Raw genomic sequence first — 128316 nt, 5'->3', positions numbered from 1 at the left:
TGTTCCCAGTGCCGATTTCGTCAGCATCCCTGTTTTCCACTGAGCTCTCTCTGTTTCTTTAAACTTTTTTTTAACTGATAATTTCTGATTTGCCCCCTTACTGCTGTCCAGATATTTGCTTGTCAATTTTCTAGTTCGCTTTCTCCATTTCGTGTCAGCATTCTTTATATACAGGTATCTGAAAACATTCCTAGCCCACTGCTTGCCCCCCATTTTTCTCAATCGTTCCTCAAATGCTATCTTACTGCTAGCCTCTCTGCTCTCGAAAGACGCCCACCCCATATCACCCTGTACTCCCTGATTTGGTGTATTGCCATGTGCTCAACAACCTAACCTCCCTACTCCCCGTTGTTTAATTTCTAACGTTGCTTGAACATCTCGTCTCATGCACAGGACCGTATTACCGAAAGTCAGGCTAGGGACCATCAGCCGGCCCTTTCCAGATCCCTCTTACCACTTCGCACCTATTGTAATTCCACAATGTCCTATTTTTCATGACAGCTGCATTCCTACTAGCTTTATTCATTACATATTTTTCATGCTCTGTCAGATACTCAGCACTGTTATTTATTCACACCCCAAGATACTTGTACTCATCCACTACCTCTAGCATGAACTCCTGTATTCTACGCTCGTCGCCCTCTTCAATAAATATCACGACTGCAGATTTTTCCTTACTATACTTGAAACCTAATCAATCTCCCTCTGTACCGCATATATCTATCAACTTCTGCAAGTCTTCCTTGTTGTCAGCCATTAGCACTATATCATCCGCGTATATTAGTCCCGGTAATGACTGTTTAATCCATTCCACTTGCTTGAAAAAAGAAAGGTTGAAGCCTAGTCCGCTCCCCTCTAGCTTGGTCTTGTTACGTTTGGAGACGCCAACATGCCAAGAATATTAAAGCCACTGGGAATCATCAATCTACCGAGGCTTCAAAGGGCCGTCGATGTGGTTGCAGCGCTACGAGTGCAGGTGGTGGCGTCTACAAGGGTCCTTCCCCCCCCCTGCTGTTTACGGGGTGAAACGGCTCCCCGCTGTCTGAGAACGGCTTTGGTGAACTTGTCTTTTGTTCTCAACGCCGGACCCACCCGGGACATTTTTCTCACGGAGGGGACGGCGGGGGAGCCGGCGAGCGGCGGAACTGCAAATCAGCCGTGACAAATGCGGCCGGGTTTGACTAAGCCAACGTCTCCCTCGTGCTTCGAAAACAACTTCGACTTAACTGTGCTTTCCCACACCCATACGTGAAAGCTTCTGCGAACTGCGGTGGGATCCATTCGCCCCCACACTACCGCTGTGAAGTGCAGGTGACTGACCTTCAACGCTCTCAATGGGACCCCCTTCGGGCTATTCATCACTGAAGCCTGGACAGCGCGGACACTAATCTGCCAGAAGTGGCAAGAGTGTGTGGCTGGGGGCGGACCCGGAAGACTGGACACGTGATCTACATCACAGTGATTCGACGCATTTTTAATGAACTAGATTCCCCAACTAGGGACCTGGGGACAGCGGACCCTATTTAAGCAGCGATCTGGCGTGTGTTCGCCAGCTCCCGATTCACTCTTTCAATCTTTGTATAAATGTAAATAAACCCTTCAGTCTCTTCTTCACCTCGAAGACCCTCTCATCTCTTCGTCAACCCCACTACAGCAGTCTCCCGATCCGGAACCCGGGGACACCGACCTTGGCGAGAGACGGCACAGGCGAACCAGGGGCCCGCATCTAACAACTGGTGGCAGCGGTGGGATCGAAGCGCAATCCCCCAACACCGGTTTCCTGCTATGGGGTCGGAGCCCCACTCCTAACAACTGGTGGCAGCGGTGGGATCGAAGCGCAATCCCCCAACACCGGTGGCCTGCTACGGTCTCGAGAGGAGCCCCACACCTAACAGTCTCCAACCCTTGCAGGTACAACATGAACAACAAAGGGGATAGAGGACATCCTTGCCTAAGCCCCCGCTGTATCTCTACAGGCCCTGATACATTTTTCCCCATTTTATGAGCACTCTGCTACCTTTATATATATATATATATATATATATATATATATATATATATATATATATATATATATATATATATATATATATATATATATATATATATATATATATATATATATGTATGTATAGGAGGTTGGAGTAATTAATCTTTTAAAAGATATATATATTGTCAAGGCGTTTATTTGAAGTACAGGTCGGTTGGTCTTGGTTGACCGGCGACACGACGGGCACACTCACAGGCGTCGTTCGAAAAAACCCAGCTGCACTTCGTCTGCTTCTTCGTTGTCCCGCTTGAACTCGTCCGCTTCTTCGCTGCGCTGCGCCTGTCGGTCCCATTACAATATATATATATATATATATATCTTTGAAAAGATTAATTACTCCAACCTCCTTTGTTTCCGGAACCCATTTTGTAGTTCCCCTAGCACCCCCTCGTTCTCCACCCAAGCCTGCAGTCTATCCTTTATAATCTGCATCACCACCCTGTAAACCACAGATGTCACTGTTATGGGACGATAGTTACTTACGTCTGCTTTGTCCCCCTTTCCCTTATATATCATGTTCATTCTACTTAATCGCCATTCATCGGGGACTTTCTCATCCACTATCAGTTTGTTCACTACCTGTATTAATGTTTTCTTGGATTTTGGTCCTAGCTCCTTTATCAACATAATCGGGATACCATCTGGTCCTGTTGATGTGCCACTAGGGACCTTCTTCTCTGCCCTTTCCCACTCTCCTTGCTCAAGTGAAGATATCGCTGTAACCGGTCTATCATCCTTCGATAGATTATGTACAACATTCCTTTCTGTAAATTTTTCTGTCATCTTTGTTCCTATTTGTTTTATTGCTTCATCCCCTTCTAGTTGAATACCCTCATCTGTAACAATAAACCTTTGTTCTAGCCTAGTCTTATGACTCATTGCATTTAGATGTTTCCAGAACTTTTGGGCTGCTTTTCTATCCTTTTTATTTAGTTTTGACATCCATTGGGCACCCTTTCTTCTAATTTTCTCATTTATCAAATAGAATGCTTCCCTTCTACACTTAATGAAGGTATCCCAATTTTCTGTCTACTTCCAATCTTGGTTCCCCCCTCTTCTTGGAATATCTGTGTTCCCTGGACGCTTCCTGACGTTTCTCTATTGCCCTCTTGACCTCCTCATCCCACCAACTCTTGGGTTTGCGTCTTTTCCTTTTTATCTTTACTCGAACGTTAGCTATCTCTGGCTCCAGTAATCGAGTTAATCTGGTATAAGTCCATTCTGTTAACGAACAGGTTAACCGAGCGTCCTGAACGGCCAAAAAGTTAACGAAAGTTTGCGCACATAGTCCCATAGGAACCCGCCAAATGCGCAGGTCTCTAGTTCCGTAGGTCTTGGTTGTTAGCCTATGAAAAGATGGCATATACCCACACTGGGGGATCGGCCAAGAATCGGGTGGCTATTCACCTGTACTCATGTAATAAGAAAAGGAAAGCACGCGGGAACGCAACCCCGGAGGATTCTTCCTCATGAACAGTTTTAAAAGGGATAAGAGGTTTTATTTTCCAGAAATTACAAAGTCCGTGGTTGCCGCTCCCTCGCAATCGCCGCCTAGGCGGTGGCGCTGCGGTCGCTTTACCATGGGCGCGTCGTCTGCTACTCTGAGGTACAGTGTTCTAGAACACTGTATCGGAGGAGAGAAGTCATTGAAGCCCATCGCGCATATCTTCCATCGGAGTTCACCCCTGCGTCAAGACCGTGCTCACCCTTATATGGAGTCTTCATGAACCTCGGGTTCACATCTATATTCCTGGCATTACGAAGAAAGCTGGTGTATCACTGCCCGCTCTCAAACAACTGACATTGAATCACCTGCATTCTTACCACAGTCACTGCATACATATTTACACAGATGGATCAGTTCACTTGACCAGTTCTGCGGGGTCGGTGGTGATACCGGCCAGATCCATCTTCATGAAAGCGAAGACGACCTATCCAACATCTTCAACTGGTGCGGAACTCGCAGCCTTACGGGCTGCGGTAGAGTTCATCAGTCAAGAACCTCCACATGACTGGACGGTTTTCACCGACTCTAAAGCAGCCCTTCAAGCCCTGCAAGCTGCGCTACACCACGGGTCGCAGGAACAACTTGTTGCTGAGATCCGTCTACAGTGCGGCACCGTATCCAAAGGTCATGACATAATTTTTCAATGGCTGCCAGGACACTGTGGTATTAACAGTAATCACCAGGCCGATGCGGCTGCGCGTTCTGCTCACAACGACAGACTTCCAGTGAAGATCCCAATATCAAGACCTGACGCTGCGTGTGGGCTTCGCCCTTTGGCGCTGGAGCTCACACTTTCAGCGTGGAACACGGGAAAGTTTTGCAACCTCCGCCTCAAGGCACTAAACCCTGGACTGCGCCTTCGTATTCCACGTAACTTATCACGTCGCGAAGCAACATTGTTATGCCGTTTATGGATCGGTGTTGCTTTTACCAACCACTATGCTTTCCGGATGGTGATGGCCGACAGTCCTGCCTGTGAAAACTGTGGTTGTGAGGAGACCATCGCTCATCTTCTCTGTGAGTGCCCTGCATTTGCGAGTGCAAGACATACACTGTGTTGTGCCTTGGACCGCCTCGATCCTCGCCCATTAACAGAGCAAAAGATCCTCGGTCCGTGGCCACGTACAGCAGTCGACTGCCCTCAAGGCATACAAGGCGCTCTTTGCCTACTTGAGTGCGACTGTATTGAGTGACAAATTGTGACAGCGTTGTGCGTGTGTGTGTGTGTTATGCCTTTTTCCCCTTCTCTCTTTCTCCTTTTAGTCCCCTAACTCATCTTCCCCAGTGCAGGGTAGCCAACCGGAACTCCTTTCTGGTTAACATCCCAGCCTTTCCCTCCTCCTCTTTATCCATCTATCTATCTGAGGAGAGCAGCGGATGGTGACTCGCGTGCGTACAAAAATGTATATAAGGCATACAAACTTATTTTTCGCCTTGACCTTGTGGGGGTTGAATTGGGAGATAAGTACGTTCTCCCCACTCAATCGCGGTTGACACGGTTCAAAGCCGCCCGAACCCCACCCCGTGATCGCGTGCGCTACCGAGCGCTCGCCGACCACAGCGGGCCTTGCTCTGGGGAAACAAAGGAACGACACATTGGCTGACACAAACAGGCATTTATTGCTACAGCAACAATAACTCCAGCTAGCAACAAGGCACGCTAATGAATCGAGGTCGTCCGACTCACCAGCAAGGTTCCGAGCGAATGTTCGCCCGCGCTAGCGCAAGGGATATAAACTCGGCAGGCCGGACGGGACGAGTACGGGAGCCTGTCTCCCCGTCGCTTCTTCGCCCCGCCGGTGAAGAGCGGAGCCGCGAGCGACGCGTCCGTTCGCGGCGATTATCCCAGCCGAAACCCCTCTCCCGCGCGTGGGAGAGGGGGCAGGGGGGCTTCGGCTGGGATTTTCGGCGCGGGCGGACGTGTCTCTCGCGGCTCCGCTCTTCGCCGGCGGGGCGAAGAAGCGACGGGGAGACAGGCTCCCGTACTCGTCCCGTCCGGCCTGCCGAGTTTATATCCCTTGCACTAGCGCGGGCGAGCATTCGCTCGGAACCTTGCTGGTGAGTCGGACGACCTCGATTCATTAGCGCAACTTGTTGCTAGCTGGCGTTATTGTTTTTGTAGCAATAAATGCCTGTTTGTGTCAGCCAATGTGTCGTTCCTTTGTTCCCTCAGAGCAAGGCCCACCGTGGTCGGCGAGCGCCCGGTAGCGTACGCGATCACGGGGTGGGGTCCGGGCGGCTTTGAACCGTGTCAGCCTCGATTGAGTGGGGAGAACGTACTTATCTCCCCAATTCAACCCCACAACCTATTTTGTATTAATAAAACAAGACTGTTTAGTAGCATTGATAACCATCGCTTTAGCCGGGCACGTTAAAGACGCATTAGCAAACGGCTGCTCGTTTCGTTGCGACTTTCTAGCTAACTGTGCAAAACTTTCAGGTGTTCCGTCATGGCAGCTTAAAAGCTCGTTGTTTGGCCTTCTTTAACCGTATCTGCATGCATGCCGGGGCAAGTTAGTTTCGTTAGCCTCAAAGAAGCCGGTTTTGGCGTCTATATCGCTATCTTACACAAGTATCTTTTAATAAACCTGCAGTTTTTTCAAGTTATGAAAAAATGAGTGCGCGACATAAAGCTGGTTTATATACAAAACTATACTGCTACAATACTGTCTTGCGATAGACAGGAATTTCATCCTCGAGTTGTCCAGCAAAGTACAAACTGAGGACATGCATCCTCACGAGAATGTCCCGAAAAACGCGGGTTCGGTCCCGGCCGCGGCGGTCGCATTTTGATGGAGGCGAAATTCTAGATGTCCGTGTACTGTGCGATGTCAGTGTACGCTAAAAATCCCCAGGTGACCGAAACGATTCCCGAGCACCTCCACAACGGGTAGATGCACTACTCGTCTGGAAATGAGATCCAACACCGCAGCAGCTTTAGAATATACGCTAGCCGCGGCTGCGTTTCGATGGAGGCGAAACGCTATAGGCGCCCGTGTGCTGTGCGACGTCAGTGCACGTTAAACATCCCCAGGTGGTCGAAAATATTTCGGAGCCTTTCACTACGGCACATCTTTCCCCTTCCTTTCCTTCTTTCACTCCCTCCTTTATCCCTTCGCCGATATGTGAGGAATATACTGCGCTATTTCCTAACCCCAAAACCAAACTTCATTTTCAACTCACTACGGCACTTCTTTCACTCCCACCTTCCTCCATTCAGTTACGGCGCGGTTCGGGTGTCCACCGGGATGCGAGACAATTACTGCATGCGCCATTAACTTTCCTCAAAAACTATTTTTTAATTGTTCTCCGACAAAGGAACCCCTTCCCGCCAATGGAGTCGGCCGATTCTCATGGGCCTGCTAGAGCGACAATGCATGGAGTGGCAGGCAAAAAGTGGGATAGTCCCCTCCTCACATTGCCACGCTAGCAGATCCATGAGGATCGGCCGACGCCATTGGCTGGGAGTCGTTTGTCGGGAAAGAGCCGCTTTTTTCGTGAGTTGTATATGCCTATATACCGTAAAATGAGGTTACTTTGTGGCACGCGCTCGGTGTTCTGTATCTTAAATCTCGCGCCACAACCAGGCGCCGCCGAAAAGCATAGAGTTTCTAACTATTAATGAAACTCTATGCCGGTAGGAGCGTCGCCCTTGAAAAAGGGTGATGGCAGTAGGCACCATGCTCAGCTTTTTCCCCCCTTTATTTTCTTTTAACTGTGTTGTAAGTTATTAAATTTCGCCATTTCTTTAAATACGTCTTCCTACACTTTTAAAGGGACACTGAGGAGAACCCTATCAAATTTTTTTCGTTAGCAAAATCTGATAGTTCGGCATTTCATGGCTTTGTTGCCGCTTGTCCGGCAGCGAAAGATGCATTTATTTCAAAGAAATTTGGATTCGAAGTTGAAAAAGTTTTTCCCGCCGCTCAGATTCAAACCCGAGAACACTTATGACGACAGAGAACTCTTATGACGTCACAGAACGGAGTGACGTGAAACGTGACGTAAACGGAGACTCCGTGATTTCTGACGGCTAGCGGTGCAGTCGAGCAGCTGCCGAAATGAAAGCTACCGCCGCTGCACGTTGAAGGAATCTATCGGGGGTCGCTACCGTCGCTCTGTTTACATTTGCACCGGCGTCTTGCCAGCGTTGCGATGGATTCCGAAGACGACGATGTAGTTCTCGCAAAATCTCCGGCCTGCATTTTAGCGACCTCAACCCCACAGAGCGTGCGATGCTTTTGAGGGAGCACGGTCAGGTTAGGCGCCAGCGGGTCGTTTCCCCCTTCCTCAGTGAGCAGACGTTGCAAACTAAATATCATAATCCCAGTGCGGGGAGTCGCGAGGCGCCAGGACAAGGTCGGCGCGTTGCGCCCATCGGAGGCTGGCCGGGGCTTTGGGGCCAACAGATTTGGATTCCTTTAACGGCGCGGTTGCACGGGGCAGCAGGCGGCGTCGAGGTCTCCCACGGTTGCTAGGGCCAAGTTATTTACTTATTTTATTGCCACAAAAAACGAATAGGTGCTCAAGGACAGTCGCGTTTAAACTGGGCGCCTTGAAACTAAAACCGACGCACGACGCTTCAACGGCTTCAGCTAGATCCAACGGTCCACTGGATCGGACTCTCTCGCCCACTTGCATGTACCTTCAGATGTGTACCGTGAATGGATCAAGTTAGCCGAGAGCTCGAAAAGAACAGCTGCGCCCAACTGCCGAAGTTATTGAATTACGTCACAACGCGCACCTCGCCGCGAAGCCGCCGAACGCGTCGGTGGTCAAGCGCAGCTATAGAGGGTCTCGCTTTGGCCGACGTGACGTCGCCGTGCAGCGCGCGCGCGCGTGTTACTCCGGAGCATAAACGCGCCTTAACAGAGCCTGCACTTAACCGCTAACCAGCGTATTCGGTGGCGGCATCTATGGGAGCCACTGAAACCCCCCGCCCACTCGCTGAATAAAAAAAGAAATCCTGTGCCCAGGTTCGGAATAGAACCAGGGACTTTGGGGCGGAGACGCTACCACTCCGCCACGATGGCTCAAGTAGCAATTATCAATAAAGGCGCATCTAGTGAATGCACTCTTCCGATGCAGAAATCTCTGCGCTTTCGCTACGTATATCCTGGCCTAACAGAGCTAGCCCATCTGTATTTTTCTGAACTTTTTGTACCTTGTCTCCCGTCCCTAATAAACGATTTCCGTTAAGTAGTTGAAGTTGACCGGCACAGCCGGGAATGTTTCGCCGGGCGAGCGTGCGAAGACACAAGTGCTGCCTTGTACGATTACTGACCATCGTGCCATCATACTTTTTCATCATCGACCGTGGCGATCATCTCACAAGCCTTAACAGGCTCCTTAAAAGGTTAACTAGCACTTGAAGCGGCACTTGGAGTTCCTCTGCTGTTCGGCGCTTGTAAATCGAGGCGCGTCAAAGACAAAACCACGGGGCACGCAAAGCTCATAGACGCGAAGCACCTTAAAAAATCGAAACTCTCCTGGCCGCCTGTGGTGCCGCCAAGCATCGGTTTTCTTTGCTTCCAACATTCAGGTTGTCTTTTGTCTGCCTTCCTTGTGTGATAAAAGTGCACTATCAGTTTTAAAACAACACTTACTTCAATACTGAACCGCGCAATCTTCCTTTGTCAGCCAGCCTAAGAGATTCGCGACCATGTAGGAAGGAAAATTCCTCCAAGGTGGCGTCTCTTGTCCTACGACGTCACCACACTTGTACTTGCGAGTTTGGCCTGTGGCGGCGACACCTGTATTTTGGTTCTTGCTATTTTCTACCTTACAAGAGCTTTGCTATCAATAAGAGCGGCGTTTTTGTGATCAGGAGCTGGTATTTTATCGATGCAAGCCAACTTCAATTTCTCCTCAGTGTCCCTTTAGCCTTATGTCACCTCTCCGCTTTTGAGCCACCAATCTACCAATCGCTTTTTGCTAATTTCCACCGCAGATTTATTTACGTGACTACTGTTATCTCTAAACCACAGTGTAAGGATACTGAGGTGTTGACACGGCGACCGCTGGAGCGTCCTGATTATGTTCGGCCGCGGTGGAGCGCGCATTGCAGTTCGGCTGCAAGTCGATAGATGGCGCCGATGTCAGCGGGCCTGACAATATAAAGCAGTGAAGGCGCGGATATTATTCTATTGGGGGACATGAATGGCCACATCGAGGATCTGGATGGATACACAGATTGTAACGGGAAGTTGATGCTAGACTTCTGTGAGCGACACAATCTAGTCATTGTAAATAGAGAAACTAAGTGTGAGGGACAATTCATGTGGGAATCCCGAATCAGGCAAACGACCATTGACTACTGCGTAATCTCGCAGGGGATGTATAGCAAGCTCGCAATAATGGAAATAGACGAAGAGGGGAAGTACAGCCTCGGTAGTGATCATAAGCGTATTAGTCTACAGTTAGGAGCCCTGCTCAAAAGAGAAATGAAGGGGAGTCAAAAAGAGTACGCAAAATTAAATCACGAACAAATAGCGCAAATAGCGGCCTGCATAGAGGAAGCAATAGAGACACATCTCATGGAAAAGTGGGATTATAATAAGAACTACTCATTAGTACAATAAATAAAACAAGTAAAAGGAGTAAACTGCTGGAAAGAGGAAGCCACGAAGTTGGTGGAAAAAGGAAATTAGGGAGGCCATCGAACAACGACGGCTGGCATCATGGGAACACAGAGAAGCTAAGAGCTAGGGCGCAATTATCTGAAGAGGAAAAAGGCCGAAAATGGGTATCTTATCGACAAAAGAAATAGCAAGTGCAGGTCCTCGTCCAGGCTAGAATAAAGCAGTCCTCTGATCGCTGGCTGGCTGAAGTTCGCGATGCAACTAAAGGGGGGCCAAGCAAATTCTGGAATCATATAAGCTGGCTGGGCAAATTTAAGCGAATCACAGAAAGCAGGAACATATTCACGATGCTGAGGGAAAATGTTTAGAGGGAGATGACGCTGTGCACATTTCATCAGTTATAGCTGAGTCATTTAAGAAAGACGATAGAGTAATCACCCAAAATGAGGGAGCAACACAAGACAGCACAATAGAAAACAGCGTGGAACTGACGAATCCTAACTGGAAAAAGGCGGAAGCAAAAATTCCAAGATGTACGTCCGCAAAGATCGACGAAATTCCAGTCAAGATAATTAATGAACTTGGCCCAATTAAGAGGCAAGGAAACGCTGATAAATGTATTGGAGGCAGTCATAACAAATCAGTGAATTCCGCACAGCTGGAAACAGAGTAAAATGAATTTGATTTATAAAGGGAAAGGCAATCAGACGAACATAATTAATTCTTCCGACCGATTACGATAACATCAGTGACATACAGGCTGGCGATGCAGGCGGTGAAAATAAAAATGCAGTCATGGGTAGAAAGTAATAGAATACTCGGAGAACTTCAGAAAGGGTTCAGAAGTGGAAGGCTTTTAGATGATAGCCTGTTCGTGCTTACCCAGTGCATAGAAATAGCAAAGGCGGAAAACAGACCTCTGTATTTAGCCTTCCTGGGCATAAGCGGTGCATACGACAACGTGAACAGCTAGGGAACTCCTGTGGAACATATTAAAAGGTGAAGGTGTTGGTAATGTGGTAATTAATTTTCTACAGGAAATATATCGAGAAAATGAAGTTGAGATAACATGGGAAGGAATTAAGAGTACAACTGTGCAGGTACACAAAGGATTAAGGCAAGGTTGTCCTCTACCACCGCTGCTGTTCATGCTTTATATGATAAGTATGGAAAGAAGGCTACAAGGAATCAATCTAGGTTATGATCTGTCATACACATTAGGCGGAAAGGTTGTTGAGCAACGACTACCGGGTCTAATGTATGCGGACGATATTGTACTGTTAGCAGAAAGCCAGGAAGATTTGCAAACTTTGGTGAATTGCTGTGGAAACGGAGACAGTCTAGGTTTAAGTTTTAGCGCAATTAAGTCAGGTGTGATGGTTTTCAACGGTACAACTGATCAGGAGCTTACAATACAAGGCCATGAAATAGCCCGAGTGGCCGAATACAAATATCTCGGGGTATGGGTAAACAAAGGGCATATGTACACGGAAAAGCACGAACAGTCTCTCATAGCAAAATGGCGAAGAGATGCCGGGTTAATGAAACATAGGGCATCGTGGGGGTACAACAGCTATGAAGTACTGAGAGGTATTTGGAAAGGAATAATGGTGCCAGGGATTACTTTCGGGAATGCGGTTCTATGCTTAAAGGCTGAAGTTCAGTCGCGATTAGAAGTAAATAAGAGAACTGTTGGAAGATCATCACTAGGTGCCCACGGGAAAACCACAAACGAGGCAGTACAGGGGGATATGGGCTCGGCGACGTTTGAAGCACGGGATGCTCAGAGTAAAGTACTATACGAAAAACGCGTGAGGAAATTGGACGATAACACGTGGGCAGCTAAGGTATTTAAATACCTGTACAGAAAGAGCGTTGACACACAGGGGCGGAAACGAACTAGAAAGCTGGCCAGTAAGTTTGCCAGAGACGAGGAAGGAGAAAGAAAGAGCATTAAACGACAGGTTAAAAACGTCGTAGGTAAAAATTGGATAGATTCAATGGAAAAGAAGCATAGTGTAGAACTATATCGATGCTGGAAAAGGCAGATCAGAAAGGAAACGTTTTATGATAACTCAAGAGGCAGTGCCCTCCTCTTTGAAGCTAGGTCAGGGTGTCTTAGAATGCGCAGCTATAAAAAGAAATTTTACAAAAATGACACATGTGCTGTGTGTAGTAAATCTGTTGAAACATTAGAACACCTCATTCTAAAATGTGATGGTATCCATCCCGAAGTCGATGCAGGCACAGTCACTCTTCCCGAGGCCTTAGGGTTTAGAGATGACAATAGTCACGTAAATAAATCTGCGGTGGAAATCAGCAAAAAGCGATTGGAGGAATGGTGGCTCAAAAGCAGAGAGGTGACATAAGTTTCAAAGTCTAGGAAGACGTATTTTAAAGAAAATGGCGAATTTTATTAACAACTTACAGCAGAGTTAAACAAAAAATAAAAGAGAAAAAAAAACAGATGGTGGCAACAACCACTGCCCCGTTTCAAAGGGGTCGCTCCATCCATTTCCGTCTGTTACAACGTTACTCAGGAGCATTTGTGGGACATAATGGGCACATTTGATGTGGAAAATGGAGTAATTACTCTTTTAAAAGATATATATATATATATATATATATATATATATATATATATATATATATATATATATATATATATATATATATATATATATATATATATATAGAGGTAACAGAGTGCTCATAAAATGGGAAAAAATGCATCAGGGCCTGTAGAGATACAGCGGGAGCTTAGGCAAGGATGTCCTCTGTCCCCTTTGTTATTCATGTAGTACCTGCAAGGGTTGGAGACCAAGCTAGAGGGGAGCGAACTAGGCTTCAACCTATCTTTTTTCAAGCAAGGGGTATGGATTAAACAGACATTACCGGGACTAATATACGCGGACGATATAGTGATAATGGCTGACAACAAGGAAGACCTGCAGAAGTTGTTTGACATATGCAGTACAGAGGGAGATAGATTAGGCTTCAAGTATAGTAAGGAAAAATCTGCAGCCATGATATTTAATGAAGAGGGCGGCGAACATAGAATACAAGAGTTCGTGCTAAATGTAGTGAATGAGTACAAATATCTTGGGGTGTGGATAAATAACAGTTCTGAGTATAAGAGCATGAAAAATATGTAATGAATAAAGCTAGTAGGAATGCAGCTGTCATGAAAAATAGGGCACTGTGGAATTACAATAGGTATGAGGTGGTAAGAGGGATCTGGAAAGGGGTGATGGTCCCTAGCCTGACCTTCGGTAATGCGGTCCTGTGTATGAGGCCAGATGTTCTAGCAAGGCTAGAAATTAAACAACGGGGAGTAGGGAGGTTAGCTTTGGGAGCACATGGCGATACACCAAATCAGGGAGTACAGGGTGATATGGGATGGGCGTCTTCGAGAGCAGAGAGGCTAGCAGTAAGATAGCATTTGAGGAACGATTGAGAAAAATGGAGGAAAAGCAGTGGGCTAGGAAAGTTTTCAGATACCTGCATATAAAGAATGTTGACACGAAATGGAGAAAGCGAACTAGAAAATTGACAAGCAAATATATGGACAGCAGTAAGGGGGCAAATCAGCAATTATCGGTTAAGAAAAAGGTTAAAGAAACAGAAAGAGCTCTGTGGAAAACAGGGATACTGTCGAAATCGGCACTGGGAACATACCGGACCTTAAAACAGGAAATTTTCAAAGAAAATATCTATGATAATTATAGGGGAAGCTCTGTGTTGTTTGAGGCCAGGACTGGAGTTTTGCGGACTAAGACGTATAGAGTCAGGTACCATGAGATAGACACTTTGTGCATTGCGTGCGGAGAGGAGGAGGAAACGGCTGAACACTTGATACTTTTCTGTAAACGGCTTCACCATACAGTGGAAAGCAGCGGGGCTGACTTACCCAAGGTATTTGGGTTTAGGGATAGTGAAGGGAAAGTGGATTTTAAGAGGTTAGAAGTAACCAAGCGAAGGTTATACGATTGGCGGCTAAAAGCAAGACAGGAGTAGAATTGCACAGGACATGGCTAGGTGGCTTGAGCCACCGCCCGATTTAAAGGGTTCAGCCGTATCCGTCCGTCCGTCCGTCCGTCCGTCCGTCCGTCCGTCCGTCCGTCCGTCCGTCCATCCATCCATCCATCCATCCATCCGTCCGTCCGTCCGTCCGTCCGTCCGTCCGTCCGTCCGTCCGTCCGTCCGTCCGTCCGTCCATCCATCCATCCATCCATCCATCCATCCATCCATCCATCCATCCGGTTGAGCGGTCCTGGCGCCCATACTAGCTGGCGCCTTGAGATTCCGCTGCCGAAGCTCGATTTTCGCTTTGATGGCGTGAACTGAATTTAAAACGCAAAGGAAATTCCTTGCTTTAAATTAAAATAAGTAGTGTGGCAGTCTTAAAATTTTGGTTGCATAATATCTTGTGTAAAGAAGTTAATGATATGGACTCGGTCGAGCAACACTCGAAGCTCATTCACGCTTCGCTTCCTCTCTCACTTCGTGTTTCACTCGATAGATCTAAGCATTATAAACATAAGTGGGGGTCCTCGTGCCTTTTTCCGCTCACAAGGCTAGAAAATTATTGCACCGGACAGTTTTTGCTTCACGCTTATCGTTGCTTCTTCTCTACATGAAGACCGTTCAAACATTGTTTCGTTGAGTGGGCGAATTTTCAAGATGCAGAGCACTCAAGTTTTAGGTAAAAGCTTTCTCACGCCGGAAATGTATCAGACGGGATAAAAGGGCGCGTCGCATCATGGACCATAACCAAACACGAAAGCTTGAGATAACGGCATTTTTATTCCGATGCAAATTATCATAGAGCGGGCATAATTTTCAATAAGCTCCTTTCCACTGGAGGCTAAATGGCGATGCGGTGTATTTGTTGAAGCACCATCAAGTGCCAGACATGCCATCAGTGGCAGAGTCAAGATGCTGTCACTTAACCGCTGGCTCCAAGGCTGTTTCCGGATCTGCAGGCATCACAGCAGGCAAGGAAGCTTGGAGAGGCTGCATCGCACCGTTGTCGTCGACTTTCGGCAGGCGTAGCTTGGATGCTTGCGCAAGAGGTGTCCTCTTCCAGGGTGGCTTTCTATGTCTCTCTGGCCGCGTGAGACACTTGGGACAGTTCGGAAATAATGTAGGAACTGCATCTCTGGAAAGCATCGGCCTGTTTTCGGCGTCAAGTAGCACTCTTCCATCGAGCTCCGCGTAATATGGCCGGGATATCGCGTCCTCTGCAAAATCCTTGGCGCAGACATGGTCAGTGGGCATTAACGTCCGGTCTGCCCTAGGAATCGCACGGTGCCACTTCTCCAAGCGAACATTGTCGGATGGAGCTTTGAATAATGGCACACGATCTGTACACGTCCGGTTGCCCGAATTGCAGTTCGGCACGAAACACTTGTGTTCGAACCCGACCGCGGCGGCTGCGTTTTTATGGAGGAAAAACGCTAAGGGGCCCGTGTGCTGTGCGATGTCAGTGCACGTTAAAGATCCCCAGGTGGTCGAAATTATTCCGGAGCCCTCCACTACGGCACCTATCTCTTCGCTTCTTCTTTCACTCCCTCCTTTATCCCTTCCCTTACGGCGCGGTTCAGGTGTCCAACAATTTATGAGACAGATGCGCCATTTCCTTTCCCGAAAAAAAAACCAATTAAAAAAAACACCTGCCCAGTGGGCATTAACGTCCGGTCTGCCCTAGGAATCGCACGGTGCCACTTCTCCAAGCGAACATTGTCGGATGGAGCTTTGAATAATGGCACACGCTCTGCACACGTCCGGTTGCCCGAATTGCAGTTCGGCACGAAACACTTGTGTTCGAACCCGACCGCGGCGGCTGCGTTTTTATGGAGGAAAAACGCTAAGGCGCCCGTGTGCTGTGCGATGTCAGTGCACGTTAAAGATCCCCAGGTGGTCGAAATTATTTCGGAGCCCTCCACTACGGCACCTCTCTCTTCCCTTCTTCTTTCACTCCCGCCTTTATCCCTTCCCTTACGGCGCGGTTCAGGTGTCCAACGATATATGAAACAGATACTGCACCATTTCCTTTCCCCAAAAAAAACAATTATAAAAAGCACTTTATTCCCATCGCGCAGCTAGAACTCACCTGAAGTGGGCTACTCTGCCGACGATAGCCTAACACAAGGTCTTGGTGCAAAATAAAAGAACTTGTTAAAAACAGCACAGCCGCACACTCAGAAATGTGCCAAAAAAACGTGCGCAGTGCCGCGCCACGACGGACCGAGCCGCCCAGCGTGGGTACGCCTTTCGCAGCGCCCTCCAAGTTAGCGACCGGTTTCCATGGCAACCCTTCCCCCTCCCCCGAACATATTGTGGCCGCAAGCGGGCGGCGCTCTCGCGCGCGGCGGGGGGAAAGTGTCAACACCTCAGTCTTAACCTCAGTATGTTATCCTTACACCGTGCTCTAAACCTTAGGGCCTCAGGAAGAGTGACTGTGACTGCATCGACATCAGGATGGATACCATCGCATTTTAGTTTGAGGTGTTCTATTGTTTCTACAGATTTACCACACAAGGCACGTCTTCATTAAATTTCTTTTTATAGCTGCGCGTTCCAAGACATCCTAACATATAGCTGCAAAAAGTAGGGCACTGCCTCTTTTGAGTTATCACAAGACACTTCCTTTCGGCTCTGCTGTTTCCAGTATCAATATAGTTCTACACTGCTCCTTTTCCATTGAATTATCCAATTTTTACCTTCCGCGTTTTTAACCCGTCGTTTTATGCTCCGTCTTTCTCTGTCCTCGTGTCTGGCAAACTTACTGGTTAGCTTCCTAGTTATTTTCCGCCATTGTGAGTCAATGCTCTTTCTGTATAGGTATTTAAATACCTTAGCACCCACCTGTTTTCGTGCAATTTCCTCCGGTGTTCTTCGTATACTATTTTACTCCGAGCTGCCCATGCTTCGAACGATGCCCAGCCCATATCCCCTTGTACTGACTCGTTTGTGGTTTTCCCATGGGCACCTAATGCTAATCGTCCAACAGCTCTCCGATTTACTTCTAATCTCGACTGAACTTCTGCCTTTAAGCACAGAATTGCATTCCCGAAAGTAATCCCTGGCACCATTATTCCTTTCATTTATACCTCTCAGTACTTCATAGCTGTTGTACCCCCACGATGCCCTAGGTTTCATTAACCCGGCATCTCTTCGCCATTTTGCTGTAGAGACTGTTCGTGCTTTTCCGTGTACATATGCCCTTTGTTTACCCACACCCCGAGGTATTTGTATTCAGCCACTCGGAGCATTTCATGGCCTTGTGTTGTAAGCTCCTGATCAGTTACATCGTTAAAATCATCACACCGGACTTAGCTGCGCTGGAACTAAATCCTAGACTGTCTCCTTCACCTCCACAGCAATTAACCAAAGTTTGCAAATCTTCCTGGCTATCTGCTAACAGTACAATATCGTCCGCATACATTTGACCCGGTAGTCGTTGCTCAACAACCTTTCCGCCTAACCTGTACGACAGATCATAACCTAGATTGCTTCCTTGTAGCCTTCTTTCCATACTTATCATATAATAAAGCATGAACAGCAGCGGTGATAGACAACCTTGCTTTAATCCTTTGTGTACCTCGACAGTTCTCGTACTCTTAATCCCTTCCCATGATATTTACACTTTATTTTCTCGATACATTTCCTGTAGAAAATCAATTACCTCATTACCGATACCTTCACCTTTTAATGTTTCACAGGTGTTCACTGTTCACGTTGTCGTATGCACCGCTTATGTCCAGGAAGGCTATATACAGAAGTCTGCTTTTCGCCTTAGCTGTTTCTATGCACTGGGTAAGCACGAACAGGCTATCATCTAAGCGCCTGCCACTTCTGAACCCGTTCTGACGTTCGAGTATTTTATTACTTACTACCCATGACTGCATTTTTTGCTCGCCTGACATGCCGTGCCACCTAGCGGCAGCCGGCCGAAGTTCCTGCGAGACGCCGACAGGTTGAATAGTGTTTTAGCGTGTATTGTTGAAGCACCATAAACTGTGTGCTCGACCAGTTTGCACGAGAAAAACAGCGAAAACATGTAATTCCGACTGTTAATATGAAGGCTAAAATAAACTGTAATATAAATTTATTCGTAATGTTTAGGAGACAAATACTTCGCGGGGTAATTTTGTGACACACAAACTGTCACAAAGTTACCCCACTCTGTTTTTATTTTAAATTATATGTTTTGTTGATTTTTCAGTGTTTAAGAGAGATGACGAATTATAAAACGAAGCTTGGTGCACGGCCGTACCAAAATCATACCAAAGAAACGTTGAATAAGGCCGTTCAGTTAATCCTTTCAAAGAAAGTGTCATTGAGGGCAGCATCTGAAAGGTACGAGAGTACTATTAACACATCTTTTTCTTTTTTTCAAGTTCTTACCTATGCATTACCGTTACTTATGTCTTATGTGTTGTTTGTTTTTCCTCTTATGTTCAATATTCATCGGAACGCCTTGTGGTTGAAGACTAAACAGGCTCGGGGTTTAGCCGATTGACCAGCTCAAAAAGCTGGTCGTCAACCTGTTTTTATGGAAGAGGAGCAGAGGTTGATTGCTCATGCAATCACAATGTCTTCGTTTTGCTTCCCAATGACAAAGTTTCACTTGCGTTGTGTGGTGGAGTGGTATTTCGACCGAACGGGAAGGAAAGTCTCTGCTTACAAAGATGGCAACTTTCCCGGTAAGGAGTGGGCAAACTCTTTCATGAAACATCACAAAGATATTCTCTCTGAACACATGTCAAAAAACACCACATATGCAAGGGCCTCAACCAATGCAGAAGTGATTGGCACGTTTTTTTGGCCATCTGGAGAAAGAGCTACATGGTATGCCGGGCGAAAACATTTGGAACAACGACGAAATAAATGTACAGGATGATTCAGGGAGCCAAAAAGTGATAACTAGAAGAGGAGCTAAGTATCCAGAAAAAATTCAAAATGCATCAAAAGCCTGTACTTCGGTTATGGTTTGTGGAAGTGCTGCAGGAGAGTTGCCTCTGCTTTAAGTCAGTTACAAAGCAGAAAAGCTTTGGTTGACATAGACAGAAAATGGACCAGAGGGGGCCCCGTATAATCGAACAAAATCTGGTTGGTTCTATTACAAATTTTTCGAAGACTGGTTCATGTCACTTTTGCTCCCCATATTAAAAAAGCAAGATGGTTTTAAAGCTCTCATCGGGGACAATTTCAGTTTTCACATTAGCCTCGAAGTGCTTCGTCTGTGTGAATAAAGTTCATCGCACTCCCACCGAATGCGACTCGCTTACTGCAGCCTCTCTATGTCGCTGTTTTTCGTAGCCTGAAAATAATTTGGCGTTCACTTATGGCAGAATGGAAGGAGTTTACCTCAAGAAGCCGCTGCACATTCGTGCCAAAGGACGAATTGCCCGGTCTACTAAAAAAACGATCAAATTGGAGGAAAGTATTAAAACAAACCTGAACTCAGGATTCCGGAAGACCAGAATTTTCCCCCTGGACAAGACCAAGGTTCTCCAACGGCTTCCTAAATCAGTCCTCGAGGAAAGCTTGAAATCTATGCCAGACGTCGTAGGGGATGTCTTCTTGGAGGAATTAAATAAAAAAAGAAAAGAGGTGACGGGAAAGCGGGAAACGAAGAGGAGGAAGATGCTCAACGTCTCAGCGGGGAAAAGCATATCGGTTGCCGAAGTAGAAGAAGCCAGCAGGACGGGAAAACCGACAGCCAGAAAGAAAGGCAGCTCTTCCTCCAGTATCAGAGCTAGACAACCTAGGAAGAGGTCCTCTCTTGAGGACGACAGCACAGAAGAAAGCAGTGACAGCGAATCATCTTCACACGGTCAGCACAGTGGCAACAAAAGGTGGTCGGAAGGAGATACAAAGGTACTCTCTGGAAGTCTTGACAACCTGTCGGAAACGGTCACTCCTACCACTTCCGCGATTCCAAACACTAGCAATGTCCCAAGAGTCCGCGGTATGGGTTCCAGAGAAAGCACCTTCAAGGGGGATGACTTTGTCGTAGTAAACTTCGAACAACAACTTTTCCCGGGAAGAGTGACGGAAGTCAAACCTGAGGGGTACATTGTCAGCACTATGGTGAGGACCAAAAAGAATTGGAGATGGCCAAACTGCAAAGACACTATTTTGTACTCAAAAGAAGAAATTTTGCACACAATTGAGTCCCTTAGGCCGGTAAGCAAGTGAGGTATCTTTGAGGTAAAAGATCTCGATTGAGGTGGTACATTTATGAATAATTTGCATTACAATTGTGACGTTGCCTGAGCAGAAATCAATTGTAGATAATGCAAATAAACTTTTGATGGGGTAACTTTATGCCAGCCATTTTTTTCCCAATCATATTCAGCCAAAAACAACTTTGTCACAAAGTTGCCCCACACGACGGGGAGCTGACAGCTTTGAACCTGAATATAGCCATTTGTATTAAAAATGTGGACTTGTAGAACATTCCGTTGTGTGAGGGAAGGTTTTTAGCAACGTTATGCCACTATTCATTCACCTTTATGTTGATAATTGTTCAGCGAGATAATGAAAACGTAAGGAATCTGTCATAAAGTAACCCCATTTTACGGTAGCGTCGGTCCAAATGCCTGTACGAGCAATCAAACGTTTTTCCCGCCACCATACATCATTTGCTTGGATATATCTCGATAGCCTCTTCGAATGCGTACGTTTTCATCCTGGAAATGCTATTAACTTCAATAAAGAAGGCTCTAGAGACAATCAGCGAATGGCAGTTTCTCTAAGCCACAATGCCAGAGCAGTTATAACGGGCTCCTACAGCTGCCCAAGTGAAATTGGCCGATGGCTGCTGGTTGGCAAGTCACCGGTTCCGAGTTGGTAGCCAATGTACTCGGCCGCCTAAACTCGGGCCAGCGTCGGGTAATGGCTGGCCAACTGTTGTGTCGGCTAGCGGTTGACAAAAACAACCAACCACTGGCGAACACCTGGCAACAGTTGACCGCCGACGCGTTAGCAAGCAAGCGGCCAACACCGGCAACCAATCACGTGTTATATTTTCAGACAATTGTGCATAATTAGGGTGCAGCCACTAGTCTAAACGCTACATGTTCTATCTTGATTGTATGTTTAACAGCCGGCAGAACTTTTTTTCAGAGGTATACGAAAGCATCACCTCCATGAGACGTGCATGCCCCATGGTCCTGTGCCCGAGAAAATCCCATCCCGTTACGCTTGCTTAGTGTTCAAGTAAAAGATGGCACAATGGATTGTACAGCTTTTTCCAATAGAAGATATCTACAACGTGGTACGGCCATTTTATGTTCTCATTTGTGTCATCACAGACCCACAATATAAAATATTATTGCTCAATAGCCAAAGGCGCCAACAGAAGGGTCTTAGATTTGGAGTATATAAGCTCGTGCAAATTCTTCGTTCTGTGGAGGTATGCTATGTTGGTGTCGCATGACCACTTCTGGTTTGTATAGCGCTTTTAGAACTTGATGTGCACGTCGCATCTGCTTGTCGTCAGACAACAGCCTTTGTGAGCGTGATATTACTACTAAGATTTCAGCTGTATATATGTCTGCATCGGGCCATACAACTACTCCTTTGTGATCGGCTCCTGACCTTTCTTTTTAACATCTAAATTACAGCAAATGCAAGTTAGACTGCGATTTTCACCTATTTTGTGCAGCTGCCTTTCTATTGAACAGACTAGTACGAAAGGTAATTCGTCCCTATAGGCTGTCGTAGGGAGTGTGCCTGTGTCGGCAAGACCAATGTCAATGCCCAACCATGGCCAGAGCTGGTTGCCCAACTCGGGCCATGGACGGCCTGCTTGGCTGCCGGGCACAGGCCACGCAAGCTTTTTCCCTTTGGGGGTTGCTGTTCCCCCTATGTGTTAACGTTTTTTGCCCCGCGATAATAAGTCTCTTCGATTTGGCTGCACTACTTCACCGCCGCCAGCGTGTGCAGTCAGTTCAAGAGCAGCATGGCATTGGCTGCTTCCAAAACGAATGGTCGAGTGCAGGCCTGGTCGTCTGCTAGCCTTGGCATCGCTACCAAATTAGAGGCAACTGCGTACAGCCGACATCAACGGGCGCCAAAATCCTGAAACACACGAAGATCCATGGCGCTTAATTCGACGCCATAGATCATGAACTAAGATCTATTCTCTGCTATGGAGAGCAGTCATCGTGTTTGGTTTACAGAAAAGACGGCATGTCGTGGGAACCAATCATGCAACTGTATTTTAACTAAATTCTATTGAGGTTTCATATACAGTCGAACACGGATATATCGAACTCGAAGGAGATCGCGAATCAATTCGACATATTAAAAATTCGATATAAAAAAATACAGGCCCAGAGACTTTACCTGTTGCGGACGATGTCCTACCGATCGGAGCATTCAAGAATGACAACTATTTCCGCACACACGGCGCAACGTAATGCTTTATTTGCGTGAAAAAAAATCGGTTATGTTCGTCTGCTTCTTCGCCTTGCAAATGAAATTAAAGACTCCAACCTCGATCTTATCGAGGCTGTTCAGGTGCGAAAGCCCGGTTCCTTCCATGTCGCCGCAACAACGGCGAATCAAGCTGAACGCGGCCGCCACTTCAGCGGTGGAGTACGAGTGTGTAGCCGCCCCCTCGTGCGGACGATCTTCGTCACCACTCGAGCTGTCGGCCTGGGTCTCTGCGACTGCAGCTACAATGTCCTCGTCGGCGAGGCTCGCAACAGCCTGAACATTGCTGTCAACGTTCACAAAATCGTCAGCAGACACTTCGCTCGTTGTCGCCGTCGCCGTCTTCGCAGGTTTCGGGAAGTTTGGCCGTCACGAGGCCTGCCTTCCGGAAGCAGTTGGCCACGGTATCCTGCTTCACGTCTCTCCAGGCGCCCGTCATCATTTGAATGGCCCCCAGCAGGTCAACCTTAAGCTCGGTGCCCATGCGGAGGTTCACCAAAAGCCTATCAATGAGTCGCCTCCTGTAGCCGACTTTGAACGACTTAATGATGCCCTAGTCGAGCGGCTGCAACTTCGCTGTCGTGTTCGCCGGCAGAAACTTGAGCGCGATGTTTTCGAGCTCGCAGGTGGTGTGATATGGGCCGAGCAATTATCGACGAGAAGGCAAGCGTGACGCCCCGACTTGCCCAGTTCAGCGTCCCACGCTTGCAGCCATTCTGTAAACAGCTGACGCGTCATCCACGCCTTCTTATTGAAGGCGTAGCGAACGGGGAGCTGCTTACAGTTTTTGAAGCAGAGCGGTGCCCTTGCTTTGCCGATCACAAAGGGCTGGAGCTTTTGAGAGCCATCCATGTTGGCAGCGAGCAGAACGCTCACGCGGACTTTGCTCATCTTGCCCCCGTGACACGTGCTGCCCCGGACGTCGAGCGTCTTGCTGGGCAGCATCTGCCAAAACAACCCGGTCTCGTCGGCGTTGAAGATTTTGCGCGGGTGAAAACTTCGCGCAAATTTCCGGCCATTCCTTCGAAATCCACTGCTGGATATCCTGGCTGATGACGGCTCCGCTTTCCCCAGAAATGGTTTTGCCAACTATCTTATGGCGGTTCTTTTGTCATCACCGAGTGCAGCGGCAAACCATTTGGCTTTAGCCATTAGCATTGGGCCATCCACCGGAATGTTCTTAGCCCGCACCTCTAAAAACCACGCATAGAGAGCCTTTTCAGCTTTCTCGTGGGCAGGAGCGCGCACACGACAAGCTCCCGCCGCTTTCGATTTTATGTCCGGCTTGTTTTTTAACAAAGTGCTTAGAGTGCTCCGAGGAATCCCGAAGTCGTCTGCCACCGTCGCACTTTTCTCGCCTGCCTCAACACGCTGAATGGCTTTCAGCTTTGTCGCAAAGTCCAGGTTCTTGCGCTTCTTGACGCTGCTTGTGCTTGCTGCGGCCATTGCTTCCGCGTCAGCTCACCACGATCCAGTCACACACGTGTCGTGAGACGCACGCAAAACAATATTGAACACGAAACACAAGAACGCGCACAAAACACAAGAATTCACGTGCGCAGCTTCCGCCAACAAAGCGCTCGCGATGGCGACAGCGACCTTCGAGGGCGACAGCAACGTACGAAAGGCACGAGCTGTGGTTGGCTGAGCAAAACTCGTGAAAAAGCAACAAGAAAAAAAAAGGCAAAAGGAGGAGGCCGCCGGCGCCTTCCTTTTCCGAGCCGATCACTATGGTTACGCGGGGGAAGGATGAGAGACATTGGGAGAGAAAAAAAAAAAAAAGCTGTTCCGCAAGTCGGAGAGCGTGCACAGCGGGAGTACAGTCCGAGCCTCCCTCCCCCTCGCTCTCACATTTTCCGAGCCTTTCAAGGGAGGCGCGGAGCTCGCGGGTGCAGCGAGTGCCGAGATCGCGCGGCGTTCTATATATCCAATGGCGGATAAAAATATCGTTCGATATAAACGTACGAATTTTCAAGGGGATAATTGACGAGTTCGATACAGACAATAATTCGATATATGTGGGTTCGATATATCCGTGTTCGACTGTATTAGCATGGACAATGAAGGCCATTGTACGATAGTGGATTTTCAAGTGTTTACATAAAACTACAGAGAATGCTAACGATATTCCAATCAGTGCGAAAGCACAGAATTGAAGATGATGAGCGGGCAATCCCGCGGGACGGAGCACTCGCACTACACCAGCTACAGACACGCAAGAGATTTTGCTCTGGTCAGAACCACTGGATTAGTGCCACGTAGAAGACGACGAATAGCGGGCAGTGCCACGGTACAGTGCGCTTGATAGACCAGCTGCGAACAATGCGACAACGGACAATTTTGCTCGGGGTTTGTACCCATCACAATTTTTTTGCAATTATCTATGATTCTATGGTACACTACGCATGCATTACTTTGCGTGCACTCAATGTGCACGGAATGATCCTTCTATATTCCGTGAACTAAGTATGCATGGTAGTATCGTACATGTATTGGGTGAATACTGCACGAAATGATTTGCTGAAAACGGCAGCTGCGCCGTTTGAGATAAACACCTCCGGTGCATTGATACGCATTATCAGTAGTGTACAGAATGCTGCAACATAGACATATAGCGAATATTGAGAATGCCTTTTCGACTGGATGTAAAGGAAAGAATGTGCCAATAAAAATATGCAAAATATGATATGTTCTTCCTTTAATGGCCCAGCACTGCAGTTGCCATTGTTGACCAGCAGTGCAACCAATTTTAACATGCCACAAGAGCAAAAAAGGGATGTCGGCGGTGCGCAGAGCAGGTGGACAACGATATATCCACCCACCTCCACTAGCAGCTAGGCCCGGTTTAGGACCAGTGAACGCACGAAGCAGATGCTATGCAAACATTTTCTGCGCCCATGTGTTTCGGTCATCCGTTGTCATGAAGATTAATACTCTGTTACGGAGCCTCTGCCCGCTATGACCATAACTGAAGGAGGAATTGCCGCTAGCAGCTGTAATACGTGGCCAACCGCAGGTATCGGAGCTTTCACAACTGTGCCGCAGCTCTACCAGCATGGGCCGCCGCCCTGACGTCAGACTTCTCACACTTCCCATGATGGACTATCTTGCAGCCATGGCACGAAAGGTGGCTCTTTTGAACGAGAGTGTGCCATGCGCAAGTAGGCTGCGGAAGAGGAAGAACACATGGTAAGTGGTTATCGTTTCATCAAACTGATGGCATCACAAAGAGCTTTTTTTTTTGTACTCTACACAGAAGGATGGAAAGTTCGGCCACTTGCTCTCGAGAAAACCAGGCTGGTGTGAACTGTTCGCTCGTCAACTCTAGTCTCATGCAGTGCAAGAAAAGTTGAAACAGTGGCAGTCCCTGCTGTTCTGGAAATTACTCAAGCCCAAACTACATAAAGTTCTGGAAAGCCTGGACACTGCTCATGGCTCTCACAAAATCAACGAGCATGGAGAAAACCCGAAAGGCATACCTGTACCGAGCACAACAAGCAAGAGCAGTTGAGTCACGAAAAGCAGCCAAGAAGCTCAAGTTTGGTGCTCTTGTTGGTGAACGTTGCAATTGGATGAGGAAGGTTCAACATAGGCTCCTGGGGACTTCTTTGCAGTTGTTGCACCTTTTAAGTAAACTAACGTCTTCCAAAAACTTTGGATACAATTTTCTCATTTCATTTTCCAGGAAGTTGCGGTCTTAGGTGAATTACCCTTTTCACGTCAAGCTGCAAATCTGCCTTGAGTACACCTCTACTGGTATAAAATTTTATCAAGAAACGTCCATGAGCTTTATTTTTCTATCATTGTCAGCCTGACTACACCTACTGCAGGGCAAAGGCTTCTCCCATGTCTCTCCATAAACCTGTCCCTTGCCAGCTGCGCCCACCTTATCCCTGCAAACTTCCTGATCTCATTAGCCCACTAACCTTCTGCCACCCCATGCTATGCTTGCCTTCTCTTGCAATCCACTCTGTTACCCTCAAGGACAAGCGGTTATCTTGTCTTCGCATTACATGCCCTGCTCAAGCCATTTCTTCCTCTTGATTTCGACTAGGATGTCATTAACCCGCGTTTGTTCCCTCACCCACTCTGCCCGCTTCCGGTCTCAACGTTACAGCTATCATTTTCCTTTCCATGGCTCGCTGCGCTGTCCTTAACTTAAGCTGAACCCTTTTCGTTAGCCTCCACGTTTCAGCCCCGTAGGTGAGTACCGGTAAGGTAGAGCTGTTGTATACTATTCTTTTGAGGGAAATTGGTAAACTGCCATTCATGATCTGAGAGAACCTGTCATATGCATTCCACCCCATGCTTATCCTTCTAGTTATTTCTCTCTCCTGATCCGGATCAGCTGTCACTACCTGCCATTCCTTTACAACTTCCAGGCACTCGCTGCCAATTGTGAACTGCTGTTCCCTTGCTAGATTGTTGAACATTACTTTGGTTTTCTGCCTGTTAGTTTTTAGACCCAGTGTTCTGCTCTGCCTGTCTAACTCATTGATCATGATTTGCAGTTCACCTCCTGAGTGACTCAGCAAGGCAATGTCATCAGCGAACCGCAGATTATTTAGGTATTCTCCATTTACTCTTATTCCCAACTGTTCCCAGTTTAGGCCTCGGAATACTTCCTGTAAACAGGCGGTGAAAAGCATTGGCAAGATCGTGTCTCCTTGCCTGACGCCCTTCCTTACTGGAATTTTATTGCTGACTTTATGGAGGACTATGGTAGCTGTGTAGTTGCTAAATTTACCTTCCAGTATTTTGACATAAGGGTCTTTTAAACCCTGATTCCGCAATGCCTGTATGACTGCTGAGACAAGTGGTCCAAATGAGAGGGCACGCAACGTTTTTTGCAGCAGTCATCAGCCATGGTAGCTTCTCTGCAGTGCCTCGACACAATGACGCGAAGCACTACCACCACCACCACCACCACCAAGAACAAAAATAAAAATGCCGCACTGCAGTCCAGACTGCCGTTTCTGCGGCGACGCGGTATGAAGAGGAGAAACACTGACGTTTTTTCGCAGTGCATAAAGGAAAGGAGGCGAAGCTTATACGAACTACAGTGATGCGCTTATATATGAATGGGCCGGGTCTGGGAAACTCAGCTTAAAAAGCAGAAACACTGCGACAATCAGCGCCGCGGTGGCTTTCCCACAATGATTGGGTGAAAAGGGGGCGAAGCATCCGAAAATGGCAAGGAAGAGATTTTGATTACTTTTGCCACTGCTGTCGGTGGACCAGATGCGTTACGAATTTCCTTCCGCACTAAAGACAGCGCTACGCGGACTTAATTCAGAGTGCACTGGAATAGGAACTGTTCAGCTCGTGTGCCAAGAAATGCCAATCGACATTTTTATGAAGTGAAATTGTCAATAAATGTCTTTTTACCTCATTCAACAGCTAGATTTCTCAAAACCAGGCGGTTTGGATTGCACGTTTTCCCGGATACTACGTTTTTTCCCACAATTAAAGAAAATGTATCAACGAGGTTTTACTGTAACCAGAGTCAGATCTTTGAAGGCGAATAAATTCTAGCATAGTAAACAAATCTATACAATTTGCTATATGGCGTCTTAAATGCGAAGAAATTGCATAAGCAAGCTTTCACTAAAACTGAGCGAGCAGTTCAAAAATTTGCTTTCTGTTGGTGTCCACCCTTAAGTACTATAAAAAATACATGAGAAAATATTCCATGATTCCACACGACTCCATAAACTCCACGATTCAAACAAACAGCACACAAACTAGATGCATTACACTATATTTCACAACAATGGGAGTACATGAGACACCTCCCAAAATCAGAAAGTCTCACATACCGTAATCCCTCGTTATAATGAACCCAGCAGGATGGCGAAAAAATTCATTATAAGCGGTAATTCGATATAAGTGACCACCCGAGAAAATCTAAAGCAGTCAAGCTTTAACTGCGCCGCAACTGCGAGGAAGTCAAAATACAATGTATTCAGTGAAGCAAAACTTGATTCAAATGCAGAAAAGGCAGTGAGCTTTGGCTGTTTCAAGTTCTTACCGGGTGCGTGCAACCCCTGCTCTAATCTGACCAAGCATTGCATGAGGCCGTGGTCGCCGTCCATGCATTCAACCTTAGGGGTATTTCAAATCGCGAAGGCAGTGGCAGCTTTTATGGGGGAATTTCGGGGTATTTCGAATGCAGGGGTGGCTTTTATGGGGGGGTCACGGAAATGTCGTGGCTCAAGTCTGTGGTTGTGTTTGTTGTGCTCAAAAAACGACAAGCCGCTCACAGTAGGTACGCAGCGCGATCGTGAAAACTGAATGGTTTTGCAGTAGGGGCTTTGCATGATTACTGGGCAATTTTTTTTCCGAGGTGTGCAGCTGTGAAGTTTGCAAAACGAGAGTTTTTCGGCGCACTGTTGTCAACGACCCTGTGCTAAGTATATGGTTTAAGTGTCTGTGCTCATGTAGCGTCGCGACCACGTCGTTGACAGATGTCTAGGAACAAAATTCAATGACCCTACCACGCATTTAGAGCGTAGTCGGATGGCGCGAATCAAGCATGACCGGCTCGAGAAAATCGTTGGGGAAACATGCGGTTGTGTTGCCCCACCATGTTGTAAGCCTGACTTGCCGCTGGCAACGTTCGGATTTTTCGTGTTTTTGGAAAGTTATTTGCACCGTCAAAAGTGGAACAAAGCTTGGGGAAATGTTTTATTGCGGTGCAGGCCGATTATGACGAGCGGCAAGCAAATTTCTAGACTGGCTTCCCCAAAGTGCCCTTCCCGATTTGTTAGCGTAGCTCCTCGCGTCGAACACGGCAAAGGACATACAACCAGGAGTCGCTTGCGACCAGGCAGCAGCTCAACAACACCGTTGTTCACACTTGCAAGCGCTACCTGCGGGTGCCTTCTTGTTTGAAGTGAAAACTCTCGGGAATGATGTTGTTCGCGCGCTTTCGAGAGTTTCGTGTGCTTTGGCTGATGTGAACCGGTTAGGCTTAGCGACGACTACGGCACCCAGGGAGCAGCTCAGTTCGTTGCCGAAAGCCGAGCTCGCTCACGACTTGCAAGAGTGAATGGGCACATAATCGGAGGGACACTTCTTTTGTGCTTTTTGGCATGTTTCAGCGCCAGAAGTGCTCTTCAGAGCGGTAGAATTTTGCTCACCGAGCGCACCCCATGGAATGCTATGGCGCAAGTCTGCCTGCGGTCTTTCGGCCATTTTTCAGCATCCAAGAAACCGCGGTTTACTGGCATCACAAAGCGTCACAAAAACTTTATTTTCATTTGGATTCTATCACGGGGGACACCAGCGATGCGATTGCGACCGATTCGGGTGCTCTGCACCATGGAGTTTGACAGCTTCCGTTCGCTCTGCTGTAAACAGCTGAGGGCACTGCACTCGCCTGGTACCAGTTACTAGGCAGGTAATCGGTTGTAGGTTTGGTACTTTTGTGGCCTGTTCTGTGCCTGCAGGGTCGCTGCCGCTCAGCTCGCCACTTCGCTCTAAGCGGGTCAAGCTCATCTTGTGCTAAGAGTAATGCGGCTTAAAATGCATGCGTTTGGGTCGGGACAGGAAGAAATTTTGAATAAAGCGATATTTCGAGTAAAGCAATTTCGTTATAACGAGGAATTACTGTATGTAGACATGCACAACAAGATGGGATTTCCCCAGCCAGGACTCACACGAATCTGTTGTCACATTATAGCATTGTGGTCTCGCAACAAAATTTACACTGGGTGTTAACCACAGAACGAGGCTTTGATGCGTCAGCACCTATTGAATAGATCATTGCACAATACATTTCGCTCATGTGAAAAAACAAAGACCATTTGCTAGCCCACAAAAAACTGTCATGCGAACACCGTGGCTGAAAATTGTGAACGCAACTGGTGAAAACACCCCCCTCGAGCACAATTGGTTGCTTCCCAACACTGCGCAGCACGATACATGCGCGACACTCCTCTGGCAATGATGCTTATAAGCATGGAGCCTGGGAACCATGATTATCAAATCCCTGCAGATATCATAATCAAGTATGACAGAGCTAAGCACGAGCGAACAGCAAAAAGCAAAGCTGGCAGTGACACAAGACAGCTTGAAGTGAAACATGCACTCACAGATCTGAAACACACAAAATGCAGCACATCCTTCAAAACGACACCATTTGGTGCATCACCACAGCAGACTAAAATGCACTCGGTGTCGCTTCTCATGCCCAAAGCCTTGGAGGTGGACAGCAGTTCTGAATCGTTACTGGGTCTGGCTTCAAGTTCTGCCATCGTCGTTTAGCTTGGTCCCGAAATAACAGTGGCCCTGCTGACAGCTTTGTTTCCCGTTCATTTAATGCTCGTCTCCGCTCCCTGTCTAATCATACCATGCGATGGCATCATGGCTGTCATTAGAGCACCTACAAGAGTAATTGAGCTCAGGTTAGAAATATAGCAAACTCAATAACATAGATTATAGCTTGAAACCACTTCCAAGCATAGTTTCATATGGACATCACCAAGATTACTAATAATGTGACAGCAGCACAAACAGCTGTCAGGACAAGGAAGCAAGACCGGTGAGGTGAGTCACTGCAATGGTTTCATGAGGCAAATTAGATACTAATCTGTTAAGGTGTCTAATGTGATCTAAAATATTTTTTAAAGGCCAGGCTCCCAGAAAAATTGTCAATATGGCCTCACGTCCACATCTCCCAGTCCAATTAAAGCAAAAATCTAAGTAGAAAGGACAATGCAGCAGGGAGTGCAAAATGACACCTAACAACAAACTAGATGCACACAATTCCATAAGAACTTGTCTAAAAACAGAATTATGTCTTCACGTTGCACAGCCAGTCCCCTTTAGTAGTATCATTATGTAACAACTCTTGTGTGTCTATCATTGAACTATGCTTCGCTGATTTGTCAACGACGTGATAGCACAGTGGTGCAACACAATGCATGTACGGTGCTTAACGCAGATTGCAGCGTACAGTTTCTGACAGCTACTGGTACAGTATTTGGCAGGAATTCAGCTTTCTTGCACTTGCCCATGGCGGCAAAGAAAAGCACCCAATCTTCAAGCCACACACTGTACATGTCACACGCAGCTGAACCCAAAGTGAACCACAGTGGAGAGTGCCACATGCTCTCTCGTACGAGAGTATACCCGAAACGGCGACATTGGCATGACCAAACACATGTCCGTACTTCTCAGAGACAGCGTGGCAGCATGTGGATTCGGGTAAAAGGCTCCCGACAGAGTTCTCAGTGGTCCCATCCGTTTATGCCACCGTCAGTGGTTTGAGTAAGTGTGCCGCTTATAATGTATCCCCTCTTTCCAGATCGTTCGCAAGCTTACACATCTATATACAATTGCATTGCACCTCCAACAACAGCTAACTCTGGGACTTTAGTCCACCTATAACAAATGAGATGCAACGTAGTTGAAATGCCAGGCCTCTGAGATTGCTGCCACGATGCAACAGCTGCAACCGTCATGGTGTGCGAATACTGCTTAAGGCCCCTGGTCAGCACTCATGGTGCGCGTGATACAAGGTTGGCACGTCACGCTTCTTCACCAGCTGGCACTTGAGGTGATGGCAATGAGAGCTCAAAGAGCCTGCAAAGGAGCAAAGCACAAGACCAAACCTGTGAGCACCAGAAATCAACTCCAATGCAGATTGAGATGTACAAAACAAAACAAACAAACAAAAAAAAACGAGGAAAGGCACTCAGTGTGAATGTCTGAAAACAGAACGCTGAAGACAAAAAAAAGCTTGAGCAATTTTCTTTCGTAAGCCTGCAAATTTCCATGGTTTTTCTACATCTCACTTTCACTCACCTCAATCAGATTTGTGCTTTGGATGGTTCTTTGCTTTGCATTTTTTATTTGCCTCATTCTTGTCTTTTCTTTCTTTTCTCCTGTATACATGTGTACACTTTCTAATAAAAAATTCAGCAGTGAAAAATATTTCTGTTGTCTTTCTTTCATGGCTGTCTTTTTTGAGCTTCCTTCTGAAGATGAACAACATCCAACTGACACAGCTGCATTGCTAAAGACACAATTTTTTTTTTCTCTCTCATAATAGGAAGTATATGCTAAAATTACACCGATACCCAAAGCAGAAAGAAAAATCACTTCTTGCGTCTTACAGACCAATTTCACTTTTATGCAAATGCGGGAAAATCATGGAACATATTGCTACGGTTGTGCTTGTGCTTGGAACGCTCGTGCTTGGTGCGCTCGCGCTTGGAACGCGAAGAGGACGAAGTGCGTTTTCTGCTGCTGGGCTTCGCGGGCCCGGTTGTTCGGCTGCGTGGCTGTAAGCTGTTTCCCTGTAAATATATTTTTCCCTTTTGGTGTGCACATCTTCACGTTACATTATTGGTGGAGGTGCGGGGTACAGCCACAGCAAGCACGGAACTTCGCCGCGACTCTGACGTCCCACCACCTGATGAATATGCAAAAATGATTGCTGCTGACCTCTTACCAGGGCAAGCTCACGACCTTCGGTATCTTCTGTCGTCTTTTCGCGACATCTTTGACTTCGATGACCGCCCTTTGGCTCGAACATCTGTGGTCACGCATCGCATCAACACCGGTGACGCAGCTCCTATTCACAGACGACCCTACAGAGTGTCCAGTACAGAACGCACCATCATACAGCAAGAGGTGGACAAGATGCTCAGTAAAGACATCATAGAGCCCTCGTCGAGCCCTTGGGCCTCACCAGTTGTGCTGGTTAAAAAGAAGGACGGCAGCTGGCGCTTTTGCGTTGATTACCGGCACCTAAACAACATAACAAAAAAAGACGTCTATCCACTCCCAAGAATAGACGATGCTTTGGACTGCCTTCACGGAGCCAAATTTTTCTCTTCAATTGACCTTCGGTCCGGGTATTGGCAAATCTCTGTTGATGACAATGACCGCGAAAGACGGCATTCGTCACACCGGACGGCTTATATCAGTTTAAAGTTATGCCATTCGGTCTCTGTAATGCGCCAGCTACCTTCGAAAGAATGATGGACTCCTTGCTTCGCGGCTTTAAATGGTCCACATGTCTATGTTACCTCGACGATGTTGTGGTTTTTTCGCCCACGTTTACCACGCACCTCGAAAGACTGGCGAGCATTCTTTCTGTCTTCCGTCGAGCCGGGCTACAGCTCAATTCGTCGAAATGTCAATTCGGTCGCCGCCAACTCACCATTCTCGGACATCTAGTCGACGCTTCTGGTGTCCGCCCGGATCCTGTTAAAGTTAAAGCCGTCAAGGACTTCCCTATTCCCCAGTCGTCTACGGATGTGCGCAGCTTCGTCGGCCTCTGCTCGTACTTCCGCCGTTTCATCAAAAATTTTGCCGGCACCGCTCGCCCCCTGACCGACCTTCTAAAGAAAGACACCCCTTTTACCTGGGGCCCTGCCCAAGAGGAGGCCTTTTCTTCGCTAGTCGCCTTACTCACCTCCCCACCTATTCTGGCCCATTTTGATCCGTCGGCTCCGACTGAAGTTCGCACAGACGCCTGCGGTTATGGGATTGGCGCCGTGCTAGCCCAACGTCACCAAGGGCAAGAACGCGTTATTGCATATGCCAGCCGCCTCCTTTCTACAGCTGAGCGAAATTACTCAATTACAGAGCGCGAGTGTCTAGCTCTTGTTTGGGCCGTAGCTAAGTTCCGACCGTACCTGTTTGGCCGTCCATTCTCCGTAGTGACCGATCACCACGCCCTTTGTTGGCTGTCTTCACTGAAAGACCCCACAGGCCGGCTCGGACGTTGGACGTTGCGCCTCCAAGAGTATTCTTACACTGTTCATTACAAGTCAGGGCGTCTCCATCAAGACGCCGACTGCCTGTCTCGGCACCCTGTAGAGCCGCCTGATCCTGGAGACAACGACCTCGGCCCGTGCCTCTTCGCTATCTCCGATCTGGTTAACATCGCGGACGAGCAGCGACAAGACTCTTCCTTGCGTATTCTCATTGATCGCCTCAACTGTGCCAGCCGAGATCCTTCATTGCAACTGTTCGTCATTCAGGATGGCGTCCTATACCGCCGCAACCTTCGTCCTGACGGACCTCCGCTCCTGCTAGTCGTTCCCCAGCGTCTCCGTTCATCTGTCCTAGCGGAACTACACGACCTACCGACCGCAGGCCACCTCGGCGTCTCCCGCACATACGATCGGGTCCGACGCCGCTTCTTTTGGCCTGGTCTGTACCGCTCTGTTCGGCGTTACGTTGCCTCCTGCGACCTCTGTCAACGCAGGAAGAGACCATCAACGTTGCCTGCTGGCCTTCTACAGCCTATTGACGTACCTCTCGAACCATTCTACCGTGTTGGACTCGACCTTCTCGGACCTTTCCCGACGTCCTGCTCCGGCAACCGTTGGATTGCTGTCGCGACCGACTATGCGACCCGGTACGCTATCACGCGTGCGTTACCAACAAGTTGCGCAACCGATGTCGCCGACTTCCTATTGCAGAACGTAATCCTTCACCACGGCGCTCCACACCAATTGCTGACGGACCGCGGCCGCTACTTTTTGTCCCGAGTAGTTGACGATATCCTCCGGTCCTGTGGCACGCAGCATAAGCTCACTACAGCTTACCATCCCCAGACGAACGGGCTTACCAAGCGCCTCAACAGGACTCTGACCGATATGCTATCCATGTATGTCTCGCCCGACCACCGCGATTGGGACGTTGCCTTGCCTTATGTAACATTTGCTTATAATTCGTCGCGGCATGATACCACCGGCTATTCTCCTTTCTACCTTCTGTTTGGTCGGCATCCTGTGCTGCCATTGGATACATTACTACCGAGTTCTACTGCCTCGACCACAGAGTATGCACGTGACGCCATCTCCCGAGCAACTATGGCCCGTGAAATCGCCCGAGACCGGCTCACCGCATCTCAGACCTACCAGAAGTCAGTTTACGACCGCCGGCATCGCCCAGTACACTATCCGCCGGGCTCACTCGTCCTCCTTTGGTCTCCTTCTCGCCATGTCGGTCTCTCTGAGAAACTTCTACGTCAGTACAGTGGCCCTTATCGAGTTCTCCGTCAGGTGACCGACGTGACCTACGAGATTACACCTCTTCATGCTCCGACGTCGTCCACTAGCCCTTTGACTGACGTCGTTCATGTAGTCCGTCTCAAACCGTACCACACGCCTGCTACATCATCCACTTAGCACCGGGACGGTGCTTTTGCCGCCGGGAGTTATGCTACGGTTGTGCTTGTGCTTGGAACGCTCGTGCTTGGTGCGCTCGCGCTTGGAACGCGAAGAGGACGAAGTGCGTTTTCTGCTGCTGGGCTTCGCGGGCCCGGTTGTTCGGCTGCGTGGCTGTAAGCTGTTTCCCTGTAAATATATTTTTCCCTTTTGGTGTGCACATCTTCACGTTACAATATCTTTAAGCATATATCCACTTTTCTTGAAAAACACGATTTAATACATCTTCGCAGCACGGTTTCCGCAGGGGGGTATCAACGGTCACACAACTACTTGAGGCAGTACATGACTTTGCAATAGCTATAAATAGACAGAGCCAAATACATATTATCTTTTTAGATTTTTTAAAAAGGGTTTAACTGTGTTTCCCACCAAAAGTTATTAAAATTGAAACCAATACTTAAAAATGACACACTGCTTTCCTGAATAGCGGCGTATCTTTCCTCGCGGCACCAGTTTGTGTCGATTGAAAGTGTACTCTAGTCATGGGCCGGTCCGATTGGCCGTTCCGAAGGGTCTCTTCTGGGGCTCCTTTTTTTTTTTTGTAATCATTAATGAAATTGTCACGGACATGTCCATGAAAATAAATGTTTTTGCGGATGACTGAATTATTTACAAACTCGAAAGCTAGTACAAAAAGCTAAGCTAGATCCTTTACAATTATGTCGGTTTCATGGATGCCTCAAGTGCATGCATCTTCTGTACCATAGTAAACTAGGAATAAACCAGAATTTATACAGGATTGCAGTGCTCTCAAACGTTCCGTGTAGGAACGAACTTAAAAGGTGACAGGGCAGCGACACAGCAGCTGGCTGTGCTTCCCTTGCAGCGCTTCATAGCGACAAGCAGACACAGTCCTTGTCGCTTGCGCTTGCATAAATCGCACAGCCAGCGCCTGCGTCGCAGCCCTGTCACCTTTTAAAGCAGCAGCACACCGGGCTAAAAGATCTGTTCGTTCCTACGCGGAAAGTTTGAGAGCACTGCAATTGCGGCGCACATGTCACGTGGTATTTTTGTATTTTGAGGGTATCTGCAGAGAGCGAAAAAAAGCAGACGCGTAATAGATGGAAAGTCAGAAACTGTTAAATTGGACATTTTGCGGACCGTTCTACAACTTTCTAATCGGACTTTGACGTTAATCTTCATTGCTTGCAAAGTTGATTATTCTCAACTAATTAACTAATTATGCAATTAAGCACAACACAAAAATAGTGCGAGTTGCTCCACGCAATAGCCAGCAACATGAATTTGGTCGTGTCGTCTTTGAGTGCCGCAGCATATTTTTAAAGCCTGACTAAAGTAAGCATGGACACCCTGTACATCGAACCTGTCAACCGGCGGACTACGCGTGTAAATCATTCCAAAAAGTTGAAACAATAAACCTGCAAAGTGTTTAAAAATTCTTTCTTCCCTAGAACAGTCAGCGAGTGGAACGCACTTCCTGCTGATACCGCAGAATGCCCGACTGTGGAGTGTCTGCAATAAAAATTGAAAGGTTGTTGTTGATATGTGCGCGTGTAGTGCTCCCTTGTTACTCTTGGTGTTTGTCGTGCATGCGGTTTGCCTTTCCTAGTCTTATCCGTCCGGGTATTGCGCTCCTGTATATTTTTTCCTTTCTGGAAAAAACGTGAATGTGTTTCAGGTGTAGGTCTTTCGACCCACTTTTTCAGTTGCAGGTCCCAATCAGGATGACCATGTTTGATTTCTCAGGTTTTCCAGTTGCAGGTCCCAATCGGGATGATCATGTTTGATTTATCAGGTTTTCCTCTTGTTGAGCTGGCTTTTCTCTTTTGCTGTGTATTTTTTCTTAAACAATGCATGTGCATCCCACTCCTGCTTAAGGCCTTCTGGGAAGGCTGGTAGTTTATCTGAAATAAAATAAATACATTTTTTCTCCTTTCCCATCAAGCTCTTTTCCGCACATCGTCAGGAGACATTGAACACTTGAACAAAGATGAATGTAATACCGTATTTACTCGCATAATGCTTGCACTAACGTAATGCTCGCACCCCCCACATTGGCCATCAAAAATTGGAAAATTTTTTTTTCCCCGCACAATCATCGCACCCCCAAAATTACTGCCGCGAGCCGTCTGCTTGTCGTGGCGATCGCCATCTATTGACTGCGGCCACAACTAACTGCCATGGTTGGGCGCGCGTGCTACTAGGCGGCGGTACTGCGGTATCATCCGCTGCCACCGCCGCTACCGTTCATCCACTCACCACCGCTACGCCATTTTGCGAAGGTGTGTCCAGCTCTCCGGTGTCTCGTAGGCCTCGTTTGCCTTGTTTGCGTGTTGCACCGTGCTCTTTGTGCCGCTTCAACATGGGACGCAACGCAAGCTACACAGCTGCTTTTAAGCTAAAAGCTATTGAGTATGCGCTGGAACATGGCAACCGCGCCGCCAGCAGACACTTCGGCGTCAACGAGTTTTGCGTCTGGTATTGGAGACGGCAGCACGACGAACTCAAGACGACTGGTAAGACGCGCCGGGCCTTCCGTGGACCGAAGACTGGGAAATTTCCTGCCGTCGAATCCTCTTTACTGGAATATATCAAGGCTCGACGAGCGGATGGGTGTGCTGTGTCGATTGATTTGATACGGAACCAGGCGCTCGTAATAGCAAGAAAGGAGGGCATCCCGGTGCAAGACTTCCGCGCTAGTAACGGGTGGGCCACACGATTTATGCGGCGCAATGGACTCTCGCTCAGGAGGCGTACGACGCTTTGCCAGCGCCTGCCTGTAGCCTATGAAGAGAAAATAGTGGACTTCCATCGATTCGTTACCAGGATCCGGCAGGAGAAAAACTTCTTGCTCTCCCAGATAGAGAACGCGGACCAAACTCCGCTGAATTTCGATATGCCCAGCAGCAGGACAGCCGAACAGACAGGCGCTCAGACTGTGCACGTCAGGACTACAGGTGCCGAAAAACAGAGGTGCACGGTCATGCTAGGCGTGACAGCGGATGGGCGGAAGCTCCCACCGTACGTCATTTTCAAGCGGAAGACCCTCCCGAAAGGAAAGCTCCCCCCTGGTATACACGTGCGCGTCCAAGAAAACGGGTGGATGACCGCGGACCTTATGGTGGACTGGGTGAAGACTGTGTGGGGGCGGCGACCGGGAACGCTTCTTTTTCCGTCGCTCCTCGTGCTTGATAGCTTTCGGGGCCATCTTCAAGAGTCGTTTCGGGCGAAGTTCTAGGAACTGCGCACGGACCTGGCTGTTATATCCCGCGGCCTCACATCAATGCTACAGCCTCTTGACGTATCTTTGAACAAGCCATTTAAAGATAACGTCCGGAGGCTGTACGCAGAATGGATGGCCGAAGGTGAACATGCTCTGACGCTGGGCGGCAAGATCAAAAGACCGACCGTGGAGCTGCTGTGCAGCTGGGTATCAGAGGCATGGGGGATGATTGATGTAAACATGGTGGCCAGAAGCTTCAAGAAAACAGGAATTTCGAACGCCCTGCATGCGACCGAGGACCACCTGGTGTGGGACGACAAAGAAGCATCGGAAGATTAAGAAACCATCGATTCCAGTGTCGACACGGACTCTGATGAACAGCAGAATTGCCTGCAGGACGTACGCAATGCAAGTAGTGACGGGGAGGTTGCGCGCGGCAAATAAAGTGCTTTAGCAGCTTGAGCTTACGTTCACCCTGTACTTTCATAACGAAGGTAAGTTACGCTTGAAAGTAATGTTTTCATTATATTTACAATTGCGGACCTGACAATCCTGATCTTGCACCCATTCATCTTTGCATTTAACACTCCGAAATATTTGCTTGAAAATTTTCCACGCATAATTATCGCACCCCCAAACTTCGCGTTGATTTTCAAAGAAAAAAAGTGTGAGGATTACGCGAGTAAATACGGTACACATACAAAGTCCTGCATCGGGTTTGTCCTTGTTCCAGCGTGGCGAACTGTTTCTCGACGACATGTACCGCCAACTTGCACAACTGTCTATACTATAGTCGGGTACGACTCGAACGGCAGATGCCCTTCAAAGGAGGCCCTCCAAGGAATGGTGTCAACCGATTTACATGACACCGTGGTTAATCATTTTAAGCTACGGTTAACCCCCTTTTTTTTCAGCCACCTCCTGCAATGTCACGCTAGCATGTGGATAAACCACGATGTCACGAGAATGACGTCACTAGCAGAAGAGCCTCCTCTGAGGGGTCTGCTGCTTTGTTCTTGAGTTTTGTCAGACCACAGTAGGATTCCTGTTGGCATGTTTTAGTTCCGTGTTTAGTTAGCACCACAATTCAACCCGATTAAATGCCTGACAATATCAAGAGCATAAGTGCCTTTGAGCGGTAAACTTGCCTTCTATCCCATTAACAGAACCCAAACATGTCCTGCAGCAATAAATAATGTTTTTTCTGGGAAGGATGCTACCTAGCCCTATACAAACTCTCAACAGCCCACTCTGTAGCACTGATTCTATAGCCAGGAGCCCCGTGCCCTCCTCGCAAGTGAACTCTAGAAAACTGCCCACTTACTTCATTGTGACAGCATAGTTGTCGTCCATTAGGCGAAGAAGCTCAGCTGTGCTGACTTCCAGGTTCTGGAGCCTGCAAAGGGCCGAGGGGAAGAGGAAATATTTCAATGGCACAATACATCCCATCAGCTCAAGAATCTGCGAGTGACTTTTCAAGCATAAGAAACCAGGTGCCAACAATATGCTACAGGTCTGGCCAGGTTGCAAAAGCAGGCCTCTGGCATCAAGATGAAAATATGCCATTTTCACAGGCAATCAGGCATGCAGGAAAACACAGGAAGAGCTTTCAAAGAGAACTTTTTCTTGAGCGAACATCGTGCCCACAAAGAAAAAACAACTCTGTGGCAGAGAAGAGACAGCAGCAAGTGCATAGTATGACGGGCGCCAATAAACGAATGCTCACAGTTCTCAACCAACAGTGAACCTTCTAGATAACCTGTCGAAAGAGGCTACAACCATCTTTACAATATAATCGTACAATAACTTTGTATGAAATTCTGCACATCCCTGCACAAAATTAACCAGACGTATTTTGTGCTGGAAAAGTAAAAAAACATCTTTCTTAACCCTTTCAGCCCTGGATTTTTATTTTGATGTGTGCTTTTATAATTTCTAAGGCCCCATAACCACGGAGTAAAAATTTTCAATAGCTTAAGAGTAAAGGGCTAAGAGCTTTTTTTTCTGGCTCGTTAACACATTTCGGGCCGCATGAATACAAAAAAAAAGTGGTACAGTTTTAACGTAACTAGACCGAGTAGACATGCAAAAGCATGTGTTTAGCCTGGTTGGCTCATGGTTTTGCTTTGCTGGGTCGTCGGCACATCTGGCGATGGTTAACCCAGGTTATGATGATCTGATCAGTTTGTGCCACATGTGGAAGTTGATGAAGACGATGCACAATGCATAGCGCGAGAGTGCGTTGCAGTTTAGCATCAGGTCTGATCGGCTGCAGCGATAGCACAGTGCTCTCGGGCAGTGGCCAGCGAAGCTAAGCTGCTCACGCAATTGTGGGTTCGAAACCCAGTCGCGGTGATATATATTTTATTTCCGCACCCTCAGGGTGATGCAAGCCACAAGATTCTTGGTTGAGTTCAACCCCATGAAGTAGCACTTTCGCACTAAAACTGCTTCAGCATAACCGATCCCGCGTCAAATCTTGACCTTTTCGTTTCGTTATACAAACACAATTCTCATTGAAATAATGCATGGACCAACCAAACTTTGCTTTTACTTTGTTTTATTCAATAATCCGCTATAATGTGTTCATTACAATGAGGTTCAACTACAGCCACCATTTATTTGGACCTCACGAGGACTGCGGAAAAGTGAATAAACAGGTGTCCGAAAAAACATTCAGAAAAAGCAATCCTTTATTTTCGCGTACTTATTTGGGCTTGGAGTAGGCTTAAAGCAATTGTGAATGTGCTGTTGTACGCTGCTCCGTTTGCAAGCAAGCAATCAGATCAGCCTGAATCTTTGAGAGGGCCGTGCGGTCACTAAAGGCAGCTGAAAGCACAGTCACTGCTCGTATAAGGTCCGTGTGCGATGGCAGCTGCGCAAACGGAGTGTCGTCTTCCGACTCAGAGTCATCGTTCGGCCGGACAAATGATATCATTGTCGTAGAGTTCTGTGTATGTCAGTACAGTAATGCCAGCACATGAGAAACTGTCTAATGAAATGGTGACAGGAATCGCAATGCCGCCACTGCGCAGGTCTCTATGAACATTTTCAGCGCCGGCAGGGAGCACATCAGATGTTGGGAGATCCTAGGCTGCCAAGGGATCTGCTTTATCAGCTGCAACAAATCCAGCGTGGTGCCGAAAGCAGGTCTGTATAATGACAGGGGCCACCGTGTTCCAGGCATCCGCAAGCATGTTTATTGCTGGCAGAAGGTTAACAGCGTACTGCTTGCCGGTGTCGACGCAGAGGATCATCAGGCTCAAGAGGCGTGCTCTGTAGAGGACCTTAAAGTTTTTTGCAGGAATTCTAAGTGGATGGGCTCGAAATCATGGACGTGACTATGTGCGCCGCAGTTATTCACAAAGAGCAGCACCTTCCGGTTTTGCGACTTGAACTTCCCGTCAAGTCTGTGAATGTAGCTGCTGAAGAGCTGCTGTGTGATCCATGCTTTTGTGTTGGCTCTGTACCACACGGGCAGCAATTTCACTCCCTTGAAACACCTAGGGCTTTTGGATTTTCCAATCACAAGAAGCGGAAGCTTCTCTGTCACCGACATGTTACTGCCAGCCATAATCGTGACGTGCTCTTTACTATGCTTCCTGCCTTGGCAGGGATCGCCAGACAGGGCAAGTCTTTTCAGGCAGCATTTTATAAAAGAAAGCTGTTTCGTCACAGTTGAAGACATCATCTGGTGAAAACTGGTGCAACAGTGACTACAGAGTCAGAGCGATAATTTTCAACAAGTGTCTAGTCTACGGTGCGACTCTCGCCACACATCCTCTTAAAAGCGCGGTCACATATCTCTTCTTGAAATTCCGGAGCCCCCCACCACTGAATGTGAAGCCCTCGATGTTCATCTGAAGAGTGAGAGTCTCTGCCTTCTGCTTCAGAATGTCTCTAGACACAGGAATCTGCTCTGCGACCATAGCAAACAACCACATGAGGAGGGCTTCTTCGAGCTTCGGGTGGCGTCTCTAAAATTTTTTTCTTTCCAAGGTCAAGGAAGACTTGGATGCTTCACCAGTAATCTTCTTGTTTCGCATGTAATCTGAGACCTTCTGCGTAGAAACATTAAATTCCCCGGCAACTGCACTCTGAGATTGGCTGCTCTGCACTTGCTGAACATCGTCATCATCAGTATGACTACGCCCACTGCAGGGCAAAGTCCTCTCCCATGTCTCTTCAGTTAACCCTGTCCTTTGCCAGCTGCGCCCACTCTGCTGAACAATGGCACTCTTTCTCACCATTGTCACTGTGGTACATTTACCATGCTTGCCAGCATTCCCCGGCGTAGACTTGCGTGGGTGGGCACTGTTTCCGCACGCCGCATTAGATCACCGCAATCTCAACACAGCACACAAGGCAAACACCAGCGGACATCAGTTGCACAAACTAAAAACGTGGCCTACACGCTATGTCGTATACAAAGGAAGAAACAAATCGGCTGCTGGACTGCCTAGACATGACTTAGATGCTTAGGCGACTAAGCCGAGATCGGAACTGCTGTAGTCGCTATGAGAACACGCAGAAATTGCAATGATGAACGGGCATTTGCAGCAGTGCCACCTCGTGGGGCAGCAAAGAGGCACAGCCCAAAACAAAAATGGCATTCAGGGCGGACACGTCTCTTTGGCACCGAAAATCGGCCCAAAACTCAGATTTTCAATCTTTAAATTTTCGTGTTCCTCGCACCATTCCGCATCTGTATGCAAATTTTCATCATTATACCCCACGTAATTAAGAAGTTATAGCGATTTAAAAATGCAGTACCACACCCACTGCCCTTTAAATTGTGGACAAATGACGCAATTTCGATCGCCCGGCGCATGGAAACTACGCGCTATACCTCTACCGCGGCCATTTTGGTCTCGTTCGAAAGCGCGGGCTTTCGGCTTATTTTTTCTTTCGAGCAGCAACCCTGTACATGCCGCCTTCGCAAAAAAAATATAAAAAAAATAGCGGCGCGCGCTGCTATTGGCCGGTTTAGGCCCGTGATCAAAATGGCGTTGTCTGGTTGGTTCCGGCATGCTAGCCATGGAAAGCGGATGCCCAGTGACTCCATTTTGTCTTTCTGCCGACCACGCTAGTGCAACGCGAGAACCATGCCAGGCGGCGCGAAGAAGTACCACTCTGTGCACAAGTTCAGGCGAAAGCATGCAAAAGGAAAAAAAAACGTGTTAATGATGCGACATTGTTGCATACTGTGCAACAAGCAAGCGCCAGTGGTACGGGATTGCGTGACAGTCACGTTGCGGGCGGCGACGCTTCTCTGTCTCCGCTGGATAACGGCGGTGTTCTTTGTGCCGATTGTAGTCGCGTACGAATTGACACCGCGCCTGTCACTAACAGTGAAATAACTCAAGCGAGTGCCCGTGAGCAGTCTACACTTGATCGACTGGAATCGACGCCGGCGACGGCACGAAAGACTGCGCTGTTCGCCGATGCAAGTGGTGCATCCGCAGGATCAGACGCAGACGGAACAGCCTCCTATGCAATGATTGACCTCAGCGTTGTGAACGTCCTCTTGGATGCCGTGCGGTGCAAAACGTGTCGCGGATGCGTGAGGTTGATTACCAGCGACCAGAGCTATGGCCTCGCCGTGAAACTGATCGTGCTATGTGACAACTGTGGTGAGATTGTGGCCGAGTGGAACTCGCAGGGGGTTGACGGTGAGAAAAAGTGCAATCCTTTCGAGCTCAATATTCTTGCTAATCGAGCAATGCTGTCGACCGGTAACACCCAGAAAGCAATGAAAGATATCTTTTTGGCGATGGGATTGTCGTGCCGTGGCATGCACAACAAGACGTTTCAACGGCACTTGAAAAACACACTGCAACCTGCTACTACTCGAGCAGCCGCGGCAGCTATGGCACAGGCCACGCAGGCAGTGGCGAAGGTATATGAAGACTTGTGTTTTGGGCACAGGGGGAACATTGCCGTGTGTTACGACGGCACATGGATGACGTGCGGGCACTCGTCACATATCGGCGTCGGTGCCGTAGTGGAACTCTTCACTGGTTATGTGCTCGATTATGTGGTGCTGTCAAACTTTTGTCTGGGCTGCGAAACTGGCCCAAAGCCGAACACTGACGGCTATGAACTCTGGAAATCGCGCCACGAGTGCCAAAAGAACACCAACTGCAAGGCTGGCCAAATGGAGGTCGAGCCAGGCAAAATTCTATTTGAGAGGTCTCTACAGCGCCACAACATGCGCTACACAACAATGTTATGCGATGGGGTCAGTCGCACGTTTAATGCCCTTCAAGATGCTAAAATCTATGGCTACATTGAAGTAGTCAAGGAGGATTGCATAAACCATGTGCACAAGCGTATGGGAGCAGCTTTGCGCAACCTCTTGCAGAGCCACAAGGGTGCAGGAAAACAAAGTCTCGGTGGCAGAGGAAGGCTCACAGCTGATCTAATTGACAAGCTAGCTATATATTATGGCTGAGCGCTAAGGTCAAATGTAGGTAATGTGGATGCCATGCAGCGAGCCGTGATGGCTCAGCCAAGGTCAAATGTAGGTAATGTGGATGCCATGCAGCGAGCCGTGATGGCGACATATTACCACATCACGTCTACTGATGACTGCCCCAATCACACTTTGTGTCCCATTGGTGAGCAGTCTCGGTGCCGCCACAACGCTGCAAAAGCAAAAGAGGAGCTCGAACCGGAGCATAAATACAGTCTGCCAAGCGATGTGGCTGAAGCTCTTTTGCCCATGTACAGTCGCTTATCAGAGAAGAGCCTGCTGCAGAGGTGCATTCGGGGGAGGACCCAGAATTCAAACGAGAGCTTCCACTCGATCATCTGGACCTTGATCCACAAAGAGCGGCATTCGTCACTGTTTGCTGTGGAAGCAGCCACAGCAGAAGCTGTGCTGCACTTCAGTGCCGGCTGCAAGCATACAGCAACAGCAATTCTGCAAGAATGCAACGCAAACGTGCCAGCAACTGTCGCCAGGAGAGCTGAAGAGAAGGACTTGTGCTGTAACACGCGTTCTGCGAAGAAGCGGGCGGCTTCACTTGGCTTTGCTAAAGCGGAAAAAAAGAAGCACCGCGACAGCATGCACCCTGACTATGCTCCTGGTGCATTTTGAAAGCATGCGAAGGGCTTTGGGGTTTTCTTTCCTGATTAAATATGCTGTGAGGCTTGAATGCTTCTCACAATCCCCCAATTTTGGTGGCGTTGCATTTTTGAAAGATTAATATCTTCGGTCCTGTTCCTGCTATTGCTATAATTTTTTTTTTGCTAGAAAGGGAACCTTGCGAGTCACATGACACCAAGGTAAATGCAATAACCACAAGAAAAAAATTACTGAGAAGGTTATCTGTCTTGGGTTGGGTACCCAAATGGACCTTTCCTTTCAGAAGTTTCCTATTGCATAACTTAGGCTGAAATTGGCATAAGCCATTAATTTTTGCTTTAGTTCACTTTCCACTAGTTTCTGATGAAGTTGACATATCAATCATTAACATAATTTACATGTACATACTGTGAGATGTTTTTTCTTGTTTTCTCAAAACTGCAATTTTGAGGGTTCTGCAATTTTGGAGGAGAGATATCTCTTAAACTATTTGTGCTATAGCTCTCATTCTTGTTCTGTTAGAAAGAAAAACTCTTGGACAGTGCATTAAGATTAAAATATGTTCAGTTATTACACGGCAACATTTACAAAATTAATTATCAATCTTGGGTGCCAACTTGCGCTTTTTGTAACATTTACAAAATTATCAATCTTGGGTGCCAACTTGGGCTTTTTGTAACAAAAGTTTGACTAGGTGTAACTTTGGTTGAAGTTCTTCTAGCACATTAATTCTTGTCCTGTTGCACTCTATGATCCTTCTAGATCACTCTGGCAGGTTTATTCTCATCATGCCATAGAGTGTTTAGTAATTAGCTCACCTCCAAACGAGCAACAAGAATTAGGTGAAATTTTGAAAACTATTTCATCTACCAGAGAACTAATCAGATATTTGAAATCAGCATGCAAAAATATACAAATGGTGCAAGTTTCAACCAGATCCACCCATAAATAAGGAAAAAAGTTCTAAGAGGGGTGTCCCCCCTTCAGTGAGTTGAATCGTGCATCGGCCAGCGTCGGTGGGGGCAAATGCTGTTGATCGAGTTGGCTGAAGGAGTGTTAGAAAAATCAAAGGAGATGTTGCACGGTGTCCGAAATTTTGGTGGTTGTTATACATTACGGTGTATGGGGGAGAGTGGCGGTGCTGAGAAGCAGTCTGAATAATCAAGCATGCCCAAATTTTTGGAGTCCGAAAAAACAGTCAGCGAATGTATACCGCAGGTGTGCCGCTGCTGACACAAAGCCACCCGCTCACCCATGTGGTCACTTTCCTGCGCCCCTATCGGAGAATATACACCAGAAGCAGGAACTAGCTAGTGCGACAATTGCCATTAAAGGAAGGAAAGTGCAGAGAGGGAGTAGCACTGCATGACAGCAAACCATACCCTCGCGTGAGTGGCCGAGGAAGGCGCTCCTTTTTGCGGCTGTTCTTCAGTGACCCGTCACCGACAGACAGTGCAGGGCTGCTGTCCGAGACCAATGACATGGAGGGTTGCACAGCAGCTGGATCGTGTGACCTCTGACACTGTGCCTTCAGGTCGGACACCAGGTCACCAGACACCGATTCAAACACCTCCCCAGCCTGGAACAGAGAACAACAGTGGGTGAAACCCATAGACTTCGACAAGCAAATTCTGTCCCATTCTATTAACCTTTGGACGTTCATGGCACGAGTGCTTCACACACTACAATGCAGGGACTTGCTGATACGCATATGCCAGGAAAGCTACTGCTGAGCTGTTCCATGAGTACGCTGCGAGACGCTTCAAATCACTGAAACTGGCTTTTGAGAAGCACAGCCTGTGAAGCGAAGGGCACAGGAAGAAAGCACGACGATATTGTGCTGACTAGCAACGAAACCTTTACTACACTGCGAGAGAACATACACAGCCAGCTGAAATGAACACAATGATAAGGTATGAGCCACTTTCTAGGTACGAAAATTCCATTTTCGCACCATATGCTTACATCACTTTGAGCACATCGTATGTGAATTGCCATTCCTGATGGCTACGTACATTGACTCTGCATGTATGTTCACTCCCCAAATTTCCGATGGCCATTTTTTGCAGTAAGTTCACATAGCTTCAATGTTTGGACCAATAAACCAGTGGAAACGACGCAGGGTCGTCCTGTGTGTCTTTACTGTGTCTGCATCGTTTCCTCTGGTATTATTCTTCCAAATATTCCCAGCCTTCCACTTTACAATAGCTTCAATGAATGTGACCAAGCTTCACTGCAGCCCTTTTTTTCATGCAATGGCATGGTGTGTTAGACAAATGCACGATTCTGAAAATGCCTACTGTGCTGTTGCAGCTTTTTTGTGTACCAGAAGTACTCTAAATATTTGCTTCAAAATTTTTCGAAAATATATATATAACACTATTTGCACAGTCCTATCAAAAAGAATATAAGAAGGGGACACACACACACACGCACCTTGCTTACAGCAGCCCCATAAGAACCCACCATGTCTATGCAACTGTCCAGTTCCGTGTCCAGGCTCCGGCTTTGAGCATATATGTCCAGCGCCTCCCTGCAACATTCAACCATGCCTCAGACATGCGCCAAGTCATTCCCACTTAAACAGCGGAGCTTGCTATGTTATTATAGACATTATTGTACCAAATGGCTGGTAACACAAGTCCAGTCTATTGTTATTCAACATTTGCCACAATCGGCATGCTTTATTTCCTTGTCATTAGTTTTCTTCAATGCTGTGACCCCCTTCCCCCTCGCTTATCTGCTGCCTGCACACGCTGTTAGAGAACAATCTCAGACTGGTACTAAATTCGGTAAAGTTTCTGTTGGTACTATATGCTGAATTCAGGCAGCAACTCCATGTACACTTTGCACAGAATTTCACAAAGTGCGAAACTGCAAGGCAGTTGCTCTTTCTAAACTGTCAGAGACAATAATATGTACTCCCTCTCTCATATCACCTTCATCACCTCCACCACCACCATCACCAGCCCAACTATTCCGTCCACTGCAGGGCAAAGGCCCCTCCCATATCTCTCCAATTATTTCTGTCTGGTGCCAGTCGCAGCCACCTTATCCTGCAAACTTCCCACTCTCGTCCACCCACCTGACTTTCTGCTTCCCCCTGCTACCTTTGCCTTTTCTTTGAATCCACTCCACTAGTGGTTATCTTCCCTTCGCATTACGTGCCCTGCCCATGCCCATTTTTTCCATATTTCAACCGTAATGTCATTGCTGGTTACTTCACCTTTATTCCCTGACCCACTTTGCTCTCTTCCCATCTCATGACGTTACGCCTATAATTTTCCTTCCCAAAGCTCCCTAAGTTGTTGTTGCTCTCAGCTTAATATCAAGCCTTTTCATCAGCCTCCAAGTTTCTGTCCCACAGGCGAGTAGTGAGCACTGGCAAGATAAAACAGTTTATGTACTCCCCCCCTCTTGAGCAATATCACTAAGTCACTATTCACGATCTTCCATATCATCCACAAGCGAGAGTCCACTCACTTGGTCCATGTCTCGAGCGCTTGCGCCATCTTGTGGCAAGCCTGCAGGCAGCGCTCTTGCAGCAGCGACAGCAGCTTCTGGCACGTCTGCCGGATCTTGTTCCTGCACACACAGGCGTTTCCTGACTAGCCAGCACATGAAAACACGCCTCAGAAATACAGGGCTCATTCAGCGTCTAGAAACGGTGGGAAACAATCTCACTAGAGCAATCTCTCGAGTATGAGAATACCCCCACAGACACATGCTTGTTCAGGAATAAATGGTAGACTTGTGCATATCAAAGCATGGCTTAAAAAACGAACAAAAAAAAACAAGAAACAAATATGGCCAGTGAAATATATTTCAGCACACAAAATTGTGAATGTGCCAGTTGCTTGATGATATAAGCAAACTCATCATCATTATCATCAGCCTGACTATGACCACTGCAGGGCAAATGGCCCCCCATGTCTCTCCATTTAACCCTTAACTATGGTACACCTACTGCCTGAAAGTTGGTAAGGAGCTGCTGGACATAATTTAACCCTTTAACTGCCAAATTCACGAAAAACGTACGAAATGACTGTTGTCAGGCTTAAAACAAGCACTAAAGGCACGAAACTTGTTTCATGGATGACTATCGCCCTCTAGAGTTGAAAAATGTAACCAACATAATTGTAGACCGTAACATGTCTCTGGCGCTAACCTGAGCAGTTGGACTAGTTGGTACATATTCATGGTTAATGAAATTGGTTGAAATTGGTCTTACGGAAAGGAAATGGTGCAGTATCTGTCTCACATAGAGGACACCTGAACAGCGGGGCTTGTAGGGATAAAGGAGGGAGTGAAACAAGAAAGGAAGAAAAAGGCGCTGTAGTGGAGGGCTCCGGAATAAACCACCTGGGGATCTTTAACTCACATCGCACAGCACATTCGCCTCCATCGAAATGCAGTCGCCGCGGTCGGGATCAGTCGGGTCGGGAACTCTGGACCAGTAGCCGAGCGCCCTAACCACTGAGCCATTGCGGCAGGATGAAACGAACGCAAAAAAAAGACGAAGGCGGCATACAAGAAGACAACGCAACACAGCACTTGTGTTGTGTTGTCATCTCCCTCTTTGCCGTCTTAACCTTTTTTGGGCTCATTAACCACGAATACATCTTTGGCGGCAGGAGCACATCAGGCTGGTCACGCATATGCGTCACATGAATGTATGCCGCGTGAATGGGGTCGGAGAAATTGTGCCATCAGATGCGACACATTTGAATATCAGCATAGCGAAAATCTGTCAGCAATTTGTAAAAAAAAAAAGTCAGCAGCATGTAAAGAATCACATGGCAAGTATTTGAGATTATGATGCCTAGTACACTTTGGCTAGTGTCTGACACCGACTGATGCAAATTTGAAAGCGTTTATTTTTATTTTGCTTCTTTTTTATTTTAGTGCTTTAGTATCTTTTGGCATATGCTACTGAGCTCTAATAAACTGCCTTTCTTTTTTCACTATCACATTTTGCTCCGCAGGCTATTTGCTTCGGTTCGAAAATATTTGCTTCGGTTCGAAACTAATCGAACTTTCACTTTTCGAATTTTCGAATTTTTCACTTTGAATTTGCTTCGAACTGAGAATTCACTATTCACACACACCTACTGAGAATCCCTGCATCACAACTACTGTCATGGTATTGTCGCAGACAAAAAAGAGGCAGTTTTGGGGGTGGGAGTGGCACTGAAATGTTGCCTGCTATATGTGGTGGCACTGCCCACCCACTACGATGATGACGCCACACACACACACACACACACACACACACACACACACACACACACACACACACACACACACACACACACACACACACACACACACACACACACACACACACACACACACACACACACACACACACACACACACACACACACACACACACACACACACACACACACACACACACACACACACACACACACACACACACACACACACACACACACACACACACACACACACACACACACACACACACACACACACACACACACACACACACACACACACACACACACACACACACACACACACACACACACACACACACACACACACACACACACACACACACACACACACACACACACACACACACACACACACACACACACACACACACACACACACACACACACACACACACACACACACACACACACACACACACACACACACACACACACACACACACACACACACACACACACACACACACACACACACACACACACACACACACACACACACACACACACACACACACACACACACACACACACACACACACACACACACACACACACACACTTGGAAGGTCAAATGGGACTTTTCCAGCCATAAATAAATTCATGTCAATGCATTTCTCAACCTCCACCGTACAAATTTCGAGTGGAGACACAAATAATTTTTGCAATATTATGACATTTGCGTCTTCCGAGATTTTACTACACAGCTTAGTCATGTGCATTTGCACCTCATTTCACCTTTGTCAATATGCTGACTACAGCGGACTGTCAACAGCAGTCAACATCAAAAACATATATTAAAAAAGGTCCCCCTTACTCTAAACTCTGGGTAATTAGAACAAATTTTTGTTCCCCTACAAGCTACTGTGAGTTGGCTATACACAGTTTTCAAGTTCATCAAGCTAGGCAGGGAAAGTTCCCACCACCTGCACAGACATTACCGGCAGCAGAGGAATTGGACTTACTTCTCCAGCGTGTGGAACTGCTTGTCGTGGAATGAGAGCTCTGGAAGAGGCCAAGAAACAACCAATGAGGAGATGCCGCACAATATGGACGGCAGTGCAAACCACACAAAGTGGGGCTCAGGAGAACAAAGGACAGCATTACCCAAGCATTTGCACACATTCAAGGTTGCATATGCACAGCACAGAACCTGCAGCTGCGACGAGAATTGCAGTGTTTCTACTTCCCTCATGCATTTATTGTGGCAGCCTAACACTGCCTCGATTCTAAAGCAGTTGCCTCACTACGTATCTTGCAAGCAACAGAAAAACAAGCCAAAGCTGATTGGATCCCCTAGTTAATCCTTCTTTACGACAAGGAACTCGTTTCTGAACTCACTGTCCCGCATCTGGCCAGTGAATTAATTCTTCGCTTCCATTCTGATGACTGACCCTACTAAATTTCACCAAAGTTTTGATTTGATAAGTTGATTCACCAATGACCTTTGACCTCAGCACAGTGGAGGTGACCGGGGGCGGCTGAATGTTCAGCTGAATGTTCAAATTCTTAGAGAATGACATTATGTCCCAGTTGTCCTTGTTTATAGGCCACTGCAGCAGCAGTGGGTCTGCTGCAGGACAGCAATGATATTGCACTGAGGAGAGTTTCAATCGTGAACACATAACACCTCATGGCCTCCAGTACAAGGCCACTACAGCACCAAGGGTCCTGTTCTGCAGGCTGACGGTTAGACGCTTCTGGTACCCTTGCTCTGATGGCATTTAAGAATTCAGACATGACAACAACTTCTGCAAGCAAAATACTCACAGGTGTTGTAGGCCACAAAAAGAATACCACCCTATTCGGATTGCTAACTCCAGTAGCAGCTATCCTTTAAGCTGCGACGGTGCCGACATTTGCATATGCCACATTTTTTTCCAATTTTTGATTTCGATTCTGTACCTAGGTTGCTGTTCAGAAACTAGTTTGTTCATAGCCCAGTGAGCAGGTTGTGATGATGCCACAAGGTCACGCGGCTGCTCTCGACCAATCGCTGTATTAAATGCCACCAGCAATAGTGGGCAGGTTGCTCACAATCTGGTGGGACAGGCTGTGATGACGTCACAATTCATGGGACCTCTCTGGACCAGTCCAATCAGTGGATTTCGTGACACAGGACATCGGCGGGGTTTTGGTGTGACAACTCTAATGCTATCAAATTAATAGCGGTCAAACACCTTAGCAGTTTAGGGTCCACAAGTAGCGAAAAGCAAGGTGAGCCCCACTTACCTCTGGCTGCTTTGTCCCTTGCCAGGACCTGCCAGCTCTCACGGATCTTTTGCACATATGTTGCAGCCGTCTCGGAGCTGGACATGGAAGCAGAGCAGAAATAAATCACATTTCCACATGATTTAGAAGTTGGGTATAATGATAAGGACATCAAATTTTGGTAGCATGCTCTTCCTCCGTACTGATGCGCAAGACATAAAAGTAAGCACGTGAAATTCACTTGTGCCAAGTAAAGTATTTCATCGGTGAATTTCTTCTATCGAGTCACTTCAATTTCAGCAGTCAAACAGTGGCTGTGACATCACGTGAGGCACACAAACGCAACGACATCTGGCACTTTTTCACTTGTGGTCATTCGAGCACTTCAGTTAGGTTGGCGGAAGAGTTGACGCAAATCAGAACAAAGCAGCGGTTATACTGCAGTTTTGTAAGGCCTCACATGACCTGAACTAAGCTTCGATGTGGTTGCTACCATTTGGCCAAAACCAGAATAACACGAGAGGAAAAATTCGTTTCAAAATCCTTTACTGGGCATGGCTAAGTTCTGTTTGGTTTCGCATGTGTACTGCTAGACGTCTTACGTATCACTGCAAAGAAGGAAGCACGTGACCCAGCATTCGGTGCCTATACACCTTGAACTCTTTTTTTCTGACACTGGTGGCAGGGGTAAAAAAAAAAGAGGGGTGCACCCACCATCCCTGCAGGTGGGGCACGTCAGAGCACAGAGTATCCCACTTCTGCCGCAAGGGTTGGTTTTTCAGTACACGCTGCTCCAAGTGGCTCAAGTCCGTTGTCAGCTTGGACAGTTGGTCTTGTCAGCTTGGACAGTTGGTCAGTGATCTGCACAAGTGCATGAATGAGGTCAGGAGACAGGAGAATAATGGCAGCACCTATGGCCCAGTTAAGGGGGGAGGTGGGGATCAGAGTGAAATTCCTTATTTTTTGTAGTGGAGCAATGAAATCTGGCACGGTTATTGGGAAGTGTGCTGAATGAGTAATTACAAAGTCTCATTGATATGTCTTGAGTAGTTTTGACATTACAAATTTTTTTTTTTTGCACCCAACTTGCAGAAAGCTTGGTGTGACAAAAAAAATGCAGTAGAAGCCCATAGTTGCTTTTATATTTCAGCCAAATGATTAGTTCATGAAGTGACACTCTCCAAATATTTTTATCACCCTTATTTTTTTTTTACACAGGACATTATATCCATGTTTAAAAAATGCAGTTGTTATCAACATGCCAATTTAGCTAAGCAGTAAAAAAAATGAGATATTAAAAATATAGGAATGTCACTCCATAGAAAATTTACTAAGAAATACAGTGCAACAAACCCCATGCAAATCCCACAAGGCATAGTTGTTCTATGCTTTCTGCAAGCAGGACAGTCGGCTCAAAGCTCACTTCTGAGAAAACTAGCTCCAAGTTTTTGCAAGCACTGCAGATTTATTAGAAAGCACCGGAGCTGTAATATTTTCCATCATTGCTGTCAGGCATCTTCTTGCACCTTTGCCTTTGTTTGGTGGGCTTTGGACGCCTTCTTCAGGTGTTCTTGGTCCTTTTCTTGAGCCCTCTGGACGGCAAGGGCACCATGATGCACACCCAAGGTGGCACACATTGCCGAGTAGGCTCCTTGGCTCCCTTGAATTGTACTTCACGACTGCCTGATTTACTGCCGTCACTATTGCAAAAAGCGAGGCATGCTCGTCCTTTGACAGTGCTGACCAAGCTTCCGTTCAGTTGTGGAAGCTGCGCGAAGGGAGTCGCGAACGTTGCATGTCTGCTCTTCCGCCGTCACTGCCGACGACACAAAATGCGGCTCGATGCGTGTCTGAATGGTGCTACATTCGGGCGACGATTCGTCCGGTGAATCTTCAGCTATCGCAGTGTAGTTCATCGACGATTGAGGCTCACTAGCAGGCTGTATGTACGTGTTGCACGATGCACCAGAAACAGAGCACACTGTCTCTGCCGGCGTCGCCTCCAATGCTGCGATCTCGGCTACCGATTCGAGCAGTCGTACGCAAAGGTGCAAGAGACTCCGCTGGCTCGTCTTCCGTCGACTGGGTTATCAGCGTCGATGGCACAGGGCGACTGTCGGCTTCGCTGCTGGAGTAACGCAGTGCAAGATAGTGCGGCACGTTTCCGTATGTTCAGTTGGGTGCTCCGCTTCTCCCGCTGGCTGCCGTTTTTTTCTCGCCATAGCAGGCTTGTGCTTCCGTTTTCCGACAACGCTTCGTCGAAAATTTCTTTTCAAATGAGCGACGATCCATTATTAACCTGGGGGCTTTCAGAAATCCGAATTCTGCGTGTCAAATAAGACTCCGGTGTGGTTTGTGAAGCAGAAAACAGCGGTTCACTCTCGTTGCCAGCTTGCCCGCTGCCGCAGCAGCAACCAATGGGGAGGTGCCTTTCAGACCTGCAGCCAATCGGAGGCCCGCTTTCATCGGAGGGCCCGTGTGACCACCCCTGGCATACCCGCGCTGCTTTTGTGTTCGTGCGACTGTTACAAGAAGGCGACGACTGAAGAATTCAGAAAACAAAAAAAAAACGGCGGAACAGAGGTTCTAAACGATACCAAGATGGCGGCGCTCAGCGGCGGGAAATACGAGATATGGCTCCGTGAACTGCGGTGATTTTGCGCAATTTATAACTGTTTTCTCACCCTGCGCACTGACAAATTAAATTTTTTCGTGCACTTTTAGTGCGTTTTCAGCTAATTGATATGAATTGATAATGAATTGATTTTAGTGCGTTTTCAGCTAATTGATATGAATTGATAATGAATTGATATACAAAATGCTGTATTTTTTTTTTCGCCCCTCCTGCTAGGGCCCACTTAGGGCCTGCAGTATTTGTTAAATAAATAAATAAATAAATAAATAAATAAATAAATAAATAAATAAATAAATAAATAAATAAATAAACCATTTTGGTACAACCTAGCTTCAAAAATCGATTTTTTCTGCAATGTTTGCGGTTTGATCCCCATGTCCACCCTTAAGCATTGCTAATAAACAGGCACCAAGTGTTATTGCCAGATGCAGCCGAATCACACCACAAAGAAACTTGTGAAACCCGTGAAAAACTTAGCTGGAGCAGAAGCTTCATTGTCATGAAATAGGTAGAGAAAACTCACATACAGGACTGGATAGTTCCCGAACAACATCAATTTTCAGAAATTTGTCAGCATAGGTCTTTTGACATTTCAAAATCAGCCGTGGAACAATTTCTGTGGTACTCCAGAGATCTCAGACAATGGATGTACTCCCGTGTAACGAACACACAAGCTACACACTGGCTATCAAAACGCATAATAAGCATTACAAAACCGGCCCTGCTTTCAACCTGCAAAAGTCTGTACTGAGACCACGCTGCTGCCCGAGGGCATTTCTGCATGGTCGAGGTACATGTGCGCTCATTTACTGTTGGTTAAATGGGAATTGCATGCACCTCGTAACGCACCAAACCCGATCCTTTAAACAATGTGCCAAGAATGTGGCTGCTCTGATTTTTCAAGGATTTTTTGTGACATACCGTACGAACATGCCGGTGACATGTCGTTCCTATGAGAACCCACCTAGAACCGCAGTCACTCAGCCATTTGCCTATAGAGAAGTGCCTGCACAGCAAAAGCTCAGCAATTAAAAAATCCAGATAATTTGAACTGCTGGCGTGGTCCTGGCCAACACCTATGTAAGTGTATGGTGTCACAAGCTTGCCTATTGATGCAATGGGGCTCGCATTGGTTGATTAGAACGGGCTCCCAAAGGGAGGCCATGTCAAGGTGTGACAGTCATGGCAAGCGATCGTCCAAATAGCCTTCCTCAAACTTGATTTCTATGCTGCAGGACAGTCGCACCGCATAGTTTTGGTTTAGCTTCTCTGAGCTTGGCGCCAGCCCACATAAGCCAGCCAATCGAGCCATGCCACGTGCAACTGGGGTGCCGACTGACGTGCCACGCCGTTTTTTTCTACCTCCTTTTTTTCCTTGCCACTTCGGCACTGCTGAGCATTTCTGTACACATGCCGTGAAGCCTCCTCACGTGCGACGCTGCCGCTTGCGAGGTGGCAGTGGTACAGCTCCACAGCTAAAAATAGTCATTGTTACAATGTTCTCATCTTAAAAGCAAGCAACCACTGCCTAGTCATTCATTAAATTTACCATTATGTATGCAGTTCTTGTTAGTTTTTTTAGATCACTCGTTAATTCGGACTTTCAGATAATTCAAACATTCTTTTTCGGGCCCTTGAAGTTTGAATTGATGAACTTTTACTGTACTAGGTACACAAGAAAGGAAAAAAAAAAAAACTGGTTTTCACTTCAGTTTCTGTTCAAGGCCTGGCTTAAAAGGGCAATGCAATAGCAGTGCGTTCTCGATCCACTGTGCACGGATGGAAGGTGATGAAAACAATGACATCCAAAGCACAGCATGAAAGACTGGCAGTTAAACACACAGGATGTTCGGCTGCAGCGATGATGCAGTGGTTTATGTAAAGGCCGGTGAAGCTGATCTGTTCGCACCGTCGCTGGTTCGAAACCCACTCGCAGCCACATAGTGTGTTTTGCTGTAATGTGTTTTGCATAGCTGGCCACAAAGCCTGCTGGCAGGTCGTCCACGACCCGGTGGGCCACCTGCCACGATGGCCACCTGCCCATCGTGGCAGGTCGTGACCTACCCATCTCATCATCATCATCAGCCCTACTACACCCACTGCAGGGCAAAGGCCTCTCCCATGTCTCTCCAATTAACCCTATCCTTTGCCAGCTGCATCCACCCTTTGCCTGCAAACTCCTTAATCTCATCCGCCCATCTAACCTTCTGCCGCCCCCTGCTACGCTTACTTTCTCTTGGAACCCACTCCGTTACCCTTAAAGACCAGCGGTTATCTTGCCTTCGCATTACATGCCCTGCCCAAGCCCATTTCTTTCTCTTGATTTCGACTAGGATGTCATAAACCCGTGTTTGTTCCCTCACCCACTCTGCCCGCTTCCGATCTCTTAACGTTACACCTATCATTTTTCTTTCCATGGCTCGCTGCGTTGTCCTTAACTTAAGCTGAACTCTTTTCGTTAGCCTCCACGTTTCTGCCCCGTAGGTGAGTACCGGTAAGATTATGCTGTTGTACACTTTCCTCTTGAGAGAAATTGGTAAACTGCCACTCATGATCTGCGAGAATTTGCCATATGCGCTCCACCCCATTCTTATCCTTCTAGTTATCTCCCTCTCATGATCCGGATCAGCTGTCACTACCTGCCCTAAGTAGACGTATTCCGGCACAATTTCTAGGCTCTCGCTGCCAATTGTGAACTGTTGTTCCCTTGCTAGGCTGTTGAACATTACCTTGGTTTTCTGCATGTTAATTTTTAGACCCATCGATCTGCTCTGCCTGTCTAACTCGTTGATCATGATTTGCAGTTCACCTCCTGAGTGACTCAGCAAGGCAATGTCATCAGCAAATCTCAGATTATTTAGGTATTCTCCATTTATTCTTATTCCCAACTGTTCCCAATTCAGGCCTCGAAATACCTCCTGCAAACATGCGGTGAACAGCATTGGCGAGATCGTGTCTCCTTGCCTGACGCCCTTCCTTATTGGAATTTTATTGCTGACTTTATGGAGGACTATAGTAGCTGTGCAGTTGCTATATATATCTTCCAGTATTTTGACATAAGGCTCTTCTACCCCCTGATTACGCAATGCCTGTATGACTGCTGAGGTTTCCACTGAGTCGAATGCTTTCTCGTAATCAATGAAAGCTATATATAGAGGTTGGTTATATTCTGCGCATTTCTCTATCACCTGATTGATGGTGTGAATATGATCTATTGTAGAATATCCTTTACGAAAGCCTGCCTGATCATTTGGTTGATTAAAGTCTAACGTTGCCCTGACTCTATTAGCGATTACCTTAGTAAATACTTTGTAGGCAACGGATAGTAAGCTGATCGGCCTGTAATTTTTCAAGTCCTTGGCGTCTCCCTTCTTATGAATTAAGATAATGTTTGCATTCTTCCAAGCTTCTGGTACAGTCGAGGTCATAAGGCATTGCGTATACAGGGTGGCTAGTTTTTCTAGCACGATGTCCCCTCCATCCTTCAACAGATCTGCTGTTACCTGATCCTCCCCAGCTGCTTTTCCCCTTTTCATTGCTTCTAAGGCTTTCTTTACTTCATCTTTCGTTACTGGCGGGATGACGCATTGCTGTGCACTGCTGTCTTTCTCATTAGCGTTCTGATTACATTGGCTACTGTACAGGTCTGTGTAGAACTCTTCGGCTACGTTAACTATCTTATCCATATTGCTAATGACATTGCCCTGCTTGTCTCTTAATGCATACATCTGGTTTTTACCTATGCCTAGTTTCCTCTTCACTGTTTTTAGGCTACCTCCTTTCTTTAGAGCATGCTCGATTCTCTCCATATTAAACTTCCTTATGTCGGCTACCTTGCGCTTATTTATTAACTTTGATAGCTCCGTTAGTTCTATTCTATCGGTAGTGTTAGATGCCTTCATGTTTTGGCGCTTCTTAATCAGATCTTTCGTCACCTGAGATAGCTTCCCGGTATCTTTTCGAACTGTCCTACCGCCTACTTCTACTGCGCACTCCGTAATTATTGATGTCAGGTTATCGTGCATTGAATGAACATCAAGATCATCTTCCTCAGTTAAAGCCGAGTATCTGTTTTGCAGCGCTATCCTAAACTCCTGTGCTTTCCCTCTTACGGCTAACTCGTTAATGGTCTTCTTCTTCGCTAGCTTCTTCCGTTCCCTCTTCAAGTCTAGGCTAATTCTAGACCTTACCATTCTATGGTCGCTGCAACGCACCCTTCCGAGGACGGCCACATCCTGAATGATGCCAGGTTTAGCGCATAGTATGAAGTCTATTTCATTTTTAATCTCACCATTGGGGCTCTTCCAGGTCCACTTCCTGTTTTCTCGTTTGCGGAAGAAGGTATTCATGATCCGTAAATTATTTCTATCCGCGAATTCGACTAATAACTCTCCCCTGCTATTTCTAGAGCCTATCCCATAGTCACCTACCGCGTGGTCGTCAGCCTGCTTCTTGCCCACCTTCGCATTGAAGTCGCCCATCAGTACAGTGTACTGCGATTTTACTCTATTCATTGCTGATTCTACGTCCTCAAAGAAGCTTTCAACGGTCTGGTCATCATGGCTGGATGTGGGTGCGTAGGCCTGCACCACTTTCAGCTTGTACCTCCTATTCAGCCTAATTACTATAGCTGCTACCCTCTCGTTAATACTGTAGAACTCCTCTACGTTGCCAGCTATATCCTTATTAATGAGGAAACCCACACCTAGTTCTCGTCTACCCTCTAACCCGCGATAGCACAGTATGTGTCCGTCCTTTAGTACTGTATACGCCTCACCTGTCCTCCTAACTTCGCTAAGCCCTATCACATCCCATTTAATTCCCGCTAGTTCCTCGAACAGCACTGCTAGGCTAGCCTCACTAGCTAAAGTTCTAGCGTTAAACGTTGCCAGGTTCAGATTCCAATGGCGGCCTGTCTATGATCAACCTTCTATGATCAAACCTACCCATCTAAAGTGCAGTAAAAAAATTAACAGGTGCATGCTAAGCGTGCAATATCATGCAGCAGCACTAGTTACGATGGGCACTTGAGCTCCTTAAGTGCTAAAGACCTTCACCCGGAAGGCATTTACCATGAAGGCCTTCACCCTAAGGCCTTGGACCTAAAGGCCTTTACCCTGAAGGCATTTATTTTGAAGGCCTTCACCCTGGTGTACCCTTCACCCAGGCCTTGAAGGCCTGGTGTACACATCCAGCAGGTTGCCCACAACCTAACGGGCAGGTGCTTTATTGCATGCATACTGTCGTGAGCATCTAGGCAGAACTCCAAAAACATAAGGGCCTCCTGCATCCTTCATGGAGTGACACAGTAAAGCTCCACCGCTACTGCGTTGCACCCATCATAAGCGGCACTGTCATGTTAGAGAAGGCTTCACCGCAAGAACTGCGAACAGCACGCGATAAGCAAAGTTTCGGCGCACACTGAAAGAACAAAATCACACGGATGCAAGCAAAGAAACTGCCAAAGTGGAAAGAGAAAAAAAAAGTGTGAAGAAAACATCAGCGAGATGCCACTCAGCACCCGGAAACTGTGCTGAGCTGGGTTAGGTTTGCTCGTTGATGTTCGGTGGTCAACCGCCGTCGCTGTGGGCTGATGCGAAGCTCAGAAAAGCGAAACCAAAACTAAGCAGTCAGTGCTATTGGATATGGGGCTGCCCGTTCGTTGTCATGCCTGCCGTTGTGTGCATGTGAGAAGTGGGTGAGCAACTATGCCACATAGAATACAGGTTTTGAGTAGGGCTATTATGGCAATCTCTTGCCACACCGGTCATACCTAGAATTGGCCTTCTTTTGGAGCCTGCTTCAATTATGGATGCGAGACCCGTACAGCGTGTGAATTAGCGAGTGTCCAATGCCACAGACTTACAACGGTGTTGGCCGGGACCAAGCCGGCAGTTCGAATTACCCGGACATCCAAATTAACGAGCTTCTACTGTAACGGGGTTTAGCTCTAGCAATTGGCGCACTATGTTAAGGCTTGAGGAAGGCCTCACCTTGGCTACTGATGAAGATGAGGCATAGGAAAGCCATTTTTTGAGTCATTTTTGTTGCTAAACTCCTAATTTTATGTACACTGGGGCCCCATTCCTAGCATTACATTCGTGCTTTTTTTCTTTTGCAACCACTCCACAAGGTCGACCCTTGCATTACATTTTAGTGCTGTTTTCTTTTTCCTGCTTCATGCCTGCAAAGTTGACCCTTGTAATACAATTGTTCAAACTCCTACTTTCTGAACAAAAAAAAAATGAGGTGTGTGACAGTTCCTCAAAAAAAAAAAAAAAAGCTCGAAATATTGCACGTCTTTTAATTATTGGAGTCCTGAAAATTGGTCTGCTACAGTGCTATTTTGCTTTTGTACGCCCCTAGTGCAATGATCCATGAACAACATTTTTCACCACACAGCACTGAGAGGCAGCAAATGACATTCAGTACACTAAATCTCATTTACTTCGAGCAACATCTAATCTTCCAGTGCAAGTGAGGTATGAGCCTATAAGCACTGAAGATGCATGAAATTGGATGCTCTATGGGAGAGATGTTAGCATGCATGGCACTCACAGCAGCCTGGCTTTTATGCTTGTCCGACAGCGTCCGTGCTAGCCCCTGTAGTTCAGTCGGCTGTGTCTGTGGTTCGACAAGTTCCACCATGCCAGAGAGGTTCGAGTGGCTGCAACGGTGAGAGAAAGCCAACCACACTTTCGTTACATCTCGAGCACACCAACAGGCCTCCCCTGCATCAGACTGAAAAAATTGGTCCAGTCTTGCACACACAGATGCACACGCACAAGAAAAAAACAGCAGGCTTCGTGTACACGCACTAGATCTAATGTAAAACAATTGCAGCTTCCGTGTAACACCAAGAACGCCAGCAGCATGGTCCACGACAACGCCACAGCGAAAACAAAGAAAATGGAAGGTTCTGCACACACATTAAAAAAAAAAGGCACGCCGTTGTACGTTCTTCACCGAGGATTGCAGCGATGAGTACAACGCCTTTACATTTCGGTTAACGCTACTCGTGTTATAATGGCCAGACTTAAAGGTGCACCAAAGAGGAATCTGAACTCGTTTTTTTACCACGGGAACTCCATCTACACGTTCCGGGCATTCTTACAAACTTCGAATTATTGTCCTGTGCAGCCGATTTCCCTAATTTAAATAGGATTAAATGTCCCGGCTTCCGCCTTTATTTCTGAACTCAACACTGAAGGTAGGAGGAGTCCACCCACGCGTGGAGTGCCCTTCGGCCAGTTGCATGGCTGCTTCACTTTCGCTTTTATTTTGTTTTTTAGGTTTCTGTGAATAAACAGTTTCAGTCACAGGCAATATAGCCACAAATTATGCCCATGGAAATAAAAACACACGTGGACTCTGATATACGTATCACTCCGCCGATGGCAGAGCGGCAAGCCGCCACGGGACTGGCTGACGCGTTGGTTGACTCCTACCTACCGCATTGAGTTAAAGAAAAAGGCGGGAGCCGGGGCGTTTAATCCCATTTAATTAGGGCAATCGGCCACACAGGACAATAATTCGACGTTTCTAAGAATGCCCGGAAAGTGTAGATAGAGTTCCCGCGGTAAAAATACGAGTCCAGATCCCTCTTTATTGCACATTTAAAAGCCACTCACTCACCATCATCTGCACCCCACCCCCAGCAACAAGGGCATATACGAGTTCTGCTGCCTGTTCGAATTGACTGAAAAGTGGCCAAATTCATCCGAATTGAAGGGACCAACAACTGAACAAAATGAGTCATGAGATTATGCTGGGAAAGAAAAGATCTTGCCTGATATTGTAAGAATTGGGCACTTAAATATCAACTAAACAAGTATCTATCATTTTAATTTCTTAACAAAAACTGCATCGAACTTAAGTGCCTATTGAGGCGAGGCCTTACCATTATTGGTGTATCCCCCGACGTGATTGCATCTCGTTAAAATTTGACTGATTGGTTGTCATGTGCAGTATTTTTTTTTTTTTTTTTACGAGCATGTCATGTTTTGTTACAGCTCATGCTCTCTGCGGTGTGCCCTTCGATGAAAAACGACACTCCTTAGCATTGCCGATGAAGCGCTGTTAGTTTTCAGCTTTTGGATGGTGCCACAGTGTTTTGCATACCGTGGATGAAGTGGAAATCACGGTTTACTAAAACTTTAATTGATGAGGCATACACTGCTGGGTCGCAATAGCTTTGAGAGTGGAAACTAAGATGGGCGCTACTATACATCTTATTTACATGATTGCAATTCAACCACCCCATATCGCATGTCAGGAAAAAAAATATATATATGCCCGTGGGCGCATTCAAAAACGAAAAACTTTGAAGACGCTTAACCTTCGGCTTCAAGAGTAGAATGCGATAGTGTCATCAGGCCGCTGCCGCCGCTTATCAGCAACTGCCATCGGCTGCCGCATGCGGGGTGGTGTGCTGGTTCTGCGCGTTGACAGAACAGCTGCTGAAGGCCAGCACAAAGAGTGATACCATGGAGCCGTGGCAGCCCACTGTGGCGACGCCGACGGCTTTCCTACCTCACGAGCTCCTTAACGCTCTCGCGTTAAAATGCATAAGTCAATGGCCTAATCGTCTGCACTTGTGCCATCTTCCTCACTAGCACTGCCGTCGCCATCGCAGTCCCACAGCGCGTCGTTCTAACGTCGTCGTCCAGCAAAATCCCCCACTTATCAAACAACCGCACCATGCCATCGCATGGAACAACTAAAAATTTTACCTCGCTGCAGCCGCCACACCTGCCCATTCAGAGATGTCGAACTCGCAGCCCTATGCACAATTGTTTGTTCATTTCTTCGGTGTAAAGAACGACAGCCACCTTGAGTGTAGCTGTGAACGAGCACAGGACGGTTACCCGACCCAGAACACAAATGACGCCTGATAAAGCACTACATTAAAAACTGGTAAACGTGGCCTGCAGTTGTTAAATGCGCCAGAGCCATAGAGAAACTGTGTGCGGTATGCATGAGTGGCGTCGGCTCTTCCATCAGCTACCTTCACTCCCAGGAAGTGCTGCCGTTCCGAGTGGTGGTGCCGCTGCGATTGGAGCAGCAGCCCTTCCAGCAACTATCGACACTGCCTTGAGTGTCGAGTGCACAATTGAAAATAAAAAAGAAAAATCCTTCCAAAAAAGCCCAAAGAGTAGCCGAATGCTACTGGCTAGAGCCGCAGAGCAAACAAAATTGCTGTAGCAACCGTGTTGTAGCAACCACGCTGTAGCAACCATGCGGCAGCATCCCAGATATCTCGTTTGTCTCACTTATATTTATGTGCAGTGCTTTGGTTTTGATTGCAAGTCGACCCCCCCACTTCGGACTTTCAAATTTTAAAAAAAGGTCGACTTGAAATCGTGTAAACACAGCAATAAACCTGTTCAATTACTGTTTGGTGGGTGAGATTTATATCACTTTCCGGCACATCACACTTGTCAGCATGCAATTGTAAGGGCAATTGCTGATCATGGTTTCAGCATAGATACATAAAAACAGGCCCATCCAACAATTGAAAAATTCTCAGTAAAAATCTTTACAGTGTTTCTAACAAAACTGCTGCAGAACGAGCACCTTACACAGTAATTTTCCGCTGCACCAAAAAAAGTTAGCTCCTTAAAATTCAGCTGCCAGTCCCTTTAACGAGATATAGTAGACTTTGACTGGACAGAATGAAGGGTCCGAATTATCCAGTTTTCCAAATTAATGGGCACTAAATTAAAAAGGTTCTATTGTAATGTGAGGCACCAAGAACTGAACAAACCAAAAAAGTTATATCTGGGAAAAATATAAGGAAATGGAAAAAAAAAAGCCGCGCTTGAACACCTACGAGTATTGAACATAGTCCTGTGCTAAGAGCTCACCTGGACGAGAGTATCCTCAGCAGCTGGTCCAGCAAGCTGTTGATGGCCTTAGCTTGGCTTAGTTTGGCAAGCTGTTTCTCCGTCAGCTCTTCCAGCACACAGCTGCAGAAAAAAGTGACATCCTCAGCAGAGTCCAACAAACTGCACGCAAGGGCTGCAGCAATACTCCATGTTAAAATTCAATGTTGAAATTTGCCGTCACAATCAAAAGCAGTTGAAAAATAGTGGCACAATGAGACACATTACCTCTCCCGGCATCAAAGCTGGATTATTCTTGTTAAGGCTTTCATTTGGGCTAGTTGGTTGTAGCAGTGAAACATACTGACTAGCGCAAACACAGACAGGGACCAAAGTAAGAGACAGGACACACGATAGTTGTTTTTTTTTTTGTCTTGCGTCAATTTCTGCACAAAGCCTTTATATAAATACATTCACCGACTGATTCTTCGAACTTGGCAGGGCCAGAAAATGCTCCGAAAAATAGAACAGTCCAAAAAATCCATAAACATCTATATAACTATAGACACTTAATTTTAGTTGCATGTTGACTTCCTTCAAATTATGCTTAAGACAGCCTGCTTCAAGAATAGAAGTGAGAACAAGTGACGTATCAAGAGTTATATTAGCTTCCCAAACACTCCCAATGCGTCAAAGCCCCCTTTCGGTTGATGAAACCGAAACAGTATCAAGAAGAAATGAAATTATTAGGTGGTCATACATGAATACCATATGGTGAACCATGCAACCAAAATAAGGTGTCCATGGCCCTTTTAGAATGAAAGTTACTCTACAGAGATAAAACTGGGTTGACAAAAATTTTAAACTCTGCCCTCTGTCATGTTCCACCCACAAGAAATAATATTAGCTGGTATCTGAGCCAGGGTTATGCTTCCTTGATGTTCGGACACCAGGCGCCCGCAGCACTTGTAAACAATATTTAAAATTTTGCTCTCTACACACAGTGTCTTTCAAAAATTTCATAGACAACCAGAGTGGGGTGTGTGTATTAGCGATACTTTGGAGAAAGAGGAAAGACTTTAATGAACACAGGAGAGGTCTGCCTGGTTGTTAGCCTAGAATGCTACTCCAGACAATACTTTGGGATCTTCGTACACACAGATGGAGAGACAGAATTATTTTTATGGTGCAACAGAAAAAGGGTTGTCATGCCTGTGTGGACCTCAGTTTATCCGGTCTGTCACTTCTGAGAATAAGAGGTTGTTAAGGTTCCAATCACCTCTGTCTTTCTCTAGTGGGTATCAGTATTTATAAAGATTTTTCCATCCAGCGTGCGCCAATACCCCCGCCAGTGTGCAATGAGAAGTGCACTCTGAGCCAGTGTCCCTTGCCATTGCAGTTATGCTCAAGCTGTCGCATGGGAAATTTTCACGAGTCCTGTAGAAGAGTGCACTGGCCTTGACAAATGTAGCACAGCAAGCTCACTGTCCCTTAGGTTCATAGTTGGCCTGTCTCTTCAAGAGACAGAATACCGTATAAATGCGTGTAAGGGTCGTGCTTTCTTTTTTTCTCGGATTCGAGGGCCAATTTTCTGGATGCGGCCCCTAAGTGCGATGTGCTTTTGAAAAAAAAACTGAAGTAAAAACACACCAATTGGGGAATGAGCGGCATTTATTCTACACTCAATAGTCGCTCACGGAGTCTTCAGACTCCGAACTTGTGCTATGCTCTGGTGCATGCTCATCTTACAAGTTGCGCAGCATGTCTGCTGTCAACACGTAGCCATTGTTCCGCACTTCCATCACACAGCAGGGTAGCTCTTCTTCCAGTTCAGGAAACTTGCCCAGCTTGCCTCAAAAAGTGTGCTTTTTGCAGCTTGTGTTCCTCAATGCACTCTTTTCGTTGCACCTTTTCGATGGACGCAATTCTCGGCCACGTCGAATTTCCTGCCCGCCGCACGCCTGCTGTGTTCGAGAGCAAATTTCCAGCCATGTAGCTATTAGGCTGCTTGCCTACCGTGCTAAAACTGCAACGCTCAGCGGCAGCACACAAAATCCACAACTACGGTGAACCAACAAGCTACCACAACTCCCGTGCCTTTGACAGCCACAAAAAGCTTGACCTTGTGATGCAGACGCCGAATACAGAGAGCGGGTGCTTGCGGCGAAGGAAAAAGTTGACGACAATAAAAATGGATGGATGGATAGATGAATACGGCTGAACCCTTTAAATTGGGTTGTGGCTCAAGACACCTAGCCATGACTTATGAAATTTTACTCTTCTCTTGATTTTAGCCACCAATCAGATAACCTTCGCTTGGTTATTTCTACCCGCTTAAAATCTACTTTCCCTTCACTGTCCTTAAACCCCAATGCCTTGGATAAATAAGCCCCACTGCTTTCCACTGCAGGGTGAAGCCGACATCGAGACGGGCTTCGTTGTCGTAAACTTGGACTCCGTGAACGCGATGATGTCGTGCGTGAAGTGTGAAGTGTGCGGTGGTAGCATCACTATAGGCAAAGGTGAACGAGAATACGGCCTCGGCATAAAGACTTATCAGGCGCGCGTGCTGTGGTGATGTGGCGTCGGTGTGGAGCTCGCCCTGCATGAACGGCAACCAAAGAACAAACCGCTCGTTGTAAGAATTCTAGCTGCACGCGGGATGCAAGCCACCAGGAATCAGCAAACGGTGCTAAACGATGTTTTTGCTGCGATGAACAGTTCCCACCACGGCCTTCACACCAAAACATAGCAGAGGTACATGAAGACGAAATTAGTGCTCGCTGCGGCTCTTGCTGCTGAGAAGCAGACGACTCTGTGCCCGCAATCGGTTCGAAAACTCTACGATGAATTGAAGCTTGGGGAAGTGCCATTTGGGTGGCCATAGTCAGACTGACTACATTCCTGGTGGCTTCTGGTTACATAGGATGCAAAATATGAAACTAACTTTTTCTGCATTTTTGATCATATGTGGGTTATTTATTTTTTCTCGTTTTCTCAAAACACCCAATTTCGACTTCTTGCTAATTTCCGGAAGTGATATCCCAGCCTTAAACGCAGGCAGAACCATAATTTTTGTTGTGGCATGTAGCTAAGAGTGCAAAGCACACAATATTAGGGACAGATTTTCGTATCTAGGTTTTAAAATTTAGCAGTTCTGCTCTAGATCAGACAATAGGGTACCCACATTGGAACAATGAACGTTGGATTGCTATAGCATCGCTATATATAATATTTGTTACATCAAAAAACTACTTCTAACATTGTATTCCTTATGCTTTCTAGTACCTAGCCACACGTTAATATTAATTTCTGTAGTGTGGGTATTTTTTCATAGTTTTTTATTATTTTTTTTATTCATTTGGTACCTGCATAGCCTTTCGGCATTACAACAGGGGGGCACTCACGTTCACAAAACAAGAAATCATGCACTTAACACGTGAAAAAAGGCTTCATTTGGTACAACATTAACAATATGTGGCAGCAAGGCATTCCATTCGCGAACTGTACGCAGAAAAAACGAATACATCGGAGTATGTCACCTTTAAAAGGAAATTCATAAAGCTTTAAATTGTGGTCCCTTCGCTTTGAGACATAGAAAGGCGGCTTCAAATATTTCGTTCCGTCTATACCAGTCTTGGAATAGAAAATATGTAAAAAAATTTTAATCTCAGATTTCTTCGAGATTTAAGTTCTGGCCACTGAAGATTCCTTTTGCTTTCTGAGATACTGAGTGTCCTGTCATAATTTCCAAGGACAAAGTGGACTGCCCTATTTTGAATTTTTTTCCAATTTATCAATAAGTTATTTATAAATTTATTTATCAATTATTTATCAATTTAATAATTTATCAATAAGCAAATTATGAACCAGTAATCTCATTTACCTTTGTGCATAATTGGACCACTGAAAAAAAGAACACTAGATATCTGAAATCAGTGCAAGAAACTGAATAAAAAGTGAATTTCATCAAATTTGGTCAAAAAATAAGAATAGCTTTAAGAGCCAGGTCCCCCCTTAAAAAATGATACAGTACTAAAAGAAATAACCTAGCTTCAAAATTTCCAAGGATAGCATGTAATGAATCGCTTGTTTGAATGTTGTTTAAATGCCCATGTTTAACAGACATCAATATTGAGTGATACTTTCAACACCTAACAACACACCAGCGCAATACTTATTAAGGAAAAGGAAAAAAAAAATTGGCGGTGGTTTAGCTCTGGTTAAACCTGGAGTGATGCGATAGCTACAGCTGGCCGAGTGGAACTTGCTCAGTGGAATTGGAAAGTCAGTCTTTCGCTGCTCCGTTTCTCTGGGCCTTCCTTCTTCATCTTCGTCCCACTTGACACGGCTGTGGCAGCTTGACACAGCTGTGGCACAGCTGTGACAAAGCTGTGAGACAGCCGTGGCAGCTCTGCTTCGCCGCACTGCGCTGCCGGCAGCAGCAGCTGCTCCGCACCATGTGGCTGGTCACGTGACCAACCACGTGATCAGCCACGGCGCAGCGCCGCCGGCAGCTGCTCCACACCACGTTGACTAGCCACATGACAGCGTGGTGGCGCCGCCACGTGGCCGCGACACTGAAGGCTAGAAATGCTATCGTAATGTAGCTCTCGCTACGAAAATAACTGAGGGGCTATCAATTGGTTTATGCTGATGAGACGCGAGAGCATACTTCTCTACTTTCTGTTCCATTGTACTATCATTCTGCACTGCGACCCCTGCCACTGTTTGTAAGCCCAATACGCAACTGTCATCACTAGAACCCAATCACTACTACTTGCCACTAAAGTGCCCTTACCAGTTGCTATCACTAGTGTTTCATCATAGCTCGTATTTCTTACATAGCCAGTGCTTTGTTCAAGCCAGCATTTTTTTTCTAGCCAGTGTTTCGTTAGAGCCAGTGCTTTGCTATCTAGCTGGTGTTACAATACAACCCCACTATAGTAAACTAGGATAAAGTGAAACTGGTCCCATTTTACATCCCCTACATGACTGTCCATTCTTTTCGGCAATAGTAAAGATATTTTTTTCAAATAAAACGACTATATTAAAAATATTCTGGTCGTGGCAACATACGTCCTGCAGAATAATGACAACGCAGCGTGCGAGGCCGATATTCGGACGTAAATGTGTACAAAGATGATAAAACGGCGCTTTTTGAGATAGCTTTACCACCAAGCTCGGAAGCTGTGAGAAGAAGCCAACTTCTTAAAGTTCTTGGGGGCCGTGAGGCTAATACCCCTGTCACACGGACACTGTAAAGGTACTTTGAACTAATGCTCCATTACTCTAAGGACGAACGCGCGCTGCCACACGGACGCGCCAAAGGACACCTAGCTCAAAGAAGCTTCGAAACAAGGCAGCTCGAGTTCGTCCTTTGAGGCTTCAAGGGAGTACTCTCTCTCCCAGCGAGTTAACAGCATAAATAAATTGAAGAAAGAAACGTTCAAGTTTCGTTTTATAAATTCACTTCATAAGATTAGTGGTGTTTTAAAATATAAGATCATTTGTTTTGTGGCAGTCTCACCACGCCATACTCTCGTTCCAGATATACGAGCGAGTTGGGCTCAGTGTGGCCAGCACTGTGATGTTATGCTCTGTATTTGGAAAATCATGTCATTATTGCAGTTAAAATTGCGTTGCTTTAACATAATACGGTTATAAAACTAATTAACTAAAAAAATGTGACATTGATGTATTTACATGTGCAGTGAGGTTTCCAATTTAAATAACGCTTTTCGCCGATGAGGGCGCTAAAAACTTCTTGCGAAGGTCGTTCCGCGACCGTGTAGCACGGACGAACTCCCTTGAAGTAGTGCTCCTTTGGGAGCGTAAAGGAGCATTAGTTCAAAGTGCCTTTAGAGTGCCCGTGTGACAGGGGTATAAGTGCTCGGCGCGCACGGAAAAAATAAAAATAAAAATAAAGCAGGCTATGAATGCAGAAAGGAGGAGGCGCGGATCGCCTAAAAAGGAAAGACAGTAAAAATTCAGTGAATGTAAGAAGAGGGCGAACATTCGCAGCACGGCAGCGCGAAGCACAGGGAAGCGGCGGCAAGAAATGGATGGGTGGCGGCAGTGTGTGAGGTATTGCGTGAACGGAACCGCCGCGCCTCGACTCTGTAGCGCGTATAACTGCTGCCTCTTAATTGACGCTAAGGCTACGGAAAATGAGGCCGTGTTTACGCACTCAAGGTATATTTGTTGCCCCATTGTATTTGTACAAATGCGGTACTTCCTGAAGATATAAACAAAATGGAAAACGTGATAACATGAAGCGCGACAACTCAAAGTAAATAATAATCACATAAAGGAACAACAAGAGCAGGATGGAAGATATCTGTGAGTGTTTCTTTCATAAAAGCAACACTGAGTTTAGTAAGTAGCCAATGAATTACCAGAGAGCATAGTCAGAGCCATGCCATCACCAACAACTGATATTGTAAAGACCCTGATATAGTAAAGATTTTTACTGGTCCGAGTCACTTTACTATAGAGGGGGTTCCAATGTATACAGTTGAACCTCGTTATATCGACGATGAAGGGGCCCGGCGATTACTTCGTTATACCTGTAGCTCCGTTATAGCCCGTGTTGATGAGCTTCCAAGGGGAGTCGTCATTCCTTCGTCATATCGATTATTTCGTTATAACGAGGTTTGACTGTACCAAGTGGCAGGTGGAGAGCAGGAACTCCCCCTAAGCGACACCTGGAGGCTTCACACAGATGGTGACGCGAACGCCGGACAGTTCACAGTTCACGCAGTCATGGCCCTTCTAATGTGATTGCATTAAAAAATATAAGTTGTGGTGTTAAAAGCCTCAAAGAGGCACAGAGGATATGTAGGATGCCGCAGTGGAAGGCTCTGGATCAATTTAGGCCAACTGGGTGTTCCTCAATGTGCACCGGCATTGCGTCGGATACTAGCACCTTTTGCATTTTGACTGCATCGAAACAAAGCTGTTGCAGCCAGGATTGAATTTGGGTCCTCTGGCTCAGAGCCAAGTGCCCCTACCCCTGAACCACCGTGGCGGTGGGTTATCGAGAGAAGCTGCCTTTACAGAAAGCAACATTGCATATGCCAGTGCGCCTTGGCTACAAAACTTAGCATCAAGTACCCCTGAAGTGCTTCCAACTTGCCCTGCTGTGTGCCCTGCTCACCTTAGTGCGTGGGGTGCTCTGGCCAGCTGGCGGTGGCAGCGGCATAGCCGGTCGAGTAGCCGCTGCATGGCATGCGCCACACTGCAGCACGTCTTAGCCTGGGACGCATCATGCTCCAGGGTGGACGTGGGCGAGGGGAATGCCGGGAACCGGGCTGTCTGTGCACCAGCTCCAGGTTGCACCTGCATTGGATTGGGGGGTGCAAGCACACACAGAAAAAAGGGGACGAGGTGAAGACAAAAAATAATAAATGACGATTGCAAATGCAGTAAAGTGGATGATGCGCGCTAGCTATAGACACACAATCACGTTTGAACCCCATCTGTTCGCTGCCGATACCAATAATTCATTGTCAACACAGGTAATCATGGCCTTTTGATCCGAGAAGTTATTTGACAACTGTGCCTGCTCGAGGCCACCTATTCTAAAATCATGCTCTGGGATTCCTCCTAGTGTCATCCTTGGTACATGCAAATTCCCCGCAAGGCTGATGCAGCAACAACAAGGGGGAGGATGGAAGCAGAGAGAGGGCAAACTTGTGGCATCATGAATGCAGTCATTGTGTTCAGGCCAATCAGTAACTGCCATTCCAACTAATCAGTGAGGCGTGTTGTCACGATTTCATGTTTCAATGTGCTACAACGTCAACAATGCCACTAAACAAAAAAATGTAGCCTTCACAGCTGCTGGTGTAAATAACCTTTAAGCAAGGCTTAGGTGCACTTGCCTTCACATGAGCACTGCTGGTGTCCAGCAGCAGGTAGGGGCTGTCCAGTGTGGTGGCGGGCAGTTCAGAGGCCCCACGGGCCAGGGTGCTCCCAAGGAGGCCCCCGCCAGGCAAAAGGAGCAGCTGCGAGGACGCTGGTAGATTTGTCTGCTGGTACACTTCGGCCTGTAGGTCTGCCAGCCTGCAACATCAAGGAGGCACACGTGCTGCGGTAAACAGTCCTCACAGGTTTAGGGGTCCTCGTAATGTGGCAGGCCTCGCACTACCCAACATGCCAACCTAGATGAGCCAGTCGCACACAATAAGAGCCGAGCACCAGTTCAATGGTTTTTGTGGGGTCTAAGTGGCGGGAATTCTTTTTTTTTAAGCTTATGATGACAAGGTGATGACACAGCTGCTAATGGAGTGTGACAACTGCACCATGGCACTGGTGAGGCAATGTTGAAAGGTTTTTGCACAGCTCCACAAACATCCCAAGGTAGTTCATTCTAGCGCATCATTTGAAAGAAGGAAACAAGTAAAAACTGGGTGTCCATAGTGCTTAAAAAAAAATTCCCACCACTTAAAACCACCCAAAAACCATCAACCCAATTTTAGAACTCAAAAGGGAGTGATCAAATGTCTACGGAAACAAGTACTCCTACTACGAAACAATCATTTATTTTCTTAACTTCTTAACTGCCATGCAGCTGGAAGAAGCTAATGGCAGCTGCCTTTCTGCCTGTTCTAAAGCTGCTGCACAATCACATCACAAGATTATGGCGACTGTGCCATGCGAAGCTGCTTCCATGTACACGGTGTTTGGTAGCTGCACCATCGCTCGCAAGGTGCTGGTCTGCACACAATGCAATGAAAAATCCAAGTCGTAATGAAAAATCCAAGTACGGAGCAAAAAGTGCGCCATGCCCTCCACACGTGGGGCCCAAAATGAGAAGAAAAGGACAGCGAAAAATAGTGGAGAGCAGAAAAGCTAGTGTCTCCTTCCCCTTCTCGCCTTGGCTGCAGTGCCACAGAAAATTTGTCCCCCAGCACAGGTGAACGCACAATCCTTGTTTCAAAGAACACAGTTGTGTAAGATATGTGAAAGCACACCACAATAATCACAGTGCAGCCTGTGTGAAGGCACTGACGTTTTGTTGGTACAGTTGTAACACAAGAACCCCTAAGACACTGCCGTAACAAAAAAAAAAAGCAACTTACGTCGCCTGGGCAGGTAGGTAGGCGTGTATCTCGTGGCCCTCATTGAGGTAAAGCACGTGGTAGAGGCGGCAGCGGAGCACCTCAGTGACGGACTCAAAGAACTGCTCAAAGGTCCACATCTTGGTGTCATCACATTCCAGCAGCCCAGCCAGCAGGGGAACCACCTTCTCTCGCAGTCCCCTGTTCAGAGGGAAAAAGAAGGAAGATCTCATACCACACCTCGGCAAAATTACGAGTGCTCACTCAGGCTCAGTCAGGAAAGTTCGGCCAACTTACGGGCTCACTTGACCTCAAACTCAATTAGGATTCCAACTCACTTGCTCTCACTGAGACTCACTAGTCATCAGTGGTCAACCGCTCATAACGATTCACGACTGAATCAGACTCAAGATTCATCCAGACTCACTCACTCATTTCAAATGATGACTCATTTGAACTCACTCATTTCGACTCACGACTTATGTGGACTCACTCACTCATTTTGACTGACGACTTATCTGGGCTCACTCATTTCGACTCACGAATTATCTGGACTCATTGATTTCGTCTCCCGACTCATCTGGGCTCATTCATTTCGTCTCATGACTCAACTGGGCTTTCATTTCCTCTCACCACTCACTCATTTCGACTCAGGACTCAACTAGTCTCCTCATTCGGACTCGGGACTCATCTAGTCTCACTCATTTTGACTCACGACACATCTGCGCTCACTCACCCAATTCAACTCATGACTCAGCCAATCTCACCTTGACTCACAACACCTATAACCTCACACATATGACAAAAACTGGTTCTTGAGGAAAGGAAGTGACGTAGTAACTGTCTCACATATCTCCTTGGACACCCAAACCGCCCCATAAGGGAAGGGATAGAGGAGGGAGTGAAAGAAGGAAGAAAGAGGTGCCGTAGTGTAGTGGAGGTCACCGGAATAATTTCGACCACTTGGGGATCTTTAACATGCACTGGCCCCCCGACTTCGGATTGTGATCTGAACGTGAGTCCAAGCTCATTACTCAGACCATGATCTGAACATGAGTCCGGACTCACTCACGACTCTGTCACATATATTAAGGAGCCTAAATTAAATTTTAAAGGGAAGGTGTGAAGAAGATGACGTGGATTAACCGAAGAATAAAGAAGATGAAGAAAAAGCATTCGGTGAGGTGGAGAGAGATGATTGGTGGAGAAGAGAAGAAGGAGAAGACGACGACAAGGCTTAAAAAAAGGCCGAGGGAGAGTGAGGCACGGGGGAGGGGGAAGTACAGAGAAGTGGAGGCTCCGGGGGTCAGGGACGCATCGGCTGGAAGAGAGCGATGCCGGCTACTGCTCCGGTGAGCTCGCGTTCTATGGCTTCGCATCATGGACTTCCTGCTGTGCCTGAGCCCGTTCCGGGAAGTACACGGAGGACGCTACCACCTGCTACGGCCAGGGGTGTCTCCAGCGCTGTTGCCACCCATCTGGGTGGTGCCCCCAACGCCAACAACACCGGCATCACCTCCACGGGCGCTTGGACCGGGAGCTTGTATGACGCAGCCAACGACGCCGCCAGCAACGCCAGCCCAAGCACGTCGAACGCCACCTCGACGCCGGCTACAGGTCCATACAATGCCGCAGCCGCACCGAACCAACCGTGAGCACGAACGCCGACCACTAATAGTAGACCGCTAGTAATAGACGCCGGTAGCAGTGTGCCCGGGTCGTGTGTATTTATAGTCTGTGTTTTGTGTTAGTTTTGTTAGTTTTGTGTTCTAGTGCGCGTGTCACGTAGGGGGTATTAAATGTGCGTCTGTGTGGGTGCACCGGTCGCCTAGCCCATTCTTTCGGTTCGAGTGTTCTCCGGGGAGATCTGTGACAGACTCAGATAATGATGTCAATGTGAGTCCAAAGTCAAAACTTAGTTCACGATCTGAATGTGAGTCCAAACTCACAACTCGGATCATGATCTGAACGATAGTCCAGACTCATTCACGACTCAGATCATGATCTGATATGAGCGTGAGTGAGCCTGGGTGAGTCCACTCATTAGTGAGTTCACCGACCTATGTCTCATACACAAAAGAGAAGGTTGGTTATCATAACTTGGTTACACAAACTACATACAGTTGAACCCCACAGTAATGAAATCGCCAAGGACTACAATATATTTTGTTTTCGTGAGAATTTCATTACCATAAAAACCCGCGTATAGTACGAGGTTCTTTTCCAAATTTTAGAAAGACGAATTTCTGACTTGTATCTTGTGTAGATACGAACAACTTTCAGCACAAATCTGCAGTTCTGGTTTCATTTTCCAGCGAGAGGAAGCGCTACCTAGTGGTGGCATCAATTGGCTGTTTCGATTTCAATGCCATTTCATCATGCTGAGCTTGTAATGCCCACTCTGAGGATGACTGCACCTCGCATGATGTACGAACTGAACCGCGAAAGCAGTATTTGGCTGCTTTTAAAAGGAAAGTACCATATATTGCCATAGGCTTTTTTACGAAAACAACTATCCAAAATTAGACCTATTCGAGGGATCCAAGGTAGTTTCGGTTGGGCCATGGATAGTACATGCCCCGCAGTGGTCTGTTCCCATTAGTATGCATGGAGCCTCGTGCATAAAAGAAATAAAATCGTTAATTCATATACAGATTGGCTCCAGTAATGAGAATTCGTACTGCGCACTGTTTGGTCATCTCACTCACGTTGGCAGCCACTTTGCCGAGCAAGAGAAGGCTTGTCTGTCAAGCCACAGTGCGAAACTACAGTACCTTGGCACTTTGGACAAGGTTTGGATTGTCACTTACCAGGCTAGTCAGCCGGGGGGCGTACGCGAAGGTGGAAGGCAAGAAGGTGGGCCGTTGCGTCACCTTTTATCTCCATTTGCCTCCAAATGATGGCCCCGTGATTTCGCCGTTATGCATCTGAGTGTGTGAATAAATATTTATTGGTGTACATATCAAAAGCAAACCACTGGGTAGTGTTACTGGTTGCTCTGACCTCCGCGCACCCCAAGAAAAGTTTCACCTCTTCTTTGACTTCATCGTCACTCTGGAAGCGTTGGCCACTCAAATGTACCTTTATCTTGGGGAACAAGTGATAATCACTAGGCGAGAGGTCTAGACTGTACAGTGGGTGGGGCATGGCAGTCCACCCAAATTTTGTCAAAAGTTCCTGGGTTTGACGGGAGACTTGAGGTCTGGCGTTGTCGTGAAGCAGCGTTACACTGGCTTTCAGTCGTCCTTGCCGGCAGTTCTACATAGCTCGCCTAAGTTTTCTCAGTGTTGCACAATAACTGTCCGAGTTGATTGTTGTCCCACGTTCCATCGGAATCGAGAGTGGGGGAACAGCCGTGTGTAGCAGTGTTGGCGGATTTCGCCTTGCAATTTCCCATGTGGCTAGAGCTCTTTGGGAACCTTATTGCTGGATCAACCCTCATAATTAGGGCTCTCGACTGCCGATTCCGAAGATGCGGTGGCTGCATTTCGATGGAGGCGAAACGCAAGACTGCCATGCGTTGTACTGTGCAACGTCAGTGCTGAGGTGGTTTAAATTCATGCAGTCTTCCACTAAGACATCCCTTGTAGCCGATGTCACCTTGGGACATTAAACACCGTAAACCAAACCGTCATGCCCAGTCCTGTGAAGTGCGCACACATTTGATGATCAGGAAATCGCGCATCCGACGCGTGCGCATGCATGGTGGACGATGCAGTGCATACAGCAAGCAAAACCAGCTGCGCTTTTCTGCGGGGACCTTCTGCTTGCACGACCTGTTCTCATCAGCCCGTGAGAGCATGTGACAGGTCGCAGGGTTTCTTGATGCCATTAATGAACTTCTGCAGCACTGCTTGGTTCCGTATTTGGTGAAGGCATCCGCTTCGTGGCAGTCGCTGCAGCAACGCGCGATGCTTGCAGTATTTTTTCAGTGGCGGCATTTACCTCCAGCTATCAGTCAAGATTTAGAGATATCAGCATTTTGTGGAGAAAATACTTTGAGGTAAACGGCAATATAAATACCTGGTGCTGTGAGAACGGTGTCGGCTCCGCAGAAAATTTTTACTGAACCTATATTTCGAGACACGCGATTTCGAGGTAATGAAGCTTTACTGAGCTACTCTCGCCAATCGTTTTGCTCGGTGTTTCTTCTAAAATCACTTGCAATATCTTCATGAACGCATGTGGCAAAATAAAGTGGAAAGGGAAGGTTCGAGGAATGTGCGATATAATTTGCACTACTCAAAGAATAACCTCGATGCAACACAGTTCGTGATCTAACAAGTTTTTTCCAAAAGCACTACTTCGCTATAATAAGGTTGAACTGTACACGAATGAAAACCTTTTTCCGTTATTACTATCTCCACATTACAGCTCATGTTATACGCGGGTCCGTATTAGATGCGGGTTTTTACAGTAATCACGAAAATGGGGCAGTACAGATAGAGAAGTACGAACCTGACCCTGTGGAAGCAAAACTTTTGCTTGCAAAAGGCTATCACTGTTGTCTAACTTTTCTTGCTTTGCAGCAGCTTCAAAATTCTGCTCTCGCAACTCGGGAGGCTTCGCCACATCGCTGTTGTGAGAACTGAGGAACGAATGGATGGTGTCAAGTACATCGAACACATACTGCGAGCTTGCCTGCTTTTCTCGGGCTGTTTGTTGTCACAATCCTTGTCATGGCTTTCTTCATTCTTATTGCATAGACTCCTGATCATGGCATCAACTGTTGATTCCTCGTGGACAATTAAATTTTCACACTGCACAGCTTCAGCCACTGCAGTCCCTTCTTCTCACAGCTCTGATGGCTCCGACTCTGGCGAGGCAGCCATTGAGTGCTGCCCACCAGTTAAGCCCCACGTGCTTGAAGGAATTTTCGATTATGGCTGCCTTTGTAGCTGTCCATGTCATGGCCACCATTTCAGAGGTCGTAAACATATCGACCTCTGAGGGGTGCTTCCTCTCAATTTTTAGGATAATCTGTTGAATGAGCCTACCTTGGCGTGCACATTTCACATTGCCCTAGTAAGGACGGAAAATTGAGAGCTTTCTGCTGCAACAAGGTCCCGGACAGTGGCACCTTGTTTGCTCGCCATTCTACAAATCAACCATACACTGCCGTGTCTACATCTTCAAAAGAAGGCGTCGTCATCATCTTGTGCTGAGCACGTGCTCCATTCTGCAACGCTGCCAAGATTAGACTTGTCTTTGAAATGCATGAAATCCTGAACAGTTTCGCAACCATCTTCATTATGCATTGGCAGCTTCAGCGATGTTGCCTGGCTTCTCCAGAAGCATCAAAAACTTGCTTTTAGAGCAGAGGAGGCATCTTTTCGATGGGCGAGCTTAGCAAGTAATGCTTGTGTGACCTGTCAGGCCCCACAAGCCCCCCAACAATGGTCGATGTTCGCCATGCCCTTCATAGAAGCTTGCTACGACTCAAAATGAAGTCCGTAGTTTTTTTTTTAACTGATATTTAATTTTTACCCTATAGATAAAAAAACTGTCAGGTCATTATTTGGTTGCCAATAAATCCATACCTGCCAAATAATATTTTTTGTAATAAAACGGCAGGTTGCCCACAGTCAGCATCAATGCTTGATGCAGACACTTGTAAACAAAAAATGTCCGTGCCCGTAAAAGTGCTTGTTGGCAGTGTGGAAGCAAGAATGTGTGAAACGTGCTCCAGTGCTTTTTTAGTTTCCTGTCATGGCTTGCCCACGAAGAAAACTTGTGGACAGCTACTTCAGAAATATTTCGTTCCAGCGAGGAATTCGTACTTGCAGTTCTCGTTATTGGGGGTTTAACTGTATTACTAGGTAATTTATTATGCAGCCTTTACAGCAAAAACCTCTGTATAAAATGGCCTGTATATTGAGGGACGCCATAAGGCCTGGCCAGACAATCAAACTTTCACATGTATTTCAAATGCCACTACAGTGGCAATCACTGCCCCAAAACTGCCTCCTTAATGAAGCAACTCTCACATTCTATGTCACTAACATGTTCCTCAACCTCTGTCGCCATAGCCTTTCAACAATTCAAACAGTGCAGAACAGAAAAACACATCCAAATAGTGTCCAACAAGAGCAGCTCACGCAACACATTCGTAGCAGAAACTGGAAACTCTACTCTGATGCGAAGACGTAAAGTACAAATGAGCACCAATTCATGCTTTCTTCTGCTCTTTATGCTGTTGGCACTGTGCAGTATGTGTTCTGCACAGGTAAAACATTGTTGTTTTTTTGTAACTTCAAGAGGACAGGTGAAGTTCAAGGGAGACAAAAGGCAGGTTATCCAGGGAAGCTTATATTCTTACGCTGATGGGACATCGCCACAGTTTTCATAGCACTACAAGGTGTGCTTGCCATATGAGACTTATTGCTGGGTGCCCTCTTATCAACCAAGACCAATGACTGCCGAGTGAGCTTCAATGCATGACGATTGCCGCAAGCGAGCATTTACTCTCAGCTCTTCAATCAAATGTTCACCAACCGAGCTAGCTTTGCATTTCAAGGGAGCAACTCCGAAGCAGTTTCGAACATTGTGAGTTTACTACTGCACTCTATTTCTTGGATCTCGCCGTCTTAGTTCCAATAGACGAGTTGCAAAACATATATATACACATGAGCTTCCCAGTGCAACAGGAGTTGCTGCACAATAGCGGTGGGATCTTACTCCGGGACAATAATTAAATGCAGTGCTTGAATCTTCTAGGCCGAGCACGAAAAAAAGAGTTTTTGTGCAATGCAGCAGAGGCTGAGCAAGAAAGAGAAGGAGATGGTGCTTTGTACTCATGCCTAAAGCCGCTCACTAACCCCATGCGGGTGGGTAGTGGGTTGTTCGTTGCTGGGGCTAGGAGGCTAAGGGTGCAGAGGGTCGAAGGGGGGGGTTGGAGAGACCGCATGGGGGCTGCTATGACTGAGCAGCCCATTCTCCACATAGGGACAAAGGCCCGTCTCCCTTCCTTTCTTGCCTGGCCTCCGTTGCATTGCCACAAAAAGCTGACCATTGGCAATGTCAGTGCTCCTCTTAACTTCTGCCCCAAAGTAAAGGAACGTGCCACGGTGCAGGAATTTCTGCCATGCAGAGAAGCTGACTTGTAGGTTTTGAAATAATGAGGAAAACAATTATAAATTGACAAAAACCAAGAAATCAACACCTAAACTGGGTTTCAACCAAACTACGATGCCATGACAAGCGAAAGTATGACGTCAGGGAGATTTTCCACAAAACCTCTTGCATGCACGTTGATTGGCTAAGCTAGCAACTGTAATTGGCTGTCAATCATTGTTTGCCTGAAGTGACCCAAAAACAATGCAGAAATTTTTTTCACTCCGCAAATGCAGAGTGGTTATCAACGGACATGCTGCAAGTGATGTTACACATGGAAGGTTGCCCATAGCAACTTCCTCGACTTAGGCTACGAAATCGGAAAATTTAAAGTTCATTTGTGCTGAAATGAAACGCCGCCTAACTGCTGTTGTGTGTTGGGTTTTATGGCACATAGGCAGCTAAGGCCATCATGCGCCAAGCTCAAGGTGTAGAATTGGCTTTCTGTAGAATGTTTACGAATATCAAAAAATGCCTATGGCGTAGATGACCTAAAAACATTGTGCTGCCTAGTAAAAGAAGAGAAGAAATTTGGAAATCGCTAATGGTAAAAGCCTTAAAGAAGGTCAGGCAGCCTTAGCGGCTATCCTTGGCTAGGCAAGGATCCTGAGGCTCCCAACCAATCAAATAAAAAGCCTCAGCCTACTTCTCAGGAATGAGAAAGTGGCTGAGGTGTATCATGTAATAAAGGGAACCAGTGGTTCAAAAATTACAGTTTTTCGAGGACGCCCGCTGCTTTTAAAAAGCTAAAAACGGAGGGTATGTTAACAATGGCATTATCAGCTAAGAGCAATGTTGGGTGAAAAGGAATGTATTCATGATAAAATTGAGTGAAGTACTTTTTTCTTAGTTTTTCTAGTTTCACACATGAGAATAAAATGTGGTTAACAGTAAGTTCTTCTCCGCATTCCCCGCAACCAGGTTTATCTTGTTTTGTTAGCAGGAAGTTGTGCGTGAGGTGCGTGTGGCCTATTTGCAGACGGCATAAAACCACTTCTTTAAAACGTTCCTGGTGCACACATGACTTATATTCACCCAAAACTGGTTTTACAAAGTGCAGTTTATTATTCACTTCGCTGTTCCAACGTGACTGCCATTTTTGTCTTAATTTCTGTTGAACTAATTTCATGCAGTCATTAAAGGGTATATCTACTTTTTTTATTTCCTTGCCCCGAGCTTGAGCAGCGGCACACAAATTTGCTCTCTCATTTCCTTTTATTCCGACGTGGCTCTGGACCCAGCAGAGTTTAATGTTTTGACCTCGAGCAGTTGCTGTTACTACCGTATTTATTCGAATCTAGGCCGATAGTTTTTTCAAAAAAAAACGAGATGTAGAACTCTTATGTCGGCTTAGATTCGAGGATTTCGTTTCGAGGTTTCGTATTCGTAAAATACGAATAAATGTAGCACGCAGGTGGCGCCCCCACAAAATGCCAACGAAAGACAGCACTGTAGCCGTTGCTTTCCGTAGCCGTTGCTATCCGTAGCCGATACTGATCAAAGCACACATGAGCACTGGCTGCCATTTTGGCCTTGTTCTGTTCTCGTGCGGTGGCGTGAGCACATTCGCAGCAGTGAAGTTTTCGTGCGTTTTCGTTTTCGTTACGTTTTCGCCCAACGCCGCCTCTCCTCCTCCTCTTCTCTCAAAGCTCCTTTGGCAGCTTTTTTTTTTTCAACGGTCCCTCTCGGGGCCATCAATCACGCTTCGGCAGAGCATGCAGGCACGATGCTTCCCGCTGTGTCTCACTCGAGTTCCTCTCTCTACACCAAGTCGCCTATGCGCAGACACATGGTGCAGTCGTTTCGCGCCACGCACTTTCACGTGCGCGGCGACGTAAGAACAGTCGTGTCGCGTCATAAAAATAATTGTGATAATGAGGTATAAACAGTGTTGTTTTTTCGGCCGGCCTACAATCGAGGTAAGTTTTTTTTTTTCTGTGGCCTTCAACTTTCGGGTCTCGGCTTAGAATCGTGGCCGGCCTAGATTCGAGTAAATACGGTATGTTGTGTATGATGTCCCCAAGTATGGGAGTGGTTGCGTTTCTAGAGTGGAGGGCTGTAAGTACACTTAAAGAGTCTGTGTAAATAATAGTGTTTTTGAGGTTTTCGTTTAGTATTTTTTTTGTTGCCACACATACTGCGTAACATTCTGCGCTGAAGATGGATGCGCACTGTGGATGTCGCATTGCTGTCTCCGAATTCCCTCGCACCACTGCGCTTCCTACGTAAACATTCGTTTTTGAACCGTCAGTGTAAAAGTCCGTAAAACTACTGCATTTTTCTTCGAGTGCAAGGAATTCCTGTACTATATGTTGTTTTGGAGTTTGTTTTTTTTGGAACTGCGTAAGGGTAAAATCACAGACTGCCGGAAAATTGTGCCATGGAGGCAGTGGAGCTCGTCTTCGAGCAATGGCAGGTAATGTGTCCAGTAAGCCGAGGTTTTGACACATCTCTTCAAAACGCAGGAGGAGTGGCCTGATAGCTTGTGGTTTGTTGTTAAAAAGTGTTCTTGATGGGCACTTTGTGACTATGGGGTAACATAGGTGTTTGGGAAGCGAACGGATTTTTAAAACGTACGAGCAAGTGAGCATGGTTCTTCGGTCCTCGAGTGACGGTTCGTCGGTTTCTACATAAAGACTGTTAATGGGTGATGTCCTGTAAGCACCAGTGGAGAGACGCAAACCCAAGTTATGCACTGTATCTAGTCGTTTAAGGTATGATGGTCTCGCTGACCCATACACTATACATCCATAATCAAGGGTAGAGCGTACTACAGAGCGGTAAATTTTTAGAAGGCAAGTCCTGTCGGCACCCCAATGTTTTCGTGACAGTACTTTGAGTATGTTCAGGGATCGGGAGGATTTCTTTTTCAGTGAATTTATATGAGGCAGGAAAGTGAGCTTTTTGTCAAAGGCTACGCCTAGGAATTTGTGCTCATTTTTCACCGGTAGCTGTGTTTTGTTCAGGTGTATAAATTGGTCGGCCTGTAAGCCTCGCTTAATAGAGAAAAGAATGGCCACGGTTTTCTGTGTGGAAAACCGGAAACCGTTCTCGTCTGCCCAGGTCACCAGTTTATCCATTGTCAGCTGTATTTGTCTCTCCCATGTTACCAGGTTTGAGGATGTGCAGGCTATTTGCAGATCGTCGACATAGACGGAATACATAATGGTCTTCGGTATTACTTTGGCTATGGAATTTACTTTTATAACAAACAATGTCATGCTCAAAATACACCCCTGAGGAACCCCGTTCTCTTGAACGAAGCCCCTGGACAGGGTTGATCCTAGGCGCACCTGAAATGAGCGGTCGGAAAGGAAGTCCTTCAGGCAGTTCAACATCGTGCCACGGATGCCAAGATCTGCTAAGTCACGAAGGATGCCGAACCTCCAGGTGGTGTCGTATGCTTTCTCGAGGTCAAAAAAGACGGCTAGACAGTGCTGTTTGTGTATAAAAGCCTCTTGGACAGTATTTTCCAGGCGAGCTAAGTGGTCTGTTGTTGAGCATGCTTTCTTAAAACCGCACTGATGGATGTCAATAAGTTCAAGAGATTCAAGCAGAAAAGTTAGTCTTTTATTCAGCACACTTTCGAATGATTTGGCAAGGCAGCTGGTAAGGGCTATCGGCCTGTAACTAGTAGGGGATGTTGGTTGTTTTCCAGGTTTCAGGAATGGTACAATAACTGCTTTCTTCCAGGCTTTCGGCAATCTTCCGAGCACCCACACTTGGTTAAAAAACTTCAAGAGCGCCTCCACAGATGGCTAAGAAAGATGTGCTAGCATTTCGTAATGTATATTGTCAGGGCCAGGTGCTGTCTTTTTTCCGGCCGAGAGAACTTCGTTTATTTCTTGGAGTGTTATTAAACCATTGTACGGTTCTTTTGTGTAGCCCGTTGTTGGAAGTCTATGTTTCTCCACTGCATGTTTATGCTTTAAAAATGTTTCTGTGTAGTGTGAAGAACTAGAAATGTTTGAGAAATGTTCTCCCAAGATGTTTGCCTGTTCCTCTATACTTGTCTGTGTACCTGGAGCTGTTAAGAAAGGAATTGTGTAAGGAGAAAAGCTTCTGTTAAACTTGTGGACTTGTTCGCACATTTTTTTGGACGTAACTGAACTATTTATGCATGATACGTAGCTTCTCCATGATGTTCTTTCGGCATTTCGGCGGATGTACCGAGCTTTTGCTCTAGTCTTTTTTAAGTTGATGAGGTTCTCCTGAGTTGGGTATCTTCGAAAAACTCCCCAAGCTTTATTTTGCTTCTTTTTTGCTTCCCGGCATTCCTGCGTGTACCATACCTTGTTGTTTTGTCGTACTATTCCTGACGATTGAGGAATAGCTTGGCACGCAGCATCAATAATGCAGCTTGTAAAAATTTCATTCAGTTCGTCAACGTTAAGACTGTTTGAAAATAATTTCTCCAGGCTAGCCTTTTCTCTAAATAGTTGCCAGTCGGCTAGGTGTAGTTTCCAACGGCGTGGTTTACTAGGGATGGCTGATGGTGGTGATGAAAAGTTAATCACTACCGGAAGATGATCGCTTCCGTACGGGTTATCGAGAACATCCCACTTAAAATCGGTAAAAACGGAAGAAGAGCTAAAAGATAAATCTATGCAACTCATTTTTCCTGAGGCTGGAGAGCAATATGTGGGTTTGCCTGTATTGAGTAGGCAAACATTATTGCAAAGAATAAAATCTTCTAATATACGGCCCCTAGTGTCTGTCTGTTCACCCCCCCAGAAAGGGGAGTGTGCATTAAAATCCCCAACTACCAGATATGGCTCTGGTAGCTGATTAAAAAGTGATTCTAGGTCATGGAGTGTTACTGCGAGGTGTGGCTGAAGGTATACTGAACATATGGTAATTGTTTTAAAGCTAATGACGGTGACTGCAATGGCTTCATAATTCGTCTGCAGCTGGATTTCACGTGTTGCAACACTGCTCTTAACAACGACAGCAACACCTCCAGAGAGCCTATCTGCCTGCTTACGGTCACGGCGAAAGACTTTATAATTCTTAAAAATATTTTTTTGTAAAGGTCCCAAATTGGTCTCCTGAAGGCACAGTGCTACAGGAGACAGAGCGTAAGAGATCTGTTGCATTGCTGTAGTTATTTAAAATTCCACGGCAGTTCCAGTGGATAAGGAACGCCATGATTATTTTAAGGATGAGTGTTTTGAGACCTGAGGTCCCCCCTTGTTGAGGGCCTGTAATCGTGGTTTTTTCTTTTTTCCGGTCAAGAGAGCCCCGTCGCCGTTGCGACCGAGGCGAGCTTTGACTTGTATCCATCGCCTCCATGGAGGCGCTGGAGTTCCGCGGGGAACTCGCGGGCAGGGGGGTGGTAGACTTCTCCCGAACGGGGGAAGCCTTGCGGGCTGCCGACTTGGAGGACGGCCGGCCCGTTGTTGGGGGTGGCATAGCAGCTCTCGCTGCATCTGCCAGGGGCACGGATGGCCCTGCCTCAGCCTCACTCGGTGTGAACTGGGCAGGTGCCTGAGACCGGTGTGATGCGCCGCGCCCGCGCACCACATCGGCGAAGTTTGTGTGGGGTGTTAAGGAGAAAGTGCCTTGCGACATTGCATAACGCTTTCTTGCCTCTTTAAAAGTGATATTATCTTTTGTCTTTATTGTAATGATTTCCTTTTCTTTTTTCCAGGCAGGACAAGACCTTGAGTAAGCAGCGTGCTCGCCTTCGCAGTTTGCACAGCGTGGCGCGGCGTCGCAGCCGTCTGATTGGTGGTCATTGGAGGCACATTTAGCACAAGTGTTGCGGCCGCGGCAGCTCTGGGAGCCGTGACCGAACTTCTGGCATTTGAAACAGCGTCTAGGGTTGGGGATATAAGGGCGAACGGAGATTTTTGCATAGCCTACCTCGATTGACTCGGGTAGGGTGCATGAGGCAAACGTCAGGACCAGGTGTTTTGTTGGAATCTCTTTGTTGTCTTTGCGGATTGTAATTCTGTGGACGTTGGTAACAATCTGAGGGTTCAGTCCTTCAAGCATCTCTTCTTTTGTTAGGTGCAGGAAATCATTATCTGAGATGACACCACGTACTGTGTTCAATGATCTGTGCGGTGTAACAGAGACAGGAATATCGCCAAAAGTTTCAATGTTTGCAAGCTTTGAAATCTGAGTTATGTCGAGCAGTTCGAGGAGGAGGTCACCACTAGCCAACTTTGTGACTTTGTACTGAGGGCCGCCTAACTGCAAAAATTAGAATAAACGGCCAGTAGATATCTAAGAACATACTTCAGTTTCAGTAAAGTATGTGGAGGCCAAAATACCTCAGAGTTACCCCTTAAAAAGCTGCCCTGCGCCCACGAACAATCAACCACAAGGACGTCACTCACGGTGAAAGGAGGCAGGTCCTGGGCAGTTCTTTGCTCCACTCGATGGGACCGCTCTCGGTGTGCTGGACGCCCGAGATGACACCGGACTCTTTCTTGGAGGTGATGCAGAACCTGCGGCCAAGCCAAAGAGCAGCTCGTGAAGCAGGGGCGGACATATTGGTGGCACATGGAGGGGGCGGTCCTGCTTCCGCAATGCATTTCTCAAACTTTTTCATCGTAAAAAAAAAAAAAGGTGGGGGGTTTCACGGTTTTACTTCTCTAGCCTCTGTAATCTGCAAGTGACTGTAAACATGGTGTTGGTCTGTAGCTCTACCTGAGTTGCAGATATGAATGGCCACTGACTGAGCCCCGAGTTTGTTTTCTGAACAATGATATGTAATCGCTGCCTCCTGCAAAGGCACTAAAATGCATTTACATGTTGCAGCAAATGCCTAAAGGTTAGCCTGTCAGAGGCACTAAAGGGTGCTTGTTGGTAGCACATACACGCATGAAATCACTTGTTGCTCAACAGGCACCAATGTTCACACAAGCTAAACACATTTGCGTAGGCACCACAAGTGGCGCAGAGAGTCGAGCTGAGCTTCTACTTCAACCTCTGCAATGGCAGCTAGCAACAGGATTCCCTCCGCAAATCAAGACTTACCATTATCAGGAAGTTACTATAAAAAAATGATCCGCAAGCTGCCCTTCACAACAGTATCCCAACTGGACAAACGTTGGTACTGTCAGCCAATGCAAGTCTACATACACAGGCCCCAGCCCTAATGTGCCACCCACACACACATACATGGTGTCCTTGTTGCGGCGACCACCATAGGGACGGAACGGCAGCGCCCCCGTGGCCACGTGGTACAGGGTCACCCCGATGCTCCACAGGTCCACCGTGGCTCCAAAGGACTTGCCAGCACTCTTCTTCAGCACCGCCCGCTCGTACATGTCAGGGTGCTGCGCCACGGCCATTACACACTCAATGTGACAGGGCGTTGGCAACATTACACGTTTTGACCCTTACTGCACCCATTCATGTGCTGCAGTTTATCTCACACATACGCAAAACCAAGCTTAAGTAAACCTTCTCAACAGACACTTCATGCCTGCAGTTGTGAAAAAGTTATGTAATTTTATCCCTAATCCAGAATGTAGAGCCTACATCAGTGTAAAAGTTTCTTGCTTTTGAAGTAGCAACAATGTTGGCAGGCACCAGTTATCACTGCAAAAAACATGTCCAGTTACAGGCAGATGTGTACAGCAAAAAAACTTGCAGTTGCACACAATATTGAGCTCTTGCAAAAGCACTTTTCTATTATAACCCTGACAAACAAAAAAAAAACCATACACAGTGGCACAATCTACATGCAATAGATAGTTACAGAGGGGATGTTTGCAAATACTGTACTTGCTTAATTTGTGCACTTATTTAAATTTAGGCTTCAAAAAAGGGGTGCGTAAACTGTGTGAAGATTTCACGACCACGTCCTAGAAAACTCTACAAACGCCAAAATGCACAATAAGTACTCTGTAGGAAGTATGCCCAGACGTCGCAGTGACGGCCATTTTGTAATGCATGTAGCATGGCTAAAGGCTGCAAGCATACCTAATTGGTTTATCGCCACCTGATCAGGTTTGCACTGCTGAGCCTGCGCGCAGAACCACAAAATGGCATTCGTGATGTCACATGAATACCTCGGATATTGCCGCCTATACATGGACCCAGCAGGCTGCCCAAACATGGTAAATCTAACAGGCCCAGTGAATGAGGCAACCGATTATGTCATGGGGATAGAGTGGACCAAGGCATAGCACAGGGTACCACAGTGGGTATGCAGGGACGTCCCAGGAAGGAAGGCGTGCATGCTGTAAGCACCCGCTCCTCCTCAGTGACAAGAGCAGGATTACGAAATTCACATCTTCTCTGCCTTTCCTCTTCCCCTTGCTACAGAAGCGACTTCAGTGGATGCGAAGCATGCATTCCTCACCAGGTACTCCTCGGTGCCGTACAGCGACATGAACTGCTGGTCGTCCTGCAGCTCCCGGGCAGCACCAAAGTCAGCCAGCTTGTACACAAACCTGGGAAGGAAACAAGACTTCAATTGCTATATTTAGCCAAATTTTTCATTTCTATGCCCAAGTCATAACCAGGTTCTCAAACTCACGTTTTTGTGAACGGACATTTCTGCATTTTGTCCCCACTAAAATTGTATCAAAAAAAAAGGCCCCCCAAGAGTGGGCAAGACTCCAGCCCATAAACTTGCACTCAGCAGCAGAACACCACAGCTGCTCAGCCGACAGGCTGAACAAGCAGCAGCGCTCGCACGGTGATGACAGCAGCCACTGCTGCGCTGGAGACTGCATGCGTTGATGCATCAGATGCTCAGCTGCAGTCGATGATGTTGTGCATGTTTCTTCGAGTTACTGTTCAAATAATATTGACATACCCGTTGCTTTGGCATTTTTGCATGCTTTCTCGCTTTTTTCTGAGCTCTCAGCGAAGCTCTGCGGTACTTGGCTTCAACAGGCCGAGACTGCTTTATAATTGTAAGAACTTTTATTTACGTATTTATTTTCCATTTTCTTGGGTCTTAAATGCCTCCCTCGCATTACATACATGCAGATATGGCAATGCTGATGAAAACAGCATTTCCAAATCTCATTAATTCGGTGTTCAAGCAACCAGAAAAATATTTGAATTATGCAAAAGTTCGAATTATCGAATGAGCATAAAAAAACTGCCCAAAAATCGTTTGCACCACAGTAATTTTTTTTAACCAACGCCTAGATGAAGGTTTCATACATCCGAGATGAATACCAAGCAACAACGATTTTTCACGGTTCTGTCAGATGTTCAACAGTCAGGAATGTCGAAGAACAGCTGACTAGCAGCAAACAGTTCAGTAGGATTCTGGTGTGCGATCGAGGTTACCAGAAGTTTGCTTTCACAACTGTTTGTCCAGGGGGACTGCCACTGTGAACGAGGCAATGTGAACGGCACTCAGTTCATCCCCTCACCTATCACACCTTTCAGAGCTGCACATGGCGATGTGGCCATTCAGACTTTCCCAAACCTGCCTTGCGCCCCCGTGCATGCTCGTGGTATGGTGCAGCAGGAATGTGTGAGTAAATTTTTTTTTTTTAAAAGCCTGGGTTATAAATTAGGAGTGCACAAACTAGCAATGGTGCAAATCATGCGAGTAAATATGGTATCAAACTAATCAGCCCAGCAAGTGGTGACTGGATGCACAAATGGCATCTGCCTCACCTGCCATCCTCAGCGACATACTTCATGATGTTCCCCGGCTTGAGGTCTCGATGAATGATGTTATTGTCCCGAAGGTGCTTCATTCCCGCACCTGGAAAGGAGAGGGTTGTCATCAACGCGCACTCATGCGCCCATTTTTGTACCAAATGTTTTATACACTAGCAGTATTGTTTGGCAAATGGCAGGAAAGCAGCGGCTCATTGCAACGCAGGCATGTCAGGTTGCTTGACAAATATAATGCAAGGCAAATTCCATGGGCCAAGCTATTGTAATCTTTTTTTGGTTTACAGAAAATTATTGATAATTTGACAATAAATTTGGGGCCAATATACTGAAATTTTGTTTTGGTTCACAGAGAATTAGTTCATGCTTTGTCAATAGATTTGAAGTGCATTATTTTGAAGCCCCAGCTAAGTTCTCAGTACAAGACATCCTGCCAGGCTCAGCAGGTGAACTCTTACAGTACTGTGGCCTCTGATTAATTTGGACTTCCAGCATATTCGAACGAATGCTTCAGTGCCATCAACATGAAGTGTTTTAAAAGCATCACATTAACTTCAACTCAGCATATATTGGCTTACGGTTTATAACGGTTTAATCCCAAAGCGATTCGGGATATGAAGGGCCACCAGGGGTTCTTTAATGTGCACTGACATCGCGCAGTACACGAGCCTCTAGACTTTCGATAAAGGCAAAATTCGACCACTGCGGCCGGGATCGAACCCGCGTCTATCGGGTCAGCGGCTGAGTGCCATAGCCACTGAGCCACCGCGGCTGGCCTCTTGGCATATATTGAACAAATTTCAGTCCCCTTCAAGTTCAAAACCCCGAGAGTTCACTGTACTACCATTCCGCTGGTCCATGCAAGGCTCAAATTTACATTATGCTCTACTGACTTATATTATCATATTGCTTTTATTGAGCAGGCATGAACTTCAAACAAAGTTCAGTGGCCAAAAGACTCAAGAAAATGTTTTCCTGCAGCCAGGGCACTAAAAAATGAATCAAAATCTCTCATTAAGCACAGCCTTTGTTGTCAACCAGCTTTGCCAGCGTAAACTGCGCTGCAAAAAGTGGGCACAAAACGTCCATTGCAGCTACATTAAAAAGCAAGCCACAAATAACACCATATCCTAGCTCAGTCGGCACTCAGAAATGGCTCTGCAGAGAAACCACAAGGAAAGTAAACATTAAGTCTTAACAAGGTCATTAGCTGAGTAAGGCAAACGAATATTTCGGACTAGATAACAAAAAAATATGGTTTGACTTTTTTTTAAATTCATGTATGGGCTGCACCTTCAAAATTCATACCAAAAATTTTTAGAAATGACCCTGTCCTTACATAATTTTCTATTTCAAGTTGGCTGGTGCACAGCCGTGGGAGCAAACAACTAAAAAAATCCGTGTACAAGGTACCTGAATAAAAATCAAGCCAAGTTGAGGAGAGAAGGGCAGTGCACTCACTGAGGTCACGGAGGACACACAGGAAATCCTGTTCCTCAAGCCCATAGCTGTTGGCCGGGTCGTCCAGGATGGTGAAGAGGCTGCCCCCCGTGCACAGCTCCATCACCAGCACCTTGCTGCGGCTCTCCACCTGGTGAGCAACAAAGGCAACCGTCACAAACGAGGACTGCATGCATAGCCAGCTTCGATGTGTGCATTATGCGCGCCAATATTAGTCGAAGCAATAATTCCCACCAGCTAACAAACATGAAAGAACACAAGGGTAATCACCCATAATCAAATCTTTCAGTGCAGGCATCTTAAAAACATCAACACTGGTAATCGCAACGTGGTGTGCAAAACAAACAGCAAGTAAAAAAATTTAAATAGTAAATCGTGGAGTTTAATGTCCCACAGCAACACATGGGCTATGGGTGACAACGCCATGACAGTCTGAAATTAATGTGGACCATCTGTGTTCTTTAACGCGCGCTAACATCGCACAGTACATGGGCGCTTTTGTATTTCACCTCCACCAAAATGCGACAGGGAATGAACCCGCGACCTTGGGATCAGCAGCACAACAGCAAAGCCGCTAACTGGGCCACTGCGGTGGGTCAAAACAAATGCAAAGCGCCTGAGCCCCGCTCAGAACACCAGCCTCCTTTCGAGTTGTGTTAAGCACTCTGCCTTGCCAACACAAGAACAACACTTGCAAAAAATGCACCCTTGATTCAGAAAAACTCTCTGCACAGGTTACCATTTCTTGCTTGCAGTGAGGCCAAATACCATGCCCCTCCCAGCAATCCAGAGACACCAAATCTAAGCTAGCCATATAAAACAACACCACGCCACACCCACATGAGTAAAGCTCGCTGCCACAGTGCACAAGCTTAGCTTGCCCTAGCTAAAAGTAACAGAATCACGGCAGACAAACTCAGCCCATCCTTGCAACATCATGGGTTAAGTCCAAAGGAGAGCTGGCCAGATTAGATACATGCAAAAAGAAGTGCCTCACATCCTCCTCGACCGCTAGCAGTCGCACGATGTTCTCGTGGTTGACAATCTTCAGCACCTCAAACTCGCGCATCTGCACCTCCATCGGCCGCAGCTGGCTGACCTGGTTGAAGGTCTTCACCGCCACTGGCTCACCCGTTTGCTGCAACGACAATAGGGAAAGCAAGGTATAAAACAGCACTTCTCCTAAAACAAAGGCCAATGTTCAAAAAATGGTTCTTAAAAACCACAAACAAGGTGATGATTCTCAGCACTCTGCCGGGTACCATTACAGAATTACCATACAACGCTATTACACTCTTCTTTACACTTAGCTACGTTCTTAATTAAAGCAAGCCTCATCAAGCAAGACCAGCCTGGTCAGACAGGCATGCTGACTGATCAAATAAGAAAAAAGTTCTGCCAGGACCAGAGGCATAAGTGGACAAACCAGCACTATTATGGGCAGCTGAACCTTCTGTCCTTCTGTGCCCTGCAGCCACGGATGGGCAAGAAAGGTAAGGAGACAAACCTTTGACCCCGTGCAATGGGGACTAGGCCACTTCAGCCCTAGTGACCCCACACTGGCTCTGCTCCCCCCTCCCCTCCTCCTCACCCACCTTGACACTCTGCACCCCTAGTCCAAACAAAGGGCTGTCTCATTCCCTTTCCGGCCCAGCCTTGGCTCTAGAGCCAAGGAAGTTGTCCATGAGTATAGGAAAATACAAAGCATTCAACTGACAGACATAAAACAAACACTGAGAGAGTCAGTTCTCACAAACAACACATGATCGCAACACCTCGAAAGCAAAAATTAACATCATTTTTAAGTGTTGCTCAGGTAATATCTGCAAACCAGCCAGTTGGCAAATCCACTGGACCAATAATATTTCCCTTGCCCACAAGTGTATATATGGTTGCAGAAAAGAAAAACAGCGAAAAAAAGCAAGGCATTACCACAAAATTTTTTAGAATAAAATTATACCACACAATAAAAAAAACCATTGCTATGGTGACGACAGTTATGAAAAACACAGAGATAATGAGTGCATACAAACCGAGAAACAAAAATGCCATGAATGCATATCGCCACGTTAAACATGAAATAGGAATCAGCTGAATACGAGAAACAACACAATTTAAGGAACCCAAACAACAAATCAACAAAAATGGCAGCCACCATGGCGATGCCAGTGCAGAACAGGAGAGCCTAACCACTCACTCACAGGCCATAACACTTGCACCACTGATACTACATTCAACACCAACCTTGTGGACACCCCGGTAGACAGCTCCGGTGGCACCCTTGCCAAGGACAGCCGTGGTGCTCCAGACGTAGTTGGCTGAGCCCCGTAGGTGCGCCATGGCCACACTTATCTGCACAAGAGAATACGCACTGCTGCCCAACACACATTCTGATCAACAGAGGAGGCACCTCCATAGGTCACAGCATGTTGCCACATTGTCACTACACATGAAACTCCTAACAAATGGCAATGAAAAAGGTGTGTGTGTGTGTGTGTGTGTGTGTGTATGCGTGTGCACCTTACACAAAGCCTTCAACAATGGCGCCACTGGCAAGATTAAATGGAATCTATACCTCCTGCGGCATCTGCACCTGACCCCCACCACATGCTCACCTTCACCTAGCTATCAAAATCATTCCACTTGACATCCAGGGCCAACTGCGCATCAAGCCTCTACCCAGATACATGAACCTCGAGCTACATGAGGCAGACGCCAGGCCCGAGCTGAATATTACACTAAACACTACAGAGGCAGGCCTGACATCCTCTACATCAACGTGGCTCAAGACACTGCCAGGCTACTATACCGCTGTCGCCACCTACAAGGATGGCACCATCGGGGCCACAGCCACCCTCCATGTAAACAAACCTTACGGAGGCTGAGCGCGCGGCTATCTCCTTTGGCACTCATACACACTACACAAGATCCCAACATCACTGAAATCTGCACCAACTCCCAAGGTGCATACTGTGACATTCCTTGCGTGTGCTACGAGGTTCCGCGTTCGACGGCGCGGCGTAGACGGAGACCCAGATGACAGCAGCATCATCAATTACCCAGCCATGCTCTTTGAGTGACGACCAGAACGAAGGCGTTTAAGCCCAACCGGACCCAACCGGACCCGCCGCCGCGGGGAAACGGGCTTTATCCTCCCCAATTGGCGTGGCGGTTCCAGGGGCGGCCCTCCCGAGCACATTCCAGGACAAGGGAACTGTCAGCGGGCCAGAGCCCGCCTTACCTTGAGGAGCGAGTGTCAGTTGATGGATGGAGAATGGAGGCCGGTGACCCGCGGGAACTGTCAGCGGGCCAGAGCGCGCCTTACCACAGCCGACGCTATGCGCTACCTCGAAGACAACCTTCTTTCCCTCGGACTCAACACGTGAGGGTGGCGAGACGTGCGGTGGTATGTTTGTGCGCCCAAGTGAAAGCCCTAGCCCCCCTCCTTCCCCTCCGGCGTGGGCGTCCTCACCCTAGGGAGTGTGGAGAAGAGGATATAAAAATCGACAAGCAGTACGGAAGAGGACGCTCAGGACGACATCGTTCGCCAAGAGGGCCTTCAGTGCCGAAGCCCGACGGCGTGCAGCTTCTGCCAGCAACCGCTCGAGCCCAACTCCGGAGCCACTCCATCGCCCCCATGAAGTCGTCAGCACGTAAGCTCGGACGCCCCAGCCTCTGAATCTTAATCATGTATAATTATTGAATATATCTGTTTGTTTAAACTGAGCCATACGGTGTCTCTTTGCCTCTCCGTCCCGTGTGGACCTGCGCATTATGGGGGTCATCACAATACCGTCACTACCAGCAAAGTAGCATCACACCAGCTGCCCGATGCATTCTCGCATCAGGACACACGATTACCCAAGAGATAACCCTTATGTAGGTTCAGGGGCATGCTCGATCACCGATAATCAGTGCGTTCATGTGCTGGCTCAAGAACTATTCCTTTGGGACCCAGAAGACCGGACACCCAAACCCAAGAAGGAAACCTCGCGGGCTCTACTCATGTACTACCAAATCACCACTCATTACGAAAACAGCCGCTTCACCCTTCCACCAGCTCACTATGCACTAGATTCAAAATACAGTGTGGTCTGGCAGAAAACTGCAGACAAGCTGCAACATCTCACTTTACCTCCTTCATCGCTGCTACCCTACCTTTACCTTCCTACTCTGCTCAACATGTGGGACGACAAAGGCCAGCCTCATGCACTACCTGTGGGAATGCCAGTTCCCTCCACACCCAACTCATCTCACTCATCATGGGAGGTCGCTCTGCTAAACCAGCTGGCTAAACATGACCAGTGGACAGAGCTCTCCGAGGGGCCCAGGCCTGTAGACTCTTGCACAAGTAGGAGACTACCCTTGTGGACCTTTTGTTCTTATAAAGTTGTTCCTTCTCCTTCTAAAATTTTAAAAATTTTAAATAATTAAATGACAACAAATATAATCCCACTGCTTGCTGCTGGAAAAAATGGACATGGTGGCCGCAAAGTGCCACTGCCTTCTGCCTCGAGCTAAACTCGATAGCGAGACTTATTCCTTGCTCATCACCTACCCTCCATTCCTAACCTCCACCTGCACAACTGTACTGTTGTAGCCTGTGTGAACAAGGCATCCACGCTAGTCCTGTTTACTCTTCATGACCGAGCCACTGCACTGAAAACAATAACGAAATCACGCTTTGGGCTTCTGCTTTCCACTTCAGCACCCATGCCACCACAGAAGCAATTGTGTTGCAACATATGAAAGCGAAGCTTCTGGGGCCGTATTACGGATCGCTCTCTAAAACACTCTCAAGTTTGAGAGCGGGACGTCAAAACGATGGCACCGCGAGACGCTGACAGCGGAATCAGCCAATTAACAGCAAGGTTGCAGTGACTAATAGCAGGGCTCCGCCCCACAACCATTCATTTGCACGGCAAGGGTCCGTAGGCTAATGCTTTGCTGTAAAGACCCAGTGAATAAAATGAGCAATGTTTTATTTTGCTAAGAAACTGTATTTCAAACTCAACAACACCAAGCAAAACGGCAATTATCCTCAGTTTTGCAATTAAGTATGCTGTTCTGTCACTTTTATTGCCGCGAATGTGCACTGTCAATGGTTAAGCGTGCACTTGTCAGCCTAAAAAAAAAAGCGCAATGAATAAAAATATCATGTTTTATTTGGTAATAAACTGTGTTGAAAACTCACCAATATGAAGGAAAATTAGGAGTGTTTTCATTGCAATGAGGGCACGCTGGCAGTGGTATAGCGTGAACATGGCGGCGTGCAAGAGAGCAGCTGATTCCATGGCTAGTTCCTGTTTTTTTTTTGCGTGTCGTCTAAACTCAAGGTACTTTGCGGATGTCTTAAGTGCGCAGAAAAATCTGTTTGAAGGCAGTGAATGCTATGGGCCTGCAGATCTCAACTTATAAGGAGCGCTCCGCGCAAAAATCGAAGACAACTTTAGTCTGTGTTCTCGGTCGGCGCCTACTATCGATGACTGTGACGACTGGTTGTGTTTATTTCTCTTTAGAAAATACCAGACAACCATGAATCATCACACAGAAGCAACTGCAGACAGACGGGGGCAGACAGATGCAGCTGCTCATAGCTTGCAATTTCGGTGCGGGAAATGAGAGTCGACACGATCTGCCTCTGTGGCAACAATCACTCTTCTGCCTCGTAACCAAGTGATGCCGCCCACATTGGGCTAAGCGCTTGATGTTCCACTGCTGTTTTTATTACTGCATTCAGTTGATGTTTAGTTGTTGCGGAAGTTTTTTTTGCCTGTGCAAGATGCAGAAATTGCAATGCTTATGCTTCATTTAGTTTGTTCAGAGAGAAAGGAAGCACTTGATTTGATAACCTTGCTATTTTCACTGAGGAGGGAACGAGCTTGTTCCATTAACGTCATTTGCTGATCTTCTAATAGATCCAGGGTCAACCAGGCAAGATGTAGGTTACTTGTATGCCTTGTGTAGAGGCTAATTGCAACAGGGCAGAAAGTTGAGCAAGTTTGTTCACGTTCGCTGGTACACAGTGCTGGAATTCTCCACAATGAATATGCAGAGGCAATGTTCAAGTATGCGTATGACCCAGGGCAGTGAGGTAGGTAGGCCAGGGCACTGATGTGTAATATGTTAATTGTATTTTGTGCAGCAGGCGGAGTGATGTTGGTATCGCTGGGTTTGGTGGGGACAGTGTATGAAGGGCTTTAAATACTTTACATATTTTATAACAACATGCACTTCCTTTCAGCTTGGAAGAACACAAGTTATTTTTTTTTCTAACTGTGGTCCATCTTATCTGAGGCACCCTGTATACAGGCCGCTTCAGTAGGAAAGAGAACAACCAGTTAAAAGTGACTAGGATATTAAATACCCAGAGGATGTCTGAGCTAAGGCGAGGAAGAACCAGCTCTGACAGCGTTGAGGTTCGAACTTTTATTTGCGCTGCTCGAGCTGCAGCCCCTAGCCCAACTTCCTCTTTCTTGTCTGGTGCCGTGTGCCGTGGCTTGCGAGCCAAGCGCGGCGCAAGGGGCACTACAGGGCTCCCCCCCGTAGAGCAAAACCACAGGATTCGCCCAACGGATGTGCTTGGAGGAAGCTGCGCACAATGGTGGCACAGTCGAAGAGAGAGCGTGTGTAGGGCCGACGGGCATAGGAGTGGCAACGTAGGCTGGTTTGAGGCGGTCAGCAGCCATGACGTCCTCACGGCCATTGACGTCTAACGTGAAGGTCTTCTGCGCACGATGGAGGACGCGGAACGGACCAGCGTAGGCCGGCATGAGGGGTGGACGGACGTGGTCACAGCGGATGAAGACATGGGTGCAGGACAAGGAAAAGTAGTTTGCAAACAAGTTACACTTGTCACAGATATTATGTGATAGCATAAGGAGCTTGTTGGGCCAGCTGGCGCTGTCACCGTCTCGTGTCATTATGGACAAGTCTTCATAGCCTTGTGTTATCGCCAATTAAGCAAGGCGTCAGTTGTGGGGCAATAACAGAGCTCAAAATTTCCCATAATGGAGCTGCCTTTATATTCTTAGAGCTGTCGAGCATTCCCAGTAACGGTGTTGCATGTTTTGTTATTGTAAAATAGCCTCTACTCACACACCATCTCTGTGATGTGTACACATCTTTGTCTATCAGTGAAGATGTTCTAGTCATTCGGCAGTCATTGTAGCCACTGCACCTTGCAATATTTATTACGCATTGTTGTACAGCAGTCTCCTTGCAGTAGGTACAGCTTTTAGCACAGAGTGAAACCCCTAGCCACATACCATCAAGCTAAAAGATTCACTTTGGTATTTACACATCTTATATGTGCCAAAATGTTTTCTAGTACTGAAAAAGCATTACGTACACAGTATCATGCAGTATTTATTGTACAGGTAGCTTCTGTATGAAAACAGGCACTTTGAACTCACATTTTTTTCTTAATTGCACTTGAAAATGCCATATGTAATTGTACATCAAGGACTCGTATGCTTGTATGTACTAGTCATCATCATCATCATCATCACCAGCCCTACTACACCCACTGCAGGGCAAAGGCCTCTCCCATGTCTCTCCAATTAACCCTATCCTTTGCCAGCTGCATCCACCCTTTGCCTGCAAACTTCTTAATCTCATCCGCCCATCTAACCTTCTGCCGCCCCCTGCTACGCTTACTTTCTCTTGGAACCCACTCCGTTACCCTTAAAGACCAGCGGTTATCTTGCCTTCGCATTACATGCCCTGCCCAAGCCCATTTCTTTCTCTTGATTTCGACTAGGATGTCATTAACCCGTGTTTGTTCCCTCACCCACTCTGCCCGCTTCCGATCTCTTAACGTTACACCTATCATTTTTCTTTCCATGGCTCGCTGCATTGTCCTTAACTTAAGCTGAACTCTTTTCGTTAGCCTCCACGTTTCTGCCCCATAGGTGAGTACCGGTAAGATTATGCTGTTGTACACTTTCCTCTTGAGGGAAATTGGTAAACTGCCACTCATGATCTGCGAGAATTTGCCATATGCGCTCCACCCCATTCTTATCCTTCTAGTTATCTCCCTCTCATGATCCGGATCAGCTGTCACTACCTGCCCTAAGTAGACGTATTCCGGCACAATTTCTAGGCTCTCGCTGCCAATTGTGAACTGTTGTTCCCTTGCTAGGCTGTTGAACATTACCTTGGTTTTCTGCATGTTAATTTTTAGACCCATCGATCTGCTCTGCCTGTCTAACTCGTTGATCATGATTTGCAGTTCACCTCCTGAGTGACTCAGCAAGGCAATGTCATCAGCAAACCTCAGATTATTTAGGTATTCTCCATTTATTCTTATTCCCAACTGTTCCCAATTCAGGCCTCGAAATACCTCCTGCAAACATGCGGTGAACAGCATTGGCGAGATCGTGTCTCCTTGCCTGACGCCCTTCCTTATTGGAATTTTATTGCTGACTTTATGGAGGACTATAGTAGCTGTGCAGTTGCTATATATCTCTTCCAGTATTTTGACATAAGGCTCTTCTACCCCCTGATTACGCAATGCCTGTATGACTGCTGAGGTTTCCACTGAGTCGAATGCTTTCTCGTAATCAATGAAAGCTATATATAGAGGTTGGTTATATTCTGCGCATTTCTCTATCACCTGATTGATGGTGTGAATATGATCTATTGTAGAATATCCTTTACGAAAGCCTGCCTGATCATTTGGTTGATTAAAGTCTAACGTTGCCCTGACTCTATTAGCGATTACCTTAGTAAATACTTTGTAGGCAACGGATAGTTAGCTGATCGGCCTGTAATTTTTCAAGTCCTTGGCGTCTCCCTTCTTATGAATTAAGATAATGTTTGCATTCTTCCAAGCTTCTGGTACAGTCGAGGTCATAAGGCATTGCGTATACAGGGTGGCTAGTTTTTCTAGCACGATGTCCCCTCCATCCTTCAACAGATCTGCTGTTACCTGATCCTCCCCAGCTGCTTTTCCCCTTTTCATTGCTTCTAAGGCTTTCTTTACTTCATCTTTCGTTACTGGCGGGATGACGCATTGCATTGGCCACAAAAGTGGTATACTCCACGCAGCGGTAGCCGGCGCACCGAAAAACTGCATCGCAACGCCATCTACAGGCGGCATCTGGGATCGAGACAGACAGTGCGAGCCCTTTATTAACTGCAGGCATGTCTCTTGACTCGTTTGTGTTTCGTTCTTCAGCCTGCCAAAATGCCGAGCGGCGCCACAGCAGTAGCAATCTGGTGGCCCTCTTTTCATGTTGTGTCTTCTTTTTTTCCACGCATGTTCGAAATATGGTTTGAGAGCCGGTGCGCACGGCGCCGCTCGGCATTTCGACGAGCTTATGCACGAAACATTGAAACGAGTCAAGCGACATGCCTGCAGAAAATAAAGGGCTCCCATTGGCTGTATCGATCCCAGATGCCGTCTGTAGATGGTGTTACGATGCAGTTTTCCGTTGCTCTGGCTCCCGCTGCGTGGAGTATACCACTTTTGTCCCCGATAGTACATTGCCTGTTCTGCAATAGAAACACTCGTGTGAAATTAGGCGAGCTGCTTCAACACCTTTTCCGCCTTCAGAAAGAGACTGTGCAACACGGTGCTGAGGGACTGGGATTTATGCAGGCAAACACACTGTCAATGAAGTGGCAGCTGGTGGGGGCACTTGTTTGGCACTGCAGGCTTCTGGCCGCACACAGGTTAGCCAAAGGCATAACCACCACACACAGTTGTTCACACACTTGTCGATTTGTGTTGTGCACAGACACGAGGCAATGACAGTGGCAACAGGAAAAGTGGCTGATATGACTCTCCAAGGCAGGATGGCGAGTCATCGCTAGACGCTAGATTTTCCACCGCAACTGTCGCTGCACCATCCCCAGGTACGCCTGCCTCTGGAGACGGGTCGTCCTACAGAGGCTCCTATAGCAAGCTGCTCTCCACCGGAGGTAGGTGAGGAGGGATCCTGTCTCTACGAGGTAGCCAGCATGTAGAGGTGGCCCGTTGTTATTTGGGTTAGTGGAAGTGTCGCCTGCACGCTCTGCTGACATGGGCGCATCCAAACAGAGGTTGTGAAGTGCGGCACGCGCAGTGATGATGCGCACTGTCCACTCCCACTGGCAGTAGTGCATCCAATGCCTTTGAAAGCACAAGAAGCGGCTCTTCGGCACACCAATACAGCGCTCAACCACAAAATGCTTGAAAACATGTGGCGTGTTGTACAGGCCTTCTGCTGAGTTGGGTCTGTGATGCCATGCGACTGGCGTAAGCAGCCATGGCTCCAGTGGGTAGACACTGTCTCCTGCATAACAAAAAATGACGCAGTTAAGCACGTCCTTGCTCGGTGATCTCAACAGCATTACAGGACACTCTACTATAAAATGGATACTCATGCTAAGTATAAGTAGCCCACGGTTGGACAATGCACAATTGAGGTGTATAAGTGAGCACTGCTGTAAGGTCAGACCTTTACCATCATACTGATATAAATGATGCACTATGATTGCCTGCATGACACAAGCGCCGTCAGGAGTATTTTGCCTTGGTTTCTTAGACAGGAAATACCATGCATTTCAGTAATGTTATATGTGTCCTGTGTTTCTGCTGCAATTATAAACAAAAGGAGTGACAATACACTGTATCACACTGTAAACCGATTGCATTGATGTAACTAGCCATACTGATTCTTGTAGCTTTAGGAGATCCGGGTAAATGCATAGTGCTGGAGCTCAATATATGCGACCGAGGTGGCCTGACGGTTGACATGGCTTTTTCCTGCTTACCCAGAAAAAAACTCACTGTCGTCCAGCAAACCTTCCTCAGCCTCGGAGTGCCGCAAGATGAACGTGTCATGGAAGGAAACGGGTCAGCACGTGTCAGCGGCCAGAATGCACATGTTCACATCGCAGATCTGAGAAAAAACACGCACAGTACGAACTTACTTTCGTCACCGAGGCCCGCACTTGTAGCCGAACTCATGCAGTCAAAAACAGTGGCCAAGGCCTACTCACTATCATATTCGCAGTGTAGAACCCCTTGCGGCTTGTTTGCAGCACTGCCTCGCGGCTCCCTGATGGCGATGAGTGTGCTATCGACACACTCGACGACGCTGGGGATGCTGCCGCAGCGAAACTTCAAGCGAAGGGAGCCCTTCTTCGCCGCAGCCTTCTCTTCGGGTCTTGCTGAAAACGAACAGACCCCTTCTGCGACCCAACATTAACAATGGTCCCTGCCATCCGTTGCAAACACTCACTCACAGTCGGTTGGGCTACGCCGACGTTTGCTTCATATCCTACGGTGCCTTGACACCCACTGGTGGTGAAGAAGCTCACAGCGCACCCATAGGCACATCTCCGGCAAAAATTTATTATTTCCGCCGTCCAAGGCCAACCAATAGGAGCGGGGCAATATGGCGGCATTGTGAGCGTTTTAGTCGCGTTTTAGTATTGAGAGCGATCTGTAATACGGCCACTGGTCACTGCTGGAAGGACACTGCCACCAAAAAGGCACTACAACAGCTGACAGCGTAGCCAGAACAAAGCCACTCTGAAATCAAGAAATGGCTGCTACACATTTCCGATGCACATTAATGATATTCCACCCAACATGTGTTCTAGTAAACATCTGCTCACAGATAACTACATTGCTCATCATGTACAGCAATGATGCCTTTTTCCTTTAATCTAGTCATCATGTTGAGCTGTGGTGTAACATTATGCATGTCTCATTAAATCAACGATTTCCAAATCTGTCGAAATGATTGCCGGCAGCTTTGAACACTTCCTATAGCTATCCCGGGGTGGCTTGCTATGACAAAATGTTCGATGGATGATGAATGATTTTCCCATAGATGGCATCAGAAGTTTCATCTTTTTTTTTTTTTTAAAGAAGTTTTTACTGCACTTGTTTATATTTTAGTGGGTTGTTTTCTGGCATACAAGCTTGCAGCCAGACAAGAGAGCAAATGCGGTTCTTCTAGCAAAAGAATCTCTTTGACAGTGATAATGACGTTGAGTGCACCAATAAAAATGTTGCTGGTGACGAATAGCCCAGCAATGAGATACAGCGACCAAAAATTGGAAAAGACACTTAAAGGGTCCCTGAAAAGGGTATTTGAGGTTGTCTATAAAATGCTCGCATTTTGTAGAGTACAGGTCAGCGAGCATTCATGCCGCATACAAGACCTAAAAAGCGAGCCGATAATTTACAATACAGTTTTTAAAACTCACGCTTCCGTGCCTAGCGGCGACCTGCGGTGCTCGTTACGTCAGCAGCAGACTGCTAGCTTTCGTTCGCGCGCGTCCGCAGCCGGCGGAGAGCGCTGACATTTCAGTGCGCAAGAAGTGACGAGAGGAGAGAGAAAGGCACGAAGATGTGGAAATTTAAGCTTCCACAAAACGCATCTAAAAAATTCTTGCTGGAGGATATTTGTGAAGCGGTGTCCTTTTGCATCCTAGGCACAGCGCACCTTTGTTGAGAGCCTCTTTCGCAGCCCCTTTAAGCTCCATTTTAAGGTTATGACGCAATAGCGTTAATGGCCATATACGCGAAATTGGTCATTCTGAACTTTACATTCATATGTCACTGGCGCAGTGGTTAAGTGATGTTTCCCTGCCCTGTGATGGCAGGTGCTGCCACCTGTGGGTCTAGTGCAACCCAAGTTGCTCTTTCCGAGCAACCTCTTGTGATCAGCCATTAATTTAACTGCCACCCACCAGTGTGGTTAGTTTTCTCACAATCCGGTGGGTAGGTTGTGAAGACCCCACAAGGTCACCTGACCTATGTAGCCCACGTAGACTGCTTCTCCTGGGGTGCTGCCTGAGCCACCCTATTTATTGTTCACAATGGCGACACCAGATTTTCTGCATAACGAGCGGGGGGAGAGTTAAAACTCATGACGCAAAGCAAACCACAAAACTCAAGAATGTTGCTTGCAGAGTATAAGTAAACACCTTTTGCCAGTCTTCAAATGTAATTTCTTTGCTAAACGCCAACTGTTACATCAAAAGAAGCATCCACTGGGTACCGGCATTCTGGGTGAATAATTAAATCCGCACAGAAGGTTCAGTAGTACTGGAAACGGGCGGGAGCCAATGAGATAAACAAGCATCAGTAACAAAGCTTCTTTAATTTCTTTTCCTTACAAACCTTTGCATCTAGCATCCATCTGCTTCTGTCAAGGTCTATTCTTGTGTTGTGCTCCATCCTATAACTACCTAAGCATCAGCACATCATACAGTCTCGCAAGGACATTTTGCAAAACAAACGTGACTAATGAAGCTACCCACACTCAGCTGTCAAGTAGCTAGCACACCCTCTAAACAAAAAAACTGACAAAAACATTCACTCACCCCAAAATATGCTACACATGCATCATTTGGAACCCTCGTTACTTGAACTTCATTCCCCTGGCCACATGCCGGGCAGACAGAAAAGAGAACAGCAAGATGGCCCAGCACGTGCTGTAGATTATAGCACTGTCTAGTTTAAGGTGACACAGCTGCCCGGAGACACCTGCAACTGACAGGGATGCCTCTGATCACAGCCCTACACGGCTGCAAATGTGGTCGGAGCCCTTTGTGCCTCTTTGTTTTAAGGCGAAAGCCTGTAATGGCTCATACTGCCGTCCGTCCGTTAACAGAGGGTGTCACACGTGTTAACTCGGGAACTAAAAAAAGATAGGAGAAAACCAATGGTTGCTTCAGACAGAGGAGGAAAAGATGAACCTAGAAGCCACGTTTGATGACTGTAGAGCAATGAATTAATTATAGTAAAAAATGTCAAAATTGCATCGAAATAGCGCCGACAACAATAGAGCCCCGGGAACGGTGTGACGTCACATCCACCGGAAGTCGTCACGGCATAGTGAAAATTGTCACAGAATGGTCGGCTTTCGCCTCTCAACACTTTAGTTGCCAAAGTGTCTCGTAATTTTTTTTTTCATGCTTTTACAGTGTGTCTCATAAAACAACATTTACATTATTAGCCCCTTTGTCTTCTAATTACTGTCTCGGCTCACTTATTTCCTCATGCACACGTACTATTTACCAAGTGGGCCAGCACAGATGGGTAAATATTCCACACACAGATTTCCACACACAGCAAGGAACATTGGGGAAAATACGAAGCATGAATACCTGCGGGATGCTCTAAATGGAGAAAGGTGACACGAAATCCCTCAGCCAACCAAGCTGCAATTGTAAACACAGTAGACAACGAAAAAGATACCAGAGATCACGCGTAAACTCTCAAGCCCCAAAGAGCTGAAGCATAGCCAATGTTCGTGCGATGGCGATGGCTTGCGGTGGCCACTGGCCATTTTTCACAATGTAAGAACACTAGCTGTCGCCCTCCCGCTTGTGATACAAAAAACAAGTTCTAGCTCACTGAAAACAGCGATGCATTTATTTTAAATTGCACGTTTCAATTACAAATTAATGTTGGTAAGAAAATTCAATGATTAAGACATCAGACAGAAACATAAATGGAACTGGGTTGTCACATTACCATTTGGTTTCTGCGCTGGCTTAAGCAAGAGGGTGGAGTATTACATGGACTGTGTGTAGACAGTGTTGGAACAGCTGCTGAACTGTCACAATATCCAGAACATGACATTTTTGCATGTTCTCGCTTTGATGTCCTCACATGCAGTGGAGAAACGTACTTACACAAGTAACTGCCCTTAGTGGGTGATAAGAGCAAACGAACGACACTTCGCTTATGGACAATACGGAGGTGGAGTCTCCAGAGTCAGCAGAGGCGTGTAAGGTAGTGGACCAATACCTCAAAATGCACAACTGCTCTACTTAATACGATGGTACCACCATTTCACAACTCACTTGGCTTCACTAGTAACTCAGTATAACTCATACACAATAGCCAGCTAGCTGTGGCACATGTTGTCAAGAATACCAACCCTTTTCAGTTAAAACCAAATTTCAAAGATACAATCAGACGTACAACTATACATGATTTCCAGTTTAAATCAAAAAGTCTAATACTAAATATCCAGTACCCAGGTTTCCAAGGGTTGCAATTCTTGTTTCTTTATCATAAGCAAGAGGGCAGCAGTGATTGTGCCAACATTGTGAAAAGTGGCCAGTGGCCGCTGCCAGCACAGAACCCCAGCCTTAACTGTTTATACTAATAAGATACACCGTAACAATGCCATAACACAATGATAACAAATGGAGAATAGACCACAGGCTGCACTAATCTGGAAGTCAGCTACCCTGCACAGTGAAAACTCCTGCACCATGGCGGCCTAATTGGTTTTTGGGGCAGATATCGGTTGCAGTGCTGGCGACTTCTGGAGCTGGAGATATGCTGCGTGCCTCTTCTGCCTGCTCCTATTGTGTGCAGTGATAAAGGGATTAAGCACACCTGTGTCACGCGTGCAACAGAGGCCTCCAGCACTGCACCCAACTTATGGCTGCAGGACAAGCAGTGCTGCTCTGGGGAAGAGGTTTTTGTTTTGCAGGCACGCTAACATCCAAATTTATGCAACTCATCTATATAGCACAAACGACTACACACTCACATTTATAAATTTAAAACAAGGTTCATCACAACAGGAAGACTGAAAACACCACACACTGACAATGCACCTCCCCACAACCTTCTTGAACAAACAAACTTCAAATACACATTTTCAGTTACCCACTTTCAACTTGCATAAAGATGTTGAAGGCCTTGGGAACGTAGGTACCACACAAATGGACAATTGAGCTTCACTGAAAGGCCAGTCCTATCAGGTCTTACCCTTTGCGAATGCAGATAAGAAAGTGTACTGGAGACAAAGGCAACTTTTGTCCAGGAGCCTCGAGATGTGAGTGTGAAGGGGCCTTTGACATATTCGTGCAAGTTGGAAATGGGCGATGTGGAATGCCTTTTTTCATTTCTTGCTTTGCAGCTTTGCCAAGTGTGCCTAAAGTTTCAGCTAAACTTCCATTTGCGTTAAAAAAAAAAAACTTTGGTAACAGAGTGGTTGTGTTCTCTCTTTCACCCTGTCCCCTGTTCGTTGCCCTATCTCAAATCAGACTGCCAATGAACTTAGTATTATCTCCCTTCGTTTCGCTGCTGTTTTTTTTTGTTTGCCAATGGCTAGCTGTCTTTGGCATCTCTCTGTTCTAGCCCGGCAAGAGTGGGAGCGGAAGGGGTAAGGTTGATTATGGCCAATAGCTGCATGCACTTTTATACATCTACTCATTAATTAATCACTGAAGACACCAAGACATCAAAAAGTAGCACTATGCGCTACTGCCCTAAGTCTTAATGATATTCGGGACAACACCATTTAATTTCTGTCCCGAGTAAAAATCAGATTCAAGGCTCTCTCTGGTTATGCTGATGTTTGTCCAACAGCAGAAGACTCATTTATTGGCGAGAAAACTGCATTTAAAATTCTGCCACTAGTCGATCCAAACGTGTGACTTCACCACCCAAAAGAACTGTGATTACTGTTTCAAAATGAATGGCAGTGCACTCCTGCCTTTGGGACTCTCACCTAAAAAGCAATTGGCACTTCACAGTCAATTAGAGATTGACCGGTGATGGAGATCAGCCTGTATTTAATTTTTCAGTCTTTCCTAAAGTATAAGCTCTCTGCTTTAAATGTGAAAGTCTCCTCTTTGTTGTTAGATGCTGTAATCTATCAATATATGCCAGCTTCAGTTTCTATTCAGTGTCCCACTCAGGATTTCAGGACGTCATCGTGAGACGGTGACCACATTACATTTCTTGAAGCTCACAGCAATGAATTGTTCTCAAACACTGATCCACAGCAGCAAGACGTGAGAAATAAGGAGCAACATGCAACCACTATATGAACTATAGAACACACCTATATCAAAACACAACATGAGATAACATGAAAACTAAAAACAAAAGGAAAGCAGTAAACTGTACTGAAACAGCACTGCACAACCAATGACAGTAATTTGTGTATTGCAACATTTACATTCAAAATCACCATAATAAATCTCACGGGTGCACTACTGCGTGGCTAAGCTGTCTCGTTAATTAAGCAATTACACCATTTACGGAATGTCTGAAATCAACTAAATAAAAAGCATAGTCTCGTGCTGGTACTAAAGGAAAAGCCTCAGTACTGGTCCAAGAACAAGCTCTTGTTAACACCATCTTCGGCGAGGTGATGAGCAGTAACTGATTTCAGCTTCTATTGAAACACTGTTTCATGGATAATTATTATTACAAGCGTTACATCAGGCAGCTGATACATTTCAAGCTTGTAGTTAAAAAGGACGGAAAGGAATTCTTGTCTCAGCTGCTTTCAGCCGAATCAGGTACGGAATTTTCTATCATAGCTTTAGAAGGAGAGTGCAGCCTTGAGAATTTATTAACTGCCCTTCTTTGTATTTTTTCAAGGCACTTGATATTTGACATTTATGTAAGGCTCCCATGCTACGCTTTGGCCTAACAAATAAAAACCAACAGAGCAGGTCCACATCAGGATGGGTGTTACCGGACTTGTGTCTCAGGAAGCAGAGTTTGTGGAAAGCAGAACATACTGCATTAATATGCATGTTCAATGAAAGCGCAGGAATCAAGATAGCACCTAAGTATTTGAAATTGTGAGCTTCACGCAGATGCGAAGAACCTAGTGTATAAGAAAAAATAAGTGAAGCTTTTTTACGAGTGACACAGAGAAATACTAATTTATCAGCGTTAATAATCATCCCCATTCATGGCACGCCTTCATTATATTGTTTAAATCCTTTTCAAGGACAGTCTGTTCATTCGGACAAGTTACACCTCTGAACAAAATGCAATCTTCAGCAATCATATAATTTGCATACCGATGGTGCCATTTATGTACACGGGGAACAGCAAAGGATCTAAAACACTACCGTGCGGTACCCCTGACATGACTGGAAGAGTCGTCGAGCTTTATTCACCAACTGCCACGTACCAAGTCTGTTTGGTCAGGTAAGCAGTATTCTAGTGGATGAAAATATCAGGTATGCCGACCATTCTAAGCTCAGGGACTAATTTACCCTCGAATCAAATCAAGGTGTACTTCATCCACAGATGCTACAACATGTAAGCTGCCGTGCAGAACCTTAACGGAGGCTTTATTTATTTTTATTTATTCCTTACCCACAGCACCAATTTGGCATTACAGTGGGAGGGAGGGTTGATACATGTAGCATAACACATAAATGCATGTAAATTACAAAAAAAAGCAGCCCTGTCATCCACAAAATAATAGAAAAGAATAACAAACATCAATGCAGTATGCATATATATGCAGAACTAATGGTAAATAATGCTGCAACCGTGTAGTTCACTCCAAAATGCAACCGTGTAGTTCACCCCAAAAAAAGAAAAATAAAAACATCAAAATAGTACACATGTAAATGCACAAGTAATGCAGCATACAACTTCTAATGAGTACTTCACGCTAGTATACTCCACAGAGGTAAGACCAAAGTGGAAAACACTGTGAAACACACGGAACACACGAAGCATGGCAATTGCACACAGATAACAGCTCCTAATCTAATTATGAAATGATGTGACCTGGCAAGTGGAATAGAACGCTTCATTTGATGAGATAGCCATAACAACAGCTGGGAAACCATTCCACTGATGAGTGCTTTAGAAAAAGAATTTCTGTATGCTTTTTTCTGTATGTTTGTGTATACTTTTTGGTCATGGTCAAGGCATGTGGATGCGTAATATGATTAGAAGATGCATGTTTCGCGTGGAATACCAATGTGGGAGTAGCATATGTTATGGAAAAGCTTGAGCCTTAGCTTGGTTTTGTGGTGGTCTAATGATTCCCAAGCTAGAACCTTTTTAGCTATTGTTGCATTAAAGTTATGGTGCTTAAATGACTTCCCAAGTACATATCGAGCTGCCAAGGATGCACTTTCTCAAGTTTTCCTTTGTCAGCTACAGTAGGTGGGTCCCACACCGTGCTAGCATGCTCCAGTACTGACCGTACATGTGTTTTGTAAAGAAGATCTCGGGTGGCTTGCGGAAAGGAACGCATGTTTCGACGGAGAAATCCTAAGGTTTTGGATGCCTTTCCATCTGTATAACTTACGTGGTGATTCCAGCAGAGCAATGACGTGAATTAGACGCCTAAATACTTCTATTCCGAGACTATTTTAAGACGTATTATTCATAGTGTACGTGGACACTGGTTTTGTATGTTTCCTCGAAAACATCATGCACATGGCTTTATCCAAATTAGGCTCCATTTTCCGCACTACTCACATATAGTGTAATGTCATTTTGAAGCACATCAATGTCAGTACTACATGCTATAGTTTTGTACAGGATGCAACCATCTCCAATGATTCTCAAGTGGGACACTATATTTTAATTGATCTCATTGATGTACAGTAAAAAATGATTAGGTCCCAAGACTGAACCCCGAGGAACGCCTGACGTCGTGTCAGTGAGGTCAGATTCAGCTCCATGCACAATTAGAAACTGCCGTCTCGAATGCAGACACTCCGCAGCCCAGGTAATTGTGTGACAATCAATGTAATACCCCTGTCATACCTCAATGCCCATTGAGTAAATGGCCACTGATATTTTCGAGGGCCATCCAGATGCACCACTGCCATGCGGAAAATTTCAAATCATTGAGTGAGTAGTGAGCATGCGATCCGACAGATGGTGCTAGGGGTAGCAACATTTCTTTTAAGAATACAAAGTGACTCTCAGTAAAACGACCCGAACGTCGGAGAAAGTGCTGTTTTAATTTAAAGTTTTTTTTTTGTAAAAAGCTATTCAAGTACTTCGCAGTTCATCACAATCTAGACAGTGATGGTAGGGCAACGGCGATGCGCACTCCATTTTAGAAGCATTCGCTTTTTTGCCTCCGAAGGAGCCCTGGATAAGTGGCAGTCTTTGTCATGCGCATGGCTAGTATTGTTGCAGAAACTGTGGAACACTTTATCATCTTGGTTGTCGCAAAGTAAACTAAGAGACGAAAAAAAAAAGAAACTAAGCAGTACACAGCGAAGCCGCACCACGAGAACAGCATCGGTTTGTTTACATCTGACCACCAGACGTTCTGCGGAGCTGTCATTTTGACTACCGACTAAAAATTACCTTATGAACTAGCTAATGTCTAAAACTGTCACTAAATCAAGAAGATATTTGTTTATAATGAGTTTTTTTTTTTCAATGTATGCTGAGTGAGCATACCTGCCCAGTAGCATCACTATGCCGTTCAAGTTACCATCAGCAGATTGACTGTCATACTGCTCTGTAAGCTCCCCGTTTTCATTTTAACCTTTTTAATCAAACATTAAACAATGGTTTGCTTCCTTTTCTTTTCAGAGTTAATACTCAGGATGAAACAAAGCAGTCATGGAGCTCGAAAACTTTTTCTTTAACCCTTTAACCACCAAAGTAATCCCCAAAAAACTTACCAAAATCGCCAATTTCCATGGTGATTTTTAGCAGAAATGACGGTCCTCAGGCTTAAAACACAAGCTAAAGGCGTAAAGCGCGTTTCATAGACAACTACTACCCTCTAGTGTTGGAAATTGCAACCAACACAATTGCTGACCTTACGTACAACGCCTTTGGTGGTGGGAGTAAAGCTACATCGGGCGCGACGAGTGTGACTCGTCATTGGTGATATTAGTACAATCTCCCATAACGAGTACCACTCGGAATTGGTTGTTAAAAGGTTAAAGAATAAGACCACTGTAGTGCCATTAGTTTCTGTGACTGTTTTTCAAACACAACGTAGTAACTATCTAGTGTTAAATTAGTTTGTTAGGTTAGCTCTTTCATAATTGTAGATACAATGACTTCTAGAATATTCCCTCACGTGTTCTAAATTCAGCTAACATAAGACAGCCTCACGGTTGTTAATTCCCAGTACTACCAGTGTTGACTGAACTAGTTCAGGTTCGTTGCTGAATAAACAGATCTAAAATATGCTCCCCTTGAGTAGGTTCAAGAACATTTTTATTTAAGGGAAACGGTTTCATAAAATTCACCACAGCCTCACTTATCCCTCCGGCTGCTGAAATGTTATCTTGTTGGTGCCAGTTGACGTTAGGCAGGTTGAAGTCACCACCAGTTACATAATCAGGTGTAATTAATTCAGACAGTTTTATTAGGGGATCAACTAAACAGCCGGGTGGCCTGTAAAATGAACAAACATCAGGTTTTACCATTCTGATGCCTCAACTCACACCACACTGCTTCACACAGTCCACAATCCGTGTTTACTAAGGATGACCAAATTTAGATGTCTACCAGAATGAACGCACCCCCTCTATGGCTATTGCTGTCCTTCTGCTAGCATGTATAAGCTTCTGGGAATGCCTCATTATCGCCAGTATCGCTGCCTAACCCGGATTCGGTTCCAATAACTACTGATGGCGTGGCAGTATGGAGGAGGCTACAGAATTCATCAATTTTATTTTTGACACTACGACAACCAGACACGAAAGTCTTGTGAGTGCATTATCATGTGGTTGTTCGTACAGTACAACTTGGTTAGCAGTGTCATCATAGATGTATTTGGTATCATTAATATGCAGCATGTCGTGCCTGAGTTTCACCTTACCACTGCTGTCTGATCCGATTTTTGTGAATTCACAAAGATGTATATTCATCTTAGTGTCTCTGAATAATTCTCTGACACACTTGTGCCTGTGCTGTTGAAGCTTTTGCGTTTTGAATAATGTTCATTTTTTTACCCAAATGAAGAAAAAATAGAAGTAAGAGGTTGCGCTTTGCTTGCGTATATTTTCCAATTCTGTGTACCCTTTTGACTGATGTGAGGGATAAACCGAGATTTGTTTCACACACTTTCTCCATAATTTTTCTGAATCAGACGAAGTTTTGTGCACGTACCATAAAACACAAGGCTGCTATGTCTGCCACGGCTTTCAAGCTCGTCAATTTTGGATAGAAAAAATTTAAATGTTTTTTTGATTGGCTTTGCAGCTCGATTTACAGATCTGTATTTCATATCCGTTTCAACTTTTGCAATAGAAACAACCTGTGTCTCGAAAGTATTAATCCTCTCGGTTAAGGCTTGTAACACTGAATTTAGTTCTATTTGATTGTTCTCAATACTTTGAAGTTTTGTCTTAATTTCTTCTTGGCCATGCAGAACCATTTCCAGAGCAAGCTGCATGTTTGGGCCAGGATTCAGCTCAACATCTCCACACACAAGGAGCAAGGAAGAATAAAACAAGAAACACGGCAAGAATACAAATTTACAGCGTGAACGACACGTCATAAGCAAATGCTATCTAATACATTTGCACTAGGTTTGGGGTGGAACTGGCAATAAAAACACAGAAATCTAAAAATATTGCATCCATTTGGCTATCACCGTCGAGAGAAAAAGCAAAAGAGTGAATCACTGCTGATACAAATAGTGTAATAGCTGAACAGTCCTTCATAAAGCCATGCTGTAACCTTGAGCATATTGTTTTAACCGAAGAATTCCTTGATACAGTTTGCCATAATGTGCTCCAAGGTTTGCAGCACTGTGATGTCAATGAAATGAAGAGATAATTTTGCAATATTAGGTGATCCCCCTTTTTGAATATCGGAACAATTCGGGCTACCTTCCAGTCATGTGGCAGCTATCCTGACAAAAGTGAAGAAAAATTTTTTTACAAGAAATCTGGCAATAAGTTCAGGATATTATTTAAAAAAGTTGGTTGGAATTTCATCAGGGCCACAAAACATTTTCGTTTTCTAGTTTACCAGCTTGCTGACAATTCCACCATAAGAAATATAATCAGCACTAAATTCTCCTTTCCATGGAACCCAAGCAATGAAAGCATCTGACACAAAGACGACACTTTTGAAAATATTCATTAAAATGCTAGGATATGTGTGCGTCATTACCGGCATGCTATCAATTATTTGTGAAATCTGTCTCTTCTTTTCTTTCATACGCTTCCAGAATTTTCCACGATCATATTTAACAAAGTTAGGTAGGTAGTGAAGTATTATAAAAGTAACCTCGTGCTGTATTCACCTTCTGTTAGGGTCAATTCTGTATCCCTCATTTTGTTTACATTTAGTCTTCCTTTTTTAAACTTTCAAGTTTATGTATCACTTGATGAAAAATATGGCTAGATATATAAATATATTCAATTTCTGGCAGCTTTATTAGTTGCAACAACAAATTTTACCAGTAGACGTGCTTTCACAGTGCACTGAATCCTGGCAGTCATGCCTTAATTGTTCCGTCCATTTTGCCGGCATGTTGTCGCTTTTGAAATTTATTTGAGGAAGATGACAAGAAAGAGAAAGTTCCCTGGCAGCCACTTTCTGAAAAAAAGATATGAGTGATGAGTAGCACAACCTTTTCGAAAATAGGTTAAAGTGCTCCGCGTGACTGTTTCAACACAGGTGAAGCTAGCACAGTAAGATTTCATTTCATTGATGCGAACATCCTTCATGACTTCACATTGCCAGTGTTTCAGGTTTTGTCATCGCCAGGCCTTCTCAGCAACTGCTTCCATAGCAGGACACAGAACACCGATGAACTGCTGAAACAGCTAGCCTGGAGCTGCTACCCCAAAACGAGATTTGTTGGGGCTAACAAGATTGCCACTTGTGATATTGTGGTTTACTACAGTGATGGAGATGTAGCACGAAATGCTGTTTTGAAAAACACTTGGCAACACGACAGGTGTATTCTGCTTTCAACCCCCTTGGATAGAGCGGGTTGAGAAGGCAAAGTTCCACAGACCCTCAGAAAGTAAAGAAGAGCACAAAAGAAAACTTTGGGCAAGATGACAAAAAAGCAAGAAAGAATGCGCGTTGTAGTGATGCCTTTTGTGCCACTGTTGTAAATGTGGAAACATGGAATAGTATTTTCCTACCAATACACTTTACAAATCTTTATTTTATTGTACAGTATTTGTCAAAAATATAGAGCCCAGGAGGTTTCCTTCTAAGCCATGTAGTGAGGCTCCTGCAGCATTAGTGTAAGTCACATGGTTTGGAGGGGTGAGGGCTAGAGTTTCTCTTAGCTTCAACGGATCTGCAATGCTGCGGACGCACAAAGAGCCGCACACCAAGGTCCGGAAGCAAACTCTGTGGGCTGTCCATTTTTTTACAAAGGCTGCACCTCTTCTTAGCAACTACTGATTAGATTACACTAAAATTTAAACAGCTTATATTTAAATATATCATTAATAGTCTGAACCTAAGTTTCTAACACCTCCCATGTTTAATTGTGAACAAAATTATTGAGCTGAAGGTCCTCTCTTGTCGGTCGTGAGAAGCGAGAACAACACTTTTTTAACGAGAGAGCGTTAAAGCTCCTCTTCTGCAGAAAACCCAGCCAGCGGCAGCCGCGTTGTGAGCAAAATATCCCTGGAGAAGCAACCAAGTGGTCCACCTAGGCCACGTGAGCTGGTGGCATCATCGCAACCTGCCCGCCAGATTGTGACCAAACTGTCCACCATGGCAGGCGGCAGTTCAATTAAGGTTACTTGAAAAGAGCAACCTTGGTCGCACAAGCCTCACCGGTGGCAGCACCTGCCATTGCAGAGCAGTGGCGCATTGCTTACCAGCTGCATAACTGCTCTAGAAGCGGTACGAGGGCACACAGGGGTCTACGAATGTAAAGTTGAGAATGACCAATTCCAAAGCTACTGCATCATGCCTTTAAGGCAGAGCTGTCTCCTCGAATTTTTTTTCCCTGTACGACGTGTGTATAAACCCATACTTCTGAAGTTTCAGTTAAAGCCAAACGGAATGCTTGAGAAAAATTTAAGAGCATGCTACTTTTTGTTACTGAGAAAAAGTACATTTAAGTTCACAGCTCAGCCTCAATTTTGACACACTGTGATGAATAAAATTGTGTAGTAAAAAAATTAAATGTTAAAGTCACTGGCATGACACCAAATTTCAGATTAAATAACACATTACTTTTCGAGAAGTGAAGCAACCCATTTAGGCTACTATTTCTCCTTAACCAAGTTTTAAAGAAATCTGTTCCAAGATGCAAAAGTTAAGTAACACTAGGTATTACACAAAAATGTCAGGCTCCCTAGAAAATCATTATTATTTTGCATACAAGCTGACACCATGTGTAAACAAAGGTATCCTTTAAAACAGTGTTAAATCACATGACTGAGCAGGAAACATACAATTACTGCTCAGAGATAGACGCACATGAAAGGGAGCTGCTCACATATAAAAAGTGATTACTCAGCATGAGATCCGCACAGATCATCACATGCCTGCTATGAATTGGTCTGATGGAGTAGCAGTAGATACAGGACCGAGTAGATATAGGACCACAACACCATGCTGCTGTGTCCATACTTCTGCCTCATCCCTGTGCAAGTGCAGTTTTTGCCAAAAAGATCATGCACCAATCAGCCTCACTGTTTACCTTGTTATTGCTGCGAATGTTTTCAAGGCTTATAACCTTGTGACCCTTTCATACACATATCAATGAGAAACTGGGACTCCGTACTAGGCACGGATTGTGCATTCAAAGCTTCTGCTGGTCGTCAAAAATGTCAACAAAAGGCGTGCTGTATACTGATAGAAAAACCAGTCATCCCCCCCACCTCTCCTATCAACACGTGCCTAGTTGTGACAGTGTATTAGAGACAGATAATACTGTCGCTGTTGCAGTCCTGTTAGTGACAGGCTGCCAACACAAAGTCAATTTTAAACTAGCCGAACAAGGGGGCGGAAGTTACAAGACAAGCAAATGTCGACGTTTCACTAGCAAAAAAAAAAAAAAACCGCGGTCACTGCACACTAAACTTTGAAAGCTGCATTCCTTTTGACGCGTAGTTCGAACACGGCTGAACAGCAGTGTAAACAAAGGTTTATTTAACGACATCAGCAGCGGAGTTTGGTTTATGGTTTATGGGGGTTTAACGTCCCAAAGCGACACAGGCTATGAGGGACGCCGTGGTGCAGGGCTCCGGAAATTTCGACCACATGGGGTTCTTTAACGTGCCCTGACATCGCACAGTACACGGGCCTCTAGAATTTCGCCTCCATCGCAAGCAGCGGGGTTTACTGATACTGCAAAATTTCATGCCAATCACAACAAGTTGGGCTCGAGAAAGGTAAAGACAACTTCAAAAAGGGGCGAAAAGTAGCCCACAAAATCCTACATCAGCCCGGATACTGACAATTCGCTCTCACGAGCTTTTACATCAGGCAAGCGCAGTTCCATGGGCGGGAAGAAAAGTTAGGGCTCCGCGACCAGCAATGCTGAGGTGAGTCACCCTGCATATCGGCACAGCGCACAAATTTTCAAGTCGACGCCACCGGCGAACTGAATACGAAACCACAGCCAAACCTAATGTGCGGAGGGCGTCGAGAAAGCGATGGTTTCTTTGTCATGCGACCGCACGCGAAGAACGCGAACGAAAATGCCTCTCCGGCATCTGAACAAGGAGCAATAACGACACACGACTGTTACCCGTTTACATACGGGCCGATCATGCAAAACACAACAGGCACATTGCACTACATTACGCAAGATGACAACACCGTCGTACTTCCGTCAGCCACTTACCCGGCAAAGACGGACCCAAAAATCGTCTCGGTGTCAGTGGGCAGTTGTGCGGACGCGGTCACATCGGCTGTGCGCTTGTAGTATGCTCACTTCTTCAGCAACGGTGAAGCTGATAAAGCACTGAAAAGCCACGCACGCTAGCCCCGGTGTACTGACAAGGTTTAAATCCGCCTTGGTCGCCTTGGTACTGACGTGAGCAATAGGATCAAACGGCAACAAAACAGAGAAGCAAAAACAAAAACAATAACCCATGGTAGCCAGACCACCTGTCAGAAGGCGTCATGCTTAGCTCACAAACAAGGATAAACGTCTCTGGCCAGTGGGCTTAAACCGCGGGATGAAGACCATTTTCAAAACAGGTGAGTGGCTAGAGGGAGATTCAAAACATGTTGATTAGGGGTGCTGCGCTTAACAGCTTTTTACATTCAGTTAAGGCGGAACGGGCGATCACTCCATGTATCCACCTCAAAGCACGACAAAAACCATGAAATCGTTTTCAAAATTCCGATAACTTCTATCATCAGCACGCCGGCTTAACGCTTTGTTGTTTCTAAAAAGCGAAATTACTCAGCATTAAGCGACGTGATGCACTGTAAAAGCTGCTGCCATATCAAGGCACGCCTGGCGTCATCAGCAAACTGCTTCAAACATACTGCATCCCACTTCCTGGGAGTATCTCCACCGGGGCTTAAATAGACTGCAATGCGAACACGGCAGGAGTTCAGCAAAGACTTTCACGAACTTTGATGACGCGAACACTGCCTAAGCAATTAGCACGGTAATCACGAGCGAAACGAGGTTCATCGGTGCTTTCCGAAAGCGCTACAGAGATGCAATCGTTGCGTACGCATGGGCGCGCGTTGATAAGGTATGCTGTCTTTTCACCTTTCTCCTGTTTGCCCGTCAACTATTGGTAATGCATGGTTTGCGCTACCTACTTTGAGCCACTGCTGCGCTTTGAGGAGCTCTGCTGAGGGGCGAACTGTCAACACAAATACGCTCGACTGTTCCTGGTCCGTGACAAGCAGCATCCGCGATGATCGGCGATATCCCGGCGTGCACCTTATCATATACAAGAACTGGCCAATGACCTCTCCTCTTTGTCCTCAATCTGCGAGGAGGAAAGTAACTTCCCGGGCTGCCCGCACTTCATGGGAGGAAGGCGGCGAACAGCGCTGCTGTCCTGCGTGTCACTGGTTTGATGTCCTTCATTACAGGGGACCCGTGTCCCAGTGGGTGCTGCCCGCCTCCCTGGTTACACGGGCTATGCAGGCTGCTCCAGCTGCGCACTTCAGACCTGCAGTGCAGCCCCCTGCCTGGACACCAGCCACCCGCAGGAGAGGCCCCGCGCTGCCGTCTATGTGCGGAGCAACCTTCCCCACACCGTCCTGGATTTGGCCTCCCCAGAAATGGGCCCCATGGAAGTCTGTGCCATCCGCGTCCGCCTCGGCCGCACGGACACATCGGTGGCCTCCGTCTTTGTTTCTCCCGGTGTCCCCTGGAACCCTTCCTGCCTGACGGCTCTTCACTCCCGTCTGGGCAAGGATGCTTTGGTCTGTGGTGATTTTAATTCCCACCACAGGGATTGGGACAGCCAGACGACCTCTACCCGCGGCAGGAAGCTCTTGGACGCGGTGTCGGCTGCCGGTCTCCACGTGCTGCGGCCCAGGGCGGCTACATTCATCCGCCCAGGCCACTCCATGGTCATCGACCTGGCCCTTCTCTCGGAAGCCTGCCGCTACTCCTGGAAGCGGGCGGCAGGCTCTCTTGGCTCGGACCACTTCCCCATCTTCCTGAGCCTTTCCTCCGACAAACGTCCAAAGGACAGGAAGTATCATGTCATCAAGTGGTCCCAATTCAGGGAGCTCACTAATGACACCCCTTTTGCAGGGGACTTTCTGGATTGCCTGAAGTCCTCCGCTCAGGTGGTCACGGTGACTGTCTCGTGTACAACACGGGCCCCTGTCCCCGACCTTCGCCTCCTGGGCCTCCGTGCTGCCAGGCGTCGAGCGGAACGCAAGGCAGAGAGGATGTCGTCGCCTGCGGATTGGCAGGCCTACCGCAGGATCGATGCCGCCTGCCACCGACAGGCCAACCGACGGACAAGAGAGAGCTGGGCAGGCATTTGCCGCTCTCTCCGGACCTCTCGGCAGTCATCCAGGGCCTGGCGCCTGTTCCGCTCCATCCTGCAGGTGGTCACCAGCCGTCACCCAGTCCTGGGTGCATCCGTCACCCAGGGCGTGTCCTACCAGGCCCTGGCCGAGCAGCTGGCTGGCCACTTCTCCGTGGCTAGCCTCGCAGGTCCCATTCTTTCACTAGGTCCCCTGTCCAGCCCTCTCCCGGAAGACCCCCCCCCCTCCGGCAGGCCTAGCCAGTTCTTTCGCAGCCCTGTGTGATGCACCCATCACCCCCCACGAGCTCCACCGAGACCTTCACTGCTCTAAGCGGAAGAGCGCTCCTGGGGCAGACGGGCTCACTTTGCAGATGCTGTGAAACCTGGATGCCCCTGAGCAGGCCCGCCTCCTGGATGCCTTCAACAGCATCTGGGACAGCGGGATCTTGCCAGAGAGCTGGTCCATGGCCATCGTGGTCCCGATCCGGAAGGCGAGGAAACCCCCCAGGCCTCGGCGGCCTGCAAAACCATGGAGTTCGTGGCCCTTCAACGCCTCTTCTGGATGGCCAGCGCCTGCGGCTTCCTCTCCGAGTGCCAGACGGGCTTCAGCAGGCACCGCTGCACGGTAGATTTCATCGCCGATGTAGTCTCCTGCCTGGAGGACGCCAAGTAGCAAGGGGAAATCGCCCTCTTGGTCCTCCTGGACGTCCAGGCAGCCTTCGACAGCCTGTCTTGTAAACTATAGGAAGCTTAAAATACCGGACGACGGACAGAGTAAGGGACACAAAAAATAGGTTCACGAGCGCTACTACAAACTGTTTATTCATGCTGTGGTACAGGGGTTATACAGGAACAGAATGTCGAGCATGCGCGTGGAAAAGGCACAGAAACCGCACATCAGACATGCGCACAAGTTAATCAAAAAAAGAATCTAAAAAGGCACATTCCGATGAATAAACGTGTACAGACGTGTCACTGACACAACGATCGGACAGCTTTCGGATATAATAAGCCTCTAGAACGAGCCTAGCCTTATCATTGCCGCTTTTGCCTAGAACCGTGGTTTTCTCCAACCTTGCCCTACACGTGCACAAAGCAATGTGACGCACGATATGAGCACTAGTGTCTTTGTTTTCTATGTTTTTGGCATGCTCCCGTAGCCGGTCATTAATACAGCGGCCAGTTTGGCCAGCGTATGAAGCCCCACATGAGAGGGGAATGCAGTACACCACTCCTATTGCACATTTGGTGTAGGCGATCCCATGTTTTTTGTTACAGCCCCTGCTGGCACAGCCCGTGATGCGAGGGCATATAGCTTAGATAGCTTGTTGGGTGCTGAGAACACCAAAGGCACACGGTGCCTGCCAGCCACTTTTTTTAGGTTGTGCGTGAGTTGGTGTACATAAGGGACCACCACCGGCTTCGAAGAAGGGGGCTCAGATCTTTTTTGGGCGCCTTTGTGCTTCTGCAGGAGGGTTTCAGCGACAGCTGAAATGACCGGGCCAGGGAAGCCTGCTGATAAAAGTCGCTCAACCTGATCATTGACACTGTTGCATTTTATGAGGACAAGATTTTTGAAGCGCAGACTCCAGGCAAAGCGACGCAATACCTCGTTTTACCACCTTGGAATGAGCCGAGTCGTAGCTGAGCAGCTCTTTGTTGGCTCGGGGCGAGTACATCCAGCAAATATGGTCTCGGCAGAACATAAGCTTAAGGTCTAAAAAACGCAACGCCTGACTTTCAGGGAGTTCATGGGTAAAAACTAAACCTTTCCCGAGTCGATTAAAAGTATTTAAAACAAGTGAAACAATATGGTGAAGGGATGTAGAGTTCCCTGGTCTTAAAATAATTAAAAAGTCATCAACATATCTAAAAACTTTAAAAACTGGCCCCCCTTGAAATGTCTGTGCAAGAAGGCTGTCAATTGAAGGTAAAAATATGTCACATAAAATCGGAGCTACACATGAGCCAATGCAGATACCTTTACGCTGCAGAAAAAACTGGTTGTCATGAGAGATAAAAGTTACCTGCAAGTAGTATTCTAGTAATCTTAAAAAATTATCTACCGAAATCCCAGCTGAGTTCTGGAAGGCCACAGCCCCCGAGCCTTCAATGCTTTCTCTGACCGAAGCTAACAGCTCAGCATGTGGAACTCCACGATCGAGCAGGCCCGTGACGAACTCGGAGTGAGCGGGCGGTTGCGTCAATTTGTAACCGCATTTCTTTCCAACCGCTCCATGCAGGTGCGGGTTGGGGGCACCCTGAGCTCTCCGCGGCCCATCAGCACCGGGGTCCCCCAGGGCTCAGTTCTCAGCCCCTCCCTCTTCAACCTGGTCATCGCCGGCCTCCCGTCCGCCATCCAGCAGGGTCTTCGCCACAGGGTCTTCTGCTCCGTGCATGCGGACGACGCCCTCTGGGTCCGGGCCTCCCGGAGGCACATCACCTCTGCCAGGCAGGCCCTCCAGCGAGCCTTCGATGAGGTGCAGTGCTTCCTGACCTCCAGGGGCCTGGTGCTCTCTGCCACCAAGTCAGAGGCACTCTTCGTCCATCTGCGGGGTGCACGGGCCACGTCGCGAATCTGTACTCTGCGCATTGACGGCACCGACCTCCCTGGGAGGCAGCAAGTGAGGTACCTCGCTCTCACCATCGACCATCGCCTCACTTGGATCTCAGCGGACAAGCCCTTCCTGCTCCACCTGGACCGCGTCGGCCGAGCAGCCGAACGCCTCCTGGCACGTGGGAACGGCTGTTCCTCTACCTGGGTCATCCGGCTGTTTGAGACGGCTGGGACATCAGCGGCACTCTACGCCCTTCCTAAGGTGACTCTCAGGGCCACCCGGCTCCGCCGCCTCGAGACCTCTCGGCGGAAATGGATCCGTCGTCTCCTGGGAGTCCCACAGAGCTCCCAGATCGCAGCCACCCTAGCCGAGGCGGGGGTCCTCTCACTAAATCTCGTTCTCTTACAGAGAGGCCTCATACACACGGACCGGCTCCACCATGTTCCTGACGGCAGAGCCCTCCGTGCACGCCTCTCGGGACGTCCCCACTGCAGGATGGGCATGCTCTCCGCTGCCTACATGGAGTCCCTAAGCCCTCCCGCCAGCCATCCTGCCCTCCCCCCACCACCTACGCGTCCTCCCCTGCAGGTCTCCCTGGATATCGGAGGCACGTCCAAGCGCCACACACGAGCTGCGGCCCTCAATCAGACCGCCGCTGCCTTCCTGGATGAGATGAAGGGGTCAACCCTTCTCTTCACTGATGGCTCGGTGCAACCAGCCACAGGACAGGGGGCAGCGGCACTCGTGGCTCCGCAGCTGAACGTGACAAGGACATGCACCTGGACGTGCCGGACTCCACCTGGCAGCGGACCTGATTGCGACCACCCCACCTGGTCCAGTCGCGGTCCTCTGTGACTCCCAGCCAGCCCTCCAGGTGCTGTCCAGGCCTCATGACAATGTGGCCACTACCTCCCTGCTAAGGGCCCGCCTGCAGACCATGGAGGATGCGGGCCACCAGATTTCCTTGCGTTGGGTGCCGGGCCACACCGGCATTGAAGGCAACGACCTGGCAGACGCCCTGGCCAAGTCTGCCCACAAAAGATGGGTCCCTGGTATCCTTTGCAGTGACTCAACATGACTTTGCCCGCCCCCTCCGCATGCAGATGGTACGGGCCCTTCACCCCGATCGGAGGATTGTTGCCTACGAGCCCTTCCGCCGGCTCTCGGACCAGCTGCCCAGGCGGGACCGAGCCCTCCTCCTGCGCCTGCCATTGGGATCACGTGGACGCCCTCCAGGTTGTACGCCTGCGGCATGACCCGCTCTCCTGCCTGCCCCTCCTGCGGGGACATGGGGACGCTCGGCCACCTCCTGCTGGCGTGTCTGACCCATGATCCCCCCAGGCGACAACTCGAGTCGGGATACCGAGCACTCGGTCTCCCGACTACCACAAAGCACGACTTCCTCTTCCCGACTCTAATCCCCATTCCCCCTAATCCAGCTAGAACAACAGCCTCTACAGAAATCGGCTAGAGGGGACAGAAAGACTCTCCACTTTCTCTCTGCAATCATGCCTGCATGCCGGTTCGGCACTGACAGTATTACCGGATTGGGCTACGAACAGCCAAATTAGGCTAGTGTTAAAGCGAAAGCTCTATTACTACATGTCTCCCAAGGTCAATCGTAATGCGCACCTGCGCACCTGCGCGCGCTCGCCGGCTCCGCCCCTGTGACACCACGCAATTAGGAGAGGGCAGGCTGGGAGATGCCGAGGTGGCGTTCAGGTAGAGCATCCGCCTCGCTTGCAAGAGGACCGGGGCTCGAATACCGGCGCCGCGCAATTCTGTATGGGGTTTGAAAAAAAAAAACTCCGCGTGCCGATGAAATCGCACAACCAGGCCTGCGGTGCGGCCTGATATCGGAGACCAGAACCGACAACGCACTCCCTCACCGGAACAGGATTTACCACCCTGGTATAGTACTTGGCCACAGCCTCTTATATGAACAAACCAATTAACCCTCGGCCTTCAGTACCCAGCGGCTGCGGAGCAAATAACTGACAAGGGCGGCGGTCAGGCTTGTGACGCAGCGGAGGGTGCTAAGAATATCTGGCTCCGGACAGGCCGCCATTGGCATCTGAACCTGGGAACGTTTAACGCTAGGACTTCATCCAGTGAGGCTAGCCTAGCAGCGCTGTCCGTGGAAATAGCGGACATTAAATGAGATATTATAGGGCTTAGTGAAGTTAAGAGGACAGGTGAGGCATATACAGTACTAAAAAGCGGGCACATACTGTGCTATCGCGGACTATCGGATAGAGGAGAACTAGGTGTGGGATTCTTCGTCAATCAGGATATAGCTGGCAACGTAGAGGAGCTCTATAGTATTAACAAAAGGGGGACAGCTATCGTAATTAGGCTCAATACGAAGTACAAGCTGAAGGTGGGGCAGGCCTACGCGCCTACATCCAGCCATGATGACCAGACCGTTGAAAGCTTCTATGAAGACGTAGAATCAGCAATGATAAAGCAAAGTACACTGTACTGATGGGCGACTTCAACGCGAAAGTGGGCAAGAAGCAGGCTGGCGACCAGGCGGTAGGCGACTACGGGGTAGGCTATAGGAATTGCAGGGGATAGTCATTAGTAAAGTTCGCAGATACAAATAATTTACGGATCATGAATACCTTCTTCTGCAAACGAAAGCACAGGAAGCGGACCAGGAAGAGCCCCAATGGTGAGACTAAAAAATGAAATAGACCATTTCATGCACTCAACCTGGCATCGTGCAAGATGTGGAGGTCCTCGCAAAGGCGCGTTGTAGCGACCACAGAATGGTAAGGCTCAGGTTATATTTGAACGGAAGAAACTATAGTGAACCGGAAGCCTGTTAACGAGTCAGCGGTAAGAGGGAAAGTGAGAGGAATTCAGGATTTCGCTACAGAACAGGTATTCGGATTTAACCGAGGAAGACGATTTTAATGTTCAAACAATGAACGATAATCTCATTGCTATCATTACGGAGTGCGCCGTAGAAGTAGGCGATAGGATGGCTCGACAGGATACCGGCAAGCAATCCCTGGAGACGAAAGATCTGATTAAGAAACGTCAAAGCATGAGAGTATTTAACCCTACAGACAGAAGAATAGAAGTAGCAGAGCTGTCGAAGTTAATAAATAAGCGCAAGGAAGCCGACATAAGGAAGTTTAATATGGAGAGAATCGAGAATGCTCTAAAGAACGGAGGTAGCTTAAAAGCGGTGAAGAGGAAACTAGGCATAGGGAAAAACCAGATGTATATGCGTTAAGAGAAAAGGAGGGCAATGCCATTAGCAATATGGATAAGATAGTTAAAGTTGCCGAAGAGTTCTACACAAATGTATACAGTAGCCAATGTAATCAGAACGTTATTGATAGAGACAGTAGCGCACAGCAATGCGTCATCCCTCCCGTAACGAAAGAGGAAATAAAAGCCTTAGGAGCAATGCAAAGGGGAAAAGGAGCTGGTGAGGATCAGGCAACAGCAGATCTGTTGGAGGGTGGGGAGATTGTGCTAGAAAAAACTACGCACCCTATATATGCAATGCCTTATGACCTCGGCAGTACCAGAAGCTTGGAAGAACGTTAACGTTATCTTAATTGGTAAGAAAGGAGACGCCAAAGACTTGGAAAATTACCGACCGGTCAGCTTACTGTCCGTTGCCTACAAGGTGTTTACTATAGGTAATCGCTGATAGAGTCAGGGCAAACTTAAACTTCCATCAACCAAATGATCAGGCAGGCTTTCGTAAATATAATACTCCACGATTGGTCATACTCACACTATCGATCAGGTGATAGAGAAATGCTCAGAATATAACCAACCCCTATAATAGCCTTCATTGATTACGAGAAATCATTTCACTCAGTGGAAATCTCGGCAGTCATGCAGGCATTGCGGAACCAAGGTGTAGAAGAGCCTTATGGGAAAA

At 46.8% G+C, this 128316-nt stretch overlaps 1 protein-coding gene across 1 annotated transcript; it reads right to left on the bottom strand.

The window, feature by feature from the left end:
• Positions 1–28336: 28336 nt before the first annotated feature.
• Positions 28337–119951, bottom strand: LOC144106853 (inhibitor of nuclear factor kappa-B kinase subunit epsilon-like). Its single transcript, XM_077639799.1, has 22 exons — positions 119739–119951; positions 95479–95586; positions 94232–94372; positions 93235–93364; positions 91771–91861; positions 90491–90581; positions 89302–89459; positions 88515–88625; positions 75079–75258; positions 73879–74059; positions 73152–73333; positions 66035–66136; positions 62723–62835; positions 61030–61032; positions 54248–54365; positions 53555–53631; positions 52288–52327; positions 49545–49646; positions 48498–48594; positions 47444–47640; positions 40296–40367; positions 28337–32179 (listed from the first exon to the last, which is right to left on the bottom strand). The coding sequence occupies exons 2-22, from the start codon at positions 95572–95574 to the stop codon at positions 32125–32127; spliced, it is 2337 nt and encodes a 778-aa protein (XP_077495925.1). The 5' UTR covers positions 95575–95586; positions 119739–119951; the 3' UTR covers positions 28337–32124.
• Between the last annotated feature and the right edge of the window lie 8365 nt (positions 119952–128316).

The sequence above is a fragment of the Amblyomma americanum genome, chromosome 10, assembly GCF_052857255.1.
Source record: "Amblyomma americanum isolate KBUSLIRL-KWMA chromosome 10, ASM5285725v1, whole genome shotgun sequence".
NCBI lineage: Eukaryota > Metazoa > Arthropoda > Arachnida > Ixodida > Ixodidae > Amblyomma > Amblyomma americanum.
Note: the sequence above shows the minus strand (reverse complement) of the source record. Positions and strands in the feature narration are given on the sequence as shown.

Bases quoted from the DNA above. Each gene is read 5' to 3' on its own strand.
- LOC144106853 (XM_077639799.1), bottom strand. From the start codon at position 95,574: ATGGCGCACCTACGGGGCTCAGCCAACTACGTCTGGAGCACCACGGCT. The intron at 94,373-95,478 runs GTTGGTGTTGAA...TTGTCGTTGCAG, and splicing joins TCTACCGGGGTGTCCACAAG to CAAACGGGTGAGCCAGTGGC. The intron at 74,060-75,078 runs GTAAGTTGCTTT...TTGATGTTGCAG, and splicing joins TACCTACCTGCCCAGGCGAC to GCTGGCAGACCTACAGGCCG.